This window comes from Acinonyx jubatus, chromosome B2, assembly GCF_027475565.1.
Source record: "Acinonyx jubatus isolate Ajub_Pintada_27869175 chromosome B2, VMU_Ajub_asm_v1.0, whole genome shotgun sequence".
NCBI classification, from domain to species: Eukaryota; Metazoa; Chordata; class Mammalia; order Carnivora; family Felidae; genus Acinonyx; species Acinonyx jubatus.
In genome coordinates, this window is record NC_069385.1 from 26320202 (window position 1) to 26464380 (window position 144179).

Genomic DNA, 144179 nt, shown 5'->3' on the forward strand with positions numbered 1-144179 from the left:
ACCACTCTCTTCTTAGAGCCATGGGCTTCTAGAGCCTCAGACAAACCCTAGCCTAGGGGCTTCACCTCAGCTTTACTTTTTTCATCAACCACATGCTGGGTCAACAGAGCTTCAGAAAAATGTGTGATTTGTTAATGGGATAAAAACAACAAGTATAAGGCACTGATTGCCAACCCATGGTTGTGCAATAATTTGGAATACCACTAATTATTAGCTCAAGAGATAGCCCCTGTACCGTGAAACATCTTAAGTCTCTAAAAGAAACATGTAACCAGCATTTTCCTCCCCAAGGCTGTGTGGGATACCAATACAGTGCTCAGGTTTAGCAACTCAAGAACTCCCAGATACCAGAGCTTCGGACAAAATAGTGAGCAACTGAAAATGAAACATACCAAGAGCGACTGTTTGAAAAGTTAGTCAAAAAGGAAAACCGTACCCAAACTGCAGAGACCAATGCTATCAAATCTGACAGCTGGACATATTTGAATCAAAACACAACTCAAAGTCAGATCCCAACGTGAATAAAATGATAGACTCCAAGTGCAGGCTGTTAAAATGTTCCCTTACATTCTCAAGCAATGCTCTTACAAAAGGGAACAGAGGTCAACAAATTAATGCATGAAAAATGAGGCAAACACAATTGCTGATTTCACATATTATTCTTCCCTCTTATAAAAGTGTTTGTTTGGTTTTTTTCTTCTTTCTAAAAATAGGGGGTGATTTCAAACATACTTGTCACCCTTATATAAGGGCCCAGTGAAACCTTCCAGAATTACTCCCATTTTAGCACCTGTGCAGCCAAAGTGAGGGCTACTATACATTTTAAATCTACTGCCTTGTGAAAACAAACCCAAAGTTATCTCTCACCTGGAAACAAAGTACCCACCCATTGATCTCATTTGGAAGACCAGGGAGAGGAAAGCCAGTCTTAATATTCTCGGCCATTGACTATGTGAACTTATTATATAGATGTAAATTCTCTGGGTCTCCATTTCTCTCTAAAATGAGTACAACAGTCAATGCAACTTAACAAACATACACTATTGAGAATACAATCAAAACTATAGCCTTTGCTTCAAATTCTGGCATCCCTAAATTCTAGACTTTTATGGCTGTGTGTTTTCACTTTTAGGTTTATGAGAAATGTGACTAGCTGGCTCTAAATGTGATTTTAAGATATGATCTAAATTTTCAATCAAGTGTATCAGAACCCCTTGGCTATGGTATCCATCACCAGGAAATGGTGCGATGGTGGCCGACTCCTTTTGTTGAGCACCAACAAATGTAAAGAGTGTTATTCTACTGAATTCCATAAAACAAAGTGCTTTGTTAATTTTCATTTTGCTGTCCCTGAGGCTTAGCAATGCCAGAACTATCTTCAAAGGTATTTTGTATTCATCAAATAAGATTTATCCCAACTATGGTCAGTTAACATGAAAAGAACACAAGCTCCAAACAGCTTTTTATTCTTCCAAAATGTAATGCTTTACTAGAGAAACAGCCTGAATAATTAGCAATCTGATTGCTAAAATTAAGTAAAAACAATGTAAGATTTAAAGAAATGGCAACCACTACAAACAAGATTCTTCTTCCATTAACCTTAATTCTAATCAGTCACTGTTTAGCTGTTTCTTTCTACCACAATGAGAACCGTATTTTTCTTACAATTGCTAAGGAATTTTGTTGACATAAATTACACCAGTAGAAACCACAATATCCTTGGGCCTTGGGCCCTTATGTAAAATTTATGCCTATGATGTCTGTAGTAAATAAATGGTAAGACAGGCCTTTGAATCCACCGGCAGACTGGACAAAGTTTCCTCACCCACATTTCCACATCTTATCCTGTGTTCTAATGTTTTTGAGGATTCCAACCCATTGGCTGAGAATATTTGAAATGAAAGGGACAATGAGATTTAAAAGATAAAAAGATACCTGACCACAGTGCATAAACTCAGCAAGAAGTTTAATTACGACTCAGTTTTCATTTCTTTACAATAAAGAAGCACATGATCAAGTCTTTTCATTATGAAAATTGGTATAGGCCTGGGAACCAAAGAAAAATCTGCAGAATAAGATTATCTACCTATTCAGTAGAATTCCCTCTAACCAGAACAAGAACTGTGGACTATCCATACGGAACCAACCTTGTGATTTTACTGCAGAGGTCAGCTACATGAGACACACTGCCATCACACAGCTAAGTTTGAAGTTTTCATCAGCCGCAACGGTGATTGTGGGATGGCTACCTGAGCAGTGATCAAAATCCCAGGTCTTCCCTATGATCTCTTCCGATCAAACAACCCCAAGCTCAAAAACCTTGAATCCCAAATAAAGTGACACACCGAAGAGAGATACAATGTTAGTTTCTGAAATTTTATTATTTTTAATACATACATGTCACAAACAGAAACCTTCAAACAGCACACACAATTCCATAACCAAATGTTTCAGGTTTATCAACATTCTTTAACTATTTACACTTTCTCCCCCAACAAAAGTGCAATCCAAGACATCTTGACAAGAAATGTTTACTGACAAGAATATATTTGTGAGCTGGTTTTAATGATACCCATCTGTTATTTTTTCTTTCCATTACCTGGAATAATAACAAAGTCAACAGGACACAGAGATGAGCTGGGTTAGGCAGCATCCTATTAAAGGAATGAAAACACTGAACAGGAGCACTTATTCCTCAAGTCCTCCCCAAACCTCCAACTAAAAATGCTCAAGAGCTGCAACCAGGAGACCAAAGAGGAGAGCTGAGTGGAGGTCCTGATCCGGGCACAGCACAACAGACTGTACATTAAGCGTCAGTCTTACAGGACAAAACAGAAGACTGCAGCAAGCTAGGTCTCACGGTCTGAGAAGTTACATGTCAGCCTATCCGTTAGTTTTAGTATTTCAACACCGAATAATATTCTTTCCTGATGAGGTCATCTCCCCCCAAACAGATACGAAAATACTTTTTATTCTGAAAATAAGCTTCTTTTGCAAACACTGGAAAGTAAAGACCGGGGAGAACTCTTTCTTAGAGTGGAATAATTCATCCCACTCCGCAATTCACGGCCAATGTCTATCTTTTAATCAAGCAGCTGAGAAACTCAGTATATCTATCACTTGCTTCAGATGCAACCAGAAGGGAGTGAGAACTGAGTCAGCCTGAAGAGGAAGTAATAAAACCATCAGAAAGAGTTTCTCACTAGAATGAAGCAGGTAACATTTTATTTGTTCCAGGTACAGAATGCTTAAAACTAAATGAATAAAAAAAAGAGTTAGAACAGATGAAAACTCACTTTGAAATTACTAATCACTTACAAGTGGTTCATTTTATTGAACACTACTTATCAGAAAAAAAGAACATGGATCTCTGGTGTGACTAATGTCCTTTAATATCCGAACCACAACAAAAATGGTCATTTTTGACCTATTCCAATTTCCACCAGAGCAAAGTACTTTGACAAAGTGTGGCAAAAATACCAAGGTCAGCACATTTCCAAAATAAGATTTATTCTCCACATTGTTGCATACTCAATTATATTTTATTCTCAAATAAGCCAGATTCTCTACTTTAGAGGAGAACGTGATGCCTTAAAGGCAAAAGATACTCTCAGATGATACCTGTGCCTTGACTTTTAACATAACTGCAGCATCCACAGAACCCTAACTTTGTCATCCAAATAAAGGCCAAAAGCAAATTTTATCCAATTACAGGGAAAACTCCTCATCTTACTTTTCAGAGAGTAGAGAACAAATATAAGGAAAAAATACTGAATGCATCAGACACTACACTCACGGTAGTTTTAGACTACTAGGAGCTTGTGAATGTGTCAATGTGTCAATTTTAAGATCCAGAACAACAATATAAGCAGGTTTCTCTACAAAATTTTAGGTGAATTAAAAAACAGCATTACAGACATTTATTTTACTGTATGTTTTAAGTTCAGAACTGAAATCCAAATGCTACTCTTAGGATAAGAGAAACCAATTTTTATACTTGGGTACATGAGAGAATCAATGGGGAACCAGTTAATTCACAATTACAGCTTTGTGTATTAAAGACAAATTTGCAAGGGCTTTGTCCTATAGACCTTTTAAGTCGCATCAAATACTGTCAGACCAATATCGATTTGCCACTTCTTAAAGGCATTGGGCATTTCCCCCTACTGTGAAATATTTTTCAGATCATCAAACACCAAACCAGATGCAGTAAACCAAATTACAATCATCCAAACTGAAAGATACGAATATTAGTCAATATGCTGGTTCTTTAATGTTGTTATGTCAAACAAAACATCAAATATTTCATACAATAGAATGGAGACTTGCTTGCAATAATAGCTAAATGCTTCTGAGAGGAAAAACAGCTGTCTTTCTGAGGAGAAAAAAAAAAAAAGGTATAAACCAAATGAATAACACAAAATGCTCACATAACCCCAAATTTGGCTACCCATGAAACGACTGTATTTTCAGCATTCTATTAGCCTACATGTGTAATACTTGAAATTATCAAATCATTTTTGAGGGATCATATTCCAATTACAATTCTATACCGGTATGAGGTGCCCGTCTATTTAAACCATCAAGCTCTCATTAACACACGTCCGTATTTTGGAAAGCCCAATGCTCTGACTAATCGAGTTACACAAATTACCATCTTTTTTCACTAACGGTGAAGTATCACAGAGAGCTTCAGAATGATCTCTTCTCAAACATACTGTTACACATTACAACAGGTAATGTTTTGAAAAATGAAACACATTTAAAAAGAAATATTAAAATTCTTTTCCTCATATCCTCAAAAGCAATTTTTTCCTTTCCTTCCTAGGGTCAAACCTATGATTTGGGAAACTCAGCATTAAATGGGTAAAATGTGGCCATAACAGTTTTGTGGAAGGTAAGGCATGGTAACGGTGGCTCTGAAATTCACCAGTTAGGGTCCACGGCTGTGAGATTACCCCTAAGAAGGATCTGACATCAGATGACACCTCGACAGTGCAACCTACATAAATCGACACCCACCCAAATCATGTTATTCATGGATTCTCTTTCAGGGCTCATCTGACCAACCTCAAAGACACAATTCAAATGACAGGGTTCTTTCTGCCTGATCTTGCCCCCTCTCTAGAGTCACTGTGTATCACTTCCAAATTCACTTAGCATATTCTCTGTGACAGGTCACTTACCCACAAATATTTGCAACACCATTAGTTTTCACAGGTCTTATAATTCGGATATAATTTTCAGGAGGACAACTGCTAAGTCACAACAGTGACAGAAACAGCACTTGGGTCTACTTGCAAATAATGTGGTCAGTGCGCAGTGCAGAACACTAAACCAAGACAGACTAATCCACTATCAGCTCCCCAGGCACAGACTCACGTTCACACGTCACGTGTTTTTCCCAAGGCCCCGGGAAGATCTAAGAAGTGGGTCTTGAGATGGTTAACAAGATCGGAACAGGAGTTTCCTTCCAACACCTACCATGCTTTTAGTTTATAACCACATAATCCCTTTGCTAATTTCACCCTATCCTCCCCACCACCTTCAAAGCTGCATGAGAGACGCTTAGTGATGGTGAACCGCTAGCCCAGACTCACAGGATTATCCGTTTGGGCTCCGGTCGTGACCACAGACTAACACTGAGGAGTCAAGAGAGGGCAAGGGGCCAACCCCATGTCAGTGACACATGTACACAAAGGAACTCTCCTTTAAATTAGAAAAGAAAGTAATGTCACAGAATGTCTCCCTATAAAAGATATGTAATAAAGAAGTAAGCTCAATAAAATAGCTACTACTAAAGCAAAGCTTTCATCAATAAGCTTCGAGAACTTTGAAGGAGGAAAATGGCTTCACGAAATGGTAGTCCAGGTTCCCACAGTGCGGACACTGCTGGACATTGCTGTACTCGGAGAAGTACTGCATCCCGATCCGTACGTCTATCACAGGCTTCCCGCAGTGCTTACAGTTCAGGCGGGCCTGGGGGGGAAACACAGACGCGTGAGCCACGATGCCCTTCTGTCTCACAGCACAGTCAATGTCACCCACACCGCGATGCAACACTGCTAGGCCAGAGAAACGGATCGAGAGTTTAGCAAAGCGTCCCTTTCATTGCCAAAAGCAGGTTATGCAAAGCCTAAGACGCATGCTCAACTGCTCATCGTCAGTCTGACGCACTGACTCTTAACATTTCTCCCTGGATGTGCACACCGCTAGCATTTCCACCTACTGGTACGAAGACAACTCCAAACCTGTACTGCCCCTGCCCGAACTTCTGCACTAAAGTTCCCCTAACAACAGGAAACCCCCTCCCCTGGATTGTACCGAGTGGCTGAAGCCAACTTCCCTCATTCAAAGCCTCATGAAGCTTCTGGGAACATGCTGAGTTTAGGTTAAAACTTCATATACATTTCTTTCTGCTCCTTACTGCCCTTGTTTCCTTTGATGTAAAAATAAAATGGCCCCTAAAATACTCAAGGAAAATTAACGATCCAGGAAGAAGTGCTATGTTTATCCTGAGGCTTCTGGGAAACCACCGCACAGCAGATCTTCATTCGTGCCTGGGCCTCTGACAGCACAAGACTAGAGTCTTTCAGCAAAAGGACCAAGAACTTAAGTGAATAACCAGAAATGATAAATACAACAGACTCTCAATTTAGACTCATTCTAAAAATGTAATAAAAAGTATGATCTCATTTTGCGCTCAACACACTCCTGTGAGGCGTGTGAATTTTAGATGAAGAAACTGAGGCACACAGTGAGAGAGCAACATGGCTAAGACCACAAAGTCAGGAAGCAGAAAGGCTGGGAACAGAACAAAGTAGCTTACTCCAGAGCCCACATGCTTAGTCATGACATGGACGACTTTTCTGGAGTCTAAGATCAATTCTCTTTTAGCTGATTAATCTCTCTGAACAACAAAAGTGAAATTCTGGGCAAACCTCTCTCTTTAATCATTCTCTTTAATCTGCTGTTCCTTTCAAATAACTAACCATCGCTTATTTTTGGCTCAAAGTCTTATTAGAAGACTTTCCTTGATTCCTTAATACTGTCTAACACTTGTACCTTCCCGGTGAATAAACAGTTGACCCTTGAACAACCCAGGTTGAACTACATGAGTCCTCTTATAAATAAGCAGATTTGTTTAAATAAATACAATACAGTATTATAAATGTATTTTCTCTCCCTTATTATTTTCTTTATAATATTATCTTTTCTCTACCTTATTCAATGTAAGAATACAGTATACAATACATATGATATACAAAATATGCATTAATCAACTATTTATTTATGTTATCGGTAAGGCTTCTGGTCAGTAGGAGACTATTAGTAGTTAAGCATTTGGGGAGTCAAAAGTTGTATGTGGATTTTCGACTGCACAGGGGATCAGTGCCCTTAACCCCTATGTTGTTCAAGAGTGAACTGTAATTAATTGATATTTTTTTAAAGCCAAAGAGTAATCAAACATGTTTTCCATTTTACTGGGAGGCCATAAAATAAAAGTCTGAGCTTACAGTTTTAAGGAAGAAATACATAGTGGGTACCAATACTGGGTATGGCAGGATGCCACTCTGCTTTCCTCCCTAAAGATAAGGAAATAATCCCATTGCCTTTCAAGCGTCTAGTAGAAAGAACACCAGACTGGCTGTGACACATTTGTAAAGACCTGGGCAAAAAGGTCTATTCCGTGTGTGGAAAACAAGGAGGCTAAACTAGATCTCCCAGGTCCTTCCCGGCACCAACATTCTATGAGGCACAGGCCCCAAATTCTTTTATTTCCTCATTTCTTTAAAAGAGAACCCTCTCTCGTGTGTGTAAAGAGAGAGAAGCCACCGCCTCCTGTTTCTCTCATCTCAAGAGCTGCCATCACGGCACGATGGATATTACAAAACGCTGCAGTGCAGAACTCAAAGGCTAATGAGATCTCATTTCCAACGCTAATGGAATTTTAAAATGGAAATGTGGTCAATGTATCAGAATAGCATAAAAGTGGTCAGTCCTATCCGGAATCAAATGACAGGCTACGGATGGCCATCTAGGTCTCTCACAGCCGTGCTTCTCTTCTGAGAACACTAGTAGAGACAAAATATAGCTGAAAAACCCACTCCGCCAACCTTTTAATTCAACCGACACAGGTTATCACAGGATACTCTCTTTATAAAATCACACCATAGGGGCGCCTGGGTGGCGCAGTCGGTTAAGCGTCCGACTTCGGCCAGGTCACGATCTCGCGGTCCGTGAGTTCGAGCCCCGCGTCAGGCTCTGGGCTGACGGCTCAGAGCCTGGAGCCTGTTTCCGATTCTGTGTCTCCCTCTCTCTCTGCCCCTCCCCCGTTCATGCTCTGTCTCTCTCTGTCCCAAAAATAAATAAAAACGTTAAAAAAAAATTAAAAAAAAAAATCACACCATAATGCTAAAGATACAAAACTATGTAGTAACCAATAAAGTGTGTACTAGTTATTGACATTGAAAGCCCGACTTGGCCACCAAAGAGCCAAGGAAAATTCTCTCCTACCCATGAATATCAAGGAATCCTAAAACGAGGCTTTCTTTTCCCCAAGCACTTGGAAACAAACCAAGATACTTCCAAGAAATTTCTTTTGTCTGCTGTGTTTCCATGTACTTATTAATATGTTTTCAGAGGCTGCCACCTCCCTTTTTCCTGGTGGCAGCTAAGTTTTGGAAAATGCTTCCTCTTACCGGTGCTTTATGGATTACATATCTTTCATGTTGACCTCCCAACACTGTACAAAGCAGGCAGTTCCTGGGTAACTTTACTATCCCATAGGAAGAAAGCAAAAGAAAATCCTCTCTATTAAAGAAGGGGCTTGAACCCATGAACTATGAGACCATGACCTGAGCTGAAGTCAGACAACTGAACTCACTGAGCCACCCAGGCACCCCTAAGTAATAGCTTTTTTTCTTACTAGAACCTAAGTATATGTTAATCATACAAACATAAGAAAATAGAGCAAAAGAAAAGTTAGGGAACCAATTAGCATCCCACCATCCAGAAACAACCTCTGGTTAACAGGCCAGCAGCTCCCTTTTTACAAATGGAAGCATACTTCCATACATATTATGCTATTTTATAAAGTACCTTTGTGACTTGAAATACTAAAACTCTTTCTTATGAATTAGACATTACTCTACATACCCCTTTGAGTGGCTGCCGAGTATTCCAGTAACAACTCCCTCACACTGGTGAATCAGCCATCATCCCTGGACTCTGGGGAAGTCTTAGGATTGTTCACTTATCTGCCTCCTCCTCTCCCAAGCTAACTACAGCACTGCCTCTAACTCCTCTACACCGACTACAGAAAAGAAGCCGGAGATCATCCACAGCTCGCTCTGTGGGGCCGATACCAACCTGACAGCACGGAGAGGCGGCCAGGATGTCGTAGGTGTACATGGTGCCCAGCTGGTGCCAGCTGCCGTCCCACCGCGACTTACACTTGATGCAGATGATCTTGTGAACCCCTTCCAGGCAGTCCACGCACACCGCGTACAGGTGCATGAGTCTCCCTGTGCACAGAAGACATAATGCTGAGAGTGGCCGTTAGAAGGGATAAAAAAAAGTGGGTTACCCATCAATTATAAACAAACATGTTATCATTCAAATAAAATAAGCAAAATAGGTCCTATTTATCACATATCCCCAAGATGCCCTTTTAGAATAATGATGAATACTAACTATTATCAATGGGACATATATTTGAAGTTCAGTTTTAATAAATATTGGCTCAATTCACTTTTCCAAAAAGAACTGACAGGTTTCCAATATGGACATCCAAACTCAAATGATCAAGCCACAAATGCTAAAAACTAGCCAGTGATGACAGAGGACTTTCTGCTCGGAAGTCTGTGCGTGGTGTGGGGACTGAACCACAACGCTAGTCTGCAGTCAAGGGCTTTCATCCACCGACAGGTCCCATCATAAAAAAAGGCAAAAGTCTGTCTTGATATACTGGTGGCCCAGAATTCTACCACAGCCACGATTACTACATTAACTGTCTTTGTCTCCAAAACTGCTCAGCCATCACCATATTTAATTTAGGAACCAGAATTATAGCTTACTTGTAAGTGGTTATTTAAAAGGAGTTCAATGCTTTGTTATTTACTTGGCTCTTCAAAGACACAACCCCATTCTTCCATCACCTATTAACATCTAGTGCTTGAGAAAGAAGTCACCCTTGTTTACACAGAAGGGTTAGTAAGGATTCAAATCATTGGGAAAGACTGGGAATGTCCAGGATCAGCCCAGACAATGTGTAAGAGCAACACTGTTGCTCTCACAGGGAGCTCTGCTGTGCTGAAAGCTATGGTAAGAAGAACACGTCCTCCTCCAGAATGTGCTGCTCCCTGCCATCCGCCCACCCATGGCTCTTCACCTTTCAGAGGTTAGGGCCAGCCTGCTCCTTACCTGTTGGGGGGTCGGGGGTAATACAGTACTTACAGAGACACTTTTCATTGCATTTGCTTACAAGGCTCTCTCTTCCTCCGTGAGGGTAGGAACACGTCTACACATGCACACACACGCGCGCACGCGCACACACACACACACACACACACACACACACTGTTCTCAGGACTATCTAATTTTCACCTTTCTCCACCCATTCCCTGATAGGTTCCCTTCAGACATGGTCCTGGGCTCTGCCATATACTCTTCCTTTACTTTCTCTTTTCTCCCTATTCAAGAGTTCTTCTAATCTTAAAATGTGAACCACCACTGTTATAAAAGAAGCTCCCCAAATGCTTATTTCTCAAGGTGCTTGCTACATAGACCTCTCCAGCGAAGAGTCCCAACACCCCTTCAAACCCAAAACACACCAATGTCCTCATCGTCTTTCCCCTAAGACCAGTCCCCTTCCCAACATTCTCCACTCCCGTCCATGACAGCATCATTTATCTGATCTAGAGCCAAAGTGAGCTAACAGGGATGCATTCTCATCCTCTATGGGCAAGCTGTCCCCCAAGCTCCAATTTTTCCTTTAAAATAATCTCCTGTAGATATATATATTCCTACCTTTCAGTTCCCACTGTTAGCACCCAACAGTCTCTCATCTCCTGCCATCTAGACCGGAGATAGAAGTTCTACCTCCCTTAAAAAAAAAAAAAAAAAAAAGGAAGGTCTACCTCCCTATAGATAGGTTCCACCCCTTTTGAACAATTTTTTCCCCAACCGATCATCTACTCTTAAAAAAAAAACAACTCTTGGGGCGCCTGGGTGGCTCAGTTGGTTGAGCGTCTGACTTTGGCTCAGGTCATGATCTCACGGTTCGTGAGTTCGGGCCCCGCGTCAGGCTCTGTGCTGACAACTCAGAGCCTGGAGCCTGCTTCGCATTCTGTGTCTCCCTCTCACTCTGCTCCTCCCCCGCTCGTGCTCTGTCTGTCTCTGTCTCTCTCTCTCAAAAAATAAACAAACATTAAAAAAAATGTTTTTTTTAAACTCCTCAGTTCTTAAAGAACACGGCAAAGCTCTTGTTATGGCTCAAAAGGACACCCACAATCTATTGTCCACCTGACCTACTCATTGTCCACTGCAGAACCTCTACCCTAACCAACCTGTTCTCTCCAGTTCTGTCTCCCAACTTTTTAACCACCATTCCTTTGCTCATGTTGCTCCCTGTCCTTATCAGCGAAGACCTTATGTGAGCAGACCCTCTGCTTATCAAAATCCAGCCCACCTTCTGACATCTGCCTTCACGCTGCCTCCTGTGACTACGCAGGCCAAAGTGGTCCCTTCCTTACTGTAGGCAACCACAGGATGCCTAACATACATCATATCCAGGTGTTATTAACTCCACAGGTGGTACTAGTGTCTTCAGTCTGGTAAAGTTAATTACATTTTTATAAAAACATCTTACATCCTGGGGGCACCTGGGTGGCTCAGCTGGTTGGGCGTCCAGCTTCAGCTCAGGTCATGAACTCACAGTTCGGCAGTTCGAGCCCTGCATCGGGCTCTGGTGGTGCGGCGCCTGCTTGGGATTCTCTCTCCCTCTCTTTGCCCCTTCCCCACCTGCACATACTCTCTCTCTCCTCTCTCTCTCTCTCTCTCTCTCAAAATAAATAAATAAACTTAAAAAAAAAATCACATCCTAAGATTATAAATTGGTGAAAAGCAAGAACTGATAGTACCCAGCACATGTATGAAATTCATAAAACGGACTCGCTGATGAATGGGTTAAGCGAAAAGAATCCATCACAAGTAGAAGAACACTCCTCTCATGTACACCGAACGCCTGTACTCTCATTCATCTTCAGAAAGAGTATTTCCAGCCTTAAAACGAAGTGAAAGTAGTTTCCACCTACTTCCCTCTAAAATTATCCCCGACCAGTATAAAGAATGAGAAACAAAACACAAACTCCATTTTCCAGGAAACTACGAGATACCTGCAAACCTGAACCAAAATAAGAGCTCAGAAGCTGGATGAAGGCATTTTAAATGGTTTAGCTCTGGAAGCAGCCAGCATGCACAGGGGGGACTGGGATGAGGTGCTGAGAGGAAAACAGTGTGGGATGGACAAGTAGCCATTCTGTGCAACTTTTTCCACCAAATCACCCCCCAAATCTCGGCTAGCCTTACAACTTATTTTGAAGAACACAACGTGACGGAAGTGATGAGACTCAGTTCCAAGCCTACGCCTCTGGAGAGAGACTGCAGCCCCCACACTCACCCCCACTGAATGCAGGAAAGAGCCCAGCCCAGCCCTACCGGAAGATAGAAGACTACACAGAACAAGGAGGAGGGTAGAGCCATTCAGTCCGGCTGAGGCTCCCCAGGCCAGCCAGTCTGCCAACTGTCAGACCCGTGTCAGGGGCCATCCTAACCAACCTCCCCACAGAACGGTGACAAATCAGAAATCATCACTGTTTTAAAACACTCAGTGGGGGAGTAATTTGCCTTTAACAAAGGTTAAAAGACATTCGGGATGAGGTGAAGCTCTGGAAAAGGAAGGGGGTGGGGCTCCCCCTGCAACTTCACTTCCTCTTCCTCGGATGAGAAAGTTAGGACAAGAAACTGCATCTGTGAAACAAGAACAAGATGCTATTAAAAAGAGCTCTTGGAAATTATATTCATATTTACATAACAGCAAATCTTAAACTCAGTAAAAATATTGGAATATAAAGTCCAAGAAATCTTCCAGAAGGCAAGATAAAGAGATAAACAATAGGCTCAATGTGTATATAATAGAACAAAAAAAAGGGATCAATTTTAAGAGATCCAATATCTGACTAACAGTTGCACAGGTTTTTTTTTTTTCCCCTTTAAATGAAAGAAAAAATCTTCAGAGAAATAAATTAGAAGAAAATTCCCCCAAACTAAAGACTGTAAGTTTACACAGTCAAATGTTTCACAACGAATTGGGGGGGGGGGGGGGGGGGAGACAAGTGACGGTGAAACTTCAGAACACTAGGGATAAAGAGGAAATCTTAAAACCTTCAGGGGATAGAAGGGGAGAACAAAGGGACAGGAATAAGACTACTATTTGACTTCTCAACAGTGACACTGGAAGAAAGGAGACAGTGAAGAAATGCCTTCAAAATCCTAAGGGGAGAATATTTATAACTTGGAAGACTTCTACCCAGTCAGACAGCAATCAAGTATGAAGATAGAATCAAGATCTTATCAGACTTTCAAAGTCAGAAAATACCTATTCCCATGCTTCCTTTCTCAGAAAGCTCCTGGGGATGTTTCTTAACAAACTGGGGAATAAACCAAGAAAAAAGAAAACACGGGATCTAGGAAACAGAAGATTTAAAAAAAAAAAAAAAAAGAAAAGCAAATAAAGAATTCCTGGAAGGGCAGCTATGTAGTACAGCCAGTAATGAGCGCACCAGGACAGACAGAAGCAGGGAGACGAAAGGCTCCGTGAAGGAGATTTCTGCAAAAAGAAATTTATAAAATGTATGATACGTATGTGCAAATGTTTCTGAAAGCTTTGTGAGAGCTGCTGGAAAGTGAGAACAACCAGCCATTGTTTCCAAAAAGATGAAGCCAGTGAAACTGTGAAGCAACTATTAACTTGAAGAAAAACAAAAGATGTCTTAGAATATACTGTACTCTACACAGGAAATGCACCTACACTACTTACTCAACACTAAATATTTACATAATCTTAACAGTAAAAACATTAAGATTTAACCAAGAACTGTAATAGATTATCCTGATAGAAAGCGGAAGATTTAAGAAAGCAGAGTCATCCACCTCAAAAGTAAGCCAACAGACAGTATCCAAAATTGGACATGAAGATAGCGGTTTTTAAATGATGATGGGAAAAACCTGAGAATCAGTTACAGTTGAAACGTGCTCGTCTCTGGGAACCGAAACAGCAGGCATTGATGGGAAGAAGGCAGGTGGGGCTACATCGTTTCTACTACAGGCTTTGTTAGCACACTTGTTTTGAAATTTATTTTTGTTTGTTAAGTTTGTTTATTTATTTTGAGAGAAAGAGCATGCACAGGAGGGGCAGAGGGAGTTGGGGGGAGAGGGAGAGAATCCCAAGCAGGCTCTGCACTGTCACAGGCGCCCCATTTTTTAGCACGCTTTTAAAGTTACAAATGTGTTACACATCATGTATCTCACTTTTATAGAAATTCAGTAATTTAGGGCGCCTGGGTGGCTCAATGGGGTAAGCGGCTGATCTTGATTTTGGTTCAGGTCATGATCTCACAGCTGTGAGATCAAGCCCCACGTTGGGCTCCATGCTGCCGGTGTGGAGCCTACTTGGGATTTACTCCCTCTCTCTGTCTCTCTCTCTCTCCCCCTCTCTTTGCTCCTCCCCACCTCACACATCTATGTGCATGCACTCTCTCTCAAAATAAATAAATAAAAACCTTTTTAAAAAATTCAATAATTTTACATGAATGGACAGGTTTCTCCCTGATACTGACCAACCCCCATCACTTAAGTGATGGCCGAACTATCCCTACATCCTTGAACAGTCATCCACAGCACTAAGTTCCCCCCACTCCACCACCAGGGTGATGTCTCAGCTTTCAATAACCCTCCACTTTCCTTTTGCTGCTATCAAGAAAGACTCACCTTCCATAAACTTCAAGATTGTTTCAACTAATCCAAAAACGCGTTCGTCCTCTCTGACCCCCACTTTCCCTTACTCCCTTACTGTTTACAAGGATCAAACCGAATACACAACATGCTGGGCACATTAACAAAGGTTTGAAAGGCAACTGTCTTACACCAAGTGACATAATTATGCAATTCCTACTCTCAATTCCCTCCCAGTTACGGAAAACTATACACCAGGAATCCTCCCTTCAAAATCACAGCAGAACCAAACACAAAGTTACCCCCCGGGACAACAATACTTGGTACGGTGACGTCGGAGTAAAGAAAGAAAACCAGCCCCACTGCCACCACCTCAATGGGCAAAGCTGAAATACTCAAGCATTACCTAGCACCTGACTAAGACAAAAAGCAGCAACCGTTAAAATTAAGTCAGAACAGAACAGAGCCATCCCATCGTGTTAGCTTTTCAGCTTGTAACAAACCGAAAGCAGGCAAGGTGAATGAACACCTGTACCTTGAAGATGGCACGGAACATCATATTCGATCTCATCGTGTCTCGACGGGCTCAAGAACAGAGTTCCGTCCACCAGCGGGAACTGTTCGAACACCGGGAGGGCCCGGTGGCACAGAGCACAGTTCACGACATTCCTGTGGCTGGCGCTGAGGGCCGCGAGAATGAACTTGCGCAGATCCTCGCCCTGGCCCATCTGGGCATCGTCTTCCATCCGCACGTGGAAAGTGTTCAACTTATGCCGGGGGATGTGAGTGAGCAGTTCGGACAAGTCCAGCCGCCGCAGGAACTGCACGGGCGCGTCGAAGTGGCCCCCCCTGTGCACAGATAACCCAGCCGGACTATACTCGAAGTGGGTGTTTCGGAACACGTGGCCCCCGGCCATGGCCTTCTTGTGAGGCTCCAGATGGATGGCATTCTTCAAGAATTCCCCGAGGTACCTGGAGGAGCGGGGGCCGCTGAAGTGGGCAGGGGAGAGGATGGAGTAGCCGGTGGGCGGGGACTGGCCAGGGGAGCCGCAGGGAGAGCGGGCCCCGTAGGCTGCGGCGCCAACTGCCTTCTCCTGGGAGTTCTGCCGGTCCATGGAGTGCCGCCGCGGGAGGTCATGGCTCAGGCCTTTCTGGGGCTTGCTCGGCGGCCTGCACTTTTTTGCTTCCTCCCCTGCTTCGCCGGGGGGCCTCCCTGTGTTCTTCTCCGACACGGACTTCTTCTTTTTCTCATCCTGCATCCGCTTCACCTGGTACCAGTCTGTGTCCTTCTTTAAGTGGCCCTGCCCGCAGCGGCAGGAGCAGAAGCGGAAGGCCAGGTCGTAGCCCTTCTTTGTCCACATGTTTTGGCGGCACTGCTTCTCGTTCCAGCTGCGGGCCCGGCCGATGCAGTTGAACTGGACGAGGATGCTGCTCTCCCACTCGTAGAAACACTGCAGGTGCATCCAGGTGCTGGAGGGGCAGTGCTCGTTGTTGCACACCACCTTCTGGTAGTCGTCCTTGTCCAGGTCCACCGGCCTGCCAAAGCTGCAGATCAGGGGCGTGGCACAAGGGGCTTCTGGGAAGAAACAGAGACAGAGAGAGACAGAGAGGAGGAGAGAGAGAGAGAGAGGTTCAGCACGCAGGAGGGGGAATCCCAGCTGGCACCTGGTCAGAGAGCAAAGCTACCATCCCCACCTTAGCCCATTCCTGCCAACAGTGCAATTTTCTGGTGTCAAGATTTCCTCCGCTGGAATAACACCAGACGGGATTAGACAACACGTACTACTCTCTTCTGGTGTTTTGCTGGGCCGAGGGAATTTATTTTCAGATGTTTGTTATCTGCTGAAAAACACACCAGTAAGCTTCAGAAAGTCCAAATCCTTCACAGTGCAATTAGCCGTATGTCAATACTTACAACCGTATAGTGTAGTACGAGGTTTTCCTAAGATGTGAGTGTAATGACAGGCAGTTCCAAGGTTCTTTTAAAAAAAGAATCACTCTAATGAACTAGGAAATCATATGATGAAGCCACTTAGCCAACTAGTTCAGGTGATAGCTCCTAAAGGGCCCGCAAAGCCCTTTTTCACAAACTTTAGGTTATCCTGAATATCACAGAAAAGCTAGAAAACAGAATTACCTCTCCCCAATTCTCTCCTAGAATGGTCTGATACCTAAGGGGAGAATGTCTGGTCAAACTAATTGTTGGTCTCCACAGAATTACACCGCCAGGTCATGAAGGAGAAAACCGGAACTCTCCTCAAGCTATCAGGACAGAAAGCAGGAACACCGAGATATTTCTGCCCTATTTAACCACATACCCCACGGGCATCCAAAAGGCCAATCGGGTCCCCCTAAAAGGAGGGAAAACTTGGTGACACAGAGTAGGATCTATTTCTTAACAAGTAAATAGGATTTACAGTGACGAATTCCACTGGATTCTGGTTACTTCAACACCCTTAATATTTTCAAAAGGCCCTTTTGGAAAGCAGTAATACTCCTAGTCGGGAACCGCTGGGCCTGATCAGGAAGGTTCTACATGCCAAGCTTAGTTTAGACTTTATCTTTTTGTAGCTGAGAACGGTCAGTCAGAGTTCTGTTCTAGAAAGCTTACCCTGATGGCAGTGTGGGACATGAGTGAGAGCCTGACCTACAGCAGCAGCACAGTAAGATGGCACCTGCTGCTGGGATGAGCAAACTCTGATGGACAGTGAGCACAAGAGGGGCAGGTTTGGACAAAGACAACTTGGGGCTGGCCTGATTCTGGATCTTCTGAATTGGAAGGCTGTGTGCCACCGAGGTGGAGAAAGACAAGCCCAGAGTTCAAGTGACCTGGGGCCCGAATACAGATGTGCAGCTACACACCCAGAGGTGGAGGTTAAATCCCTGGACTGAGGAGTTAGCCCAAGAGGAATGTGAGGAGAGGAAATGAATCCTGAGAGGCAACATTAAAAGGCAGGAGAAGAGTCCTCCACAGAGCCTAGTAAGGAATGAACTGAGGATTCACTGAAAGACAAGTCAGGAGAGAATTCTATCATGGCAGCTGGAAAGTTACAAGAACAGAGGACTAAGAAATCCCCCAGAGATCACTGTTTCTCAACCTCTGCACTACTGACATTTTGGACTGGGTACTTCTTTGTTGTGGGCAGTGTCCTGTGCACTGTAAGACATTTAGCAGCATTTCTGCTAGGTGCCAGGGACACCACCCTCCTCAACTGTGATGCCCCAAAATGTCTCCAGACACTGCCAGCTATCCCCTGGGTGGGCAGAGGGAAAAAAAAACTGCCCCTCGTTGGAAACTACTGGGTAACTTAAAGACTGAAAAGTCCTCACCAGAATGGTCAGTAAGCCAGTCAGTGACATCTTAGCAAGAACAGTTCCAGTGGGATGACAGGGGACAGATCAGAGGTGGATGGTGAAGAGTAGATGGTGAGGTAAAATAGTAGTAGTACAGATGACCTTCCAGAAAACTCTTCCCAGAAGTACAACTGTAGAAGAAAGGGAAAAGAATGGGAAGAGGCCAGTAAGAGTAGGGACCTACACATGTATATCTACTCAGGGAACGAATGCCAAAAATTCAGGATAGCTGTAACAGTAGGAGAGGCAATGAGCTCTGCAACTGCATCACTCAAAGCCCTTCCCGACCTCACCCCCGCCCACTGGATCACAAATACAGCACTCCACCAGCACAGGTGATGGCACCCATACAGCCTATGGCACTCGTGTGTTACAATCTTCCCCTTCAGCATGGAACTCCGGGCGTCGGTCAAAGGCCCTACCCAACTTGTCTACCTCCATTCCTTTGATCACTGCGGTTCCCCCATCTACCGCCTAGGAGCCCACAATCCTTAATCTTCATTTGTCCAAATCCTACCAGCCTAGTGTAGCAATTCACAGCATGGACTCTCAACCAGACTGCCCGAGCTAGAATCCCAGCAGTACCACTGCTGAGCTGCGTGCTCCGGGACAAGTCACTTCTGTCTTAATTTCCTATACGGAATGCAGGTAACAACTGAATGTACTTTATATGGTTGTTGTAAGGACAAAATATACCAACACATGAGTGGCACTTAGAGCAGGGCCTGGCACATAGAAAACCTTCTCCGTTTCCTCCCATCCTTCAAGGCCCACCTCTAGACACTGATTTCACCAGAACCACCCCCTCCCGACCACAGTCTGGTCTGAACCTTACTTGAGTCCCCACTGTGGTCCCACCAGGTGATAACTTCAGACAGGATGCCTCTTCCCTCTGTGCTCCTGGCACCACTGGGCCTAGGACTTGCACACATCCTGTGCTAATGAAGCTTCATTAAAATGACACTGGCAAAAGAAACCCAACCCGACAAGCAGAGAAGGAAGAGAGCAAGCCGAAATCCTACACAGAGAGAAAGGCCTAGTACTGAAGCACACTGAGATGAAGTAGAAAAATGGTCTGTAAACTGGGCAAAATTAACTGCAGTCCCCTGGGCTGTGACCTTTAGTGTCCTTTAAAATGTTAATTAGTCAATTAAACAAAGTTCAGTTGCTTTTATCTATCCTTCAGAGAAACAGCTTTGGAGAGAATGCCTCTGAAATGTAATAGCAGTAGCCAAAGTGATATTAACCCAGAACGAAAGAAATCAAAGAATGGCCTAACTATACCTTGGCATTCACAACATCCAAAGTTTTAAATCTTAAATGGCGAGACTGGCTTGATATTTCTCTTTAAAGTATTTCCACATTAAAGAAGGTAGATTAAGAGGAGAAAAGTCCTATTTACATCTTTGTCGAAAAGCCGCAAATACATCACGGAAGCAATTTTGAGCCCTGCCTACGAACCGGGTCTTTGGAGCTGGGAGAAGCAGCAACTCTCGCGGAGCGCTCTGGCAGAAAGGTGTGTGTGGATCGGAGGAGGCCGGACAGCTCCCCTCTTCCCCATCACTGCCCCACCCCGACCGCAGCCGTGCTAGCCGTGCTAGCCCACAATCTCCCCTCCGCGGCTCTGCCTCGAAGAGTCCCCCGCTCCAACCTGCCAGCTCGCTCGTTTACATCTCAGCCACGCCGATGTGGCCTTTGTGGCTGGGCCTCCAAAACAAAGACAAGGGCTTGAGACCAAACATTACACACCGCCAGCCCCACGGCAAGGCTCCAGGGGCCAGGGTGAGTACCAGGGTGAGACTCGGGTCCTGCGCGAGGACTTGGGACAGGCTTCTCACATCTCACACAGCCTTCCGATGAAGCCACGGAGGGCTGGCGTCTGCATGCAGACACGATTTCCTTCTAGGCTTGGTTCAGACTTGCCCTCTCCCTCCCACTGTCCACACTGGAAAGGCAGCTGGGAACGATGCACGAGGGGGTTGGGTGACTAGCTGTTTGACATGGGGCAGTTTCCTGCTTCCTCCTCTGTAAAGAGAACAAAGATGCTTGCCCTCATTCACGCTAAAACGTATGTGGAGGCTCTCTGCGCAGTTCTGCCACAACTCTTCCTGCTACCTCCACCGTCACTGGATACCTGTGCCTCTGGCTCCACAACTCAACGCAAACTGCCCCAATATATTGCCTACTTTTCCTACCTAATGTTTTGGACCCACAAAAGCGGTTCAGAACGTAAGGAAATGAAATGAGGCCATGTCTCTTTCAATCTCCAAAGTTTTACAGGTAACTAAAACAGACAGGGAAAGATTTCAGAACTCTAACAAATAGCACAGTGTTCAAATCGTACCCATAACAAATGACAGTGTTATAGACATGCACTGGATTGCTTCCTGAAAGTGGTCTCTAAATTTACAAAATTCCTAGCTCTTAAGAATTGGAGTTCCTGGGGCACCTGGGTGGCTCAGGTGATTGAGTATCCGACTTTCGCTCAGGTCATGATCTCACAGTTTGTGGATTTGAGCCCCACGTCGGGCTCTGTGTTGATAGCTCTGAGCCTGGAGCCTGCTTCGGATTCTGTGTCCCCCTCTCTCTCTCTGCCCCTCCCCTGCTCATGCTCTATCAATAATAAATAAACGTTAAAAATTTAAAAAAAAAAAAAAAAAAGGAGTTCCACAAAGGTGAAGGTATAAATATACTACAGACTGATCTGATACAACTGAATCTTTAATGGGAGAGAGGGAAGAAGGGACCCCACCCCCCGTTCAGTGAGGGCCCAAGCCACGTACATTCCTCAGGACATCAGTCTAAAGCTGAGATAGTCTGATGGACAAGGAATACGGGGCACTGTTCCTTCATGCAGTCAACACTGCTTTTACACAATGTATATAAACCCTCCAGTGCATTTTTACTGCTTCATCATCAGATACTCAGGACTCGGCTGCAATTTCTCCCTGCCCAAGTGAAAATAATCAGGGATCACCTCATTCTGGGCAAAAATCTCAAGTAGTTTCAAGTCTCGACAATGAACTAGCCAGGTGACATCACTTGGGTAAAGTCTGTCACTCTTCCCAGCCTTCTCATCTGGTATCCCATCTCCCACCCCCCACCCGAGGCAGGTCTCTGTGCTCCCACACCTATTAAAAGAGAAGGATCTGACGGTACTCATCTACGCTGGCTGCCCAACAAACCCAAACCCCTCGACACACCCATCCACGCTAACTGGAGCCCCATAAACCAGACAGACATTGCCACTGTCAGCTTTTTAACTGTAAAATTAAATGTTTCATCCCTCTTAAAATAGTTGCAAGCATCATAAACAGGTGGGGAGTTCAGCAGGGCAGCGGGGTGAGTGAGGAGGGTCTTCTGAAGTCACACAAGGCTCTCCAGGCAAAATCTAAGGTAGGGACTTGGTCACATGCATCCTTGTAAGCCCACTACTATGAAAATCATACTGTTCAATAAACGTCTTGGTGAAGGAAAGCACGGCCCAACCAGATTTAGTACTCTGTGGTGACAGAAGAGCTGAAGGACGGGGAAGGGGTGAGGGGTGAACCCTTGGGGCTCACTGTTCTCAACAGGCCTCCCAGACTCATCCCGGGACTCCAATTTCAGGGTACAGCCTAGCCCTCACCCTCACTTCTACAAACTTCCCATAATCTATTCTCCCCTCTTTCAGTATGCAGTTACCAAATACAAACCGCAGGGTTTCTGAACCACTATTTTACTACACGTATCTTTTCCATACAATAATTCCTCTTCAGGGGAACACATCCCCTTGTTTTTGGAGCTAATTCCCCTCAGCGTATGAAGTTTCTGAAGTGAGGATCCTCATCTCCAGCTTCCTGAGAGGCCACAGAGATTGGTCAATGAAACAGCGACTCTGGAGACAGCCAGCCTGGATTTGACTCTCAGCTCTGCAATTTAATAGTTTTAAGATCTTTGGCAAATCACGTCACCTCCCTGGGCTCCTGTCTTCTTCCCTGTAGAATGGCACAAATAACAGTACCTATCTCAAAGGGGTGCCATGAGGATTAAGTGAGTGATTAAATCAGTTCACACGGTGCCCAGTACTTATTAACCAACATTTAAATTTAAGAAATTATTATTAGAAGCCCTATCACTTTACATTATGTGACGTAAAAACCAAAGGACTTTGAAAGCACTTAGTGCAAAGCTACAACCAGAAAGAGACCATCCTCCTTTCTCCTTCACATAAATAAGGGCAAGAAATGCACTTCTTCCCCACAACAAAGCAGGGTGGCATGCATAAAATAATTCACTAAATGTTTACTGGCAAGTCTTGAAGAAACAGATGCAAAATTTCCTTCTTCTAACCCTTTAAAGATGTTCTACTCCCTGTCAGACAAGTAAGTATCTTGCTAAATGTATTTTTTCTACCTAAGCAATCTTTTCCAAGCCTAGCTAACAGGGATTCATAAAGCATGGCTACATTTGATTCATGGGATGTGTCCCTGAACAACTCCCATAACTAAGGGAAAGGTTGTGGGGAATGCATCCTCAGAACACATAAATCTGCAGTCATTGTGTTCTATTTTTCTTTACTGTTGCTTTTTAATATCAGCATTATCTCTAATATTTCTCAGCTGTATCTCATAAATTGACATGGCCTATCATACTATGTTTTATCACATTTCTGTTCAAAAGTTACCAATTTTCAGGGTGTTTTTCAGCACAATATTAGCACACCTGGATATTTTCAAAGATAGACTTAAAGTATGATAATCACTTTAAAATGTAATATAATATCATTATATATCATGATATATATAAGTATATATAAATATCATTAATATAAATATCATTAAATAATAAATATCATTAAAATCCTTCAAGAAGTTTATTTAAGTAGGCTCCATGCCCAATGTGGGGCTTAAACTCACAATCCTGAGACCAAGAGGCACATGCTCTACCAACTGAGCCAGCCAGGTACCCGAAAACAGTTCTATAAACAAAGAGTCCACATTAAAAAAAGAAACAAAAAAAGTTTACATAATATTGCCAAGGGTTAGCAGGTATTTCTGTTTGTAAGAAAAGGTGATGCCACTGGGTATCAAAGCATTTTTTTTTATTTTTTATAACAGCAACTTTTTTTAAGTTCATTTATTTTGAGAGAGAGAGCACACACGCAGGAGGGGCAAAGAGAAAGAGAGAGAATTCCAAGCTGACAGCGCAGAGCCCAATGTGTAGCTTGAACTCTAAAACTGTGAGATCATGACCTGAGCCAAAAACCAAGAGTGGGAAGTTTAACTGACCCACCCAGGCACCCCAAAGCATTTGTATAATTCAGTTGAACTGCCAGCTTGAAAATGACATAGCTTGGTACATACTTTGGGGGAGTGGACCCACTGAAATTTTGCACATCATGTGAATCTTTTATTAATATTATTTGTCATTAGTTGGAATTTGCATAATTTAATTTGCATATAATGGGATCACACTGTACTAGGAAATAAATGAGCAGGCTGCCTTTCTTTTGCTTGGATCACAGAGGGAGCTGGACCACAGAGAAGTACACAGCATTACATGTACTGCCTACACTCACCCTGGAGGAAAGACAGGTTCACGAGCTCTTGGAACCAAATCACAGTATCATAAAATGGGAACACAACTCCAGGTTAAGTATGTATGTACATGCAGGAGCGTATTTGTACGTAACTGCAGAGAAACTGCCCAAGTGTTAAACTATCCCATTTCTTTTATTATTGAGGTACAATTTACATGCAATGTTTCTATTAGTTTCAAGTGCAAAACACAGGGATTCCACAACTGTATACAACTCTCAATGCTCACCACCATGGTAAGTATAGTAACCACCTGTCACCAAAGTTATTACAATATTATTGACTATGCTATACTTTCCATTTCCATGACTTATTTATAACTGGAAGTTTGTACCTCTTAATCCCCTTCACCAATTATACCCATTCCTTCACCCACCTCCCTTCTGGCAGCCAGTCTATTCTGGGTATTTAAGAGTCTATTTGGTCTTTAGATTCATTTAGTCATTCGTTTTTTAGATTCCACATATAAGTGAAATCATATGGCATTTATCTTTCTCGGACATATTTTACTTAGCATAATACCCTATAGGTCCATCCATGTTGTTGCAAATGGGAAGATCTTACCTTTTCTTATGACTACTATTCCACTGTATGTATATGTGCATGCATATTGCATACATACATATATATATATATATATATATATATATATATATATATACGCCACATCTTCTTTCTCCATTCCTCTATGGACACTCGGTTGCTTTCACAAGTTGGCTATTGATAAATAATGCTTCAATGAACACAGGGGTGCAGGTTATCTTTTTCAACTAGTGTTTTCATTTCCTTTGGTAAATACCCAATAGTGGAATTAATGGACCATATGGTATTTCTATTCTTAATTTTCTGAGGAACCTCCATACTGTTTTGCACAGTGGTTGTACCAATTTACATTCCCACCAACAGTTTTCCACATCCTTGCCAACACGTGTATTTCTCACTTTCCTGATTCTAGCCATTCTGACAAGCATGCAGTGATATTCTCATTTTATTGCGGTTTTGGTTTGCATCTCCATGATGATTAGTGATGTTGAGCATCTTTTCATGTGTCTGTTGGCAAACTGTATGTCTTCTTTGGAAAAAATGTCTATTCAGGTCCTCTGTGCATTTTTTAATCGGATTGTTTGGTTTTTTGGTGTTAACTTGTGTAAGTTCTTTATATATTTTGGATATTAACCCTTTATTAGATATATCATTTGCATATATCTTCTCCCAGTCAGAAGACTGCTTTTAAACAATCCCATTTCTAAAGACCCCAGAAAAGACCTCCTGTCATCCTTCAGTACTTTATTCCAATTTTAAGAATTTTCCTTGCTCTTCTGAAACACCACAGAACTTGATTATCTTGGTCAATGTGCTCTCCTTTGCCAGCACAAATATTCAAAACGTGGCCATAATCAAAACTCCTAAATTTTTTTATATGTGATACCCATTTACCACCTAAGTTATAGCATGGCATCCCCCAAATGATGGCCTATCTCTTCTCTCTTGGTGGGCCCAACATGGTGCCTGGAGACCAAAGGCCACAGTGGAATTGGCCCTTTCCCCTTACCTCTAGATTCTGCTGTGGTTCAAGGCAGGCCACCCCAGAGCTTAAGATAATCAAGGCAAAACAGACTCAAGAAGAGCTTTTTACCTACCCCCCCCCCCTTAAAAATTTAGACAGGGAGCCAGTACCAGGAGGAGAGGTATTACCAAAGATGACTACCCCCCCCCCCCCACACACACACACACATAACAAAGATCTCTCTGCAGGGCAAACACTTGTTTACCAAACATCTGCTCTTCCCGTCTTCCTGTAAATTGTCTTCCTCCCCTCTGAAGTCCCTGACTCCTATATCTACTCTCTTTTAACTCATAGTGGCATTTAAACTTCAATTGCCTGTCAGCCTCTCATGTCTTCGTGTGGCTCTCATAAATATATAATTAAATTTGTTTTTCTCCTGTTAATCCGTCTTATGTCAATTTAATTATTAGGTCAGCCAAAGAATCCGGAAGGGAAGAAGGGAAAAGTTTTCCTCCCCTACAATTCCCAGTGGCCTCAGCTAAAAAGACAAATGGCTTTACCTCCTTCCTCGTCTGTCCACCAAGTCCAAAACAATATAGCTGCATGATTAACTGGCAACATGGGTCATCTGCAGACCAGGTACCCGTCAGAGAATACGACCCACAACTCACTGCTGCTCGGTATCTTCCAAAAGCTCAGCTGAGAGAAACAATTTTTAAGAAAGTTTTCTCGGATGATGTCCTCACGTTCCTCTAGATCAGAGTTCCTGTGGTGTGTTTTGGCCTGCAGTGTGACTTCTTAAACCAGTACAGGATTGTTTGTTACGGAATATGAGCCCAAATGTCTTTAGGTGCATCTCCTACTCTCCAGGTCTTCCAGGACTGCACTCCAGCCCTACTTCTTCGTGCCAGGACTCTGGAGGCATTTGGGTACGAGACTCCTATACTAGATAAAAGCTATCCCTCAGTGAAGCCAGGTATCACAGAGTTCGTTACCTAGCCCACACTGTTTCCTTCTCTGGACAGACTGCTTTTAATGATGTGAGCGAGCCTAGTAAATTTTTTGTGTGTGTGTTATTTATAAAAGGATAATTGTCATGGCCATTGCTCAGTATTTTATACTGCTTTAGAAGTGGCTAAGTGACCGTTTTTCTTCTTCTTTAATCTGACGGACGCTGTGGAGTACAGCACTGCTTCTGTTCGCTTCCTCCTTCTGTGTGCAAAAAATATGGAAGCCAAATTTGTGACTTACCCTTATAATGACTCAGGACATTGGTTATTTTTCCTAATAGTATCGTCCCTGGTACTAATATTCTCATTTATTACTTATCTTCTAGTATTACATGTATTTTTGAAAACCACCTTATTTTAGGAAGAAGAATATAAGGGATCAAAAAGAATAAACCCATTCGCCACCTGTTTCCTAACTTTCCAATCAGTTTTGCCTAACATATATTAAAATCTGTACCTGACAGGTGCCAAGGCGCCCCTTTCCCACCTTACCTGCCAAGGTCAACCAGAGAAGGGTGCAAAGGGAGAGGGGAGGCCTGAGTGACCCACTGACCCCATGGGTCCCATAAAACATAGCACATTTCAGGAGGGCCATCCTCTCTGCCATGCCCTGGACTCCACTCCTCAGAGAAGCACCCTGTGGACAAGCACAAGTGCTCTCTGTCCTTGAACCACTCACCTCATCCACTGCACACCTCTTCTCTACTTTCCCTTGGCTCAGCTCCCGGAGCTTCAGACCCTGCTATCCATACTCAAGCCTCCACCCATTCCCATTTCATCATTTCTCTTCTCTCAGACACAGCCTGGGCTGCTCCCGTCACTCTACTCTGCCAGCCAACCCAGGCCTCAGTCCACCTGGTCCACGTATGTCCCTCCCCCCACCTCCACGCACCTGCTCCCAGCCTCACTGGTGAAACTGAGACAGTGGTGAAATGGGCTCAGACAGCTCCCAACTCCACCCTGCCTAGTCTTCCGTCAAGGGGTCCCCTCCTTGGCTCTAACCACAAAAGCTAGACTTCTTGGGCACTGGCATCCTGTGGGCCCACTCTTGTCTCCACTTGGCTCTTCTCAAGAGCATTGTCTTTACATCCTCTGCACCCCTTCTCCTCCCTCACCTATCAAACCCGGGAATTCATGTCCTGCATATATGAAAAGGAGAGTCCCAAATTTACCTTGGAAACTAGATCTATGGGGAGAGGCAGAAAAAGTGCAATGAACTGAGAAATGACAAGTGATAAAGATGTGGCTACATAATCTGAACCTAGTCCTGAAACACATCACCACTAGCAACTAGAGGAGTCCAGCCAATTCCAATCTCATCCTCTTGGGATGGCTACTTAAGAAACATCAATGGGGGCACGTGGGTGGCTCAGTCAGTTGAGCATCCGATTTTGGCTCAGGTCATGATCTTACAGTTGAGCCCGCATGGGGCTCTGTGCTGACAGCTCAGAGCCTGGAGTCTGCTTCCGATTCTGTGTCTCCCTCTCTCTCTGCCTCTTCCCTGCTCATGCTCTGTCTCTCTCTGTCTCAAAAATAAAAAAGATAAACATTAAAAAAAAATTTTTTTTCTAATAAAAAAAAAAAGAAAAGAAACATCAAGGTTGGCCACCTGGATGGCTCAGTCAGTTAAGCGTCTGACTTCAGCTCAGGTCATGATCTCACAGTCTGTGAGTTCAAGCCCCGTGTTGGGCTCTGTGCTGACTGCTGAGCCTGCTTTGGATTCTGTGTCTCCCTCTTTCTCTGCCCCTCCCCTGCTCACGCTCTGTCTCTCTCTCAAAAATAAACATTAAAAAAATAAAGTAAATTAAAAAAGAAACATCAATGTTAAAAAAAAAAGTGTCAATGTAACAACTTTATGGGGAGAATAATACATTATTCAGGTTATCTGGTCTCCATTAATGGCATTAGCAATTATAATGGCAACTTGTTTTAATAAGAAAAAGTCATATTCATTGGTAAACTAACCATAGATACATGCACTCTAATATACAAAAATTAAAAGAAAAAATAAGTTTATAACAGATGTCAATTAAAATAAGGTGCGGGTTGCCTGGCTGGTTTAGTCGGTAGAGCATACGACTCTCAATCTCAGGGTCGTGAGCTCAAACCCCTCATCGGGCATGGAGCCTACAAAAGACAGACAGACAGAGACAGGAAGAAAGAAAGCGGGTGCACACATTCATATATGTACATGAGTTTTTCTACGAATAACTGGATATAACCTTATCCGTGTAACTTTATACACATGTACCTGTCTACATGGAATATGATTTCCACAGTGGGGGGGGGGGGGAACCTTGCACTTTACTTTTACTTGTTCTAGTGAAAACCCCAAATGTTCTTTCATTGGAGATTTGTGGTGTTCATATATACTTACAAAAAGAAAATTGTGAAACAAAAACTAGAAAAGACAAGGGCCTTCAACTTACTTTAAACCCAAACTAGTCCTCAAAAGAGAATTATGGTTTGGCTAACCAAGTCCTTTAACAATTCAGTTTTAACTTCATGATCATTGTAAACCCCGGTCATTTGGGGCCTTGTTTACAAATGCCAGTAAACAACTGCTTACTCTCTGGGTTCCCCTTTCACGTGTCACTCTTTGAATGTTGGCCAGGTCAGCATCAGCTGCTGCAGGAACCTGTCACCATCATTTGGAATTCTGACCACATTCTCGAAGATCCTAATCAGCCCTTGCCTCCCTGCCTGGCAACAGTGCAAATTCTGGCAGCATCTTCTTCTTGCAGTGACACAGGATTTTGAGGCTTGCCAGTCTACCGGTCTACTTCATCTTTTTTCAGACACTGGAGTAAAAGATGATGAAAAATATGCAAAATGAGATCTGGAAACAGGAAATATTGATAACACTATATGCATAGAGGTGATGATATCAGTATTTCCAGTTTCCTTTTTTGTACTCCTGGAATGAATCAATAAGTACACGACAACCCTGAATTTCTCCCACCATCACAACTGATCAAGAAAATTGTAAAAGTCTGTCATCAGCCAGTATTATGGATTCGAGGCCAGATTTTTAAATCACCATGTGCTGATAAGTAGTCTTAACTCAATTCACTAGGTCTGACACACCAAAATCCTCAGAATCATGAAACAAAGAAGTCAAGGAGCCTGGCTAGCTCAGGCAGTTGAGCATCCAACTCTTGATCTGGGAATGATCCCAGGGTCACGGGATGGAACCCTGAGTCAAGCTCTGCCCTGAGCATGGAGCCTGCTCAAAATTCTCTCTCTCTCCCTCTCCCCAGCTCATGTTCTCTCTCTCTCTCTCTCTCTCTCTCTCAAATAAAAGAATGAATGGATGAATGAATGAATGAATGAATGAAAGAGAAAGAAAAAAAGTCAAATAACATGTGACAACTTGACTATAGGTCACTAGAGATCTGGACATCTGCAAAATAAAAGTATAATAGTTATATTCTCAAAATGCTTTAAAAATCCAAACTATAAAGATAAACTTCACATAGGAAATATTTCAAAGTGATCTGGTCTCCAAATAAGTCATTTTTTTTAGCGGATTTACTATATATAATTGCCTAAAGAGCCTTCAAATTTTCCAAGATAGTAATCAACACACATTTGGACAAATGGATGGCTTTTAAAAATGTCATTTAATAAGGATCATGTTCTAGGAGATGTAATAAAAACACCAGGGTTTGTCTTAGGGTTAAACACTTACTACAGAAGAAAGAAAATACACTGGGGCACCTGGGTGGCTCAGTTGGTTAAGCGTCTGACTTTGGTTCAGGTCATGGTCTCGTGGTTTGTGAGTTCAAGCCCCGTGTCGGGCTCTGTGCTGACAGCTCAGAGCCTGGAGCCTGCTTCGGATTCTGTGTCTCCCTATCTCTCTGTCCCTCCCCTGCACTCACTCACTCTCTCTCTCTCTCTCTCTCTCTCTCTCTCTCTCTCAAGAATAAACATTAAAAAAAGAAGAAAGAAAATACATAGGGTCTCTAAAATCAGCTACTTACAACTACCTGCTAATCAATCCAAGTCAATTCAAATGTTTTTGGACACCTGTTATGTGGCCAGTGCAGAGTTGAACATAGGGGATTCAAGGGGTGAATAAGATCATAAGCCATTCTTTAATATTTCTGACTACCTTATTTTTTTAAGTTTCTTTATTTATTTTGAGAGATAGAGGGAGAGCTCATGAGAGTAGGGGAGGGGCAGAGAGAAAGGGAGAGAGAGAGTCCCAAGCAGGCTCCGTGGAGTCAGTACAGGGGCTCACAAACTGTGAGATCATGACCTGAGCCGAGACCCAGAGTCAGACGCTTAACCAACTGAGCCACCCAGGCACCCCTATCTGACACTTTTTTTGTTGAAAACTGAATACTTTAAAACTGTAAGGTGGCAATTCTGAAAATCAGATTCCCTCTCCTCACAAGACTTGCTGTCACTGCTGTTGTTGCTATTGCCGTTTGTTTGTTTAGTGCTTTTCTTGGACTAATTCGATGAAGTCTGTATTTTGTCCTGTGCAGCCACTGAGGTCTCTGCTCAGTTGCTTAGTGATAACGGAGCTAAACACTGGAGACAGACTTCCCTAAATGCCTTGAACAAGTCTCCCACCCTTCAGCAAAGGGCTCTGTGTGTGTGCTGGCACATGTCTTCCATGCTTCGGCGGTTTACAACTGTTTTAAGCCTCGACTTTCTGCTGGTGCAGAGCCTCAAGGCCCGAGGTGAGAACAGGGTTTCAAGCGTTTCCTGGGCATGTGTGCAGTCCTGCCCATGGGCATCATCTTCTAGAGCCCCAGAGATACAGCAGAGCTTTTCATAAGCCCCCTATGGACATCTCATTCCCAAGATTTGTTTTTTTTGGCCAGCTGCTTCTTTGCCCCAGTGGAGACCACCGCCACAGGCAGTTGTGATGTTAAACGATGGCTGCTGATTGTTTTCAACAGAAAAACCGAAGAGGGCTTTACCACAGAGTAACCTCTGAGCCTGGCCAAATACAGACAAGCCCTGGGAATGAGGCTTTACCAGGGAGCTTCCGGAGGAGTCACACAGTGGCAAATCTCTGGCTCTAGGGCTTTTGGGGACTCCAAACCTGTCTTTCCCATCCAATGATCCTACGCTACTTGTTTAAAGCTACCACAGAGCCAGGGAGAGGGAGTGGGAACAGAGCGAGTTAAAAGACAACACTTTCCTTCAATACACACTCCTGGGATTACTGCATGCCTATGGCTAATTTCCAGAGTTCTGAAAAGGTTGATTTTAATCATTTTTGCCTTTGTTCTCACTGCTTTTACAGAGAAGTAGGTTTCTAGACGTCCTTATTCTGCCATTCCAACAGTGCTTCTTAATATAAACTTGTTTGTATGTATATTCTATTATAGAAAACTATGACAGAATAATCAACGAGAGACTTTCAAGCGGGAAAATACTTGGTCTTAGAATCAAATTCTGGGTAAGAAATGAGTAGAAATAAAGAAAAAATGTAAAATTTTTATTATTTTTTAAATGGCTGACAAATGGTTATCAAGTTACTATGACATTGGGATTCTCTTTAAATACATTTAAGTGACGTTTACGATACACTGGAAATGGTATCCTCTGCATCTAGTGAAACCTTTAAACAACTGGTGCAACAACATTACATGTGCAAGAGGAACTCTGGGTTCTTCAATTCTTTTAGGGGTCACATAAGCAAAAATGCTTGGCTAGCACTTTGAAATCAGCCTTCTGAAAATTACACTGTGGTTACATCATGCACACACTCAGGAAACTCAGAAACTCCAACACTGAACAGCACGTCTTCAGAACATCAAGGAGCTCCACAGTTAGGCCCTAGTCTGGCCTTCCCACCTGATCACCCACCAGGCCCGAAATCAAAGCCTGGGCTTCAGCCAGGGTCTCCCCCTGTGGCCGCAGTGCAGGAAGCAGGTCAGAGGAAAACAAGTGGACAAAGACTGAGTAGAAGGCTAACTGCAGCCCACCGTTACCCAGTACCACACCTCGAATTCACGGAAGGTTTGCGTGTCATTCTTGATTAACTAGTAAGTATATTTTTAAGTGAAAACTAAGAAGCTTTATTAATTTACTTTCTTTGTCTCAAGTATTTTGAGACCTGTTCCTCTACTACATAAAAAAACACACTAAGTCCTATACATAAAGGGAAGTTACTAGAAAACTATTTTGTCAACTTGTTTTAATTAGTATAGGAGCTACAAATAAGCTCACTTAAGCACATCTGTCTTAACCTCTGATTTAGTTTATCCTCCCTTATGTTATTTTAGTAGCTGAGACTGCTCCAAAGTGAGTAGCAAATCCAGTACATGGCGATTACATTCAATTAAACATGTTTTTATGTTTAAAGTAGGGTTTAAACACATGCTTTTACTCAGACAAGCCACTCTATACAAATAAACAAGGAAATTTTACATTTAAAAAAAAAAGAGAGAGAGCTCTCCAACTATATTTAACAACTCAGGCTTTTAACATTCCCTCAATCTATTGTTTATTCTCCTAGACCTACTCTTTTCTTTCAGTTAAAACCCACAGCCTACCTCGCCTCAAGTTCAAACAAAATAGAGAGTTATAGGCTTTTATTTTACCTATTTTTCATTTCTTTTCTGGCTCTAGCATTCTGTTATCAGTAAAAAAATCTATATCAATAACTCTAAAGTAGAAAATTCATTTTTCCTTTTTTTTTTTAATTTTTTTTTAACGTTTATTTATTTTTGAGACAGAGAGAGACAGAGCATGAACAGGGGAGGGTCAGAGAGAGAAGGAGACACAGAATCCGAAACAGGCTCCAGGCTCTAAGCCAACAGCACAGAGCCCAACGCGGGGCTCGAACTCACGGACCGCGAGATCATGACCTGAGCAGAAGTCAGATGCTTAACCAACTGAGCCACCCAGGCGCTCCCATTTTTCCTTTTCTAACAGAGGCCATGTCAAGATCCAAAAGGACAAAGACCTGAACAGGCATGGTTTAGGCTGAATATCAGAATGAAGATAATGGCTGCATAGCTTTCCCAGCATGTTTCTTAAAAATACCAAAGTTCTGGGACACTTGGGTGGCTAAACTGGTTCAGCATCCAACTTTAGCTCAGGTCATGATCACCCGGTCTGTGAGCTCGAGCCCCACATCGGACTCTGTGCTGACAGCTCAGAGCCTGGAGCCTGCTTCAGATTCTGTGTCTCCCTCTCTCTCTGCCCCTCCCCTGCTTGCGCTCTCTCTCTCTCAAAAATAAACATTTTTTAATAAAAAAAACAAACAAAAATAAACAAACAATACCAAAGTTCTACAGAATAGAAATAAGGTAATCTCTTCATTCAAATTCTACAAACATTGCCTGAGCCCACATAGGATCCTTTAGTGATTTGCTGAAGGTCATTCAGCTAGTACATGGCCTTCCCTCTTCCACTCATACCCATACTGCAGACAAATCAATGAAGAGCATAAAGCCACTTTATAACAAGAGGCAGTGACCAACAAGCTTTGTGTAACCGGATCATAGTAAGTCTTTCTACAATTTGGAATAGCATCTTATACAAAATTATAGAATGACTTACTATGATCTGATTACCCAAAAGCTTATTCAAAGTGTTCAATACCCATATTAATCCTCAGTACCTTTTATACGTACCTTAAAACTACGTATAAAAAACCCCCAAGTTAAAGAAGTAAGTGCTGGGGCACCTAGGTGGCTCAGTCAGTTAAGCATCTAACTCTGATTTCACCTCAGGTCATGATCTCAGTTTGTGAGTTCAAGCCCCACATGGGGCTCTGTGCTGACAGTGTGGAGCTTGCTTGGAATTTTGTCTCCCTTTCTGCCCCTCATTAGCTTACTCTCTTTCTCTCTCAAAAATAAATAATAATAAACGTTAAAAAAAGATTAGTGTTGGGGGCACCTGGATGGCTCAGTTGGTTAAGCGACCAACTTCAGCTCAGGTCACCATCTCACAGTTCATCAGTTCGAGCCCCGCATCAGGCTCTGTGCTGACAGCTTGGAGCCTGGAGCCTGCTTTGGATTCTGTCTCCCCCTCTCTCTGCCCTTCCCCCACTCATACTCTGTCTCTCTCTTGCTCTTTCAAAAATAAACATTAAAAAAAAAAAAAAACCCTAGTGTACTTAAATCAGTAAAATCGCAGCACACCATAGCTAAACTCATCTCCCTACCCTATTTCCATACTCTACACTAAACTAAATCCTGGTGGTGCCTGGGTGGCTCAGTCAGTTAGGCACCAACTTCAGCCCAGGTCATGATCTCACGGTCCGTGGGTTCGAGCCCCACATCAGGCTCTGTGCTGACTGACAGCTCAGAGCCTGAAGCCTGCTTCAGAGTCTGTGTCTCCCTCCCTGCCTGCCCCTGCCCCTCCCACTCTGTCTCTCTCCATCTCTCAAAAATGAATAACCGTTAAAAAAAATTTTTTTAATAAAATAAAATAAATCCTTACACTTCTTGTTCTCCATGTAACTTTTCTGCCCGGTTAAGCTTCCCTAAGAAATACTTTCTGCTCCCTTGCCTTCCCTTCAAAATAAACCTGGGAAAATGCTTTAGAGGGATCCCTCCCAACCAGGCAAGTCACTCTGCCCGGATCCAAGGAGAAAAGACAAAGCTTTTGCCTGGGGCCACACTGATCTATTTCTGAAATGCTGCATCAGCAACCAACAAGCAAGTTACAGAATCTGTTGCAACAAGGAAAGACTTGTCAAAGGAGAGAGCATGTTTAAATCTTATACACACCTCAGTAAAAATAAAAGCTAGACTCAAGAATCAGTCACGCCTGCATCCTGGTTCAGCAGTTCACTATATATCCACACTCAACCAACACAACCTGCTGTAATATGACTGGTTTTCAAGACACTATTTCATAAAATTTTTTACTGCTAAGAAAACTCAAAGTTATAGACCCCCAATGATATATTAAGCCAGTGATGCCTTTGTAACTAGACATTCATTCCTTTTCCAATTACTTTGGTGGAACACATATAATTTTATAGCATGGCACTCTCAAAGACTCAAAACTATTCATTTCTAAACTAGAGGGAAAAAATAATAGACCGTTTATAAAGCTACCAAAAATATCTAGAAATTTCTTTTTACTATAGGAGAATTTAAATAGTAAATATAATTCTATTTATATTTTATAATATAATATATATTATATATCTACATATAAATATATACAAGTATATATATGATTATATACTAATTGAATTCTAAGTGTTTCCAAATCTGTCAAGAGAAAACAATTTCCAATTAATTCTTTATTTTTTTTTTTTAATTTTTTTTCAACGTTTTTTATTTATTTTTGGGACAGAGAGAGACAGAGCATGAACGGGGGAGGGGCAGAGAGAGAGGGAGACACAGAATCGGAAACAGGCTCCAGGCTCCGAGCCATCAGCCCAGAGCCTGACGCGGGGCTCGAACTCACGGACCGCGAGATCGTGACCTGGCTGAAGTCAGACGCTTAACCGACTGCGCCACCCAGGCGCCCCTCCAATTAATTCTTTAAAAATTCTTCCAAGATATCTTTTTATCACTTACCTCATGGAACATTAAAAAATAAGTTGTAAGGAAAACTGGTTTAGTCCAAAGTCAAAAATTTCAAATCTGAGCATCTAGAGGATGAAGCTTACAAAGTGTTTTTAATCAACCAAACCCCAAGAAAAACAATCATACAATATAAACATATTGATATATTTACATTCATACATTAACACTTACACATACCAAGTATCATATGCCTATAGAAGTTATTTTGATGAAATCCATAATATAGTTTGGTATATCCAAAATTCTTCACTATGGTTTAAAATGCAAAATCCAGGGGCACCTGGGTGGCTCAGTCGGTTGAGCGACCGACTTCAGCTCAGGTCATGATCTCACAGCTCGTGAGTTCGAGCCCCGCGTCAGGCTCTGTGCTGACAGCTCGGAGACTGGAGCCTGCTTCAGATTCTGTGTCTCCCTCTCTCTCTCCCCCAACCTACTCGCATTGTCTCTGTCTCTCTCAAAAATAAATAAACATTAAAAAAAAAATTTTTTTTTTAATGCAAAATCCAGAAGGGAGGTAAGGAAACAAATGAAAGTCCTATGTAAGCCTTTCAAATGTTTTTACAACAACACTTACCCACTCCCCCACTCCATAGAACCCTAGAGGCAGGTAAAGGGTAAAATGCAGAAAGGCCCACAGCGAATGAGGCCCGATTACAGATACACGCACACATGTGAATCATGCAGACAACAGCCAAAAGCAAGGCTCTGTTATGAAAAAATGGTTAAAATCACAGTGGAATCTGCTGCTATAATGAAATGTGGGGCCAGCATGATTCACAGATCACAACAGAATAATCCCCAAATCAGCTCTAGTCATTCTGCTGAAACAACCCTCCGCAAGGCTTACCCCAGTCCTCACGGCAGGGTCAGAAAGCCCTTGCAGAAACTCCTAAGAACGCCCTGCAGGAAGCAGACCTGCCCAGACAACAGTAAACAAGCTCTGAAGATTCTCTTGGAAAATCTACACAGCACAACTTCTGGACCCAAACATGGAAGAAACTAAAGGCTCCCCCAATAAGGATTTTGGAAGAATAACATTCGTAGCAAACTCCACACAGGAAAGCCAAGGGCTGCCTTGGGATTTTCACCAAATCAGAGTGTGCATTCAACTAGGCGGGAGCAGCCACATCAAGTAACTTAGAACCAAACACTCAACCAGAAAACACTAAAACCCCTAAATCATGACCCAATAATTTGTTTTTTCAAAAAGCTCTACACTTGGTCTGCAAAGAGTTGGTCACAAACAATGTATCATATCATCTTTATTTTCTACAGATAAGAACATTTGAGATGAGAAAAGTTCACTTGGTCCTGCGAAATGCCAGATCGCAAATTATGACCTGTCTCTCAAACCTCACACTCTGTAGAACAAGCATTGAGTTTGGGAACCTCTTCCAAATCACAGACATCTGAGAAGCACAAGGGCTAACTGGATCAACACGATGCATCGGGGTGCAAATAAATTTTGGTTCAACTGAGTGCTGTATCTTCATTTCATTAATATGCAAATGTAATTTCAATCCAAGTGTCACAAAGAGAAAAATGAGAACTTTCATGACTCAGCATTTCAGTTTGTTATGACAAAGAAATTAGGGGATAGGGTGCTTGGGTGGCTCAGTCAGTTAAGCTCCCAACTTCAGCTCAGGTCATGATCTCACAGTCTGTGGGTTCAAGCCCCGCGTCGGGCTCTGTGCTGACACCTCGGAGCCTAGAGCCTCTTCGGATTCTGTGTCTCCTCCTCTCTCTACCTCTCCCCCGCTCACACTGTCTGTCTCTCTCTCAAAAATAAATGAACATTAAAAAATAATTAAAAAAAACAAACAAACGAAGAAGTTATGGGCAATTTAGCGCAAGGAGAACTCAAGTTGCAGCTTTATTCTTGAGAAGAGGTAGTAAGTAAATAATGCACCTTTATCTACAAGTTTCAAAGTCCTGTGGAGCAGGGATAGAAACCGCATTTCAGAAATGCGCCAGAAGCGACAGGTGTTGAGCACCACAGCTCAGCTGTCATTTGGACAGTAGTGATCAGGGAAGTGGAGGGTCAGGGAGGGCAGCAGGAACTGCGACCGATTCTGTGAAACAGAGCCTCAAAAATTAAACACAAAAAAGGAAACAGAACCTCACTAACGTAAGAGTACTACTGTGCACGGATACCCAAATGAACTCAGTCATTACCCTTCCACCACGCCCACAATGTTTTTCCCACAAGTACAAGTACAAGTCACAGGTGGGACTTCCTCACTCAATACCTTTCTCTTGAGTTCTCTCACTATGTGGATGTTCTGTGATCGTACAAAACCGTAACATTTCTAACCAGCAAGAACACCTGAAATAAGGCAAAAAGATAATAAACCAAGGAAAATGTACCTCAAAAAAGTATCCTGAGGGGCGCTGGGGTGGCTCAGGCAGCTAAGCAACCAACTCTTCATTTCAGGTCAGGTCATGACTTCCCGGTTCCTGGGATCAAGCCCCGAGTCAGGCTGTCAACCGTGGAGCCTGCCTGGGGTTCTGTCTCTCCCTCTCTCTCTGCCCCTCCCCTGTGCACACTCTCTTACTCAAAATAAAAAACATTTAAAAAAAAAAAGTATCCTTAATATACAGAAACTTTCTGCACATCAGTAAGAACACAAATATGCCATTAGTGAAATGAATGAAAAAACAACAAATGAGCAGTATACATATAAAGGCACTCGCTCACTGATAATCCAACAAATGGGGCGTCTGGGTGGCTCAGTCAGTTAAGCATCCAACTTGCTTTCAAGCTCAGGTCATGATCTCAGGGTGCATGAGATCGAGCTCTGAGTCGGGTTCCGCAGAGCCTGCCTTGGATTCTCTCTGTCCCTCTCTCTCTGCCCCTCCCCTGCTCATAGGCACTCTGTCTCTAAACAAATAAATAAACATTAAAAAAATAACAATGAGCTGTAATTTTTCAACGATCTGGTTGGCAAAGATGAAAATGGTTACCAAAGTCCATGTTGAGGAATGTGAAGAAAGGAACACCGTATGCAGGGCCAGTGTCGGCGGAAACTGCTAAACTCTTTCTAGACAGCAGTTAGGCAATTTGTATCAAAACCTTAAAAACCACATGCCTTGTGGGGCACCTGGGTGGCTCAATCGGATGAGCATCCGAGTTCCACTCAGGTCATGATCTCACGGCTCATGAGTTTAAGCCCCGCGTCAGGCTCTGTGCTGACAGCTCGGAGCCTAGAGCCTGCTTCCGATTCCTTGTCTCCCTCTCTCTGCCCCTCCCCTGCTCACGCTCTCTCCCTCTCTCTCAAAAATAAATAAACATTAAAAAATTAAAAACAAAACATGCCTTGTGACCAGTGATCCCACATCTTAGGACTTTAGCCTAAAGATAATCACATCCTAGTTATGAGCTGTGATCCACTGAGAACAGGAAGTGTGAGTTCAAGTGTTCACAACCTCCACAATTCCAACACCAGGAAATCCTTCTGTCATAATGAGAAGGAATCAGATCCCCATGAATGGAAAATGTATGAGCTAAGTGCTTCCTTGGTCAAGTGCTTTGTTTCACAGATTTAATTTCAGTTCAAGTACCCAAATGGTAAGCATAAGGCATTTTAAAAGTAATATAAACAGCCCTATTGCTTCCTTGATGTTTTTATACTGAGTTTAAGTCCTCTACTTAAAAACTTGTTCACTATTTATGCACATGTACGTGCGCCCAATATCACATAGGATCACACTGTGGCACTGGGGTCAGGCACATCTCTCTAACCCAAACACGCCTTTTCGGCAGAAAGGGAAAGAGGCCATCTCTGGAGCTTAGTGTCCTCATCCTCAAAAGCAGACTCGTGACTGCTGGGTGTTGAGCCTGGCTCCTAGAAAGCACTCAATAAAGGGCAGTTGTGGTGTCATCGTTGTTCCTATACCTAGAAGCGGCTGCTTCTCCTTTCTGTGGATTTTATGGGTTCTGCAGCCCCAACACACCTACCACCCAAGGAATCTCACCTAACTTGCTCTGTACTGCAAGACATCACCTGCACATCTACAACTAAATGCCTTATATAGTGGAACTGTATCATTACAGAGCTAACAGTACTGCAATACGTAAGCACTGCCCGATAAAGAGATCCGAGGGGTTGGAAACCATTTGGAATAGTTCTTGGAGCTGCCCCGTACATTAGATGCATGCATTTCTGTCTCTCCCACAAAAGACACTTCCCGTTTCCCAACGCCAGCCTCCCTCCGTGGCTTCTGGCAGCAGCACTGGGCCTGTTTAGTAACAACCATCTCAAACCATCTTAGGCTCAGCCTCTCAGATTACCAACTGCACATGCTGCCAATCAAAAATAGTCAGAACTTGATTCTGTACATTCCCCAGTCTGCATTTCTACCCAGACCCTGAGCTTTGTCAGGCACGTGTAACAAATAATGTGTCACTTTAATAAGAAGTTGTAACATAATAGAGTTCCACTAAATATTATACTGAAATGATCACATTTAAGAGTGCTCATTTAGAAATCTAAAATAGAGTTTGTGATTCAGTTTCAGTATTAGCGTCAAAAGACTCGCCTGAGGTACTTTTATAACTTGAAAGGACGTGATCTGAAGTATCAAACTTATACTCATCTCTAGGGAAAAATATACATTTTAAGTTTGGCAAACAGCTCCCTTACTATGAACAATTTGATACCCTGCTAACCTTTGCCTCAACTTATCCTTTTTATCAGTTTTATAAAGGCATATGCCTTAATACCATCTATTTCTAATAAATTTCTAACAAAATAAAACATAGAAACCCTGAATTATGACACTGTCTTTCGCTATCAGACTACCTACAATTGCTATTACGGGGGGTAATGTGATCTGAACTGCAAAATATTTTGAAGAGATCCAGAATGTGCCACTGTGGCCTAAAAACTGCTTTCAGCTGCAAGCATCTGAGTTCCTGAAATCTCTTATCTGCCTAAAAGCAGAGCCTCTCAAAGAACTCAATCGACTTATGTTCCCTCCCTAGGAGCAATCAGGGAAGACTGACTCTTATCACCACACCACACCTAAGCAGACATTGTCACAAAACCATCACATCGCCCATCTATTCTCTAAGGGCCCATTTATCTTTCCAGAAAGTTATTTGTTTTTCTCTAGGTGCTCTTTTTCTCTTCCCTTCTCTCATTTGTTTTCCCATGAATGTCCTTCTCCCCTCCCCTTCACCAATGAAGATGGTATATAAGCCACAAATTCTAACCCCCAATTTTGAGTGGCATATTTTCCTGTGATTAAATCTGCCTTTTCTCTTGTTTATGTATCTTTTGTCATCTTAATTTGCAGGCCCCAATTATTACACCTAAGATGGAGGAAATGCTTTTCCTACTGACAATTTAAATCTACAAAATACAGGGGCGCCTGGGTGGCTCAATCGGTTAAGCAGCCGACTTCAGCTCAGGTCATGATCTCGCAGTCCATGAGTTCAAGTCCTGTGTCAGGCTCTGTGCTGACAGCTCAGAGCCTGGAGCCTGTTTCAGATTCTGTGTCTCCCTCTCTCTGACCCTCCCCCATTCATGCTCTGTCTCTCTCTGTCTCAAAAATAAATAAACGTTAAAAAAAAATTTTTTTTTAAAAATAAATAAATCTACAAAATACATCCTATAAGTGCATGAGAATCATGCTAACTTTCTTATTAATTGCAGTCAAAAGCAATTATATAATTAACATTTAACACTTCCTCTTTAAGTCTTCCTGTTTTCTCGCTTTCCTTTAAACTTCCTATTAATCTTTGTTTTTAACTCTTAGATTGTTTTCAAGTATTATTCTCGTAAGTATAATTTGGCAGAAATAAAGTTTCCCTTTTCTACTTCTGACAAATCAGAACATATAATTAGAGCATTAGAAACACTACTCTTAAAAAAAAAAAGAAAAAAAAACTACTCTTTGCCATTTGATAAAAACCTCTCCAGTACAATCAAACTAAAACATCCTGTTGATTAAATAAAGCAAGTTGCTATCTCACCAACCACTGAGAACTGGAAGCTTTCTGAAATATACAGAATTAAGGCACCCGCACACATACACGTACACACACGTACACACACACGTACGTACACACACACACACACACACACACGCAGGGTTACTTTGTACAAAACAATGAAAGCCAACCACAACCAGAGGTTTTTTTAAAACTGATCCAATAATGATAAAAATAAAATGACAAACCAAGAAAATTAGTCTAACCTGGCTCTGAGATACACACTTTTTACCAAGGTATGAAAAACAGACAACTCTCCCTGCAGGGAAATACCCTTTCTGCTCCGATGGCCACAACCACTCCCTTGGCAGTCAGTTGTTTCTCTTAAATTAACCTCAATTAGCTAACCTTGCATGGCTCAGAAAGCACCTGGATGCTGGTGCCCACAATGAAGACTCTCCACACAGCAGCCTTGGGTACCATAACACCATCACCCGTGTGCCCACTGCTTTACTAAAAAGCCACAATCAAGGGTCCATGGCAAGTTGGGCCAACAATCCTTGACCAGCCGTATCAAAAGAAAAATTGCTGGGGTGTCCCGGTGATTCAGTTGGTTGAGTGTCCAACTCTTGAATTCGGCTCAGGTCATGAGCTCATGGTTCGTGGGTTCAAGCCCCACATAGGGCTCTGTGCTGACCATGTGGAGCCTGCTTGGGATTCTCTCTCTCTCAAAAATAAATAAACATTTAAAAAATTTTTAAATAAGAAAAATTGCTAAAATAGCATTCTGCTGAAATTACAACTGAATAGGGATAGGTTTAGTAGTAGGCAGGGATAGATAAGGGAGCCGTGACCACATGCTTCAAGACTCCCTGTAGAGGCCCTGGGCCCTCCTGGGCCCTCCTACTCCTCAGAGTGGCCACCAGCATCCCCCCCCCCCCGCCCCGCCCCTTCCACAGATTCAAGTGGGAGGCTGTATAGCTGCAGGTGGGTTGGGGGTAAAGAAAGGACAAACACATTCCAGACCTGCCCATGCTAGGTGCCATGAATAGATTCTCACAAACTGTTATCCAGTTCCTGATAAGGTCCCAATAAAAAGTCGGAGACAAAAATCTTTGGCGGAAACCCAGTTGGGACTCCTCTCACTCCCTCTCACTCTCTGAGAACTTTGTACTTTTGCTCAATAAACTCTATCACCGTGCTCGCTCTCTGCTGTATGAGATTCATTCTTCGACTCCATAAGACAAGGAAGGACCAGCGTCTCTCCCACCCAGCTATAACACAACTTTACAAGCCTGTCAACAACCTACGATGACAAACCAAGCTACTCCCTTGTGCGGGTTCAACTGACCATGCGCCTACTTACAAACCTCAGGGATGGTCCTCCACTGGCTACAAAACATCCAGATTTAACCATCTGGCCCCATTCCCTTTCCAGCTTCCTGTCCTACTACCACACCTCAAACCAGTCACAAACTCCTGGCAGCAATCTTTCCCATCTCCCTCTGCTTGAAACAGCTTTCCTCTGCTTTCAGAACTACATGCTTCTCTTCCTCCAAGACTTGGTTCAAATGTCCCCTCCTCCGGGAAATAAATCATTTTCTCCACTGGGCATCCACAGCACATTATCATGCTCCTAGTGTTTACAGGTCTCTGTCCCAGCTTCACCATTAGCCTGTAGGGATGTAGAATCTGATGTCTTCAACTACAATTCAACATTAAACTTCCAGTCATAGAAGAGACAACAGGCACATAATAAATGTTGAGGAAATGGCCGAGTGCACAGATGAACAAAACAACCAACGAGCAAACAAATGAACACACCAACTAATGAACCTTCTAGTTGTGGCCTGGAGAGAGGAGACATTAATATTAATATGTCAGTAACATTAAGCCCTGGCTAATCCCCAAAGGACACCCTGAGCTCCTTACCTCCTTTCAGCTACTCTTAAACCCCACACATGTTCATTTCACTTCTCTGTATCTTCAAATACAATCCGCATCCTTAATCCACATTTTTACCACCTCAGAAGCTCCAGCTCTCTATTTCACAGTTGCCCTTGTGTAGTCCATGTAATAACCAACTTGCACTTGTTTCTATAAAGGCTCCCAAACAGACCATAAACCCTTTGGGCACAATTCTTTTGTCCTTGCAATCCCAGGGCCTCACAATGTCCTTGTAATCCCAGAGCCTAACACAGTGCCTGACAAATAGTACTCAATACATGAGACAAATAAATAAATGAAGAAAGGAAGATGTAACCATATTCACATCTTGCTTGTTATGTTTTTTTCCTGTTTTGCTAAATCACCTGATTTTTCCACGTAAATTATAATAATCAGAAAAAGATGAGGGAAGAAAATATCATTTATAATCAAATCAGTACTTGAATAAAAACCTGTATCATACAAGTCTTTTGCTATATTAACATTCACAGACACTTCACCACCATCTTATTGTCTCTGTGTCTGTTCTCAATGCATAATAGTTTTGTTTTGTTTTTTTTTTTCTTAGAGAGACAGCGCATAAGCAGGGGAGAGTGGCAGAGAGAAAGGGACAGAGACAGAGAGAGAATCTTAAGCAGGCTCCACGCTCAGCACAGAGCCCAACAGAGGGGCTGGATCCTGGGATCATGACCCGAGCTGAAATCAAGAGTCAGATGCTCAACCGACTGAGCCACCCAGGTGCCCCTCAATGCATAATAGTTTAAAAAGCTTTCTAACTGAATAAAGTTGAACAAATCACAAAACATATAACGCAATTACTGCCAGTACCCATATCAGCCAGGCTCTGAGCCAAGATCTTTAATGCACTGTTTTTCTGAATCTTTATAAACACTCCAAAAGGTTGTATTTGGAAAATGGGAGTCTGAAAAAGGTTAGATCGCAAAGTCACTTAGCTGGTTAACTGGACCACCTACTCTTGCACCCAGGTCTGTTCAGACCACATGCTTTTTGACTAAAATTTTAAAAATTCTAGGCCTGGGGCACCTGGGTGGCTCAGTGGGTTACACATCTGACTCTTGATTTCGGCTAAGGTCACGATCTCACGGTTTGTGAGTTTGAGCCCCACGCCGCCCCCGCAACCAGGCTCCGTGCTGGTGGTACAGAGGCTGCTTGGGATTCTCTCTCCCTCTCTCTCTCTCTGCCCCTCCCATGCTCTCTCTCAAAATAAATAAACTGTGAATGAATGAATGAATGAATGAATGAATGAATGAATGAAATTCTAGGCCTTATTTCTTAAAATTAGAATAAATGATGCAGACAGAATTTCAAAAGCCTATGCCTTCATCTTCACTATTACCAACTGCTCAAATATCATTCACCATTATTAGATATCTTGTTGAATCCTTGTTAGCCACCAAATCACTAAAGAGCATAGAAGTCCCCAACCGAAACATATGCAGCCTTGGAAAGTCCCCTTAGGTGTGACAGCATCTGCTCCAGGCTCTTGATCCTGCTGGGGCCCTCTTACTGCTGAGAGTTAGGCAGCAATCCTCCAGCATGCCATTAAAACTACAAGAACTCAGGACGGTGAGGCTGTGGGGGAAGGGCACTCTGACCAGAGCAGGGTCAAATTCCCACAACTTTTCTATAGGACAATCTGTCAGCATACATTAATGTAAATATTTTTTTAAAAAGCATATCATTTGACACAGTAAGTCCACAGGGAAGAATGTATCCTAAGTAACTGGATAACACCCACAGATGTATAAATAAAAACCTAAAGGTCAAACAATAGTAGAATGATCAAATTATCCAAGGTACGGACACATGATGGCATATTATACAGTCACTGAAACATTAAAATGGTGACGAACCTGTGTATTTACTACTCTGCTAAATTTCCATAAAATACTGCCTCTGTAAAAAGCTGGTTACAAAATAGATTATCCTCTTTTTTAAAAAATTATACATGTACTTTTGAAAATCTACAAGAGAAAATATTAAAAGCATACAAGTACAATGGTGATCTAAGTGGTAAGATTATGTGTTTGAATAGAAAGTCAAAGAACTTCGCCCATCTTTATTTTTTTTAAGTTTATTTATTTGAGGGAGAGAGAGAGAAAGAAAGATTGAGCAGGTAAGGGAGGGGCAGGAAGAAGGAGAGAGAGAGAATCCCAAGCAGGCTCCATTCTGTCCACACAAAGCCCAATGCAGGGCTCAATCCCACGAACTGAACCATGAGATCACCTGAGCCAATACCAAAAGTCAGACACTTAACCAACTGAGCCACCCAGGCACCCCATCCGCAGTGGCCATTTTATTCTCTTTCCACAGTGGCCATTTTATTACTGATAAAATAACGAAATAGCAAAATATTTTTAATTAAATCTATCCCTTAAAAATGCCAAAGAGCTCGTGAGCAAAATCAATCAGATTTTTTTTTCCCCTAGAGTTTTCCTTTTGATGCCTTCAAGTTTTTTAAATTGTTCATAGATAAGCGTGGAGTAAATTCAGAGAAGGATTAAGCTGCAAGAGACTTCCCAGTTTTATCTCCTGTTTTCAATTCTTTACAGAATACATATTCTTGGACTTGGATTACATGATACATATTCTTGGACTTGGATGACATTGAAGGTTCAGTTTTTAGAATTCAAGCTCAGGTCCTTTCAGAAGTAAATAAAGAAAAGATGGTACCCAAAACCTCCATTAACTGATCACAGTACTCACGGTGCCTGGGGTGGCTCAGTCATTAAGCGTCAGACTTCACCTAAGGTCATGATCTCACGGTTTGTGAGTTCTGTGAGTTCGAGCCCTGCATTGGGCTCTGTGCTGACAGCTCAGAGCCTGGAGCCTGCTTCAGAATCCGTGTCTTCCTCTCTCTGCCCTCCCTCCCTTGCTCACACTCTGTCTCTCTTTCTTTCTCTCTCTCAAAAATAAGTAAACATTAAAAAAAAATTTTTTTTAAGTTCTTACTATAATACACAAAGTGCACAAGACGAATCTTTGATGGATGAGGCAATATTTTCTATCAATCCCCATTACAAAGGTGGATCTCAAAAGACAAGATCCAAAAGTAGCAGATTTTTTTTCATTTTTATTCGCTTTTGAGAGACAGAGCATGTGCACAAGGGGGGAAGGGGCAAAGACAGAAGGAGACACAGAATCGGAGGCAGGCACCAGGCTCTGAGCTGTCAGCACAGAATCCGACGCAGGGCTCAAACTCATGAACTGTGAGATCACGACGTGAGCCAAAGTCAAACCTTTAACTGACTGAGCCACCCGGGGGCCCCAAGTAGCAGGTGTTTTTAAACACCTGACAAAATTAACTTCTAAATAAGAAAATGTCTTCCAAGATGATAATCGTACCCTACATACCTTAGGCCTGCAATAAATATTTCTTGATTTGAAAATAAACAGGAGGCGCTTGGGTGGCTCGGTCGGTTAAGCGTCTGACTTCGGCTCAGGTCATGATCTCACAGTTTGTGAGCTCGAGCCCCGCGTAGGGCTCTGTGCTGACAGCTCAGAGCCTGGAGCCTGTTTCAGATTCTGTGTCTCCCTCTCTCTCTGCCCCTCCCCTGTTCATGCTCTCTCTCTCTCAAAAATAAATAAACATTTAAAAAAAAAGAAAAGAAACAGCAGGCAAACACTCTTCATTTTTCTTCTGATGAATACAATTTAAATATAGTAAAAATTCAAATAAACACCTAAAAAGAGAAACTACTTATAATAAACTACAAGCCTGAAGTTATACAAAATGTGTTCACTGACCTAAGTATGCAGAAAAACACAAATCTTGTTTATAGGGAACAGGTAGAGTTCCAAAAACCCACTTGTAAAGATGTATGAAATTCAGGGCACATTTCCCGCCAAAACCCTGTTACACTGGTAGTGAATTCCCGGCCTGATCCGTAAAGGGTAGTGAGAACTATTTATCCCACGCCTGTGTTTTACGTGGATAGCACTAGTGGTGTATGGGAAGAAACAGATAATGCTAGAGGAATAAAAAGGGCTCTTCGTCACTCGTCACTCGGAGCAGAAGGCTCTCAGCTGAGTGCCTCTCCAGAGAGGCTCTCCAGCCAAGAGATAGATGCCACTCCCCAGGTCATACTGTCTCTTTCAGGAGACAGTCCAAGTCCTAAAGACCAGTCAGTGGAGGAAGCGGAGTTTAAAGGCCCTGCCCCCGTGCCTCAAGGTAAGATAACTCTGCAGGGCATCTCAGCTCCAGAGTTCCCTGTTGTAACTGCAGGGCAGTTCAACTCCTTGCTTTACTCAATCCTGCTTCCCTCGCTGCCCAGCTAGAGCATTCCCAGTAAAACTCCTACACATAAAATCTGTTTCAAAGACTGTTTCCAGAATCTAAGGCAAATAACTAACACTTAGTAAGCTCGCATTATAAGTCAAGCACTGTGCGTATACATACTTATACAGTATATAAGTTATATGTATGTAATATATGTGATCTTGCGGTATTATGTATGGGTAGGTACTACAATCCCATTTTAAATATGAGAAACTGAGTCTCGGAGACGTCAAATGACTTGCCCAAGATTATATCTATGCCTTCCAAATGCACAGCCAATCAATATGTAAACAAACTCTCGTATACTTATACTGTAAGTGTTGCTGAATGGAATGGATTAAGGCAGATTCAGCTACCCAGAGGTTCTGGTGGCAGTCAGGAATGAGTGGCGTGGTGACCCATGGTCATCCATAAAACAGGAATTAATAAAAGGACTTGGGATCCAGGCCCATTGAAAACTACATACTATGATCAAGGGTCCATATATTTTAGGCCCTCAGCAAAAAAGCAGTGGCCTAATGGAACCAGAATTCCAAAATGAAACTACAGCGTAATAATCTACCGCATGATTCCTAGACCCTAAAAATAATGATTGGCAAACCTAGACCACCTACAATCAAACGCTACAATATGTACACCGATGTTTACTATGTAGGAGGAGCATAGCACTTCATCTTTTACTCCAATTCCTGCAAGAAGCTTCCTAAGCCAGTATCTAGAAATGCACTAATTAACTTATGAGGGGTACGAAGTCTTTACAATTAATACTCATCTTACCCAAGATGCACAACTGCACCCAGTGCAACTTCTTCCCCTATAACCATTCCATAGCTTCCCGAGCTTTCCCTGACAGTCTTCTTTTATACATTAAGCAGCTATTTACACGTACTGACAAAGAGTGAACAACTAAGAACTAATATTACCATGCCCTGGTGGCCATCCTGCCCAAGAATCACAAGACACAAAACAATTCTATCAACTCCAAACAAGTACAAACGACAACTACTGTTAACTTCATTAAATTTGCGTTTGCATCTGTAGATCACAACTGACTTGAGCAATGAGAACAAACTGTTTAAAAGTTTAAGAGAATTCAGATTCAGCACATCTTCAAAATAATCACTTAATTTGTAATATTCATAACTGCAAAATCTAATGTCACAAGTTAAAAAAATCAAAATATACTTAGAAATACTATAATAGTGCAATCAATGTCATTCTAAAATTCAAAAACAATTGGGCCTTAGCAGCTGATTCTTGAGAGTTTGCATATCTGTTGCCCCTTCCTTTAAAACTCACCAATGCCACTTCTCCTACCCCAACATTAGAAAGCATAGCTTTAAATGGCAAACACACACACACACACACACACACGCATATTTGTAATTTCCTTATTTATCAATTTTGCACACAAGAGGCCTTAGCACCCATGTTCAGTTACCAACTGCAGTGACAAGTTCTTCAAATTAAAATGGATCACGGAGACTTCACACCATGGCACAACCAAATATGGAATCCTAAAATACAGCTTGCTGATCAAAGTCTGTATCTTCTCTAACCCTGACAATGGCAATGTTTGGCCCAGTTCTTACCTTTTTCTCCATTCACCTCATAAAACAAGTTCCAAATCAGAAATACACAGTTCCACATAGATAGACACAGAACTGCTAAATATACCTGAGTTTGACACTGCAGAGGAGAGTAATAATAGTGACACCATAACCAGCTTAAAGTTTACAGAGGAGGAAGTATCACCAGCCTAAGAAAAAGTATTTCCTCACACGGCTGTAAAGTGGTTTAATCTTTTGGAGAAAAAGATAAACAGCTGGGAATGCAAGCTGGTGCAGCCACTCTGGAAAACAGTATGCAGGTTCCTCAAAAAACTAAAAATGGAACTGCCCTATGACCCAGCAAATGCACTACTAGGTATTTATCCAAGGGATACAGGTGTGCTATTTCGAAGGGACACATGCACCCCCATGTTTATAGCAGCACTATCAACAATAGCCAAAGTATGGAAAGAGCCCAAATGTCCATCAATGGATGAATGGATAAAGAAGATGTGGTATATATATACAATGGAGTATTACTCGGCTATCAAAAAGAATGAAATCTTGCTATTTGCAACTATGTCAATGGAACTGGAGGGAATTATGCTAAGTGAAATTAGTCAGAGAAAGACAAATATCACATGACTTCACTCATATGAGAACTGTCAGAGACAAAACAGATGAGCATAAGGGAAGGGAAGCAAAAATAATATAAAATCAGGGAGGGGGACAAAACATAAGACACTCTGAAATATGGAGAACAAACAGAGGATTAGTGGAGGGGTTGTGGGAGGGGGGATGGGCTAAATGGGTAAGGGGCACTGAGGAATCTACTCCTGAAATCACTGTTGCACTATATGCTAACTAATTTGGATGTAAATTAAAAAACAATAAAATTAAAAAAAATAATAATAAGTAAACAGCCATCGTGAAGCTTCATACAGAGAAAAAATAAAAAGGTACACCAGAACTGGAATGCGAGCTCCATGAGGACTAGGATGTCCTCTCTTGATTACCACTGTACCCTTTCATACTTACCACAGTACTTGTAACACTGTTTAATATTTTTTGAAGGAATGAATGATAGCTATCATCACTCATTGATCACTTTTCTTAAAAAACTTTACTAAGCATGTTAAAAGCTTAACAAGCCTTTAAAACAAGAACTGCAAACCTGAGAAGAAAGTAACACTCTGAGCCTCAGAATAACTCTATGGGGGGTGGGGGGGGGGGGCAATGGAATATATACAATTTTTTTTTTCAATTTTACAGGCGAGGAAATCAAGTGTCAGAAAGACTGACCTTCCCAAGAAGACAGAGCTCTAAAAGGCTAAACCACCAGTCTGTCTTCCTTCCCCTATGCCACATCAATACCAAAATGAAGTTCAGAGCTAGGAAAACAAAAGAACATGGATGGAGAAGACAGTCTGGCCAAAAATTGTATTATCAAACATTCAAAACTAGGCTGTCTGTTCCTGGAAAAAAAGAAAACTTTCCTACATCACTATTGCGGAGATACAGCCAATGAGGCCTATGGTTCTGTTCTTAATTGGCTACACTTCAATCTCCTACGTTCAGAGCACTGTGGGGCTCTTCTGAGTGCAGGTGCCTCTTTAAAAAAAGTGACTGATCTGCATGAAGAATGGCTTCAAAAGCTGAAAAGCTACAAGTTAAAAGTCAGAAATAAAGCTCCTAATATCCCTTCGTTAAAATATACCTCTATTCCCTTCCCTGAAAAACTGCCTGACCAGAGGAATTCAAAGAACTGTCCAAGTAAGAAAAAAGTGTTTGGCCGGCACCCGATAACGAAAATCGTGTCTCTCTAGTGACAACGTCAATCTGTCACATCTTCAGTATTCCCTAAGTGCCCTTCAAAAGGTGCATTAAGGTACTGCTTAAGATTAGCAGGCTTCCTTCTAAAACTGTGAAACAGAATCATACAGACGATGATTTTTTTTTTTTTTTAACTCCGGTCTGAGAACGGAAGTCAAGTTCAGATTCTCTTCCTTCCTCAAGCGAGTAAGAGAATTAAAGAGCGCGCGCGCGCACAAGCACGCACACACACACGCCCTATAGTAAAAATGTCTCGGGGCCTCTTCACCTGTGGCAGTCGCCGCAGCAAGCCTCGATTTGCTGGGATTTGAGGCTCTTCCCCACGCGGGGAAAAGGCGGGTGGGTGAGGGGGGCACAGGGGAGAATGAACTGGTGCCTAAGTTTCCAAGCGGATCATTCTTTTCAACTTGGGCAGCTCTTTCCTTCCCCCCACCCCCCAACCCGCCGCTCCCCCAACGGGCCGCAGCACACAGTCGGCTCCGCCAGAACCGGCAGGGCCCGAGGGGAGCCCTGCCGCCGCCGCCGCCGCCGCCGAGACCCGGGGCACCCCCTCGGCGTCGGAGGCGCAGGCGGCCCCGGGTTCTCGGCCCGGGAGCGGCGCAGACCCTGGGCACGGGCCGCAGATCAGTCGTCGCCGCCGGGCGTGGGGACCGGGAAGGGACAGCCGCCGCGGGGCGGAGGGGCGGGGTGAGCACTTCCTGACTCTCGCATTGTCCACGCACCGCCCGCGCCGCCCCGGGCCCCGCCACCGCGCCTTCCCCGTCGGGGAGGAAGTTGGCGTTCGCCCCGCCAGCCCCGTCTTACCGTTCTTGGCGTCGCCCGCGGCAGCAGCCCCCGAGGCGGCCGCGGCGTTGGCGGCGCCAGTCCCCGCGCCTCCGGTGCCCGCCGCGCCCCCGGTGCCCGCCGCGCCCGCCGCCACCGCTCCACAGCCGGCCGCCGCCGCCAGGCCCCCCCCGGCCGCCGCGCCCGCCGCGCCCGCCGCTGCCAGGGCCCCGGCTCCATTTTCCTGCTCGTCCCCGCTGCTGTTGGCGCGCTTGTTTTTGCGGCCGCCTTTGCTGTTTTTGGGGTTGGGCATCTCGCGAGCGTCCAGGTGCCCGGCGTCAAGGAAGGCGGCTCCCCGCCGCACGGCCGCTCCCGGCCCGCGCGGCGCCGGCTCCGGGAGGAAGAGAATGGAGGGCGCGGGCCGGCGGCTCCTTCGGCGCCCGTCTAGCCGCGCGGCCCGCGCCGCGCCATCCCGGCCGCCGCGCCCTCCCCGGCTTCCTGGAGCCGGCGCGCGGCCACCCGAGGCTCGCAGCCGCGCGAGCGCGGCGGGCTCGGGACCCGAGCGAGACGCTCCCGAGCCGGAGGGAAAAGGCGGGTCTCCGGCTTGTTTTGATTCGGCTTCGCTGACACGCTCTGGCCCCGCCCCCGCCCGTGACGACACTGGGGATTCGGCCTGGCCGCGCCCACCAGGTGACCTCAAGGCGGACCGGCCCGCCCGCGTGACGTCACGCCCCGCGCGAGCCGGCCACGTTCGAGTGACGTCATTCTGGCGCCCTCACCGCGGGCCTGCGAAGCTATTGGCCGTGCGCGAAGCCACCTTCCTGAAGTGGCCTCCTACACCAATCCGGTGGCATCTGGCGTAGTTATTCGGTGGCCTCCCGACCTTCATGTAATTGAGGCTTAGAACAATATGGTCCTGAAAAATAGGCGGGTGACTAGAAGAAGGGAAAACAAAGGATTTTGGATTAATAATCCATCAAAAGACCTTACCCTTCAAGAACAGTTTTAAGGTCAGTAATTATAGAAATAGGATCGAGGTCCCAGACAATGGGGATGAACAGCAGGGTCCCTGAATGAGAAGCCGGCACAGTGTAGTGGTGAAAGTAATTCATACAAACAGGACCCACCATCCAGGGATAAAACTAAATGTTGCCTGTGACCACTAGGCAGGACCTGCTTGGGAGGAAACCCAATCCCTGTGGGCTGAGCTGTCCCAGAAGAGAGATAGCTGCGTTGGAAGCAGGCTAAGATTAAAACGTGACGCCTCTGAAGAGAGGCAGTGACCTGAGAGCAGGAGACCCCTGGGAAGAGTTCTACATGGTTTCTCTTTTCTGCAACTTTATTCTGCCTTTTCACAGACCAGCTCCTTCCCATATCTCAGGTTCCAGATCAAACACACTTCCTTCAGGATGTTATATTAGAGCTCCTACCTTCCGGGAGGAGCTGTGAGAAGTATCACTGATAATTTTTCTCATCCATCTCTCATTTTGTTGACGACGTATACGTTTACTTGTTTCCTAGCTATCTCCTTCTCATTCTCGGGAAAGCTCCACAGGTAGTAGGTTTTATCCGTCTTGGGCACCTCAGGGAGCAGCTAGCATATATTTGTTGAATGTATAAATTAGGTTATTTTCCCCATGATCTATGGAAGAAAACTATTTTAGTTGACAATTTACAGTTTTCCCCTCCTCTAGTGTAAACTTTAATTAACCCAGCTCTTCAGTAAAGGCTCAGTGGCTGTGTTATAAAGCATAAAGGGACAGACAGGGATGTGCAGAGAAGAGAACTCTCCCTCTCAGGCTCACCTAATGGAGAGATTCTGACTGGGAGCTCCCAGGTTCATAGGAGAGTCCATAGCAGAGCTTGGAGCTATAGGGAGGAGCACTGGATACTCAGGGGTAATTGCTGGTTGGACTTTTTAGTAGGAAAATGATGAACCTTTTAATTCCCCAATACATATGGATAGTTACATTAGATAAATAAATATTTTGTGCCTATATTTTCACATCTATTTCTCCTCCACCCTGACATTTTCTAAGCACTAGAGGAACAGAGATTGAGTCTATCTTTCTAGCTAACTCGGCAGAGTCTAGCAAAAAACCTGACCCACAGTAAGTGGTGAAGAAAATCTGTTGAGTGGAGGTTGCGTAATGCACTTTTCTCTGGCTACATTTTTCTGAACCTTGAAGTCTCAACCTAAACCATCCATTCTCTAGGAAGTCTACTCTGACAGCCCAAAGTGAGATTCGCCCCCAAGTGCTCCCTGTTACCATCCCTACCAAAACTCCATGCACACACGTATTGAAGATGCCTGTTTACTTGTCTCTTGCCTGGGCCCCCACTGGACTACCAGCTATGCGATGGCAGAAACTGTGTCTTAGTTTCTGCCTCACTGAATCCTTGTTGCCTAGCTCAGTGCATGGTATAGAGTAAGTATATGAGAAGTGCATGAATAAATGAATGGACAAATGCTTTGAAGGTATATGAAGCAGGATTTGGTCACCACTTGGCCCCCGGAAGTCAAACAATACTGAAAACTGGAGGAAATGCTGACAGTGTAATTAGAGACTTCACAGGGAGAATGGAGGAGCTGGGGATGAAGATAATGAGGTAATGTGGCCTATTCAGATTTAGCTTAATTTCATTACTGAGATCCCTCACTATAAGTGGCTGAGACATCTCACCTTGCCTTGGGCCTTTCTTTCTTTTTCTTCTTTTTTTTTTTTTTTTTTTTTGAGTGGTGAGAATGAAGAGGTTCTTTTTTAACATTTATTTATTATTGAAACACAGAGACAGACAAAGCGTGAGCATGGGAGGGGCAGAGAGAGAGGGAGACACAGAATCGGAAGCAGGCTCCAGGCTCTGAGCTGTTAGCACAGAGCCCCACGCGGGGCTCGAACTCACGGACCGCGAGATCATGACCTGAGCCGAAGCCAGACACTCAACCAACTGAGCCACCCAGGCACCCTGAGAATGAAGAAATTTTATATTAGAATACCGGAAAATGGAGATAACTATTCTCTTGAATAAGCACATTGCTGTCATTCCATATTGGATCAGAGTAAGTATGCCTGTACCCTGCAGACAGATGTTCATTCCAGCTGCCTCCCACCTCTAGATGAGACTTAAGAATTGGAAGCTTTCCCACAAAAAATGTCATAATTAACTCAAAGCACACAGCCATCCAACCAGTTGCTTTTCTTATTCATTGTGTGAGCCACCTCCTCCTCATTCAAACTAAAACAAAATCAGAAGGAGGAAGGAGAAGCTGGGCCACTTCTTCCATTCTTAACCATGCTCATCTGTTTTTAGCCTTAGTCAAATTTGATGCAGAGGCAACGGTAAAGGACTCCATTTCCTACTTCCAAACAACATGTGGGATTTCCTTGGAATCCTAGCCCTTTATCTTTCCCTTTTTACATGATTTTTGAAGAAGAGAGAAAGGGAGAAAGCCTGTCCAAAGAGCAAAAGATGGATGGTGGGTGACCCAAAGCCCTCCCCTCAGATGCTTCCAGAAGAAAATGTGAAGAGTTCTAGGAAACCATGGAAGCCTCTATGCTCTGTACATCCACACTTGGCTTCTGTTTAATTTCCATGATCAACCCATGTGTTCTGAAGTAAACTTTCAAAAAAAGTATACCTATACCCAAGGTTTCCTTCCCCCAAACTTTATCACCCACTCCAAACCACATCTTTGCAAAATTGAATAAAACACAGCAACAATCCAGGTCATCAGAGGTAAACAATCGATAGCCTTGAGAAAAGGGACAAGCTAATCTTCAGGACTGGATCAGAATAAATGGTCATTGTTTCAGCGTTCTTGTTCTGTTTGCGTTTTTGCTTGACCTGTGTGTCTGTCTTCTGAACTCTTGGGGTCAACTAAGTCCTTTGGGCTAGAATTGGGCTGATCTGCTAAAGTCATTTCAAGTAAATATACCTTGAGCAATGCCTATTATCTCTATGGACCAGGGTTTTTTGTTTTTGTTTTTGTTTTGTTTTTTTCTAGAAATAGCCTCTCCTATGCCCAGAGGTTTACTTTGAGGAATAATAGTTGTGATTATCAAGACTTTTAACAAAATGCAATACTAATGCAAATAATGACATGAATTATTAAATTCCATAGATCTGCTCTCCTATTAAACTGTTCCCAATTATCAATATTAACATTTTTCTCAACTGTGTACCCTCATAATCTGTTTCCAGGCCTTTATTTTGACTTTTACATTATTTCCATAACCTATAAAAGCAGTCATATAAAAGAATAGAATTATCTCAGTGCCCCCTGAACTTGCTACCTACCACAGCCTCGGTGCCTTCTTTGCTCATACTGTTGTTCCAACTCAGCATCAACACTGTCATGAACCCCAATAACCTAAATAGGACTCTCCTTTCAAGAGACACATCCATAATCTTTCCCAGGACAGACATCCCTGGACTCCTACCATTCAAGACTCATTTACTTCACACCTCTGTGCGCTCACGACCTGGCTTCCAAACTGTGGCTCATAGTCTCTTTGCACGCTATGAGATCAGTTCGGAGGGTTCCTACCAGCATGTTTTGAAAACTGAAACAGAAGAGAAAATATCAATGCATTGCATATAGATATTAAGTATTGTTTTGTAAAACATACATACTATCTTTGTAAAATTTTGTTTACACACACACACACACACACAGAGTCTTGTTGTATAGTCCATTTCTTACTGCGGTGGCAAGCCAAAAAATCTGGAAGCCACTGACTATACCATACCACGAAGTATTGGATTTGTATGGGCTGTTTTTCCATGGTTTTCTCACCTCAGGAAGAGCATTTTCTCCCTCCAAGTATATATTAAATTCTGCAAAGGAAGGCATCATATCTTTTATCTTTTCTACGTCTTCCAATGAAGCTACCATTACAAGTGTTTTTGACTGCATGTTCCATACATATGTAAAAACAAACCAAACTTGCGAGACCTGGGTGGTTCAGTTGGTTGAGCATCAGACTTCCGCTCAGGTCATGATCTCACGGTTCATGGGTTCATGCCCCACATCGGAATTCAGCACAAAGAGTGCTTCGGATCCTCTGTTCCCTTCTCTCTACACCTCCTTGCTTGCGCTTTTCCCAAAATAATAAATATTAAAAAAAAATCAAAAACCTGAAATTCTATCGGGGGAGGGGTGGGCAACACAACAACAAACACAGAGGAAACAAATACAAATTAATCAACCGTTAACCTGAAAATTAAAAAAAAATTTTTAAAGATGGGTAGGCTGCATTTTGTTTTGTTTTGTTTCCTCTGATTTTGGAGGGGGAATTGTGCCCTCAGATCCCCAGAAGGTAGAGGGGTAACGGAGGCTAAATTGTCAAAGAAGTCTTCACAGGGAAGCATGAAGATTAGTCTTTTAAAAGGGCTTGAAATCAGGGGCAACCTGCTGGCTCAGTTAGAAGAGTGTGCAACTCTTGATCTCAGGGGGTTGAGTTCGAGCCCCACGTTGGGTATAGGCATTACTAAAAATAAACAAACTTTAAAAATAAATAAAAAATAAAAGGAAATGAAAGCAAGAATGAGTACAGAATCTACAGAGGGAAGAGAGGAGGCCGTAGGGACTCTGGTGTTTGTTTGGCCAAGTTGGGAACCAGATCACAATGGACACACAGCTGTTTGTAGTCCAGGCCTTGATAACTGATACAGAAGTTAGAACGCACCGTCCCGCTCTCCCTTCCATGCTTTCTTTTTTCTGATAGTATTTAATTACTATGGCACATATTGTTTACTTTTATTACTGTATGGTATATTTCATTTTTATGTTTATTTACTTTGTGTGCTTTCTGTTTTTCCTCTCTGAAATGGAGGTTTCAAGAAAGTGAAGTTTTCTCTGTTGAATCCGCAGCGCCCAAATCAGCACCTAGCACAAAATAAGACTTTAACACATAGTTGTGGAATTAAAGAACATGTAAAAGAACATCTAAAAGAAATAACCCAAACCAGATCTGACCTCAAAAAAAAAAAAAAAAGAAAGAAAGAAAACAAAACAAAAGAGCCATCTAAGCCCACAGTGCTATGCTCTTGGTAGACATAACATCCTTCCCAGCTGGCTAGCATATTTAAACCAAAACTGGGGGCTCTGTTTGAGGCCAGCTTTTACAGCAGGGGGCCATGGCATAGCAATATCTTCCTCAGCAATTGCAATGACCAGGCAACTATCAATTTCTATACCTTGTATTTCTGACATCTCCTCTAGACGTAGCACTGAAAATTCAAAGACTTGTATCACCTAGATTTCATCTTCCGGATCCCCTGTGTTTCTTCCCAGTGAAATCAGTATTTTTCTAGGCTGCCATTCTAAAGCACGATTTAACCACGGTGCTTTAGTCCTTCTTTCAGCCGTCTGCAAGGTTTGCCTTAGATAATGCAACACTGGCCTTCTCTAAATGCCTCTTTTAATTCTACACTAGTTATCTATTGCTGCCTAAACAAATTACCCTACGGTCTAGCAGCTCAGAACAGCACACATGTATTATCTCACAATTTCTGTGTCAGGAATGTAGGCATGGCTTAGCTGGGTCCTCAGGCTCAGGATCTCTCTTAAGACTGCAGTCATGTTGAAACTCAACTGGGGAAGGACCCATTTCCCAACCCTGTCCTGAGGTTGTTGGCAGCATTCAGTTCCTAAGGGTAGCTGGCCAGAGGCCTCCCTCAGTTCCTTATCATATGAGTCTCTGCATAGAGCAGCTGGCTGCATCCAAGTGAGCAAGTGAGGCAGGAAGAGAAGGGCAAGCAAGACAGAAGCCAGTCTTTTTTGTAACCTAATCTCAGAAGCAAAAAGCAAGTCACCCGGTTCGGCCCAAGCTCAACAGGAGGAGATTTTACAAGGGCATAAATACCAGGGGATAAGGATCGCTGAAATCTATCTTAGAAGCTGCCTACCACAAGTAAGTTAATATATTGCTTCTAATCCAAATTCTAATTCCGAAGGGCTTCAAATTTAGCTTATAAGACAAGGGTGGATTGTGGTAATCATTTCCTAATATATACATGTATCAAAATACAGGTGTTTGTACATTGTAAATATATACAATTTTTATTTGCCAATAAGACAAGGAGAGTGAGAAAAGGTATGAACTTATTCTGGTTCTTCCTTTCTAAATTACTGTTTTGACTAATTAATCTTTGGTGATCTTGGATGATCCCATTTCATGAATCTAAAATAACTTTTGCAAAATGATCTTTGTTTAAACTGTTTCAGGGGCGCCTGGGTGACTTGGTCGGTTAAGCGTCCGACTTCGGCTCAGGTCACGATCTCAAGGCCCGTGAGTTCGAGCCCTGCGTCGGGCTCTGTGCTGACCACTCAGAGCCTGCAGCCTGTTTCAGATTCTGTGTCTCCCTCTCTCTCTGCCCCTCCCCTGTTCATGCTCTGTCTCTCTCTGTCTCAAAAATAAATAAACGTTAAAAATAAGTAAACAAACAAACAAACTGTTTCAGTCCTCTGTATTGAAAACACTGTTGATGTTTAGAAAGAACCCAACAGTATAGTGCATTCTTGGACTGAGGGCCTGCTTCAAGGATACCTATTTTTTTAAGTGTTAAGGCTACGCTATGCCTCTTTGTTGAGTTAATTTTGATTGAGCTTGAATAGAATTCTTTCAAGATTCCCCCTCCTCCTTTATCTCCACTTACAACAAGTTCTACCCAGAGTGCCCTAAAGAACACGAGTTATATAAGACATGCTTCTATTACTGCGGTTGAATAAGTCTAGGAAACACTGTATATTTTATTAGTCATGAGACACATTACTATACTAAAGACCCTAAAAAGTCCAGCGGTAAAGAAACCTACTTACTCTCAGCTTAAAATTTCCCAAGCTTATACAACCCATAAATCCTCTTACGTGTAACACCCATTAACATCTTGTGAAACTAGAGTTATGCTAAATACTTTTTTGGGAAATAACACCTTAGAGCAAAAAGTACCTACTTCTATCTTTAGCATTCAGGTGAGTTAATGCAGGGGCAAAAATTCAAGGGAAAAGATAGACATTGGATCCTTCTTGTAAGCAACCAATTCTTTAGAAAATATCTTGCAAAATACCTACAATCTCCAATACTTATAATGACATATATAAAGTCCTTAAGTACTAATGTAAAACAGTTGAACATTCACCATACTGCTTCCATTTTCAGAAACATCAATGTTTTATTGTTCCATTGAAGAACAAAAATTAATATCAACAACTAAGGACTACTTGTTTTTTTTTGACAGAAAGACATCATTACCAATACTTCAACCAGAAGCAACCTCCAACTTCTGTTCATAATCGTTTATGTAATAAATACTATAGAACCTAGAAATATATTGTTTTGTACCCTCTAAATATGATGTGGTTCTTTCCTTTACCATCACGTGAATAATCATTTTCGCCTTCGGCCTAGTAATTTTGATTGATCTTCAATAGAATTCTCTCTCAAGATTTCCCTTCCTTCTGCAGAATATTCATACTGACCCCTTGAATGCAATATGGTACTGCACCGATTAAAGATGGCCACAAGTGCTCGACTCCTCTTTCCAAGAAGAGGTGGAGTCTATTTTCCCTCCCTTTGAACCTGATCTAGGCTTGGGACTTGCTTTGATCAACTAGAAATACAGCAAGAGTCAGGGGTCACGTTGCTCTGGTTCCCATCCTGTTAGCTTTTGCTCTTACTCTCTTAAAGCCAGCCACCATGCTGTGGAGGGCCTTGAGCTAGACTGTGGAAGGATGACCGGCCGTACAGAGACGGTGACAAAGCCTCTCCCCTTGATCAAGCTTGAGTCAGGCTCCTCTGGGTCCTCTGTTTGAAGGGGCCCTAACCCTGGGCTCTGTCCTGGGTCTGTTCACTCCACTTTTAGCAAAAATCCTGCTGAGTCAGTCTGTTGAAAATATCACCCTCAATACCTTATCACCCTGGCCTGCCTTTGGCAAGAATCGTATCAAGTCAGTTTGGCCAAGATCTTCCTAACCCTGATATTTCCTGACATTTCCTCTTGGTGATTTTTCATCCACTGACCCCCAACCCTGCTCCTTGGCTATACATTCCTGCCTTTCCTTATTGTATTCAGAGTTGAACCTAATCTCTATCCTTTACTATAAATTCCATTGGACTGGTCCCCCTGGATAAAGTCTGTCTTGCCATCCTTAACAAGCATGGTAAATAAATTTCTCTAACAAAGGATCCTCGTCACCTGGAAGATGAGAAGTGTCAGGCTAAAATTGTCAGGAGGCAATAATTAAGCCAGAGCATTTATTTGGGATCAAAGAATTGCAATTCAAGGTGCACAGATTTGGGTGGCAAACCAAATAGTTTGGAGCAAAACTATTTTTGTAAGCAAAAGTCAGGAATTTTTAAAGCAAAAAGGGAATGCTTGTATACATCTTTTTTTTTTTTTTAATGCTTATTTATTTTGAGAAGGGAGGCAGGGGAGAGGAAGGGGCAGAGGGAGAGAGAATCTCAAGCAGGCTCCACGCTGTCAGTGCAGAGGCTGATGGAGGGCTCCATCTCACAAACGGGGTGATAGTGACCTGAGCCAAAACCAACTGACTGACCCCATAGGCACCGCTACAAAGAATTTTTGATTGGTGTTCACAGCAAAAAGCTCATCTTCACTGAATATAATCCGTTGCTAAGGCTCTCACTAAGCAAAGTCTGTTACTGTAGCAAGTTGCAGATGTTCTGACTGGGCCCTTGGATTATTTGCGGTTCAGCCCAGTTCAGAAGTTCATTGTTCCACCAGTGAGGACATGCATGAGGTCCACCCCCTTAATAGCCTCCTAGCTCCATTTTAAAATCCCTTGACGTAAGTGACTCCATTCAATTTGATAATTCACAGGAGTCATCTTTGCTGTTTCAGCCTCAGCCAAGCTCCTAGCTCAGTGGTTCTTAGCCTGGGCTATTTTATCCACAGGGACATTTTTGGTTGTCACTACTGGCATCTAATAGGTAGAGGCCAAGAACGCTGCTAAAATCCTACAACGCACAGGACAGTCTCCACAACAAGTAATTATCTAGCCCCGAATGTAGTGAGAAGGTTGAGATATCCTATTCTCGTTGAATGCAGCCGTATGGGTCATCATGTCTTCACCGCGTCAAGCAGATCACCCAGATGAGCCCAGTCAATGCACAGAATTGTGAGAAATACATGGCTGCCATTTTAAGGGACTATTGGGACAGTTTCAACGGTATGTTATTGTTCAACCACTGAGGGGGCCTGGAGGGAGGGACCGTGTGGTCTAAATGCTCCTACCATAGCCAATTTTAGGCTACCAAGATGAGCCACTGACCTCAATGCTGGAAAGGTGGATGCCGTCGGCTCTGTGAGCCAGTGGCAGTTGTTCACACTGTGATAGAAAACTGAGGCAACATCCTGTGTACAATGTCTCTTTTTTTTTCTGTGTACAGTATCCTTTTATGTCTGAATTCTAGGCATGGGCATTTCCTGTGTTCACTTGCCGGCACAGTCGGGTCTCTCTACTCGTATACGGTGGTCGCATTTCTGTTGGAAGCTTCCCCTTTAAACGCCAACCCACTGGTTCTGTCGTCTTTCTGGCTTGTACCATTTTTTGCACCACGAAAATTGTCGAATTGGGTTTAGCCAAGAGGCTGCCACAGAGGATCACAGGGTGGACCCCACTCCAACACAATCCCACCGCATTCTCAAATTTGTGGTTACTGAGGTGAATGGTCTGATTTAGGAATAAAACGTTGGCCTCATTTCTTTGTGAAATGAGACGTCTAAACAACAGGTGAAGGGGGCTAGGCAAAGTGGAACATGAGTAGCAAGGGGACCACGCATGTCAGGTTTGGGCCCACACTGGAGCACACTTCTGTTCAGAAAATACCTTTGGCTTCCAGATAGAGGCAATTTCTTCTAGCACATAAGCCCAAAATATTCTTTGTTATATGCTAGAGCAGCCATTTCTGAGGTTTTAGGGCGGATGTTGGATTTAGGTTCTATTAAAACTTATTATCGTTTTGTGGTTAGGAGAGATTATTCATGCAGCCCAACTTCCTGGGCTTCGGTTTGGGTTTACAAGTTGTATGATCTTGAGCAACATATTTGTGAAATAAGGGTAATAATCGTATCTATTTCAGAGTTAAGACAGTGTCTGGGTAGTGCCTAGTACCTGGTAAGCTCTCAATAAGCAGTCGGTATTATTATATGCGCAGGAGCATTTGAAGTTTGTAATCGGGGTTGCTGTTCAACTTCATAAATGCTATCTAACAGTTCCCCGTCTGCACTGTAAACAAGTTTGTTGTTGTTTTTTTCTAAAAGCAGGGCTGGTTCTAGGTCAAGGATAAACTGCTTTCAGCACACTTTTGTCTCACCCAAGAACAAACCACACCCTGCTTCCTGTTGCGTGCAAATACGGGTACCTTTAAAGGGACAGTCAAATCCACGCAGGATGCTACAGATTGCCACAGGGCGCACTCTGGCGTACGCAGCTAGAAGCCCGGATGATGCTTTGCCCGAGCATTTGAAGTTGATTTGTGTGGACAGAAGTTATTGCAAGTTACTAAATTTAAAAATGATACGATGGGGGCGCCTGGGTGGCTCAGTCGCTTAAGCCTCCAGCTTCAGCTCAAGTCATGATCTTACAGTCCCTGGGTTTGAGCCCCGCATCAGGGCTGTGCCCTCAGCTGTGCTGACAGCTCAGAGCCTAGAACCTGCTCCGGATCCTGTGTCTTCCTCTCTCTCTCTCTCTCCCTTCCCCACGCACATTGTCTCTCTCTCCCTCCCCCTCTTTCTCTCTCTCTCTCGAAAATAAATAATAAACATTAAAAACTTAAATAAAAACTGAAAAGATAAAAATGATGCAATGAAAACAGTATTTTTGAAAGAATAATCTAATAATCTTTGATTTTAAAGAAAAGCGGGAGCGCCTGGGTGGCTCAGTCGGTTGAGCCTCTCACTTGGGCTCAGGTCATGATCTTGCACTCGGTGAGTTTGAGCCCCACGGTGGGGTCTGTGCTGACAGCTCAGAGCCTGGAGCCTGTTTCAGATTCTGTGTCTCCTCTCTCTGCCCCTCTGCCTCTCACACTCTCGCTCTCCCTCTCAAAAATAAACATTAAAAAAAATTTTTAAAGAAAAGCAACCTCATCATCACCTTATCCCATGTAGATGGATACCATAAATTTCAACTCACAAATAAGTTGTGAGCATCTTCTAATTCTAAGGAAACCCCATCAGGGTAAAAGAAAACCCAATACTTATTATGTTGGTTTGTTTGCTTTAAAAAAACACACAAAATTAAGTTACTATTCCTCAAGACTTGTTAGAGAACCTGGGGGGCTCAGTTGGTTTGAGCATCTGACGCTTGATTTGGGGTCAGGTCATGATCTCACGGTTTGTGAGATCAAGACTTGTGTCTGGCTCTGTGATGATAACACAGAGCCTGTGTGGGATTCTCCTTCTCGCCATCTCTCTCTGCCTCTCCTCCTCCTTCTTCTGTCTCTCTCTCTGTCTCTCTCTCTCTCTCAAAATAAATAAATAAATAAGTAAACTAAAAAAAAAAAAAAAAAAAAAAAAAAGCCTTGGAAGTTCCAGGTAAAACTGAGCGTTTTGTCATTAAACAATGTTATCCAGTGGTCTGGAAGTCTCTTATGCCAGCTCTGGATTAGGTCAACAATCCTGAGTTCATCGGTTTCCTAAGACGTTTTTAGGTTCCAGGCTGAGATAAAAGAAGGGCCAGACAGGGGGCCTGCTCAACATTCTGTCTCTCAGCCTCTCTCTCTGCCCCTCCCCCCATTTCTCTCTCTCAAATAAATAAACTTTAAAAAAAAGAACAAGAAAAAAAAAATCAATTAAAAAAACAATGAAGGGCCAAACATTTTCTGCCAAACATTCTAGATGACTGTTTCCTCACGTAGTATCCAGAGAAGTAGATTTAACTCAACATGTATTTCTGTAGTAGCAATCTTGTGCAATGCTCTGTAATTGATGAACAGCAAACATCTTTCTTTCTCCTTAGTTTACAGGCCACAAAAATGTCATGACCACAGCATCAACAGGTTGAAAAGAAGGAACTTTTTATTCAATCTGTCTTTTCCTCCTTGATTCACATAAGGAACATCTTCCACCTTCTGGTCTGTAGGTAACAATCGGATTCACAATCCTTTCCTTTAAATTGTCATTGTTCAGGGGCGCCCTGGGTGGCTCAGTGGGTTAAGTGTCCGACTCAGGCTCAGGTCATGATCTCACCGTTCGTGAGTTCGAGCCCCACATCAGGCTCTGAGCCTGGAGCCTGCTTCAGATTCTGTGTCTCCCTCTCTCTCCTCCCCTCCCCTGCTCACATTCTGTCTCTCTCTCAAAAATAAATAAACATTAAAAAAAACTAAAATAAATAAATAGTCATTGTTCAAATTACCAGATGAGCCTTATAATGGCAACTTTGTTTGATTTATTCTCAAAAATATTTACTGAGCATATAATGAAGTTCTATGCCAGATCCAAATGCAAAGCAACGGAAAACGATCTCCATCCACTCCCAAAGAGCTCACAGCCTGGTGAGAGAAAGATGCAGATATGTCTTTATGTTCGTGATTTTCTTCCACAGGACTTACAGAGAACAAAGAAATGTGCAATACAAGAAAATAAAGCATATCAGAAGCAATGAGAAAGATAAGGCAGAAGGAAAGCAATGATGGGATCATACAATAGAGGTAGGCTAATATCCAGAATAAATACAATGAAGGCCTACATGTATTTGCCAAAGATCCACCAGGAGTTTGGCTCTAAGCTTTTTAGCAATCTCTGTGAAAAGAGAAATATGATCAGTTACACAATCTACAGCTCCCACAAGCTACCAGCAGACCAATTGCTCTGGAAAAACATAAATGGTGCTGATATAAGTCCCAAACAAGCCCTCAAAATGCAATGCTATGCAGTACACGGAAGAATATCCTCAATAATAGCCTTATACCCAATGGAGTGGAGCTATTTCTTACAGCACATCAAAGTCCAGGCTGATGGCTTAGCATCAAAGTTCAGTTTAGTAAAAGTAATTTGATAGGAGTTCACTTAAGCAGAAAATCATTATAACCTGATAGGTGCAGTAATAGAAATATGCACAAAGTGCTGTGGAGAGCAGAGGGGACACAAGTGCAATCGCATTATTCAAGTTTGGAGCAGACATCATCATCAAGGAAAGATTCTGGAAGCTTCTATTCAATTTCCAAAGGAAATCCACAGGTTTTGCTGCAAGAGCCTAACTTTCTTAGAACATCAATTTTTTTTTTTAATTTTCTTTTTAATGTTCCTTCATTTTTGAGAGAGACAGAGTGCAAGCAGGGGAGGGCAGAGACAGGGGAGACACAGAATCCGAAGCAGGCTCCAGGCTCTGGGCTGTCAGCACAGAGCCTGATGCAGGGCTCGAACTCCCAGATCATGAGATCATGACCTGAGCTGAAGTCAGACACTTACCCGACTGAGCCACCCAGGCACCCCTTAGAACATCAATTTTTATTATGGATGGAATATTGTGTTATTGTTTTATAATGTTTTTTAAAGTTTCTTTATTTTGAGAGAGAGAGAGTGTATGTGCACATGAGCAGGGGAGGGGCACAGAGAGAGGGAGAGGGAGAGGGAGAATCCCAAGCAGGCTCTATGCTGTCAGCATGAGATCGTGAAAATCAAGAATCAGACCCTCAACCGACTGAGCCACCCAGGTACCCTGGATAGAACATTGTTTTTTCTTTCTTTTTTTTTTTTTTTTAAGTTTTTTCTTTTTATGTATTTTGAGAGAGAGATAGCAAGAGGGGGAGTGGAAGAGACAGAGGGAGACAGTCTCAAGCTGATAGCAAGGAGCCCAATGTGAGGCTCGAACTCACAACTGTGAGAACATGACCCAAGGCCAAGTCAAGAGTCTGACACCTAACCGACTGAGCCATCCGGGAGCCCCAGAACACTGTTTCAAAAGGGCTTTGTTGGGACGCCTGGGTGGCTCAGTCAGTTAAGTTTCCAACTTCGGTTCATGAATTCGAGCCCCACGTTGGACTCTGCACTGACACTGTGGAGTTGCTTGGGATTCACTCTCCCTCTCTCTCTCTGTGCCCCTTCCCTACCTGCGCAGGTGCACACGTGCTCTCTGTCTCTCTCAAAATAAATAAATGAACTTAAAAAAAACAACGGGGCTCTCTCATCACAGCAAAATTCACGTTAAGAAGTCAAAACATACCTTTAATGGAAAAATTCTCATTTTCTTTGTAATTTACATATCTTGGATCACCCTTATTATTAAATACAGTGAATAATAAATTAAGAAAGTAGACCGTACCTACCTGAAGGCTGGGTGCTCAAAGAATCAGTGAAAGTTTAGAGTTACGTCAAGTTTTAAGTAGGCTCCCTCAGAAATCCAAGACCACAGAACAAAAGGAATTTTGAGGGGGATTAGTTCTGGTTCCGTGTTAAACTGCATTTCTAATAAATGACATGGTCAAGAGTTGTATTTCTCCTGAACACTAGAAAAAGAGTGAACAGAGAAGGAAATTCCCAACATAAAATAATCCACATATTTGACATCAAAGAAAAAGTCTTGGATTTCCAATCCATCCAATAAAAGGAGGTGACAAGATTTGTCTTGAAGGGAAAGAAAGGCAGGAAGAATGCAAAATGCTTCTATGGTTGATTTAAGGAAGATAGTATTTTTCCTCAGGGTTCAGCCAAGTATGAGAGAAGTAGCATTTTCTGGCTTCTATATACTATGACTTAGCTTCCTTATCAACAGGTACAGAGCAGGCTCCATGGACCATGCAGGTGAGTGGCAGACAAAGTCTCCTCCATAGCACGATGGTTGGGACTGACACCAAATAACGAAGGATAATGATAAATCTCCACAGACAAAAATGCTCAAAACGAGAAGGACTGGCACAGATGCGAAATCAGGGGCGATCCTCTTTGACCACCACTGGTCAGAGAGCACGCGGAAACATTGGTCTTGACTTCTCTATCTCTGAGCATATATGATTGGTCGCTGAGATTACAAAATGGGTATTTAAAATCTTTCCCCGGCAGTGCTTTAGATACTAGGCTTGATAACATTTTTGTGTGTGACAGAAATAAAATTTGAGTGTTTAAAACCCATCTGCCATCCTGTAAAGGGTATGGATCTTTCAGTTTGAGGATCTCGTTTGCTGAGCACAAATGAAGTCATCTTCAGAATTAGACTCCTGAAGATTGTATGAAGTGATGGGTGAGGAGGAGTTGAGGTGAGGTTCATCGCTGTGTATCAGAGTATGATAGGAAAAGACAGGGTACAAGAGGCAGAGAGGGAAAGGATAGGACCTCAGGTCCCAGGGTGGGGAAAAACACCTATTTGGGAACAATGCTGGGAGTGTCAGACCACAGCAAGCCCCCTCAGGCATAAGGTTCCTCTGAAGAATGTAACAGACCCCACCTACTCCCTCTCAGATTTCCCCTCAGGAATTTTACAAAAGACCTAAGTGTGCCCACACACCACCCCTCATATGCCGGAAACCAGCCTATCAAGAATGGACAACCCAGCACCTAGAACCATCTAGCCAATAAGGGCAGAACCTGAGAAGGAACAAGGGGGAAGGGAGAGGGGAGGGCTGATCAGAACCTTGTAAAACGAGGACCCTTGCCTAGAGTCGTGGGTATTCAACCCTCGAATGTCCCCTCTCTGTAAAGAGAGCTTTCCTATTATTCTTCCTTTCTGATCTTATACTCTAATAAACTTTGCCCTGATGCTTATTTTGTGTCTACCTCTTCATTCTTTGAGGCAGCGAGACAACGAATCCCGAGTATTGTGGTAAAAAAAATCCTGCAACAAGAGAGTGGAGAGTAAGTGCACAGGGGACTGAGAAGGGGAGAAGGCTGGGGGTGCCTGGGTGACTCAACCCGTTAAGCATCCAGACTCTTGGTTTTGCCTCGGGTCATGATCTCATGTCCGTGGGGCCGAGCCCCACATTGGTCTCTGTGCTGACGGTGAGGAGCCTGCTTTGGATTCTCTCTCTCTCCCTTTCTCTCTCTGCCCCTCCACCACATGCGCGTGTTCTCTCTCTCAAAATAAATAAACATAAAAAAATAGATTACAAATGAAATACAGTAGGAATGGAACACTACAGCTGTTTTGATGGGTTTTCCACAGTAATACACAGCTGTGAAAAGCACTTTTACCTATTTGTCCAAGGATGGCCAAATCCAACCTCCAAATTGGACATTATATGAAAGGGAAGGAGGAGGAAAGACCGGGAGGAGGAGACTCATGAACTGGGTGGGTGGGGGGAGGGTGCCATTTGAAGAAGATATCTGGGAGAAGAGACCCACCTCATAAAATAAAATGTCTTGGGCTGTAAATACCTTCCACCCGCCCCCGTCTCCACATACTCTCTTTCACACACACACACACACACACACACACACACAAAACCACATGGAACAGACCAACCTGTCAACACTGGTTGATGGGGTGGATTTTCTTTGGTGGAATCAACAGTAGTGTTCAATCCTACTTCCCAGCTGGAGAGGAGCGAGAACAGAGGCTGCCATGAGAGAACAGGCACATTCATCCGCTCTGTTTTCCTAACTCTGTGAGGAAGCAGTACAAGTAATTAAAAGGCTGAAGGTATCTTTGTCTCCACCTCATTTTGCTCACATTATCTGTTGAGTTTCAAGACCCTGTGGATTCTGTCTCCACAGTCTCTCAGAAGTAGACCCCCTCCATCCTATTCCACGACTGGCTGCTTTCCCTGCACGACCTTCCCCATTTGCTGGCAGAACCCAATCTCTCCCACCCTTCAACGTGTGTCACACTTTACTGCACCTTCCCAGCTGAGCCCATTCTAACTTATATTTGAATGTTTTACAAAGCTGCTATATCCCTGAGAGTGGCAGCAGCTGGGAAAGAGGGGGGGCAACTTTCTCCTCAACTCTGCAGATGTGACAAGGCCTTATGCACAAAGTGTTTAGGAAATCTTGGTAAAAGCAAAGAGAGAAGAAGAAACGGCAGGAAAAGGGAACCAGAAGAAACTAGGAAGGGAAGGGAAGAGACTAGGAAGGGGAGGGGAGGGGAGGGGAGGAAAGGGAAAGGAAAAGACGGAAGTAGAAGAAATCCTCTAGCATTTTTAATTGGGTATATAATAGATCTGCAGTACAAGTATAATTCTGTTGACTTATTTTTTTCTTATTTTCGCAACCAGATCCTTATTTTACTTGGAATGGGTATCTTAGCTGTACCATCTAAGAACTTCAATCATATAGCATTTATACAGATTCAAATTCCAGTGTTTAGCCCCATATTTTTCTCTTACTCAAATACCTCTCCTATTTTATTTTTCTTTAGAGGCAATGTTCTGTATCCTTAAGATAATAGAAAAGTGGACTAAATAGTTTGGAGAGTATTCAAAATAATTTTATTTTACTGTGTACTTCATTTATCCTTCCTGAGTATCTGAGGGGGTTCAGTGGAGGCTAGCATATCATGCATTTCTAAGATAATGATTTTTCTCATTTCTGTGGCTCCGAAAAATCTGCCAAGACCCTCTGCAGCTGCTCTGGTTCTAGCCTGGAGTGCGACCATGGCCGGGTGCAAGGACAATGGCAATCTATTAATATCCCCCAGGCCAGCTGTTATCCCCACATGTGCAACGCCCAGGCACTGGGGAAGAAGACTCAATTTTGTCTGCAGCCTCCCCTTTTTAGGAAGGAATAAGCTTTGCTATCGGCTTTGGAAGAGCTTATAAAGAGTTAAGGAAATAAATTGTGTTTTATGCAATACATTTCTCACGCAAAGCACCAATGACGGACCCCTTTTATCTATCCTCATGTCTTAAGTAGATACAAAGAACAGGACTTCAGGCTCCGTAGGTTGTTGGTGAACCGATCTATGTGATTTCACTGGAGTCTGCAATGAAAATCAATCTGCCGTGAAAGTGCCCTGTAATTGGGTATAACGGACATAATGAATAGGTAAGACATAAACGCATTGAAGAACACATTGGCAAAGTAAGACAGAAGAGGGACCAGGGAATACATGTGAAAGGAATTCAGGACAACAAAGCTGGGTGATATTTTAATTTTTAAAAGTACTAATATAGTTGTCTAAGGAACCTGTTAAAAAGAAAATCACAGGCCCAAAATGGCACCACTTAGGCCCAGTCTAAACCAGGGCGTAATACCTAATTGCAGTTTCAACCTGCCCCTGAAACGTAGTCTTAACTAGTCACTCAGGAATTTTCTGATCAACACCAATGAGATAATCTGTCACATGGGTCCTCTCCATCCCCCAGAGGAAGATAGGGTAAGCCAACTAATAAGACCCCCTGTCCTTTCCCTTAAGGTAGCCTTACCTGGAAGGGTCTTTGTTTCATTTTTGCTAATAATGTTTTGCTCCTCTCTCCTTCCTATAAAAAATCTTGCATTTTGTACAACTCCTTAGAGCTCCCCTCTGCTTGCTAGATAGGATGCTGCCCAAACCATCAAATGCTTAATAAAGCCAATTAAATGTTCAAATTTGCTCAGTTGAAGTTTTGTTCTTTAACGAATCCCAATATAGCTTGAGAAGGTTCAGCTTACAAATAGGCCATACTCTTCATTTTCTCACTTTGAAGTTAGTGCCTTTATCCATAAATACTTGATCGTCTAAAATCAGAAAGGTGGCAGAAACCAGTTTTCTGTGTCAGATTTACTTCCAAGTCATATAATCTTATGTTGGGAAGAGACCTTGTAATCAATCCAGCCTCCTCCTGAGCCCTGGAGCCCCAGAATGGCTTCCAAAACATCTTGAGCAGATGAGCATTTAGGCTTAGCTTGAATTCTTTCTCATGACCCTGAGCTAAGCCCTCTGGAAGGCAGCCTTCTACATTATTGGACATTTTTAGTTCCCAGACAGTTCTCAGGTGAATATTTCACCTCTATAATTTCTATTCATGGATCATGGTTTTGTAATCTGGAGGATGCTAGTTTATAATTTGTAGAGAAGCCATTAGGTAGACAGAGTGACAATCTAAGATGTCCTAGGTCCAAAGAGCAGGGAATTTAAAAAGCTGAAATAAGGGACTGTTAAAAAATAAAACTCAAATGAGTAAATGTTAAGATCTAATTGGCTTTATTAAGTAACTCATGAATTGGGAAGCACCCCATTTAACAAGGAGAGGGGAGCTCCAAGGAGTTATACAAAATGGAAAGTTTTGATAAGAAAGAGGAACCGAAGTTATTAGCAAAAGAAAAGAAAGGATTACAGGCAAGGTCACCTTCTCTTGGGGGGGGGGGGTTGGGGTCTTATCATGCAGATGACCTCATCTTCCCTTGAATAGAGAGGGCCCCGGTGACAGATTACCTCATTAGTTCTGGGGGGAGGGGTGTGCGGATTTCAGACTGATTGGATTAAAATTTCACTCCTTGAAGAGTCTGAAATTGAAATTAAGTCTTGGTTTTCTGTCCGGGGGGCAAGTGACTCCACCTTGAGCCTGTCATTTTCTTTTTAATAATACATAATTTTACATCCAACAACATTCTTTTTTGGATCAAGATAAATAGCAAAACTCATTATTCTAACTTACCTGCGAGGCATAATCAAAGAGTCAGTATACATAGCTAAGATTTAAAGGTACGTCACCACTAAGTACAGTGCAATACTTTTTCTAACTAGACTCAACTGTCATCATTCAATTTCTCCTGTGGTTCTAATTTCGGTAACCTCCCCAGCCTGCGAGCAAGCAGGTTAAAGGCTTTGGGAGTAGGAGACATAGGGAAACAATTTTTCCAAGAATTCGTTCCCTGAAAATATTGGGGGATGGCATTTCTTTCTGTTATTTTTTAGCCCAATAAACTTGATGCTGCAATTGTCACTTATAATCAGAGGCCTGGGAAGACGTCTGCATTGTTCCAGGCTGGTGTGCAACTTCCGACCTTGCAAACAACACTCTGACACTACACCACTTCCTCTTAGTTCTGAGGTTAAAAGCAAGTGCTTGCCCTAGACAGTCTAGTTAAGATCTTATCTTCTCTTGTTTTTCTTTCTCTGATAGGCTACCCTGGTACTTCTCCTAGGCAGAATAGAAAAGTGCTTTGAGATCTGCTTTCCTTGAGGCTCCAACTGAAAGACCATCAGAAACCTGCCCTGCATTAGTCTCCTGGGGCCTGGGAGCCCCCACGGCGAGTGCATTCCTAACTTTCCTTGTCACGTCTGGTGGATAACTCACCATGTTCTCCACCTGCTTTGAGTTTGTTCACTTCAAGTAATTAGTTCTTTTGTTTTCCTCTCCCTAAACAAATTTTAAAACCGATATATTTTTAAATATAGATTAGTTCTCTCATAGGCTACCACTATACTAAATGCCCTTAGAACAACGATGGAGCTTATATTTCATTCACATGCTTCAAAGAATAGAGCAGAATTGAGGCCAGCAATGAACCATAGGAAGCAGTCCAGATACATTTTTTTTTAATCCAACTGGCAAAATTAAACGAGATTATGCTGGGAATCTGAGATATTTAGAGAACTGACAGAATAGAGAAATACCTATTCAAATGCAAAATAATTAATTCTTTTTCTCTTTTAAGGTCAGTGAAGGAAGGTTCTTGCAATTTTTACAACCATTAAAAGAAATCAAACTATGTATCACTGACGCTCATAAATACTTATCCAGTGTAAGCCTCAAAACAAGTGCCGGGGGCATTATCCTTCACATTTTTACAAGTAAGAAAATGGCTTTGGGGTACCTGGGTGACTCACTCCATTAAGTGTCTGACTCTTGATCTTGGCTCTGGTCATGATCTCAAGGTTTGTGAGTTTGAGCCCCACATGGGGCTCTGCACCGGTGGCATAGAGGCTGCTTGAGATTCTGTCTCTCCTTCTCTCTGTCCCTCCTCCTTGCGCACATACTCTCTCTCTCTCTCTCTCTCTCTCTCTCTCAAAATAAAGAAATGAAAGAAAGAAAGAAAGAAAGAAAGATAGCTTAGATAGGAATAGCTGAGACACGCCCATCATCCTAAGGGCCAGACTTGAAGAGTCTCCTGACTTCAGCACCCAGGCACGTCCAGTATAGCACAGCTATTCTGGGGATCTGTGAACATACTTTGGCCTGCTATTCCACATAAAAGAGACCGTTGCATTTGCTTTCTAAACAGTTCTCTCCAAAACGTCTTCATCCTACTAAGTCTTTAAATTTTTCAAATGGTTCTCCATGCATCCTTTGCAGGAGATTTCCAAAAATAAAGTCAAAGAGAGGATCTCTAAGATATGTTTTACCTTTAAAACTATTGATTCTATGCAATTTACACTTTAAAGGGCAGAGAAAAACAGAGACTTAACTACAGACACATTAGGGTATATGAGAGTCCTGCTTTGTGTAAGGCACAGGTTTTGTTGATGAGAGAGCATAAGGCAAGCTGAGAGCAAAGCACAAGCTGACAACGCCCCCTACCTCCCAGGTGTGACAAAGGAAAGGGAGAGAAAACCAATGGTTAACAGACAGGGATCACAGTCATGCAGGACGTGAGCTTCCATCAGTTTATAAATATCTTAGTAAGTTACAAGAAAAAGGCAATCTTATCAATAACCTAACTTCCAAAAACCTATAGACTCAGTTTCCTGGAGCCCCTAATACCAATCTCTCCTCCATAGTGATGTGGGAACAAAGGCAAGAAGGAAATGGTCGGTAAAATTAAATTTTCTTATAACCTGCAGCCTATTGACATACTCTAGGAAAATACAGAGTATATATAACATTTTTCCAGGAACCTCCTACTGTCTTAATGATAATGCTTTGCTAGAGGGAAAAACAACTTTAGCTTGCCAGTAGCTAAGCCTCCAATAATCTTAGTCTTTATCATATGGAAATCCCTTTAAGAAACTCCCTCTTGGGGGCGCCTGGGTGGCTCAGTCAGTTAAGTGTCCAACTTCAGCTCAGGTCATGATCTCAAAGCTTGTGAGTTGGAGCCCCGCATTGGGCTCTATGCTGACCGCTCAGAGGCTGGAGCCTGCTTCAGAGTCTCTGTCTCTCTCTCTCTTTGCCCCTCCCCTGCTCACGCCCTGTCTCTCTCTCTCTCTCTCTCTCTCTCTCTCTCTCAAAAATAAATAAACATTAAAAAAAAATTTTACAAGGGAATACAAGCAAAAATGAACTATTGGAACCTCACCAAGATAAAAAGCTTCTACACTGCAAAGGAAACAATCAACAAAACTAGAAGGCAACCAACAGAATGGGAAAAGATATTTGCAAATGACATATCAGATAAAGGGCTGGTATCCAAAATCTATGAAGAATTCACCAAACTCCACACCCAAAAAACAAATAATCCAGTAAAGAAATGGTTTGAAGACACGAATAGATATTTTCCCAAACATATCCAGTTGACCAACAGACAGACACATGAAATGATGCTCTTCATCAGGGAAATACAAATCAAAACCACACTGAGATGCCACCTCCCACCAGTCAGAGTGGCTAAAATGAACAAGTCAGGAGACTATAGATGCCGGCGAGGATGTGGAGAAACGGGAACCCTCTTGCACTGTTGGTGGGAATGCAAACTGGTACAGCCGCTCTGGAAAACAATGTGGAATTTCCTCAAAAAATTAAAAATAGAACTACCCTGTGACCCAGCAATAGCACTGCTAGGAATTTACCCAAGGGATACGAGAGTGCTGATGCATAGGAGCACTTGTACTCCAATGTTTATTATCAGTGCTTTCAACAATAGCCAAATTATGGAAAGAGCCTAAATGTCCATCAACTGACGAATGCATAAAGAAGATGTGGTTTATACATACAATGGAATACTACTAGGCAATGAGAAAGAATGAAATCCTGCCATTTGCAGCAACATAGATGGAACTAGAGGGTATTATGCTAAGTGAAATAAGTCAGTCAGAGAAAGACAGGTACCATATGTTTTCATTCATATGTGGATCTTGAGAAACTTAACAGAAGGCCATGGGGGAAGGAAAGGGGAAAAAAAGTTACAAACAGAGAGGGAGGGAGGCAAACCATAAGAGACTCTTGAATACAGAGAACAAACTGAGGGTTGATGGACGATGGGCAGGAAGGGAAAGTAGGTGATGAGCATTGAGGAGGGCACCTGTTGGGATGAGCACTGGGTGTTATATGGAAGCCAATTTGACAATAAATGATATTAAAAATAAAATAAAATAAAATTTTCAATAAAAGAAAAAAAAGAAACTTCCTCTTGACTTTATCTCCCCCAACTCCATAGTGTATAACCAGTCACTCTTCAACCCCGGTGCAGCTCTTTCTGCCCGCAGGTCCTGTCCCCGTGCTTTGATAAAATCACCTTTTTTGCACCAAAGACGTCTTCAAGAATTTTTTCTTGGCCATCAGCTCCAAACCCCCAACACTCTAAAACCTCATCATTGTTAAAAAAACAAAAACAAAAAACAAAAGCAACAATGACAACAAAACCTACAAGCTCGGAATGACGTGACTCAGCCCCAGCCTCCAAACTTGGTCTTAACACCTAACCTAACTGCAGTTTCAACTTGCCCCAGAAATTTAGTCTTAACTGGTCACTCAGGAATTTTCTGCTTAGTGCTAATGAAGTAATCTGCCCCGTGGGCCCTCTCCATCCCCACCCCCCAAAAGCAAGATGAGGTCATCTGCATAACAAGACCCCCCACTATTGCCCCCGAGGGAAAGCAACCTCGCAAAAACAATCCTTTTCTTTTGCTAATAACTTCCTTGCCCCACCCTCCCATCTATAAATACCTCCCGTGTTGGACAACTCCTGGGAGCTCCTCTTTGCTTCCTAGGTGGGATGGTGCCCATTTCGTGAATTGCCTAATAAAGCCAATTAAGAGCTTCAAGTCTTCTCTGTTGAATTGTATTTCAATAGTCTCCTCCTTGGACAAATATTAAAACGACCCAGAAATTACTGGGAATGGGAGGAGAGAAAAGAATACAACTAATAAAATGACCTAGAAATTTAAAAAACAAAACCAAAAATCTGTGAGTGTCTCACACTCAGATCATTTAATTAGCCTGGCAAAGAGCTCCCCAATTAAAAGTTTTTCTTCAACTTCCTAAAGAGAACTTCAAAGTTCCCCAGGTAATTCTAAAGTGTAGCCGGGACTGAGGGCAACTGATTTGGGGTGCATTGGGGGTGTCTGTGGGGAATTTGGGGAATGGAAGCTGGGCAGAAGACAGCTCAATAACTTTCTCTTCTTGAGAATCCACACTTCTGCTTGTGCAAAGAGATTGTGGGAATAAACTCTACAAGAGGCATCCATTGGCATGAGATTAGGTCCGGGAGTTAGAAGAGTAAGAGTGGATTATGTCCAGAGCTGGAACAGAGCTTTTAACTGAGAACAACCAGGAAATACCGAGAAACCCATGATCAAAACTTTGTTTCCTCAAGGCGCTCAATAAATATTAATTAAATTTCATTGTAACTGAATCGAAATCATCTTAATGGAAAATCATTTAATGGCTTGAATTAAATTGTGTACTTATCACTGTATCCATTTAATCCTGGACCTTGTCTCAAGGATTTAGAAATATTAAGCCTGAGGATCACTGTTCCCTCTTTTTTGCCACTTTGCATTATCTTTCCAGAAGCATAATGAATGGAAAGGCACCCTCTTAGCAAATTCCACACCTTATTTTCACTCCTCATTTAAATGTTACCCTGACCCCATTCAATGAAAAATAACTTTGAGATCTCATAAAATTACCTGATATCCACAAATACAGTGGATAGCTCTTAAGTGTCCTAGGATGATGGTCCCATGACCATGGGGGAAAGGATATTTTAATGAAGCATTTTCACTGAACTTTGGAATCTAATAGCACATTAAGAGTTATTCTAGTTCCTTTTGAAAAATTGTAAAATGTTTTCCATTCTGATTTAAATATTTCTTTTCTTTAACACTTTTTTTTAATATTTATTTATTTTGAGGAGACAGAGTGCAAGCAGGGGAGGGGCAGAGAGAGAGGGAAACACAGAATCCGAAGCAGGCCCCAGGCGCTGAGCTCCTGGCTGTCAGCACAGAGCCTGACGCAGGGCTGGAACCCACAAAGGGTGGGATCATGACCTGGGCCGAAGTCAGACTCTTAACCGACTGAGCCACCCGGAGGCACCCCTAAATATTTCTTTTCAAGACAGAATGGAGTCAAATATGGATACTTTGTGAGATATAATTAATTGAGATATAAATAATTAATTAAGGAGACTTACTTGAAAATCAAACATGACCTTCCTGAAATATCCTTCCTTGGTGATTGTCCAATCAGCACTTAGAGATTGGTAGCTGTCAGGGTGCCTGGGTGGCTCAGTTGGTTGAGCATCCGACTTGGGCTCAGGTCATGATCTCGCAGTTCACGAGTTCGAGCCTTGCATAAAGCTCTGTGCTGACAGCTTAGAGCCTGGAGCCTGCTTCGGATTCTGTGTGTGTCTCTCTCTGCCCCTCCTCTGCTCATGCTCTGTCTCTCTCTCTCTCTCTCAAAACTAAATAAAAACATTAGAAAAAAAAAAAAGATTGGTAGCTGTAGCTCCAGCATCAGATATGTTTTTGTCACCAGCTGAATCCCAAGACCTGACCTTTACTGCTCATCTGCTTGTACCCACCAACCTTTGTCCCACATTTGTCCTTAAGCTCTTCTTTCCAGGTTATCTTTTAACTAAGGCAAAGATCCTAGAAGCAGAGCATCCCCTGATGGAAACCGAAACTACCCCTCAAGCAATAATGACTACCCAGATGAAGAGCTCTGATGACGCAGACCACCTAGACCAGTTTGAGCTTAATCCGTGACTCACCTGCACAGATGGACCATGGAGTGGCCCACAGAGTGACCAGTAGTTACCTTTACCTCATAATAGTAAATTCTCCGCCCACAGAGGAGCACAGGCCTCGTTTATATGACATAGCAATGTATGTATAGGTGTGTTTCCTTAAGGCACAGGCATGACCTTGTGCCCACCTCGACATATGATGGCTAGGCTCCCCTATCTAAATATTCATTCTAACCCTAAATGAAAGAGATCCAGGCACTCTTGCTTGGGTAGTTATGGCTTTGGAAGTTATTGCCTGTGACCTCTTTTATTTGCTGCAAATAGTTTCCTTTGTGCAACAACTCCACTGGTGGAGTTTCTATCTGTGACTCACCCGGGAGTGAACTCACGTTCGTTTGGTTGCACTTTCACCAGAAGCCTTCATCGACAAGTAGCAAGACAGGGCAGAATTAAATAGAGCGTCCTTATCATCTTTAAGTGGAATAAGATGGCATAAGATATTCTGGGCTCATTAATAGAATCTGTGGGAATAATGTAATATCTGACCTTGAAAAATATTGAAACAATCACAGGGTGTCCTTCATGCCACTATACCTGAATCATAAATTCATCCATTCACCCATTCATCTATTTGACAAATGCTGAGTCTGCCTTACATGCCAAATGCTGAGAAGGACAAGCTACTTTCGGCTCTCACACAGTTTCATGGGGGAAAGCCCAACAAACATGTAAATAAATGAAAAATTAAAAAAATACCTGTTGTGAAGTTATAAACAGAGGTCACTTGAAGGGCTAATAGGAGCACAACAGCCCTGCACACAGTAAGGAGAAGGAATTCAAGCAGAGAGAAGGCTCTGGATGAGACTGGAGAATAAGGAGGTGATGGCCAGGTTACACAGGACTTCTATTCAGCCTGGATCCTCTCTGCAGCGCAGTGCCAGTTCAGGCTCACCAAGGACACCTTGTACAGGCCCCAAACCAAGCTCCTATCTTACCATCCTCTGTGTGAAAGCTCCTTTGCAACAGATTTAGCCTTTCATTGTGTACATACATACACACACATTCCTGTGTGTATCTGTATTGCGTGTGTGTGTGTGTGTGTGTGTGTGTGTATTTGGGGGCAGGGGGTTGGTGTTGCTAGCATAATTCAGGTTTTTTAATGAAGTTCACTTTTTTCTCTTATAGCCAGGAACTTAAATTTTCAAGAAAACTACGTTGGCAATAACTCTTGAGGATTGCTTGCCTAGGAGTCCGAACTTAGTGACAGTGTGGAAGATTCCCATGTGAGACTTATGAATCCATTGGTTTGCTGACTTTTGAGGCTAAATGGGGGTCAGGCGGGGAAGAGGAGTTCCACAGTAAGAGCATCACTGACTAGTGATGGGTGTCACCAAGTTAGGGATCATCTCAGGGGAACCTATGTAAAAAGTCAGCTGTGATGGGAATGATGCTGGCAGCCCAGGTCCGAGGATCCAGAGGGGGTCCTGCGGGACCAACCAAGAGAGTCCTTGGCTTTGCACAGGATGGAACCAAACGCAAGCCAGAAAGAAGTAAGAGCAGAGCAGTTACAGACAGAGCATGTGGAAGACACGGAAAGGAAGGGAGCATGAAGTCTCATCTGTGTTCAGGGTCTGGGTTTTTTTATGGAGGACAGTGGTCTGGTGTACATGTCCCCGCAGGCATCCAGAAACCAGTTAGAACAAAGATGAGGGCCCAGGTGTCATTCCTTGGAGTTAGGGGGCCTTGACCTTGAGATGTCTAGTGCGGTGATCTGGAATGCACATGTGATGGCTTGTCTGGTCATTCTCACCTGGTCCTTCCTTAGATGTTATCTATTCTGAAGATATCATTAACTCCTTGTCCCTTACAAGGAGGACATACACTATTTGCATTATGAGGTGTGTGTGAAGTGGGGTGAGGGTGCAGGTCCTAGTAAGAATAGAAGCAGAAAAAGGAGAAAAAGCAGATTTTTATGGAGTCCAGTTTCCCGGTCTCAGCTACACCTTTTAAGCTTTGAAATTCTTAGGGTTTTTTTTTTGTTTGTTTTTTGGTTTTTTTAGTGTTTATGTATTTTTGAGAGAGGAGACAGAGCAGAAGCTGGGGAGGGGCAGAGAGAGAGAGGGAGACACAGAATCCGAAACAGGCTCCAGGCTCCGAGCTGTCAGCACAGAACCCAATGCAGGGCTCAAACTCAAGAGTCGTGAGATCATGACGTGAGCCGAGGTCAGACGCTCAACCAACTGCGCCACCCAGGCATCCCTGAAATTCTCAACCTTTTAAACCCTATCTACTTTGAATAAACATAAAAAGCTCATATACTCTGTTATGGGTTGAATTGTGCTCCCCCATATGTTGAAATCCTAATCCCCAGTATCTGCAAATGTGTCCTTATTTGGAAATGGGGTCTTTGTAAATCATCAAGATAAGGTCCCTAAGTTGGCCCCTAATCCAATATGACTGTATCCCTAGAAAAAGAGGAAGTTTGGACACAGACATGTCACACAGGGACTATGAAGATGAAGACAGAAGTCAGAATGATACATCTGCAAGACCAGAAATACTAAAGATGGCCAACAGACCACCAGAAGCTAGGTAAGAGGTTCTCCCTCAAAAGGAACCAAACCTGCTGCTACCTCAATCTTGGACTTCTAGCCCCGAGAACTGTAAGACAACAGATTTATATTGTTTAAAGCCACCCAGTTTGTGGTATGTGGTTTTGATAGCCCTAGCAAACTAATATGCACTGCTGCAAGTCTATTTGAAATTTCAAAATAAATGGAAAAGTAACTTCCTGTGATCCAATATTTTAGAATCAAAAGCTTACAAAATGGAAAATCATGACTAAGAGCCATAAAATATTAAATATGCTTTCAACAAATATGTTTTGTAGTCTACCCATTCCTGGGCAGACCCGGAGATTCTGATACTCCTCATGATAAGAGGGTATCCCCCCTTCACGTCGCACAGTTGAGAACTGCTCTATTTTCTCAGCCAGACCTCCTCCCAGCCCCAGAGGAGACCCCCTCAACCAAGGTATGATATTGGGGGAGGTAGTGGAATTCTCTATAATGCACCCTCCGAAACCTCTACCTGATGATGTCCATAAAACACCTCAATAGCAGGCTGGACAATTATGTCCACACTTAGACACGAGTATCTGGGAGACCACTAAGTTAGCATCTTGCTTGGCCTTAAAGTTTAGGTACAGTATTCGTTTCTTAGGGAGACTATAACAAAGTACCATCAACTAGGTGGCTTAAAACAACACAAATGTATTATCTCACAGTTCTGAGGCTAGAAGTCTAAAATCAAGGTGTTGGCAGCGGTGGTTCCTTCTGAAGGCTCTGAGAGAGAGAGAGAGAGACTTCTACCTTCTGATAGTTTGAAGCTTGTAGAGCGTCTCTTCACATGTCGTTTTCCCAGTATGACTGTGTCTATGTCCAAATATCTCCTGTGTAATAAGAATACCAGTCATGACAGATTAGGGCCAACCCTAACAATTTCATTTTAACTTAATCATTGGCAAAGTCTCCATTTCCTAATAAGGTCATATTTAACATATATTTTGGGCAGGGGGGAACATGATTAAGCTTCTAATAGGTAGCAAATTGACACTCCATACTGGGAGACACTACAATCAGTAAGATGCTCTGTAAGGACCTGATCCATCTGTTCCAGCTACTCAACCATTGGAAAGAGGTGGTCATGAGACTGGAGGTTGCCCGTGGGCTCCCCCTGCTGGAAGAGTCGATGATGTATTTAAACCACTCCAATCTAGCTGCGTTTATACCCGTGGCCCCGGAGGAAAATTAGCCAACAATTCTCCTTTCTCGTTCAGTCCTTGAAATCAAGGTTACATTATTCTCCTAACATGAACTAAGGGATCGTCTCTATTTATTCTCTGGAATATTATGTATAAGATAGAAATTCTGCTGCTTGAAGAGTCAGTAGAACTCGCTTATAAAACAATTTTGGCTTCATGTGCTTAGTTTTATTTATAGGTAGATTTTTTTAACTACTAATTCATTCTTTCTCTCTCTCACCCTCTCTCTCCCTCACTTCCCCTCTCTCTTTCACGTTCTTTCCTTCTCTCCCTTCCTCCGTGTGTATGTGTGTGTGTGTCTGTCTCTCTCATTTCCTGCCTTCTTTCCAGTGAATTTCCCTTTTTACATTTCCTTTTCTTCTTCAGCTATTTTGGAGGTCTTACCTTATATTCCTATTTACCTTTACTTTACTTTTTCTTAAGCTTTAACATGCTATGGTAGGTTATGGTCAAGCCTGCTGTTTATAATTGCTCTTCAAATTTGAAAACTTGACAACTAACTGCATGTTACCACAGCCTAGACGTTATTACACAACTTCTAAACACAGAACCATTCAATGACATAGCTATATAAAGGCAGCCTGAACCCACAAAAGCTAAGTATGTTGAAATTTGAGAAACTGAGGTATAAGAAGCTTCATAAACATTGTTTTACCTTCAATGGGTAGAGCACTATTGTCTAATACAAGCATGTCTATGAAGCACTGGGGACTTGAGAAGCCTTGCTCACTGAATATCTGCCTGTCTGATGTTCTCTGTTACGCTTAATAGTTTATGACAGTAAAATGTAACTGGTACACAATTTATTTGTCAAAATGCTCATTTTCATCAAGACCTAGAATCAGTCCTCTGCAGAACTGCTTTGCCTGTGGATACTTAAAAATTCTAAATTAATTGGTATTGTAGACCTCATATTTCACAGTAAAAGGACTTGGAATACTGACACTCTAAAAACGCCCTCCCATCTTACGTGTAACTGTTCCTAGTACACCTTGTTTTTAACTCCCAAAATAGACATTGCTATTTGTTTTTCAGACTTATTTATAATCTTTTTCATTTTCCATTTCAGTTTTCATCTTGCATTTCAAATTCCTGGGAGCATGAATCTTCCCATTTGTTGTACCTGCTGGCTCTCACCCATGGTAGCTTGTTTCTCTGCTTGCTTTGTAACTTTCTGTATATATCAGTGAACTTGTTTTTAACAGGTTTTATCCTGTCAGAATCCCATTCAGCCTAGATCAGAGGACAGTTCTCCAGGGAACTTTCGTGTTTTTCTCTGCTGTGACTTGAGACTATTTTTTATGTTAATTTCTGGATTGGGAGGTTCATGTCCCACACAGTGAACAAAGAAGCAGATAACGGCGGACATAAGAATTTAATACGTGATAAAGAAAGGCTTACCAATTAGATGTGAACAAAAGAATTTTTTTAATGTTTATTTATTTTTGAGAGAGAGACAGAGACAGAGTGCAAGCAGGGGAGGGGCAGAGAGAGAGGGAGACACAGAATCCGAAGCAGGTTCCAGACTCTGAGGTGTCAGCACAGAGCCGCAGGTAGGGCTCGAACTCATGGTCTGCGAGATCATGACCTGAGCCGAAGTCAGATGCTCAACCGACTGAGCCACCCAGCTGCCCAGAAAAGATTTTTTTTTTTTTAAGTAAGGCTGAAAACACAACAGTGTACACAAATTAAAACAAAACTATCTTGGGGTGGAGGGTGGGGGGTCCAGGATGAAATGCAGAGTATGACAAAACAATCTAACTATATTACAGATATATGAAACAACCTCACTGAAGGAGGTTGGGGGTAGGAGGTGGTGGGGAAGTACTGACCTCAGACTTTGGAAATGAATAGACTCTGAAAATTAAAGGCAAAAGAAAATGTACGTAGCACTATACTTCAGTTGATAAAGTTATTTCCCACAGTTTGATTTCACAATTCTGCTACTGTTACACATGTGTACTGGATTTGAACAATTAAATAAATGGATGGTGAGCGGCGGGAGCCTGATTTCTGACTGTGGGAGTGAGAGATAAGCAAGGAGAGGTGCTAGAACAATCCATGCAGTAATGGATTAATGTTGGAGACATCAACATGCATTCTTTTTATGTTTGGCTTTATATAGATACAGATGGTTAGAAGTATGTACAGATATGTGTATATACACAGGTTAGCACACACATGTATATGTGTGTTCTCACACTGTCAGCTGAGGGGGTCCCAGAAGCAACAGCATCCTAGTAACAAAAAGTATACCTACCCCCCAGACCTTCGTTTATAATATTATTCTCCAACAAAATGGAAAAGGACTCCTTGGTGAAGTGACTGATTCTAAGACTGGAGCAGGAAATATAAAAGATGGGCCAAGGGGCACCTTGGTGGCTGTTGGTGAAGTATCTGACTTCAACTCAGGTCATGATCTCACGGTTTGTGAGTTCGAGCCCCACATGGGGCTCTCTGCTGTCAGCATGGAGCCTCCTTCAGATCCTCTGCCCCCACCCCCGCCCCTCCTCTGCTCATTCGCATGTGTATCTGCACGCTCTCTTGAAAAAGAAAATTAAAATTAATAAATAAAATAAACAAAAGATGGGCCTGGAACATTCTGTAAAGCCATAAAGTAAAGAAGTGTTCGCACACAACCACACATGCACGCACATACACACACAGAGTGATGAAGGTGTGTCAAGAAACACAGGAGCCAAGAAAAAAGAGCTCCCAATGGTCAAAGATGGAATAATTTGTGCAAAACACCAAACTAGCATTAGATTATAAATCAAAATATGAATAAATATTCATGAATCCGTATTAATATATATAAATGATTCAATAAATAAATAAATGGGAGGGAGGAAGATAAATATTCCATGTAGAAGAATTCCAAGTAAGTTATGTAGCAATTCTACCCTCAAGGTAGGGGCATAAAAGTCCCCACTCCTTACCTGTGACTTTGTTTGCATAGTGACTCCCATCCAAAGAATACAGTATGGAAAGGGGAACAAAAGTAACCTTACAGTAGAAGAACCTGACAAACACTATCTCAGCCAGGTAGTCAAGGTCAGCATCAACAAGCATAAGTCATATTAATATGTGTTACTGATATATGTAATGACAGTGGCACCGTATCTTTGTAGCTTTCCTCCCCAAAACCCATAACCCAGTCTAATCATGAGAATAGCACCAGACAAATCCCAACAGAGGGACAGTCTACAAAACACCTGACCAGTTCCCAAGTCTGTCAATATTATCAAACACAAGGAAATTCTAAGAGACTGTAACAGCCAAGCAGAACATAAGGAGACATAATGACTCAATGTAATACGGTATCGTGGATGGAATCCTGGAACAGAAAAAGAACATTAAGTAAAAACTAAGGAAATCTGAAGAAAGTATGGACTTTCATTAATAACACTGTATCAGGATGGGTTCATTAGTTTTGATGAATGTACTATGTTAATATATGATGGTAATAACAGGGGAAACGATATGAGGTTTATGAGAACTCTCTATCTTTGCGACTTCTCTGTAAATGTAAAGTTGCTTTAAAATATATAGCCTATTTCATAAAGGTAATGCTGCAGTAAACTTCTTTTACCAAAAAAATGCTAGGAAATCTTAAAATCTAAAAACAAATTAATATATATTTGCCTTCCTGCAACATTATTCTAAAATAAAGGCTGTTAACATTTTTAACATCTAAAAATACGCTGGAAAATATATTAAAAAATTTTTAACTCAGGGCAACTGGGTGGAGTCGGTGACTCTTGATCTCAGCTCAGGTCATGATATCAGGGTTCATGGGTTCGAGCCCCACCGAGGTCTCTGCGCTGATGGCACGGAGCCTGCTTGGGATTCTGTCGCTCCCTCTCTAGATGCCCCTCCCCCACTCCTGCCCAGGCGCGCGCGCGCGCGCGTGTGTGTGTGTGTGTGTGTGTGTGCTCTCTCTCTCTGAAAATAAATAAATAAACTTAAAAAATTTTGACTCGTAGCAAGTCCATACCTCATTCCATTTACCAAACTAAAATTTAAACTTCAGTATGACAAAATAGAGAATTAAAAGGAAAATATGTGGTAGCACTATTTTGCAATGATAATGACAAAAAAGAAATAGACTTAATTTCTAAAATCTTCATAATTTCTCAAAAGAAAAACATCAAAATCCCAAAAGACAAATAGTTAGAAGCATTAAACAGACAATTCACAAAGAAAGAAATACAATAGCTAACATATATTTAACAAAACATTTCTCCTTCATCACTGAAAAAATCGACAATTGTTGAAGCAGAGTGCCGAGCACGAAGATTCTTTAAACAATTCTCTTCACTTTTGTATACATTTACAATTTTTTCGTAGCATAAAGTTAGATTAAAAGTTTCACCTCTCTAAAAATGATGGCTTATTTTAAGCATATATACCATATCTTTGAAATGGCAGAGTTTTATGTGTCTTTTTAAAAAAATCCACTGTAGAGATGCTATACTAAAATATTACATTGATAGCTAATGAGAATGTACATTTGCAGAACCTTCATGAAAAGCAGTCTTGTCATGTATACATATATGTATGTATGTCATTATATGCTATATGTCATATATGAAACATATGTATGTATGCATAATATATATTTTTAAGTTTTTATTTTAATTCCAGTTAGTTAACATACAATGTTTTATTAGTTTCAATTGTACAATACAGTGATTCAACAATTCCATACATCATACAGTGCTCATCACAAGTGCACTCTTTAATCCCCATCACTTATCTTACCCATCACCCCCCCACCTCCCCTTCCTCTCCGTAAGTTTGTCCTCTATAGTTAAGAGTTTGTTGAGGAGCATGGGTGGCTCAGTCAGTTGGTCGTCCGTCTTCAGCTCAGGTCATGATCTCACAGTCGTGATTTCGAGCCCCACGTCAGGCTCTGTGCTGACAGCTCAGAGCCTGGAGCCTGCTTTGGATTCTGTGTCTCCCTCTCTCTCTGCCCCTCCCCTTCTCACACTCTGTCTTGCTTTCACTCTCAAAAATAAATTAAAAAACATTAAAAATTTTTTTTTAAAAAAAGAAGTCTGTTTCTTGGTTTGTCTCTCTCTTTTTTCCCTTTGCTAGTTTGCTGTCTTTCTTAAATCCCACATTGAGAGAAATCATACGGCATTTGTCTTTCCCTGGCTCATTTCACTTAGCATTATACTCTAGCTCCATCCACGTCATTGCAAATGACAAGATTTTGTTTAATTTTATGGCTAAGTAATATTCCATTGTATATATATACCACATCTTTATCCATTCATCAATTGATGGGCACTTGGCTTCCTTCCATATCTTGGCTAGTGTAAATAATGTTGCTATAAACATAAGGGTGCATGTGTCCTTTTGAATTAATGTTTTTGTATTCTTTGGGTAAATGCCCAGTAGTGTGATTGCTGGATTTACGGTAGTTCTATTTTTAATTTTTGAGGAACTTCCACACTGTTTTCCAAAGTGGCTGCACCAGTCTGTATTCCCACCAATAGTATAAGAGGGTTCCTTTTCTCCACACCCCGCCAATACTTGTTTCTTGTGTTGTTGATTTTAGCCATTGTGACAGATGTGAGTTGATATCTCATTGTAGTTCTGATTTGCATTTCCCTGATGGCATGTAATATATATATATATATATATTATATATATAATATATTAAGTGCTTATTTATTTATTTATTTATGTTTATTTACTTTTGAGAGAGACAGAGACAGAATGTGAGTGGGTTAGGGGCAGAGAGAAAGGGAGACACAGATCTGAAGCAGGATCCAGGCTCTGAGCTGTCAGCACAGAGCCCAATGCAGATCTCAAACCCACGAGCTGTGAGATCAAGACCTGAGCTGAAGTCGGTTGCTCAACCGACTGAGCCACCCAGGCTCCCCTGTTTTATTTATTTTTGAGAGAGAGAGAGAGAGAGAGAGCATCGGAGGGGTAGGGGCAGAGAGAGACAGAGACAGAATCTGAAGCAGGCTCCAGGCTCCGAGCTGTCAGCACAGAGTCCGATGTGGGGCTCAAACTCATGAACCAGGAGATCATGACCTGAGCCAAAGTCAGATGCTTAACCAACTGAGCCACCCAGGTGCCTATATATATATATATATGTGTGTGTGTGTGTGTGTGTGTGTGTATATATGTATTATTTTGAGAGAGAGAGAGTATTCATGCGCACAAACTGGGGAGGGGGAGAGAGAGGGAGAGAGAAAGAATCCCAAACAGTCTCCATTCTGTCAGCACAGAGCCTAATGCAGGGCTCCATCCAACATACAGTAAGATCATGACCTGAGCTGAAATCAAGAGTCACACACTTAACCAACTGAGCCACCCGGGCACCCCTTAAAATTTAAGCTCTTAAGCTGATATGGAATCTGATAATACCTCGGTCTAGGCTGTGAGAGTTTTAGATTGTGCTTTCACTACTTTTAGCCTTTGGCATTTAGGAATTTCTCATTCTTCCTTGTGAATACAAGAAAGCATTAAAAATTTTATTTGTCTGAATCCATTCTACACGGTGCAAAACGAACTGATGACTCCTTCCCTCAAGAGAGAAGCCAAACAGACAACGAAGCTTGAATCTCCTCATTTGACTCTAACTTTCTCAGGGAATGGAGCTCATCTCCTAATTTAGGTCAGAGCTTCATCCCTGACACAATTAACTGTAGCTTGAGTGACAACATCATGTGCAGGAACATGGCTGCTCCCATTGTGACCTTATGAATTGAGTGAGTAAAGAAGAGACATTCCCAGAAAAACAAGGAGTAAAACAGTGGGTGTAAAGACATTTGTAAAACTTAGAGTTAGGTTGAAATGATTGCTGTGAAAATGTGATTTCAAGGGTCAGTGCAATTACTTAGAAAAACTCCTATGAAAATAAAAGCATTGGGCGCCTGGGTGGCTCAGTGGGTTAAGCGTCCGACTTCGGCCCAGGTCATGATCTCATGGTTCCTGAGTTCGAGTCCCACGTCAGGCTCTGTGCTGACAGCTCAGAGCCTGGAGCCTGCCTTGGATTCTGTGTCTCCCTCTCTCTCGCCCCCCCCTCAAAAATAAATAAACATTTACAAAAATTAAAAAAAGAAAAAGAAAATAGAAGCATGATAATGATTATCAGGAAATAAAGGTCCAGACAATTACAGTAAGAGACGGTTTTATTTGTTTGGGAGGGAGGTTATATATATTAATTACTTCCTAATAGAAAAGTATAAACTGAACATCCTGTGTTTCAAGTCTATTTTATAGTAAGAATTATTACATTTGCAACTTTTAAAAGATAACGAGGACAAAAATGTCCATATTTTATTATCCAGTTATTTTGCTAATAAGAATCTATCCTAAGAAATAATTTGAAATATAAACAGACATATGCAGAAAAAGTTATTATAGTTGTTATTTATTTATAAGCATAAAAAATTGAAATAACTTAAATGTACAGTTATGGAGAAATTATAATAAATATTGATATACTCACAGAATGTATGCTATTAAACCATTAAAAATGATGTTTATAAAGTATGGTTACTAATGAAAAAAATGCGTAGGCTTAAGAAAAACTAAATATGAAATTGCATAAGCTCAAAGAAGCAAAAAAAATGTATTTAATAATGCCCAAAAAACACCTCAAAATTCTAGTCAGAGAGTCCCTCGGGACAATAAAGAATATCATCAATTCTTGGGGTTTATTGTTTTTTTTTCTTTAGTTTTTTTTGATGCTGATTTACGCTTGAGAGAGAGAGAGACAAGAGAGACAGAGCACAAGCAGGGAGGGGCAGAGACAGAGGGAGACACAGAATCGGAAGCAGGCTCCAGGCTCTGAGCTGTCCGCACAGAGCCTGACGTGGGACTCGAACTCAGGAACCATGAGATCATGACCTGAAGTTGGACACTCAACCGACTGAGCCACCCAGACACCCCTGTTGGGGTTTTTATCTAAATGAAGACATAGGTGAGAAGTTAGCCCTTAAAAAATGACACATCCATGGACAAAATAGACAGCTGAGAATATCTTTGGTTTTATGTAGACATTAAAATTAGGTGTTTTTTTGTTTTTTGTTTTTTTGTTTTGTTTTGTTTTACCATTTACTTATTTTTGAGAGGCAGAAAGAGACAGAGCATAAACTGGGGAGGGGCAGAGAGAGAAGGAGACAGAATCCGAAGCAGGCTCCAAACTCTGAGCTGTCAGCACAGAGCCCTATGTGGCACTCTAACCCACGAACCCTGAGATCATGACCTGAGCCGAAGTCACTGACTGAGATTCTTAAGCCAGTACTGAATCCTATAATACATCCTCTATCTAGGACTGTCATAGTTTTAACTTGTACATTTCCTACTCTTGGTTTAACTTTACCAAAATTCAAGAAGTAGGAGGATGTGAAGGCTTTCCATATTTTGCTCACTTTTACCCCCGCTGGATCCTGGCTTTCTCTGACTACATGCAGCTCTATGCCATCAGAAGGGATGTTCCCACCATGACATGAGGGCCATAGTGCCATAAGAAGAAAGAGGCAGTGGTGGTATCTTCCCATTGCTTTTTCTCAATGACATTGACTTGTCAGGCCAAGGCAACTGCCAGGTGCATAAATGAGAGCTGATGACAAAGTACAGATGTCTGATTGAGACGAGTTTGGTAGCACAAGGGAGAACACTTAGACCAATATAATGCAGTGACCTTTTTTCAGTAGGGGTTCTGTGAGAAAATGAAGCCCTACATAAAATGATTGGAGTGAGTTTTTTTTTTTTTAATTTTTTAATGCTTATTTATTTTTCAGAGAGAGGGAGACACAGAATCTGAAGGAGGCTCCAGGCTCTGAGCTGTCAGCACAAAGCCCTATGTGGGGCTCAAACTCACAGACCTGAAGATCATGACCTAAGCTGAAGTTGGACACTTAACCAACTGAGCCACCCAGGTGCCCCTGGAGTGACTATTTTCTTAATTATCCCTGAGACGATCCATTATTAGCACCATTACAGACACAGAGAAGTTAATTCATTATATACATTGAATGCTTTAAAGTTTAATCCTCTCAGGGCACCTGTGGCTCCATAAGTTAAGCATCCAACTTTGGCTCAGGTCATGATCTCACTGATTATGGGTTCAAGCCCCACATGGGCTCACAGCTCGGATCCTGGAGCCTGCTTCAGATTCTGTGTCTCCCTCTCTCTCTACCCATCCCCTGCTCACACTCTGTCTCTCTCTCTTTCAAAAATAAATAAAACATTAAAAAAATTTTTTTAACTTAATCCTCTCATGTAATCTTAGTTGAGAAGGGCTAGGGACAACGGCTAAAATAGATCACACTTATGCCAAGCAAAATGGGCCGCTCTCACTGAGCAATTCAATATTTCAATCCACTCAATCTTGGGCAGCCAAAATTACAGAACAAATAACCTATTTTATTATCTGGGTTATGACTTCAGGAAATCTTGTGGCCTAAAAACTTTAATGTCCCAGGTTTGTATTAGTTTGCTAGAGTTGCCATTAAAAAGTACCACAAATTGGATGGCTTGAACAGCAGAAATTTATTGCCTCATGATTTTGGAGGCTAGAAGTCTGAAGTCAGATGTCAGCAAGGTTAAGGGAGAGAGCTGTTCCAGGCCTCTCTCCTCGACCTGTAGATGGCCATCCATCTTCCGGTTCACATGGCATTCTCCCTGTATGTTGATCTGTGTCCACATTTCACCTTATAATGATGCAAGTCATGTTGGATTAGGTCCTATCCCAATGACTTCATTTGAACTTGATTGTCTCTATAAAAACTCTATCTCAAAATAAGGTCACACTGTGAGAGGCTGGGGGTTAGGACTTCATACGAATTTGGGGAGGACACAATTCAACCCACAATAAGGTTACACAGGCAACTGTTAGACTTACCTGGTCCGTGTCCATTGCACTTCCTTCCCAAACTGAAATCTTCACAGTAATCACCATTAATTGCCCTGGGGGGGGGGGGACATATAATACAGACATCAACAATCAGAAAAGCACATGATTTGTTTAGGGATGGACACATAATTCAAATCAAGGCAATTAAAAAGTTCTCACTGGGACTTTCATTGTAACGATCAGGAAAGATTGCAGTTGCTAAGGATCATGTAAGCCTAGCTGCTGGTGGCCATCATTGGTGGCACATGGAAAGACAGTGCCTGAGAATAAAGTCAACCAACTGGATGCATGGTCTGCCCAGACCATTGCTTCAGAGCTGGAGCGTTTATTTCCCCGCTTGCTTGGAATATTGGCAAGGGATGCCTCTCAGCTGAGCTGTTCTCCATGACATACCCTCAGCCAGATAGCCACCTGGCCCAATGACTGAATAATGTGGGGGTGTGGGTTTATAAAGGCCCAGACCCATTCCCTCCAAGCAAAGTAGCCCTAAAGAATCAGCTACCTCCCTCTGCTCAATCCTACTTTCTTCATTCTCTTCACACATGCTGATACCAAGAACACTTCCCAGTGAACTTCCTGCATACAAATCTTTACCTCAAACCTACGATACCAAACAGAGAGGAAAGCAGCACTACGGGACCCTGATTACCTTGTTCGAGGCCATGGATTCAACCCTCAGACCTCTTGGTTATATGAGCTAATAAATTTCCCTTTTTATTGACGCTATTTCATTTTGGGTTCCTGTCACTTTCACCAAAAGAGACTTGATGAACTACAACACCTTGGATACAAGTTTCGGAAATAATCTAGTGTGATCGGCAGAGGAAGGCATATAAATTCATTCAGTAAGTATTATGGTGCCCGTACCCCTCTACTTTGTGCTAGGCTCTGTTCTAGGCTCTGGGGACATGAAAGTACATAATTCAATGTCTCTCTTCTCAGAAGGCTTACATTTTAAGTGAAGAGAAGAAAAAATAAGCGAGTAAGAAAATAAACATAGAGTAGAATTTTAAGTAAAAGCTACCTATCCAAAGTTGGCCATGGGGGATCGGAATGCCACAGATTGTTTCTACCAGATTGAATGGCATTATATTCGAGTAGAGGAGGCCGTTCCCAGGTTCTGACCTATGCCACAACGTCTGCCTGGAAGGCTACTATGGCCTACTTAGAATCATCCACAGGGACTGCTAGCTAGTAGGGGCCTTGCAATCAACATGCTACCCCCAGTGCTACCTTTGATCAAAGCCTAACTAGGCAACTTAGGAGACTGCTATATCTGAGAACTTTTTCCTCTATCAACCTCATCTTGGTTCTGCATTTTTCAGATCATTCAAGGTGCCTTGTGTGAATTATTTCACTTAGCACTTACAACAACCTTGTGAGCTATTACACCTTCACTGATATGTAAGAAATCCAACTCACAGAGAGAATAAGTAACTTCTCCAAGGCCAGACCTCTGCTGAGTGGTTCTGAGCCCAGGCAGTCTGATTCTGGAGACCTTAGCAGCCCCTTTGAAAGCCTGCATGACTTGGAAATACTTGGCCCAGGGGTCATACCCGTCAGGGTGCCTGTCAGACGTGTCTCGGAGCCTGAATTTCTTGGCAAGTTCAAAAATCATAAGAAAAGGGTTAACATTTACTGGGCACCTACCATATTCCAAATGCTTTACATGTATAAGGTCATTCAATCTTAAACAACAATCAACCCTACAAGGTTGCCATCACTATCCTTACTTTCAATTTGAGGAATTAATGCCGGCTAAAAGTGTGCCCACCTCTTCACCAAGTGTTAGCGATGGGTCTCAGACCCGGATCTGGCAGATTCCAACATATGTGCTCTGTTATGATTACAATGGCACCATGTTACTTTTCCAAACAGACAGTCTTCTGGATTCGTTGAGCGTTAGCTGTTTACTTTCACTCAGTTTCCTCTGAATGAAACCGATATTACTGAAATATCAGATGTTATTGAAACATTTTAATAGGGTTCTTTATTTAGGGAACTGAGAACAAAAAGAAATTAATTGATAGGAATTCGGTCTACATTATGGATTTGCTAAGTTTTTAACTTGGACATATATTTGTGTCCTGATACCAATAAAGAGTAATACACAGAAGTGATTTACATGCAGTCACCATATGCTTTCTCATTAAAGGACTGGTACACATTTCCAGCCACAGGTCTGTGGGGACACAGCCTCAATCCCAGTGTCAGTCCTTAGCCTTCCCCTCTCCTGGATCGTTGGCCTGATCTGGTCAGAGTACTCTGAATTTTGTGGTAGTCATGACTTTGCAAGAGTCTCTCCAAATCCCCTTAGGCTTGTTGCGTTTCCTCAGGAGACCGTCTTATACCTCCTATCACTGCTGGTGTTCATGTCCATTCGTGCATAATACTAAACCCTCCACAGAGGGCACTGAGTCCCAAAGGTAGGACTCCTGGATTAATCTGTGATTCTCCATCCTTTGGTTCACCTTCTCAAAACTGTGGTTTCCCTCTGCTCACCAGGCCCAAGAGACAATCTTCCAAGGGAACACATGTTGAGCCCAGAGACCACAAGATGAGTAACCTCTTTCTGGCTCTCCTCTGCTTCTGCAGCCTTCTTATATCATCAGTCTCAGTGGGCATCTGATTTCTCACTGGCTGTCACTATGACTTGCTCAACGTCTCAGCTCTCAGTGTTCCTGTCGTCTTCTAGAATCTTCGGTCTCTGCTCATACCTTCCTGGGAAGAGCTGTTTCTACCATCCCCGTTGTTTCTGGACAAGGGGGATTAAGTCCTTTAGGAATAGATGACTCCTTTCTCTATAGTTGCTTCCTGGATCCCTTTTGAAACAATCTCTCTTCTTCCACAGCTTTAGGGCAAGGGACAAAAAGATTTTTACTTAATATGCAGATCTTGCAACCAGTCCTCTAACTGCTATTCCTGCAGAAAGCTCTTTTCAATACTTAAAAAATTCTTTTTCATGCCCTGCCCCTTTGCATATGGGTCATACATTTGTCACAACATTATAAGCTACTTAGCGTATCTTCCGATATATTTAATATAATGACAGTGTGCTAAAAGAGCTGATGCTGCTCTTTAAGCATTTAAGTTAACTACAAAATATAGACTTAAACTTTGAGGCTGATAGTAACCCCCATTTTCTCGTTATTTTATCATGAGATATTTATAAGTGCTCTGATACTAACATATCGGTATATGCTCATTCTTCATGCTATTTCCTCCAAAAATGAACCCTATAAAAATTTAAACACGATTACCGTCCATTAAAAGTCCACAATGTAGTGTGGAATCATCCTGTGGGAATAAAAGGAATAGCTTAGGTTTGATGAGAATTTACCACGTGCCATGTTCTCCACTAAGCACCTTACAGACATTATCTCCTTTACTCCCTCCACAGCTCTCAGAGGCTGGCATGAAAATAATAATCTCCATTGAGCTAGCGGAAGTTCAGAGGAGTTAAACAACTTTAGCAGAGCCCCAGAACAAGGCCACAGTGGAGCTTGACTCCAAAGTCCAAACCTTAGCTTTCAAGTGACATTGCCTCCTAAAACTAAGTAAAGAAAAAATGTGTGTGTGTGCGTGTGTGTGTATTAAGAGGGAGAGAGAGACACACACACAAAGAAATAGAGTAATAAGTTCTTCTTCATCCCCATACTCTTCTACCCCAGTTATATTCCTCTCTGTAGAGCCTCTATTGTGAAGAGCAATGTCACTATTGCTAACACTTAGAACATTCTATTTATTTGATCATAGAAGGGACACGTTACTTTTCTCTTCTGTGACCACTGGAGGGAACTTGCCTTTAGTTCTCTTGCGAAATAACCTTCTCAGAGCTTCCTTTACTCATGACCTTAGCTGACCACCAATCTCCTCAGATGCAAATCTACGGACAGCGCTCAACATTTGAAAAGTGTGAGTGATCTGTCTACTGTGCTATTTTGTTCGTTGTGACATTGCAGGCTTAAAAATCGGCTGGCATTTTTGCTGCATAGAACCTATCATTTATTTAGGCTTACAGGGTTATAAGAAAATTTCTTGAGACATAGTACTAATAGTCAGGTCTGCTGTGATTCTTTAACTGTGGTCCAAGAGAAACAAAGGAGCATATGAGCCAGATAATCCCTTAAAGCCAAACTGTTCGTGGTAAAGTGCCCCAGGAAGTTGAATTAAGTTTTTCCATCTTTCAGCCTACAAAATTACCACTCGGTGTACTGCTACTTCAAAGTGACGACAGGTAACCACTTCACCCAGATTTCATTGTAAAGAGGGTTGCCGTGTTAATAATAGCATAGGTAGTGAGCCACCTCGGCGGGGGCAACAGCGATCTTGCTACGATATTTATTACTTGAAGATGGCGTTATTAAGGCTACAAAACCAGACGTGGCTCATCCATGTCATCATCCTGCCATTTCTCTGGAAAGAAGCAAATGACTCCTGTTCAGTGCCAGAGGAGATCCAGGAAGCCCTAATTTGTCCCTAGACTGATGGCAAATGATAAGGTCTCTTTCTCTCCCATTTTCCCGACCCAGTACTGGCTCTCCAGACTCGTGTGCGCACGGTCCGTCTTGCCTGCGCTTGCCGGAAGTATTGAGAGCAACTACTGCCGCAATGGTCTATTCCCATTGACCAACGGCCACCATGTGCTTCCTGTCCTTCTCTTTTCCAAATGAGAATATTAATTCAAGTTATCCCATGTCCACTTCTCCGTTATATGTTGGGCATAAGCGAAGGGAAGAACACGTGTTTGTTTTATGTTAAAGTGCTTTACGAGGAAGAATTTCGGGGATGAAACAATAAAGCGGTGGGGAGGATTGAAGTGGCATAGAAGGAAGTTGGTCGGGAGGGCAGTGTCCAGCACGGCTCACTGCTTCAAAACTGCAGGAGAGCTCTGGAGAAGGTAGTTGTCTCAAACAGAGAGGAGGGAGTTGAGGCATTTATACTCCTGTGCCTGTGAGAGGTTAAAGGCCCTCTAAGGAGTGTGCACATTCTTGTGCACGGGCTCTTGTGGCTGTCTGTGCGTGCAAGCAAAGAGAGGTCTGGGACTAAAGACCATCCTCTGATAAAGAGATCCAGGCTCTGACTGTTAAGAGTGAAAGCACCCTGGGAGTCTGCGTGCATAAGAAATATAGTACGTATAAAAACGGTAGCAGATATAAGTGAAATGCCGACATCCATCCAATGGTAAGCTTCTCTCTAAGGCCCTGCGATGGGACAAAGGCAGTCCCCTTCTTTCTTCTCATCCTCCCTGCCTTTCCTCTAGCCACTCCTGTTTCCCCCCTGGGAAGAACACTTTTCTACTCATTTATGGTCAACAAGCCAAAAGGTCTACCAGCAGCCTGGCTGGAGAGGACTGCTCGTCACGCAGAGCCCTTGGACTGTGAGCTGATCGTAGTTACTAGATGGGAGTTTGAATTGTCCCCTTTAGGGAAGGAGTAAATGCATCCATTGAGTGGAAAGAAGAGTGTGCATACGTAGAAGGCAAGGGGGAGAGAACTATGGCAGACACTAAGTGTTCACCAAATCCATTTCTCCCTTTAATGTAGAACTCCCAAGTTCCAGGGAGCATACAACTGCCAAGGTACGGCACACTGCACAGTTGGTGTCCTCATATTACGAAATTTGGGGAATGGGATGTGGATGGAAGTGATTTATGTCTCTTTAGAGTGGTGTCCCCTCAAAAAGAAGGCATGTATGCTCTTCCCCTTTCCCTCTTTCTGCTGGCTGAGAGATGAGGACCTCCGGGAGGGAGAAGACATTTACTGGGGAGAGTAGAGCCTCCCACTGGCCATGACCTGATTACTTCTGGACTGTTCCGTGATAGTCATACTGTTGTCTTATTCAAGCCACTGTGTATTGAAGTTGCTTTGTTGAAAAAGCTTAACTTGTAGTCTAATATTTGTGGTTTACAATACTAATGGAGAAGCAAATGTAACAGTTAATGAGTGACTAGCTGGCAAAATCTGATGAAACTAGAAATAAAAGTTAGAACCCCATGTAATAATTGGTATTGTTACCGCTAATTGTAGTGGCACCGATAATGGGGTACTGTTACGTCATTTTAGTTGTCACCACTACGACCCCTGGGATCTTGCATTTCTGTGTATCTGTGGTCACCTCTATGGCATCTTTCTTTTTTTTTTTTTTAATGTTTATTTATTTTTGAGAGAGAGCGAGACAGAGCATGAGTGGGAAAGGCGCAGAGAAAGAGAGGGAGACACAGAATCCGAAGCAGGTTCCAGGCTCTGAACTGTCAGCACAGAGCCCGACATGGGGCTCGAACCCACAAACCCACGAGATCATGACCTGAGCTGAAGTCGGACGCTTAACTGACTGAGCCACCCAAGTGCCCTTCTATGGCATTTTTATTTCCACCTCTTGTCTCTTTTCAGATTCTGGCGTCCTCATGATCTTTCCATTGACCCCTTCTTTGAACACATTAGTATAAATGGAGAATAGAAGACAACTGACATACATTATATATTTTCTCTATGCCTGGCACTATATATGATGTGAGGCAGATAAGAAAAGTGAAATTCAGAGATACTTATTCACTTCTCTTAAAGTCATTTATCTAGTAACTCTTGGGACCTGGTTGAAAATCAGTCCCTCTCTCTTTAAAACTTAAAGATGTACAGTCATACAAGACTCTATTAGTGTAGTTTCAGGTGTCTCCGAGTTGGATAGAAAAGTAGATTTTCTATTTGTGCTCTGTGTGGAGCCACTGAAACATGACATAGAAATACTCACGCACTTCTGAGAGCATATTAATACTTTACCTCCTTTGGGGGCTTTTAATTAATGTAATAATGATGCCAATATAATGCAAGTGACTCTGGTAGCTTTTGTCTTGCATTAATTATTAAACACTCTTGGTATTTTCCAATACATTATGTACTCTCTTTCCTTTAGCAGTGTCTAGTTCAGTGCTTTCCATCCTGAAGGCTTATCGAAGAAAGCATGGCATCCAAATGAAATCAGTATAATCATAGCCCAGTCTTAACAACAAATTAAAACATAGCAGAGTGTGCCACAAAATAAAATATCAGACTGTGGCAGTACACAACATAGGTGAGCATGATTTTGTGAAAATAATGTATGGGGACATTCTGTGTTGAGATAGATAGGTGTTTCTGTCTGTTTATCTATCTATCTATCTATCTATCCGTCTATCCATCTATCTATCTATCTATCTATCTATCCATCTATCCATCTTATCTATCTATCTATCTATCTATCTATCCATCTATCTATCTATCTATCTAGAAAGAGAGAGAGATTCCTACTACAACAAAGCAACCACAAATTGGGTGGTATTGGCACAGCCTTGTTCTCTCTGAAGACTTTAGAGGAGAATCCTCCCTTGCCTCTTCCCAGCTTCCGGTGTTTGCTGGAAATTCTTGGTTGTCGTTGACTTGTAGCTGTATAGCTCCAGTCTCTGTCCCTGTATCTTCTTCCCCGGGTGTGTGTGTCTGTCTCTGTATCTCTTCTCTGCTTATAAGGACACCAGTCACATAGATTGAGGGTCCAGTCTAATCTAGTATGACCTCATCTTGACTTATTCCATCTGTAACAGCCCTCTTTCCAAACCAGGTCACATTCTGAAATTCCAGGTGAACATGAATTTAGGGGGAACACTATTCATCCCAGTAGAATATACATTTGTGTGTGCATGTGTGTGTATGAGCGCGCACTTACTGGGCCAATTTAAAAGATGTATTTCTTGCTGTGGATCCTGATCACAAATATGAAATTTTCTGGTGCTAGTGGAACGGGGTATGGCATCTCTTATCACAATGCCGGCAAACCACCAGAATACATACTGAACACATAAGTCCTAAGAAGAGGCAAAGCAAGAGAAGAGAACGGAGGTGTGTGCAGCCTAGAAAAAGCACCCAAGAAAACACCCACTCTCACTCTTATTTGACAGTAGATGTGCAGTTGTCTGGATCAGTGAGTGGAGCTCATCACAAAATTTTGGAATCAGACAATGTTTTAAATTACTTTAATGATGGGTCTTTACTATGTGTCGGTGAACTTCATGAATCGTAATTATTTTCCAGCCGCTCTAGTGATCATAAGCTGGGTTTGAGCTAGTAACCTGGAAACGAGTTTCTTGAGCATACTGATAATACTTCAAGGACTTCAAGGAACAACTCAGCCATCGTGTGAAAAGAAGAGACTTCAACTGTAGATTATTATGAAACCCACATAGCTAAGGACAAGAAATTCACTGTAAAACGTAAGTTTCAAACATTCAATGAACAACCCACGTATTTCTTTTTTTAAAATCTATTTCACATATCAAGTTTTCGTCAGCTAAAAAAACTTGCAATACATTGCTGATAGAGTTAGAAATTAATTGGGAAAGAGCTGAAGAAAATACAGCAAAACGGTCCCATTAAGTTTTGGTGAATGGAACGTGGACACGTGTCATGATATTCTGTACATTTTCCTGTGCTGAAAGCATTTCTTTTTTATTCTTTTTAAGAAATCAGTTGTGCCGAACCGTGTTATTGTGTTTATTCAGACCCGGAAGACTCAAGGGGGTGGCTGTGGGGTTTCATTTCCGAGCCCTTGACTCCCTTTCGTGGACACTTGTACAAGCTCTTCCTGACCTGTTCCCTCGTTCTTGAGAGAACAAGAGCCTTCAATTTCACCAGAAGACTTCAGCCTTTAGCCCTTATTGTTGGATGGCTTCCAGGTTGATCCTGGATTGTCTTCTCCAGCCATTCCTCAGCCACTCTGGTTAGTCCTGGTGGCCTCAGGAGGCCTTCAGAACCATCTCTTTGGACCAGCCAGCCTCAAAAGAGCTCTTCACACGAACAGCACCTTCTAGAGAAAGCATGGCGCCTGGAGGCTAACCTGGCTTTGGGGGAGGGACAGGGCACAGGAGTGGGGCGTGCAGTTGTGTGTAGCCCATGCATGTGGGGTCTGGAGCCTGGGAGAGTCTGGAGGACCAGCTTTCCCGAATGACAGTGGTCTTCAAACTACATTTTGCTCCACACCCTAAAAACCTTATGCGTTGACATAAAGATTTTATAAAACTACGCATCTCTTCACACATTTTCAACCTGATTCTAGGTGTGCTTGCTATTAAAAGGTTTAAGGGCTGCACAGCGTATAATTTCCAGTTTGTATTAGATATTGATACATATGTTAAAACTGTTATGTGGCTCTTTTAAAAGTAGCCAATGGAATGTAAATATCCTAGCAATTTGATACCCACAAATATCTATTTTTAAAACATCTGAACAACTGGGGCGCCTGGGTGGCTCAGTCAGTTGAGCAACCGACTTCGGCTCAGGTTGCGATCTCACGGTTCATGAGTTCGAGCCCCACGTCGGGCTCTGGTGCTGACAGCTCAGAGCCTGGAGCCTGCTTTAGATTCTGTGTCCCCCTTTCTCACCACCCCACCCCTGCTTGTGCTGTTTCTCTCTGTCTTTCAAAGATGAATAAACATAAAAAAATTTTTTTTATTTAAATAAAATAAAACATCTGAACAAGAAGTTCCTGTGAGCAGTCGGAAATTTTAGTTTGTTCCTTGCTAACTCTGTTCCACCTCCTCCACATAAATTTACCCAAATGTAATATCATTCTAAGCTTGAAAGTCTTTTATAGATCACCATATTATCTTATCTGCAACACAAATGTGTATATAAATTGAATATTTTTTTTACTTTCTGAGCCCCTAGTGCTCTAAATGTTAAAATTTTCTGCAATTGTAATTACTAGTACACAGTTGATCAAAACGGCATCAATATGCTGACACTTTTGATAGATAATTATCAAACATAAAAAAAATTCTTTATTAGAAATGGATCTCAATAAGATGAATGAGGCTGCATTTTAAAAATTAGTTCACATATCCATCCATGAATATTATTATTACTGGTATGAGAAAGATTTGGTATCTTTCTTTTCCTATTTTTAATTTTTGTAACTGTAAGGTCTAAGAAATCTTGTTCAGAAATAAATATCTGGGGATAGACAAGATTTTGCTGAAACAAAGTCACTTAATTCTTTGAATTCCTTCTAAATTTTATGTCAAAAATCACCTAGTGATTTGTCATTAAATTATTTTTCATGTTCTATCAAATGACAACTTGATTAGGCTTGCCTTCAATTTTGTTGTAAGAAAAGATTTGAAAACCACCTGGCTTGCAACCAAAATTTTTATCCAGTTATTAGCTCTCTCACCAAGAAAGCTTTGCCAAGACTTATCAAATGACTATTAATTATATATGTTACTTTTGACTTCGAGGTATTGTCTAAAATAAGATATATGCAAAAGGATTGGAAACATAGAACTTCTTTATCTTAACAGGACTTCTTTGCATAGTCATAATTAATAATAATAAAATTATTTTAGCCTTATCACATGTCTTAAATATATTTTTGTCAAAACTCCAATGAGCTAAAGCAATAGATTTAACTCCCTGAATTTGTGGGAAACGTTAATTGTGCCAAATCACTATTAGTTAGTTGGCCAAATCAGTCATATTGCACGCAACCTCTTTCTTCAGAAAAATTGACTTCAGTTGTCAATTTGAGTAAATGTAGCAATACAGATTTTAAGGAGTATCCTGAAAACTCTGGAAAAATAAATTCTGAGGTCCATCTTATAAAATAGATGGCTAAAAATTAAGGAGACTAAAAGTGTGGAATGGTAATAGAATTAATTTCTCATTTTCACAATAAATTATAAAACCAAAAAGGACACATTTCTCATAACAAATCTGTAATTAAGCGATGGAATATGAAATTCTAGGTCAGTAGATGTATGCCTTTCTCTTTCGAGTGGGCGAAGGACTTCTGGGAAAGGCGATGTCAGGATGAAGAACCCTGAGAAACGTGCCAACTAGTCTTCAGGAAGATGAATTTCAAATAAGAGTATTCTTGGGAAGCGAGAGCCTGGACATTGATTCCTATAAAACTGCCCCTTGGAAAGTCTTCCACACCCAGGAGCACCCCAGTTTGAAGACAATGGCTATTAAGAACCAAATAATCCATCTGATTTGACACCTAATGGAACCAGGCATATAATCAGTAACAGTTATTATGAGGAAGAGAAAGGCCAGCTGCTATACACAGGCCAAGGATTCCCAAAATTATCATCCATCATGCTTTTTCATGATTTTGAGATGCCAGCTGAATATCACAGCTGGATGACTCACAGTCACCTCAGACACAGCACATGCCTAACTGAAACTTCCAACTTCCGCTCGGGTCATGATCTCGTGGTGGGTCGTGAGTTCGAGCCTGCATCGGGCTCTCTGTTGTCAGTGTGGATCCTGCTTCGAATCCTCTGTCTCCCTCTGTCCAGGAAAGCTCTTTTTTCAAAGGGCAGACTCAGCCTTTTATCCTTCACCCTTCTTCATCCAGCCTGGTCCACACACGTGATGTTCAGAGTAGCTCAGGGTTCTTACAGTAACAGTACGATGCCAATGTGAGGGGGGAGGCCCATGCTAAAAGCAGGCTGAGCAGAAAGCTCAAGGGAGCCTTCACCGCACCCACATCACAGCCTATGAACAACAGTAGACTGCATTGCCAACTTAGCCAAAGAGCAACCCTGCCATCTGAACCAAGCCAGAAACCTGGATCATCCTGCGACGCTCCTTCTCCCTCCCTCCCCACACCCACCTGTGGTCCAAGCCCTGACGAGTCTATCTCCCTCACATCTCTATCATTCCCATTTCCTCTGTCCCTACAACCACTGCCATAGTTTGAGCCCTTGTCTTTTGGTTTGTCCATTTCCCTGAGGCGATGTCTTCTTGTTAGAGTCTCAGCTTGCCACCCAATGGCCTCCTCTGGCTGTAGAATGAAGCACCAACTCCTTCACATGAAACATTAGGTCCCAGGACATGTTCTGACTCCCACTTGCCCTGATAGATTAACTGCTGACCTTGCCTCCTCACTCCAGATAAACCAAAGTACACTAAATTGTCCATTGATTTTAGACCTTTTCTGTCTCCCCACTTTCTTGTAAATTTTTTTTTTAATGTTTATTTATTTTTGAAGGAGAGAGAGACAGAGCGTGAGTGGGTTAGGGGCAGAGAGAGAGGGAGACACAGAATCTGAATCAGGCTCCAGGCTCCGAGCTGTCAGCACAGAGCCCGACGCAGGTCTCGAGCTCACGAACCACGAGATCATGACCTGAGGTGGAGTCTGACACTCAACCGACTGAGCCACCCAGGCACCCCTCCCCACTTTCTTTTAAAACAGACTTCATCCCTCATGTCTTTACCGCTGACATCTTTTCTTCTCTTAACATTCTATTTACATCCCTCTTGAAGGTTTTCCTGATTTCACCCCTCCCTTGCTAAAACAAATATAGAAAGGACTTAATAAAATTTGATTTAATAATCATTTTATTCTTTTCTGAGAAATGGGAATTTAAAATCCTACAGTCTAGGGGCTCCTGGGTGACTCAGTTGGTTGAGCATCCAACTCTTGATTTTGGTTCAGGTCATGACCTCAGGGTCGTGGGATTAAGCCCCCCAGTAGGCTCTGCGGTGAGCGTGTAGCCTGCTTAAGATTCTCTCTCTCACCCTCTACCCCTCTGTCTCACTTCCGTTCTCTTTCTCTCTGTCTCCAATTAAAAAAATAAAATAAAATGCTACAACCTCTACAAGAATGTAGAAAATTGCTTTTATATAAATATGTATTTTATATAAGTGTATAATAAACATATATTATAATATAATAAGTACATGAAACCCATATTTTATTATATGTATTTATATTTATAATATAATATATTTTACATTTATAATATATTATATATATATATATATTTTTTCATCTATATATATTTAACCCAGACTATGACCTAAACTAATCCTGTTACAGCTGACACAATTGTTTACGGATTTCATTGCTTTGTTGAAGTTAATATTTTCACAAAAGCTAGTTGTAAAATGTACTTAGCCCAGAACTTTCTAAAAATGCCATGCCTATCAGTGTCATTATTTTGTATGTCTCATTAGCATTATTGTTTATTTTGAATAGTGAAAGGTGCCTAGGTGGTTACCTGTCACCTTAATTTGGTTTATGTAGGGTCTAATCACAGCTCCATCAATATGTCAGCATTTCATAAACATTTGGGGATGATAATTGAATACTAACAATGAGAATTGTGCGTTTAATCATCATAATACAGGCACCATCATGCTTTATGTGCTGATTATGTCCTCAGACTTGAGAAGAAATAATGATGCCCAGATTTTATGTTTAATTATATTAAAATCGGCACTGAGTCTGAAATATCTGGCCAGTCTTTGCTTCCCTATAAAATGCAGTAATTAGTAACTATTTTTAAAGGCCCTTTGTACAATGCTAGAAATCCTGGTACAATATCCACATAAAGAAAGAAGGTTGGACTTGAGAACCCATTTCCCTCTTTCTGTGGGGCATTTATTTTTCATTATCCTATAATTAACTTAATTGAGAAAGGTAGCAGGGCACCATGCTCCAGGAATGTCGTGTAAAATACAGAGAGCAAATGCTTCCCCCTACACCCCTCAGGACACAAGGGAAAACTGTCTGATGACGTTGCTTCAGAAAGGGTTCACCCTTACTGTTTTACACAGAATGTCCCTTTCCACCTTCTTGCCCCCAAAGACAGTCACCGTTCAGTGTGTCCCCATTCTCATTCTCCCCACCAAGCACACAGTCCACTGCTTTTCATTTGGACCAAAGGCTTCCCTGGGGGTGAGAGGCACAGGATTGTCTATGAGTGGGGGCAAATGGAGACAGAAAGAGAAATGGACAGAGGTAAGGAGGAGGGGTCAGGAAGGAGATGAAAGAGAGCTTCCTCTTCTTGCCAGACCCCTCCTCCTCATTTACCTTCTTTATAAGGAGAAGTGACTCTCAAAGAGAAGGGGCTAGAAAAGGAAGGGAAGCCGCTCCTGGCTCACCTCCTCTACCCACGGCCTTCATGCCTGCATCCCAGGGCCCTTGTGAACATTGTCTCAGAGCCCCGTCCCCAGCCTGGTTCAGCCATAGTGCTGGGACTCTCATGCCACCCTAGTCCTAGGCATGTGAGCCCTCCCCAGGAGAATGGAGGCAGGGAAGACTCGCTTTCATTGAGTTGTTGGTGAGAAAACTTGCTGCCGGGATGATGGTAAGGAGAGAGACAGAGAGAGGAAGGAAACCAAGAAAGAAAAAGGAAGGAAGGAAGGAAGGAAGGAAGGAAGGAAGAAGGGAGGGCACACGGGAAGAAGAAAGGGAGAGAGAAGAGATGGAGACAAGCAGGAAAGGCAAGCAGACGGGCAAGGAAAGGGAGGAAGAATGGCGGCCTCTCTCTCCCTGTCCTCTTAGTAGCCTTAAGGATGTAAGCCTTCCTCCAGCCATTGTGGGAGGGGCCATTGCAGCACATAGGCTGTATCTTAGCAGGAGGAAGAGGGAAATAAAAGGCCTAAAGGCCAACTGACAGAGGCCTGGTCTGTGACAGAGCCCCCAGCAAGGAGTCACAGAAGATCTGACAGGGGTCACACCGCAAATCCCTGCAGGGCCACACTGGTCCAGCAATGGTGAAGCCAGCAGGGGAGAGGTTCTGGTGCCTGAGGAGCGCAAGCCCCTACCATTGCTTTGTGCCAGACAACTCCATTCTTATGCGGTTGAAAAACAGTCAAAACTAACTGAGGGTGATATTGTGAAGAGTGTTTCCTTGAAGGGGTAATATTCTCTGAGAATGGGTATGAGGGACCCTTCTTGGGGCCAACTTCTTTTATATTACATCTTGATACGATTGGCAGTTGTGTGTGTGTGTGTGTGTGTGTGTGTGTGTAAAAATTCATGGAGCTGTAGGGCGCCTGGGTGGCTCAGTCGATTAAGTGTCTGACTTCGGTTCAGGTCATGATCTCATGGTCCGTGAGTTCGAGCTCCGCGTCGGGCTCTGTGCTGACAGCTCAGAGCCTGGAGCCTGCTTCAGATTCTGTGTCTCCCTCTCTCTCTCTGACCCTGCCCCGTTCATGCTCTGTCTCTCTCTGTCTCAAAAATAAATAAACATTAAAAAAAAATTTTTTTTAAATTCATGGAGCTGTGCACATAAGACATGCAATTTATCATATATTCTAGAAACATCAATAACATACAAAATAAATCAATGTATTTTCGTTTTTAAAGTTAATCTGTATAATCAAAATGTCTAAGGTAAGAGCAATTCCAGCATTTCCCAGATGTTGTAAGAACAAGGAAGGCGGGAGTCCTTTCGTGCAAGATACTTGAGAAACCCTGTCATGTGCCAGCGGCCTCTAACACAAACAATGCTGGGGGCAGGAAAAGAGAGACCTTGTTTCTCAGAGTGAGGTCTGCGGCCAGCGGTATGGGCATCGCCAGGGCCCTTATCCGACATGCAGCGTCCTGTGTCTCAGCCCAGACCCTACTGAAACACAACCCTCATTTTAGCAAGATTTCCAGGTGATTCATAGGCCTTGGATGGAAAATAGAAACACTGATAGAGACTACAGTAAGACTGTTTCACAGGCTTCTCTTTTACCTTCCTAATTATAACCTTCTCCAGGACAATGTAGAGTAGTGATGGAGAGCTAGCTCTTAGCTGAGTACCTTTGGAAAGTTACTAGATTCCCTTAAGCCTCAGAATATGAAGTGAGAATCATAATAGTAATATTATCAATACTTATTTCCTGAGTGTTGTGAAGGTTAAATAAAATAACGTATGTAAAGCGCTCAATATATTGCTCAATACGGGCGCGCCTGGGCGGGTGGCTCAGTTGGTTAAGCGTCTTGATTTTGGCTCAGGTCACGATCTCACTGTCCATGGGTTCGAGTCCTGCGTCTAGCTCTGCACTGACAGCAAGGAGCCTTCTTGGGATTCTCTTTCTCTCTCTCTCTCTCCCCCTCCCCCGCTCATGCGTGCATGCACTCTCTCTCTCTCAAAATAAACATACACACACACGTTCCATGGTACATCCATGGTACATGAGATGAAAGACATTTATTCATTTATGAACAAATGTTTATTGCATGTCCACTACATCTCAGGTATTGCTTTGAGCCCCGAGGAGGCAACTCTGAACAAAACGGACCAAAAAAAAAAAAATCCCGCCTCGTCAAAAAAAATGTTTAACCCCTGCCTTGCTGGGATTTCTGTTCTAGCGTGAAAGGAGGTGATAGGGCAGCAGAGAAGAATGTGAACAGAAGAAGCGTGCCTCTCTTGGGAGATCTCCTAACTGAATCCTAGGTATCTGGCATCGCCGTGCACGGGGGTCTTCCTCCCAGTTGGGCTGTGGCCACTGTTAGTGGGTGGGGTGTGCCAAGGTCTTTTCACACCTGCCCTGGAGAGAGAGAATGTGGCACCTGCAAATCCCTTCCTTGAAACTCTTTTTCACGACATTCTCGTTCTCTCGATATTTGTGCCTCTAGAAACAAGTTGGGAAGAAACGTCTTCATTTGCACTTCCCATAAAGAAAAATTACGACAGGATGCCTCATGGGCCCGTGATTTCTGCTTCAGGGGAGGTGATAGCAGAGGTCATAACCCTCCCCCCTTTTGCCTGAACAGTTGCCCAGAGGGGCACAGTGACCCTGTGCCCACCCTCTCTCTAAATGAGCCACCCCTGGGGGGGGGGGGGTTCTGGCCTCTCAAAGCCCTCCCCTTTGGGCTGAGGGCTGATAGCAATGCAGATGATACTTGAACATTTAGCATTTAATGTGCTGTGAGAAGAAAAGAAGAAAAGAGTCAGTTGGGGTTTTAGCAGATCCTAAAAGAGAGCCTGGAGAGTTGCTTTGGGGAGGGTTGGTTGTTTGTCTGTTTTCTATTCTTTCCCTTTCTTCCTCTTCTACTACACGAGTCACTGCATAAAAGAGCCTCTGAAGACACCCGAACCTGTTCATAAAAATCATTCTGGGCCCCAGACCTTTATTCCCAGCATGCCTGTCCTCCCTTCTCATGTCTCACTTATTGTTGGGTTGAGGTGAGCCTTGGAGACACTCGAACACAGCAGGGAGGAGTCTGGCTTGGAATATAAATAAGCCAGAAGCATCCATGCTTTTGCCTAGTTGAAGATCTAAGGCTGTGGGCTAGAATTCAGGATTCACGTAGCTCCCGGAGTCAGCCTGTCCGAATTACAGGGATGGATATCTTCAACCTAACTGGGTCAGCTTGGAGCCACGCACATACCATGACCGCTTGTTAGAAACCCAGGGCTGCAGAGGCATTTGCTTCCTTGGCCCCAGACTTACCAGCTCTTCCCTTGCTCCCCCTCCTGTCTGCCTGAGGCTGGTCTGTCATGCTTTGCAACCAAGTCTTACTGAATCATGAAACCTAGTACTCCCAAGTATTTGATAACTTGAAGTGACGTGAAGACTCCTATCATAACGTGACAATTTCCACGGGAATTTTAGCTTGTAAGACATTTCCCTAATGTCACCAACGTACAACAAGCAGCTGCTGTTTGTTATAAGTTGTATCGAGCTATTTTTTGAACATTGTAGCTCAAACTTTTTGAACCATGGTACATTTAAGTAAGAATAATGTCCCCGAGCACCACCAAAGGGTCTCATTTCTACCAGGGGAAAAAAATAAGTGATAAAAACAGACAATTGCTCTAACAGCACATGTTGTAGGTTTTGTGGACGCATCTTCTCTAGCAATAGAGTAGATTATCCATAGGTCAAATCCTAGTTTTAGGGAAAATCATAAACCACAAATACCATTGCCTCAAAGATGTGCCACCACTTGCAAATGTTCGACTTGTCAAAAGTTCATAAAGAAGTAAGCCAAATAAATCACCGAAGTAGTAATTACTAAAAGTTTATTGTGCATTCATCAAAAAGACCGTTTGCGGGGCGCTTGGGTGACTCAGTCGGTTGAGCGTCCAACTTCCGCTCAGGTCATGAACCCACGCTTCGTGTTCGAGCCCCGAATCGGGCTCTGTGCTGACAGCTCAGAGCTTGGAGCCTGCTTCAGATTCTGTGTCTCCCTCTCTCTGCCCCTCCCCTGCTTGCACGCTGTCTCTCTGTTTCCCAAAAATAAATAAACGTTAAAAAAAATAAATAAAATACTTACAAAAGACAGTTTGCAAACAGAGAGCATTCAAACCAAAACCTGGAATGAGGCTCAGAATATACTACTATAAAATAGCTAATATAATGAGAAAGCAATGACTGTTTATTCTTCACAGTGATTAATTATAATACTAGAATCAGAATTAAAATAACATTAGGATTTCCTTAAATGATAGGGAGTTGGCTAGTGGTTACCTAGCCACTAGCGTTTTGTTTGTGATTTCCAGAGGCGTAAGCAAGAAATGACCCAGGTCAGGTTAGTCTTGCAAAATAAGCTAAATTAAGTTTGTAGGACTAAACTGGTTTTCATCCGCTCAGGGAATTTTCAAGGCCGGTCTCCATTTGTTTTTTATTTTAACATAACCAAACCAAACAGAAAACAAATCAAAGAAATGCTTTAACATAAGCAACAAGCAAATTTATCATAATGAAGCTAAATTCACAGTTTGTCATTAATTAGCCAGAATGGTAGCCACTGGAAATCATGATAAATGCAATAAAGTACTGATGATACGCCATTAAACAAAATACCCCTTCAAATAAGTGTGGGAATTCTGTCCATCACTATGTGCGTGTGCGATACGAACTCTACAGCAAGTGCAGGACTGGAAACCAACCAGACTTGTCAGCAGGCTACTGAGTCAGGTTCTTTGTCAACCTTAATATGCATTACGTTCAGCTTACCCTAAGTTCAGCAATTCTTAGTTTCTTCTTTTTTTTAATTTAATTTAATTAATTTATTCTTTATTTTACTTTTTAAATTTACATCCAAGTTAGTTAGCATGTAGTTCAACAATGGTTTCAGGGGTAGATTCCTTAATGCCCCTTACCCATTTAGCGCTCCCCCCCCACAACTCCTCCAGTAATTCTGTGCTTGTTCTCCATATTTCAGAGTCTCTTATGTTTTGTCCCCCTCCCTGTTTTTATATTATTTTTGCTTCCCTTCCCTTATGTTCATCTGTTCTCTGTCTTAAAGTCCTCATATGAGTGCAGTCATATGATTATTTGTCTTTCTCTGACTGACTAATTTCACTTAGCATAATACCCTCTAGTTCTAGCCACACAGTTGCAAATGGCAAGATTTCATTCTTTTTAATTGCCAAGTAATATTCCATTGTCTATTTTATATATATATATATATATATATATATATATATATATATACACACACACATATACACACCACATCTTCTTTATCCATTCATCCGTCAATCCATCGATGGACATTTGGGCTCTTTCCCTACTTTCGCTATTGTGGATCATGCTGCTATAAACATTGGGGTGCATGTGGCCCTTCGAAACAGCACACCTGTATCCCTTGGATAAATACCTAGTAGTGCAATTGCTAGGTCGTAGGGTAGTTCTATTCTTAATTTTTTGAGGAACCTTCATACTGTTTTCCAGAGTGGCTGCACCAGCTTGCATTCCCGCCAGCAGTGCAAACGAGATCCTCTTTCTCTGCATCCTTGTCAATATCTGTGGTTGCCTGATTTGTTAATGTTAGCCATTCTGGCAGGTGTGAGGTGGTATCTCATTGTGGTTTTGATTTGTATTTTCCTGATGATGAGTAATGTTGAGCATTTTCATGTGTCAGTTGGCCATCTGGATATCTTCTTTGGAGAAGTGTCTATTCATGTCTTTTGCCCATTTCTTCATTGGATTATTTGGTTCTGGGGTGTTGAGTTTGATAAGTTCTTTATAGATTTTTCATACTAACCCTTTATCTGATATGTCGTTTGCAAATATCTTCTCCCATTCCGTTGGTTGCCTTTTAGTTTTGTTGATTGTTTCCTTCACTGTGCAGAAGCTTTTTATTTTGATGAGGTCCCAATAGTCCATTTTTGCTTTTGTTTCCCTTGCCTCCTGAGACGTGTTGAGTAAGAGGTTGCTGCGGCCAAAGTCAAAGAGGTTTTTGCCTGCTTTCTCCTCGAGGATTTTGATAGCTTCTTGTCTTAAATTTAGGTCTTTCATCCATTTTGAGTTTATTTTTGTGTATGGTGTAAGAAAGTGGTCCAGGTTTATTCTTCTGCATGTCTCTGTCCAGTTTTCCCAATACCACTTGCTGAAGAGACTGTCTTTATTCCATTGGATGTTCTTTCCTGCTTTGTTAAAGATTAGTTGTCATATGTTTGTGGGTCCATTTCTGAGTTCTCTATTCTGTTCCACTGATCTGAGTGTCTGTTTTTGTGCCAGTACCATACTGTCTTGATGATGTGTTGTCAGCCTGAAGGCCAGGATTGTGATGCCTCTTGCTTTAGTTTTCTTTTTCAAGATTGCTTTTGCTATTCAGGGTCTTTTCTGATTCCAGCAACTCTTAGCTTTCTTAGCAGATTTCTAGGAAGCATCTCTTAGCTCTAGGTAAAATGAAAGTCACTCGCTCCTAATCATCAAAGAAATACCTGCATATTTAGACCAGTTTGAGGCTTTTCAAGATGACCCTGAGATGGACCCCATTTTGAAAATCACGGTCCTAATCTAGAATATACAAACAACTGTTCCTTTAGGCCACATGCTGCCCTGTTCCTCCTCTATTGGTATCTCTGCCCCACATCCACGGCATAAGCCCCACTTTCTTATTCTACTGTCTGCTCTGACCTTCGTCATTCCTTCTCTCTCAATCCAGAAATTGAGTTCTCTCCAAACTTCCAAACTTATTGTTATTCCAAAATAAATGTTCTCCAAACTTTTATCCAAATCTACCATTCCTTACTCTTGTTCTTTAGTCACCTTGGAAATGTTTTACTCAACAACAGCCTCTTCAGCCAGGCGTGTCTATAGTGGAAACTTCTATAGGCCACAGCCCTCTGAGAAGATGGCTGCCATTCTGTCCCCAACCCCCCCACCCCACCCCCCAACATCACAAGCTCCTGTGTATATAAGGGCTCTACTTCCCAAATGACCACAAACGTAAGACTAGATTGTTCTGGATTTATCCCATAATTTTTCAATTTTGTATCAGCCTTGCAAAGTCTCATTTTTTGCCCTCTGATTATGAAACATATTCTAAAAATCCAGCAATGAAATGAAGGGTTTGTTATTTCATAAAATGCAAGAGCCATGTGTTACCTTTCTGTAAGAAAGTACTCGTTTATCATCCAAACACTGTATAATAAAAGCTGCCAAAATGCTGATTAAAAAAAAAAAAACTATAGCACACTGCCAAATCAAAGAATATAGCTGCCAACCCATATTCTTTCCTATTATTTTAAGCTGAAAGTGACCATGATACATGAGCATTCTCCTGATGCTCAGAACAACAACCAAATTCTGAATAATTTCTGAATTCTACTAAATTCATCATCCAGACTTTCATTCACCCATTTATTCAACAACTATGTATTAAGCACCTATTATGTGCCAGCACTGTTCCAGGTACTGGAGATTCATCAGTGAACAAAAAGACAAAGTCTCCATAGGATGGACAAAGGTGTGATACATGATGGGAGGTAGAGATTTGGCCTTTAAACAAGAACCTACCAAAAGAAAAACTATTGTTTGTAAATTACTCTCTGGATTTAATCCTGTGACTTTCAGTAAGCCTTGTTTCCTCCTCTTGAAGGCTGATGCAGTGAGACCTTGACCTTGACCACTTCCTCTACTTGCGTTCAGTCAACCTTGATGTTCAGGTTTCTTTCTTTCTTTCTTTCTTTCTTTCTTTCTTTCTTTCTTTCAATTTTTTAAAATGTCTATTTATTTTTGAGAGAGAGAGAGAGAGACAGAGTGCGAGCAGGGGAGGGACAGAGAGAGAGGGAAACACAGAATCTCTGAGCTGTTGGCACAGAGCCTGACACGGGGCTCAAACCATGAACCATGATATCATGACCGGAACCGAAGTCAGGTGCCACCCAGGCGCCCTCAGTTTACTTCAGTACAGCATGAGACAAATAATGATAACAATTACAACCCCAACAGCAACTAATAGCAACAACACTTATTGAGCAATTATTGTATTTTAAACATTGAATTCTCACAATAATCCTAAGAGTTAGGTATAGTATTATTATTGTTTCTCCAATTTTACAGATGAGAAGAGACAAAGTCTTAGACTTGCCCACCACTCCAAGCCAAGGATCTAGCTCTTTGATTGGCTGAATGCCTCCTGGCTGCAATGGTAGGGTCCTGAACTCTGTGGTTGAGTCCAGCTCCAAAATACCTCACCTTTATCAGGGTGTCTTGTTGCTAATACCCTTTGCCTCTCTGCAGACAGCTGTCAGCAAGCTCTTTCTCTGCTGATTACAATATCAACAAACAATAAATATTGAATATCTGCGCAGACTGTTTATTATTCTAATCAAGTAGTGCATTCCACAAAGTTAATTTGGCACCTATTTAATGAGACAGATAATTGTTATTGAATTGCTTGACAATTAGATAAAGAGATGCCCAATACATTCTGTAATCAGTCCTTAAATAATTATCTTATGTTTTCTATTCCCATTTTTTAATTTTGTAAGATCTACCATTTCTGGAAATGATGTGCTATTTCTTCTCCTTTGCTTCTTACACTTCCTCGTCTGTTTCTTAGAATACACTCGCATGAAATAAAATGTGATAAGCCTCGATTGTATTCCCAGTCTCCTAAATCCCACACCTTCCAAGGACGAGTTCTTTCTGAGATTTCCCTGGTACCCCACACCTGCTTTCCTGATCATCCCTGCCTGAGTGTTCTGGAGGTTGAAGGATTCAGATGCAGCAATAATCAAGCAAAGCTTGCCTTAAGAGGGCTACAGATGTATTATAGGCTGGAAAATTGGCATGACAGTGACCTCCAACACAGCTGATGACAAAGTAGAGCTAAAAATGAACTCTGGGGTTCCTACACTTTAGATCTGGGAGTCTTAGAGCAAAACGATTAGAGACAACAGTTTAGGAATAAGAAAAAGGGGGAGATCGTCCAGCTAAATATGGTAAAACTCTTTCTCCTGAATCTGTTCTTTTTGTTGTTGTTTTTTTTTTTTACACATCTGAGGGCCAAGTGGAATTTTTTTTTACACACTTGAGAAACCTGCTCTTAAACTGTAGCAAATAAGTGAAAAAAGTCACAAAGTCACAAAGACAAAGAGAACGTGAGGGGATACAATAGCTGATGAGTGACAATAATCTCTAGAGATTGGAAAGCAGATGGAAGAATGATAATAGACTTGAGAAAGATGCCACCTAAGCACCTATGGAGAGGGAGGGGTACTAGCAGGAGTTGAGCCAAGCCACCCCCACAGAGCCCCAGAGAAGCCCTGAACATAGTTCTTCCAGCGAACCCTTAAAAGCGAAATGAATTATGTGACTGAAATTAGGGAGAGTGATCAATCGTCTACACACTGAGCTGGTAGACCTTCTCCATGAACCCAAAAATCCATCCCTCCTCCCCACTGTACAGGGTCCAAGGTCTCTGGAAAAATTGAGAGGAAGTATCTCTATAACAGAGAACCCCAGGTATGGCAGAGAGCAAAGCTGAAACAGAGGAGTAAATAAAGTTTGCTGGTTGAAGAGTAGGACCCTCAGCCTGTGCCCTTACTCTGCTACCAGAATGCTAGCACCTATGGGATCCATTCAGGCAGAAAACAGCTGAATCCTTCTCAGAAGAAACTAAATGGCTTCGGGTGGGGGGAACGCTACAATGTTGATGTTTGGGATTTTTACAATGAAAAGCTTGCTTACCATCTGATTGCCATATAGCAAAGCTCACTAGTACATGTTAGCAAAAACTGCTCACCATCCCAAAACCTCCTATAATTTTTTTAGTGATTGACTATTAAATATTAATAGAGAGCCAAAGATTTCTAGGTTGTCTGAAGGAATACTCCAGCAAAAGTACACAAAAAAACAGATACACACAAACAGGAAAAAAACCCAAAACTTCCAGTTAAAAGACACAATACAGAAAGTAGAAGAAAACATTGATGAAACCATAATTAATATCCTCAGAGAGATGAGACATGAAACAGGAACAGAATGCTATCCTTTAATAAAAGAATTGGACATTAAAATATCAAAATATAATTGTAACTAGTAATTTTAAACAATAAAGCAAAATAAATCTCCTAGAAAGGAGATTGGAAAGAGACAAAAAATTGGAGGAAATCATTAGAAAATCAGAGTATCAATGCAGTAGTGCCCAGCATTCACCTAAAAACAGTTCCAGAAAGAAACAAAACAAAACAGAAGAAATGAAGGGAAAGAAATGATCAAAGAAATAACACAAGAAAACTTCCTCACACTAAAAAAACCTAAGTGTCCAGATGGAAAGTGTCAGTCCGATGCCCAAAATAAAAGCTAAAACGATTATCCATACCAGCAAAACTTTAGAACACTAGAAATAGAAAGATCATAAAAGTTTCCACTTTCCGCAATAAAGAAAGTCACGTAAAAGTGTTGAGGAATTAGCATGCCACCTGACTTCACAACATCACTGGAAGCTACAGTCTACTGATGCTACTTTTACAAATTTGGAGCCCCATTGTCACTCGCTCTCTCTCTTTCTCTCTCTCTCTCCCCAAAGGCCCATGTCACCCCAGGAATTGTTGGCACCTACTTTTTGACCAGAAGGAAAGACATAGAATGAAATCAATGAAACTGCTATCACAAAAGGCAGAACGGAGAAACAGAAACAAAACAGGATCTTAGGGGTATCACTGATTTGTTTGATCAAGCATCGCTAAAGCCCTGCTTTCCCTCTGAACATTGCGTTACAAGTGTCAGGTAGTTGCTCTTTGGCCATTTGGGACCTAGCATTACTTCCTGAAAAATCACTAGCATTACTTTCACCGCATTCTACTTGCTGAAGTCGTCACAAGCCTGCCCAGATTCAAGGAGAGGAAATGTAGAACCACCACTGATTCTGAGAAAGGAAGCTAGTGAGTAGTAAACCTCGGGGTTCAAACGCAGGCTTTCCTGCTACAGGATGTGAGCTTATTGTGCCATGAAGTCATTTCTAACCTGTGGGCTGAGCACTCCTAAGACGCCACAGAGTTAGTTCAAGGAGCCCAAGAAATTATACGGGCACCAGGCATTTTCTGTAGATAAATGATATGCCTTGTATACATAATAAATGTACTATTGTCTTTAAAGAGCAAGTATTACTGTCACGATTAATAATATACAAACTCTTGGGATCCCTGGGTGGCTCAGTCGGTTAGGCTACTGACATCAGCTCAGGCCATGATCTTGAGTTCATGAGCCCGATTCCTACATCGGGCTCCCTGCGGTCAACACAGAGCTCACTTCAAGGATCTTCTGTTTCCCTCTCTCTGTCCTCCCCCTCTTGTGCTCTCTTTCTCAAAAATAAACATATATTTAAAAACAAAAACAAAACAGGGGCGCCTGGGTGGTTCAGTTGGTTAAGCGACTGATTTCGGCTTAGGTCATGATCTCGAAGTTCATGGGTTCAAGCCCTGCGGGGGGGCTCTGTGCTGACAGCTCAGAGCATGGAGCCTGCTTAGGATTCTGTATCTCCCTCTCTGCCCCTCCCACACTCATGTGCTCTCTCTCTCTCTCTCTCTCTCTCTCAAAATTAAATAAACATTAAAAAAACATACAAACTCTTAAAACTTTTGTTGAAGTCATAGTAGCTTTCTGTATTTTGTATGTTTTGTGTTATATATTTCTTAATCATGGACTCTAAAAGTACATCTAATATGTCGAGGAAATTTTTTTTAACTTTATTCATTTATTTTTGAGAGAGAGAGAGAGAGCAGGGGAGGGGCAGGGAGAGGTAGAGAGAGAACACAAAGCGGACTCTGCACTCTTAGCACAGAACCCAATGCGGGGCTCAAACTCACAACCCTTGAGATCACAACCTGAGCAGAAGTCGGTTGCTTAACTGACTGAGCCACCCAGGAGCCCCAAGGAAATATTTTTCATTTTTTATGTTTAAAGGGGGGGGGGGTGGCATATCCTCCAAATTGAAGGTTAATGTCTTTATAGTCTATCATAAATCATAGAGAACCTGAGGAAATCCTTAGAATGCGATCACATTACCTGCCAGATCCGCAGGCACATCTCAGGCAGCTCAACTCACAGACCTTGTTACAAACAGCAGCACTGAGTTCTATGCCCCGCCCACCTATCCTCCTAGTCAAACCTGATTGGCCCGGGGAAGTGAAGCTGACCAAGTAGTTTTTTAAGCTTGCCATTGACCTAGTGGGTGGCCTGGCACAAGCCGTTCTGACATCTAAGGGCAAACCGAGCAAGTCAGCGTCGTCCTATTAAGCATTTAATTTACACCTACAGACATACAGCGCATGGGACAGCTAGCAGCAAGAACTGACACTAATAAATCCAAGCCATGAGGGAGCAAAGGAAAACTTACGTAGAAGCTATGAATTACAGAAAAGACAGAGGATGAGGAAGCTAATTGGAAGCGGGAGGAGAAGCAACTGGAAAGTGGCTCCACGAACACAGCTGAGCGGTATTAACCGCGATGCTGGAATGCACCGAGGAGGGGTTCTTCCCTAGAGCTGCCCATCCGAATCAGTCTGGGACATACTGGGATATTTCCCTCCTGGAAACGCCCAAGCCCCTCCAGATCTACTGACTCACAATCTCTGGAGCACCAAGATGTTGAAAAACTACAGAAGCTCTCTGACGCCGTCTGATTAGGAGTCCCTCGTCTCCAGAATCCCCTGCCTGTGGGCACATTGCACTGTCTTCGGATTTCGGTGAGTAACTTTATCGTCCTAATTGCCTTGTATACATCCTGATAGTTAATCCCTGTTTAACGGGACAAAAAATGGGGGACAAAAAAAAGTTTGTCCCCATTCCTTCTAACCAAAAATGTCTCACTAAAACACTAAATTCTCACTAATTCTCACTGAAACGTAAAAGGAGAACTATAGAAACAAAAAAATTAAAGAAACCTTTTGCTGAGGGGTGCTTTGGTGGCTCAGTTACTCGTCTGACTTCAGCTCGGGTCATGATCTTACAGTTTGTGAGTTTGAGTCCCTCATCTGGCTCTCTGCTGTTAGCGTAGAGCCTGCTTCAGATCTTCTGTCTCCCCCTCTCTCTGCCCCTCCCCTGCTCGCCTGCTCTCTCTCTCTCAGAAAGAAAGAAAGAAAGAAAGAAAGAAAGAAAGAAAGAAAGAAAGAAAGAAACCTTTTGTTGAGTCTGTAGAGATAAACAAAAACCACAAGAAAGGGGTTGTCATATGGAATTGTCTTCTAGAAAAATATGGTCATTTTTGATTTCTCATCTTAAAAGGCTTTTGAGGAGTGAGTTTTCTTCGAAGAGTTATTTACATCTTTTGTTAAGAAAGAGGAAACTCCAAGACTATTTGACGATAAATAAGTTAAAGGTCCATGCCTCTCTCTTGACTTCTTCTAGATGTATGAAGCTATAAATTAATAAGTCCAGTACCACATGCCACACAGAAAAGCAGGCTTATTCCCTTGACATCACATATGTTTGTATTTTGTCTGTCAGTCCATAGCTCTTTCTCTCCTTGTCTGGAACCATAGGAAGTAGCCCAGACACCTGGGAAATCTGGGATGTTGTGTTCAATTACGACAAATTCCTCAAGTCAATAGTTCTATAACTTATTTTTAAGCCATGTCTCCAAGACACAGGGGGTGCTTGGATTTCTTAAGGGAATTTGAGTGAGCAAAAGTGGTCAATGTAGTCAAATTTTCAATTAAAGGTCATTCTCTATAAAGATGATAAGCTACAATTATAGATTGCCTTATATAATCACAATATACAAAATAGCACTATTGTGGAACTTACAACTTAAAGTCACTTCATAATCAGTAGCACTTACCACATTATTTTATAGAAGTTTTCTTTAACAGTTCTTTATAATTCACCATTATTAATACATACTCTTAGAACTGTTTCTTCTAAAGCGTTCAAAATCATGCCCCAACCTTTTTTCCAGCCTCAGCTCACAGTATTCCTTTCCTTCCTTACCTTAAGCCACTTGCCTTTCTCTTCATTTGAAACCATTGCATCAGAAAAGTGCTTCTCGATCGTTCTGCTGCTTTAAGACAAATTTCACTTCATCCCAGTTTCCCCTGGGAACAATTCATCATTTGTGTTATCTGTCTCCTAGATCACCTACCCAAAGCTTCCACTATATTTAATATACATTGTACAAATCGTTTGTTTCTCTTTGAAGACTGGAATCAAATTTTGTTTATTCTTATTTTGCCTTGCTTTAATATCCCCTAATGCCTAGCACAGTGACTTGGGAAAAGTAGACACTATACATTTTTTTTTTTTGGATGAGGAATTGTTTGTGTACAACTGTTCATAATTTCTAACTCCCACCCACCTGTAGCCAATGGCACTCATTACTGAGATGATTACCTGGAATGTAATTTATGGTCGAGAAAGATGATTTTCACTGTAAATCTGGCTCAAAAGAACACAAATTTATGATTTTGAATGTTTAAGACCCTGATCCAAATAAGAACTATCCAAAAATGAAGTCATTACAAAGGAATTGACTCTCTCGAATCTGAAGGAAACTATGTAAAACTGTATCACAAATGTCAGTAGTAGATAAGAATGTTAATGCTGTCAGTTTTCTCAAAATAAACAATCATGTGGATATGTCTTTTCCGGGAAACTTACCAAATTCTAAATCATTAGGGCTTGAAATTTTAAAACGTCGCTTAATAGTGACCACGAAGACACTAAACAAAGTGACAGACTGAGTAACTATTTCAACTTACTTTTGCAGATTTTTTAAGGAAGTCTGATTACATGAGGTCAACCTCCTCTCCAAAAAGCACTTCATATAGGAGTTTCCCAGACTGCTTTCCTCCAAGGGTTGCTTCAATTTCTTAGCCTATAGCTTATATGCTTTTGTGTGTTTTTTTAATGTTTATTTACTTACTTTGAGGGTGGGGATGGGGCAGAGAAAGAAGGAGAGGGAGAATCCTAGCAGGCTCAGTGCTGTTACATGGGGCTCAAACTCATGAATCGTGAGTGAGATCATGACCTGAGCCGAAATCAAGAAGTCAGATGCTTAACAGACTGGGCCACCCAGGCACTGTGGGTCTTTTGTGTTTTCTAAGTGCCCGATAATAAAAATGTCAACTTAATGATAATAATAAAGGCAGAATTATGGTTATCTGCCCACATCAAAATTGAGATGAAATCAGTCTTGAACCTTAATTCTCAAGCCTGTCTATATTCTTGAACGTTCACCTGGTTCCAGAACCAAATCCTCACCTGCTCTCTACACTTTTCCACTCTAAGCACCTCAAGTTCGCCAGGCCCAAATGAAACTCGAAAACCGCCCTCCTGCTCCATCTAATTCTATCTCTGTTAAATAAGTTATTCTCAGTCACTGACCCCACATCTGGTGTGGCTTTCAACCATGTCCTCTCCTTTATCTTTTATTTTCTGCCACACTGTTCTAAGGATTCATCCTCCAAAAGGACTCTTACATAGGAAACTTATGCTGTTCCCATATACCCAGCATCCAATTTTTGGGGGGGAGGTGGGGAACTACCCCTCTGCTCTTTGAGGTGAGGCTGTAAAGCACAATACCTACCCTATCCTCCCTTGGAAACAAGCATGTGACCTAGGCCTGTCAATTCACCGTACCTGATTCCTCTGGCATTCCTTTGTTACCGGTCAAAGGGGTAGGCTCGTGCTGCAGGTGGGGCCAGGGTTCCTCTCCTAGAGTTCATAATTAGGTAAAACAGATTCTCCTTCCACTAGGGTTGCTAATCTAGGAGTATGTGAATTGGCAACTACCAGCAGGCATCTTCCTGGCTACACGCAGGAAGGCTGTTTAAAGTAGAAAGAGAATGAGATTGAAGCAAAGAGGCATCAGTACCAATATGGAAAGCCAGAGAGTTTTGACGCTGTTTGACCCCCTGCAGCCAGTCGCTCCTTAAGTCCATCCCATCCCCGGACTTGCGCCAGATGATTCTGACTTGCCCATTTCTGGCTCGGTGCACTTGGACAAGCTCTTTAACTTCTCTGTGCATCTCTTGCGTCATCTATAAAAATGGGAGGTAACACATACCTACTCACAGAGTTGTATGAGGATCAGCATAGCAAATGCTCTGTAAATGTTAGCGAGGACTACGAAGTGCCAGTGAATACTGCTGTTGTTTAATCTAGTTTGAATCGGGGTCTTGTCGTAATTGAAAGGGTATTGATGAGTTTCAACTTTAAAAATGTGCTTGGAGTCAGTCCCTCCTCCCTCTGCTTTTCCATTATCACTGTCCCCATGGATTCCTGAGCAGTGTTTTAGCTGGCTTCTCTGGTTGCAGCTTTGCTGTCTACAACCCTCCCTAGTTACCAGCGCCACGGCTACCTTCACAAAACATCACTTTCTTTCTTTCTTTCTTTTTTTAATTTGTTTTCAGTTTATTTATTTTTGAGAGAGAGGAACAGAGCATGAGCAGGGGAGGGGCAGAGAAAGGAGACACAGAATCCAAAGCAGGCTCCGAGCTGTCAGCACAGAGCCTGAGGCGGGGCTCAAACTCAACGAACCGCAAGGTCATGACCTGAGCTGAAGTCAGATGCTTAACCGACTGAGCCATCCGGGTGCCCCAACATCACTTTCATCATGCAATTTCTCTGCTCCAGTTTGTGTTCAGACTCTTCTCCCTGGCTTCCCAGATTCGACCTTGTGTATCCAGTCTGAATCACCTCTCTCCCTAGCATTCCAGTCGACCTGACATCCGACCTGTCACAAGAGCAAGCCTTGCTTATTCGTGTCCCTGTCTTACCTCACCTGAGACATCAGGGTCGCCCCTCCCAGCTTCTTCCCTGCTGGATAATCAGCTCCAATCATGCGAATTCTCTCACTCTTCTAGGATACCTTTCGCAACCATCATGGTTTTCATGGATTTGCCCTCCTTGAGATTCTGTATCGTTTTCAATTCTGTACCATAGGCTATAATACACAATTATAGACATTTCTACATTGTGTCAGGTGAATCTAACTCATCCAATTAGGAAGTGAAGTTTTAGGTTACGTTTCTTTTGGCACAGCCCCTCAGTGGTAAGCACATAATAGACATCAAAGTCAATATTTTTTATAGGGCCCAATCATAACACAACCCTACTTTTCTTTTTTAATGTTTATTTATTTATTTTTGAGAGAGAGAGAAAGAGAGAACATAAGCAGGGGAAGGACAGAGAGAGAGGGAGACACAGACTCTGAATCAGGCTCCAGGCTCTGAGCTGCCAGCACAGAGCCCAATGAACTGTGAGATCATGACCTAAGCCGAAGTCGGACACTTAAATGACTGAGCCACCTAGGCGCCCCACACACCCCTACCTTTAAAATTTTGTGGTTTCAAGAAACTTTTTCTTCCAATTATGATAACTTCTGTTGCAGTTATCTAATCTTGATGCAAAAACTTGATTTTGAGAGGCACATAAATCTTAAATGACAAAATAAGGCAATATGACAATTTTAACATCGTTACATGTTTTTATTACATAAACAGTACAATATTCCTTGTGGGAGCTGATCTTCAGTTCTGCCTCTTGCTTTTATGGAATGTCAAGTATCTGTAGAAATTATCTAAGAATGATTTATGAAACACCTTGCACCCCCACCAGAAAAGCCTCAGAGCCCCCATTTTCCAACCAGATTCCTGAGAAAAATGATAGGTTTTGTTTATTCTACAGTGTAATACATAAATTCTTCTCAAGGTATAAAAAAGGGCAGACTTTTAAAATAAGAGTCTCCTTTTGTTTTCAAAGTTCTATAAAAAATACATCAAGTATGCTCACGTGTGTCCTTTGACCTAATATTCCAGTTTACCAGAAACAAAAAATAACAATAAACAAAGATATGCAAACCACATTAATCTTGCAGCAATACGATGTCTACATCATCATGAACACCTTGCAAGAGTAGCTCTCCTGGGTACGTAACAACCTTCCTTCGCTTGGCAGCCTTGAGAGTTCCGACCAATGCTTCAAAGAGATTGGCACATTTGTCGTCTTGGAAGAGGACCCCAAATTTCACGCTTAACTTCCCATCAGCATCTAATTTGAGAGAATACAGTGTTAGTCAATGCAAAGTCTATTTCTTGCCCCCATAAATGGCAGATTTACCTAATCTTTAAAAAAAACATCTGGGACGCCTTGGGTGGCTCAGTCGGTTGAGCGTCCGACTTCGGCTCAGGTCACGATCTCACACTCCGTGAGTTCGAGCCCCGCGTCGGGCTCTGTGCTGACAGCTCAGAGCCTGGAGCCTGCTTCAGATTCTGTGTCTCCCCATCTCTCTGCCCCTCCCCTGCTCATGCTCTGTCTCTGTCTCAAAAATAAATAAAAACATTAAAAAAAAAAACAAAAAAACATCTAACTGTATTCGCCAAGATTACAATTTAACAGTTCACGCTCAAATCAGACGTAATCTCTTGCCAGATCCAAAAAGTGGCGGAATAAGTACACTGTGTTACACACCTCCTAGCCTTCGTGTCATCTGGACAACCAAGACCCATTTACAAAAAGTCAATGTGTCACAGTGTTACTACTGTGGACCAATTCCCTCTATATTTTGATTTTTTAATTGTGGCGTTGCTGAATCAATAAAAATAACAAATACTGGAGAACCTTTAGGTCAGGAGCAGTGTTTCTCTTAAGTGTGCTCTAAACACACTCAGGAGGGAACTGGTGACCTTAAAAATGAAGAAATCCCTTGGGAAGCCTGGGTGGCTCAGTTGGTTGGGCATCCGACTTTGTCTCAGGTCATGATCCCACAGTTTGTGACTTCGAGCCCCACGTCGGGCTCTGTGCTGACAGCTCAGAGCCTGGAGCCTGCTTCGGATTCTGTGTCCCCCTCTCTCTCCGCCCCACCCCTGCTCGTCCTCTGTCTCTCTCTCTGTGTCCATCTGTCTCTCTCAAAAGTAAACATTAAAAAAAAAAAATGAAGAAATCCCAGGCACCAGAGCACCTGGGTGGCTCAGTCGGTTAAGCATCTGACCCTTAATTTCAGCTCAGGTCATGAGGTCCCATGAGGACCCATGGGGTCCCAGATGGGCATGGAGTTTGCTTAATATTCTCTCTCTCTGTCTCTGTCTCTGTCTCTCTCTCCCTCCCTCCCTCCCTCTCTCCCTCTCTTTCTCTCTCTCTTTCTCATCCACTGCCCCTCCCCAACCCATGCTTGCTCTGCTATCTCGAAATATAATATTACTAAGAGAAGGCAATCTGAAAAGGCTACATGCTGTATGATTCCAACTACAGGACATTCTGGAAAAGGCAAAACAAAGGAAAACGATAAAATTAAATAAAAAGATCAGTGGGCTTCAGGAGTTGGGCGGGGGACACAAACAGGCAGCGCACAGAGGATTTCGAGAGCAGTGAATACATTCCGTAAAATACTATACTGATGGATACATGTCATTATACATTTATCCAAACCCACACAATGTACACCACCAAGAGTGAATCATAAATTACGGACTGTGGTTGATGATGTGTTAATGTGCTAATGTAGATGATCAACTGTAACAAATGCACAATTCTGGTGGGGGATGCTGATAATGGGGGAGCTATCCATGTGTGGGGATAACAGGTATGCAGGAAATCTCTGTACCTTCCTCTCAGTTTTATTGTAGTCTAAAACTGCTTTAAAAAATTAAGACTTTTTTAAGAAAATAAGGTAAACAAAAGGTGGATCTTTGGTTAAGAATCAATCAGTGCTGGGCACTGGAGGCAAGTAGATGGAAGTGTGGAGCCACTTTCTAGCTTTTGAAGAAATGGCTTTAGTTCCCACAAGGAAATAAGAAATATACACATAGTAAGTAAAGCGACAGTGCAAAGCAGTATGTGATTGGATGTCCAGTAAGGAGCCAAGACTAACCCCTTGCAGTTTGGAGAAAGGCAACATGACTCGGGGCTAAAACGGGAGGGGAAGACTTTATGGAGGAGGCAGCACTGGCCCTGACCTTTAAAAAGAGTGCAAATGGGGTGCCTGGGTGGCTCAGTCGGTTGAGCGTCCGACTTCGCCTCAGGTCATGACCTCACTGCTTGTGGGTTCGAGCCCCGTATCGGGTTCTGTGCTGACAGCTCAGAGCCTGGAGCCTGCTTCGGATTCCGTGTCCCGCTCTCTCTCTGCCCCTCCCTCACTCATCCTCTGTCTCTCTCTCCCTCTCTCTCTCAAGAATAAATAAAACATTAAAAAAAAAAATTAAACTTTGACTTTTCAACTTCCAGCGGCAGGACCCTTTGTTCGCAATAAGAACCTTTTACTGGTCACAGAAATAACAGGAGCTGCTAGGTAACCTTGAATAGGGCCTCCAAGCTCTGAGCTGCACTTACCTCATCTATACAATGAAGGTCAAAGTACTCCTCACGGATTGTTGCAAAGATGAAAAGATAGATTAGGCATAAAGGCTTTGTTTCTTTTTCTTTTTTAAATGTTTAGTTATTTTTGAGAGAGAAAGTGTGAATGGGGGAAGGACAGAGAAAGAAAGAGGAAGACACGGAATCAGAAGAAGGCTCCAGGCTGTCAGCACAGAACTCGAACTCACGAACTGTGAGCTCGTGACCTGAGCTGAAGTCAGACGCTTAACTGACTGAGCCACCCAGGCACCCCTGGACATAAAGGCTTTTATGGAGAGCTCAACATATGGTAAATTCTCAATTCAGGTTAAATTTTTGAAAGGCACCAAAGGCAAAAACCTGGGTGTAATCTTGGAGCTCTGCCCACTCACTCTTCAATCTCACAAGTGAGATTCGTATCTTCTGTTGCTCTCGTCTCCTCTCCATTGACAATTAATTTCTTGGTTCAGCCTGGAGTTGTCTCCTGTGGATAACTAACTGCAAGACTCCTCACCAGCCTCCCTTTCTCCATGTCTGTCCCCAGTACGTCCTCCATATTGGCGCAGAATAAAAAATGTGAAAGAAACCTTTAAGAAGCCAATCCAATTGATTTTTTTTTTTAAGTAAACCCTACCCTCAATATGGGGCTCAAACTCATGACCCCAAGATCAAGAGTCACAGGCTCCACTGACTAAGCCAGCCAGGTACCCCTTGTTGATGATACTCTTCTACTTTAACCTCCCAATGGCTCCCTACCACCTTCAAATAGTGATGCCCGTGGCATGGCAGGTAAGACCCTTCACTCTCTGGCCCTTGCACACCCTCTCCCCTTGTCTTCTGCCATATCATTCTCTGCACCTTTTGATCCAGTCAAAATCAACGACTTGCTGTTACCCAGGGTGACATGAGAGATTGTGCCTTAGCAGTTTTGCCCATGTTGAGCCATCTGCCCAGCATCCCAGACCCTTTCCTCTAGCTAAATTCTTTTTCTTTCAGAATGGGCTCAAACGTCACCTTTTCTGAGAAGTCCTCTGTGATTCCCTCAGTTGAGTTAATAACTCTTCTTATAAAATTAAGTATGTATCAAAGCACTCACCATCAATTATAGTAACAGCTAATGTGTATTGAGTACTTGCTATGTTCGTAGAACTATTCAGTGCATTTTAACTCACTTAAATGTTCAGTGCATTTTAACTCAGCAATTAAAACTCACTTCATCCTCATTTTATGAAAGGTAAGGCACAATTGGTTGCAAGAAACACCATTATTTTATGTTCTAATTAAACTGCCAAGGGCGCCTGGGTGGCTCAGTAGGTTGAGCGTCCATCCGACTTTGGCTCAGGTCATGATCTCACAGTTTTTGAGTTTGATCCCCACATCGGGCTCTGTGCTGACAGTGCGGAGCCTGGAGCCTGCTTCGGATTCTGTGTCTCCTTCTCTTTCTGCCCCTCTCTGGCTCGTGCTCTTTCTCTCTTAAAAATAAACTGCCAATTTAACCATAGCACACCATGTATAATAAGATGCATCCTTATTTTTGGAGATTTTTAAGTGAGGGGAGGAGGGTGCACCTGGATGGCTCAGTCAGTTAAGTGTCCGACTCTTGACTTTGGCTCAGGTCATGATCTCATGGTTAGTGAGTTCGAGCCCCATGTCAGGCTCTGCACTGACCGTGTGGAGCCTGCTTGAGATTCTCTCTGTCTCCCTCTTTCTCTGTCCCTCCCCTGAGAGCATATGTGTGTGCTCTCTCTCTCTCTTTCTCTTTCTCAATAAATAAATAAATAAACTTAAAAAAAAAATAGTATGGGGGGAAAAGTGTCTTTGAATCATTGAAATAGAGTATTATTATCCAAATAAGGAAACCAAGGCACAAAAATGTTTAGCAATGTGCCCAAGGTCACACAGTAAGTGGTAAGGGAGCTGGGATTCATTCCTGAAGAGTCTTGACTCCAGAGCTCACGCTCTTAACCACTTCCCAATACAAGCGTCCAGTTGATCTGCCTGTCTTCCCACTACTTACAGAGGCCCACAGGGGCTGAGATGGAATTTTATTTATTTCCACATGTCCCGTACTTGAGCACAAAAGGCAGCTCTCAAGAAATATTTGCTGAATGAAAGAATTTAAATCTCCAGATAATCTTTATCCACTTATTTTTTTCTACTGGATGAAAAATAAAAACACTTTATTTTATTCTATTTTTTTATTTTTTATTTTCTTTAACATTTATTTTCGAGAGACAGAGCACAAGTGGGGGAGGGGCAGAGGGAGAGGGAGACACAGAATCTGAAGCAGGCTCCAGGCTGTGAGCTGTCAGCACAGAGCCTGGTCAGAGCGGGGCTCAAACTCATGAACCATGAGATCATGACCTGAACCGAAGTCAGATGCTTAACCGACTGAGCCACCCAGGTGTCCTTTTTCTTTTTTTAATTTTTTTTAATGTTTATTTATTTTTGAGAGACAGAGAGAGACAGAGTATGAACAGGGGAGGGGCAGAGAGAGAGAGAGAAAGACACAGAATCTGAAGATGCTCCAGACTCTGAGCTGTCAGCACAGAGCCCGACGCGGGGCTTGAACTCACAAGCTGTGAGATCATGACCTGAGCCGAATTTGGTTGCTTAACCAACTGAGCCACCCAGGCACCCTCCAGGTGTCCTTTAAAGGACTTTATTTAAAAAAAAAAAAATAGATACAACTAAATCCATCAATTTCCAACTTCACCTAGTACATCACATTTAGATTAGTCTAAAAATAATTAATCTAAATCGTAATTTACATTAGTCAAAATTATCCCAGACGCAATTTATATAGTTAACCATAACATATCCCCATAGATGACTTCCAACTCAATAAGTCATCTATTTCCAGGAACAAGTTAGTCAAGGAGGCCCGGGGAAGTGGCAAAGTTCGAAATGTTTCATCCTCACAGAAATTATGATAATTACACTTTGGTCTCCTAGTTTGGAAAGTTGCTAATTTTAAGTACAGGTTCAGTTTGCCCTAGTAGAATAATAACACTGTTCTAGGGTAAAGGTTAGAACTTTAAATGCAATTCAATCTGACCAATAAACCCTAGGCTAACGTGGAGAAAGATCTAAGAGAGAAGAAAATCCTACAAATCTTTGGAAACACATCTTTAATATTGTTAACAATCTAAACAATAGTACTACTCCCAAGAGCAACATGACCTCACAGAACTCTGGAGAAATTGGAAAGGTAGAAACGAGGAACAAAGGTAGATAGATCACTATGGAAAATAAGACTCGGGAAACTTCCATCAAGTGGATGTAGTGAACTGGGTGGGAGAAAAATGGGGTTAGGAAAGATGCTGCATTTGTTTGATCGGAGAACCAAGTAAGTTACGTTCTCCACACCTCCCTAGTGGTCTCCACAAACACCCCAAATTCAGCTCATGCGTTTCTTCCTTTACTGACCTGCCCTGTACTTCAAAGTCTTGCCTGATATTCAAGGCTTTATTAAGTGCCCCAATTACTATAGCTTCCAATAATCTACTTCTCTAGGACCACACTGAATTTGAATGTCAGCACTCCACACTGCTCCCTGAAGACTTCCATGTCCTAATCCCAAGAAACCGTATGTTTCCTTATATGGCAAATGAAAATTTGCAGATATGATAAAATGAAGGGTCTTGAAATGGGGAGATTATCCTGGACTTATCTGGGGGAGCCCAATGTAATCACAAGTGTCCTTAAGAATGGAAGGGAGAAGCAGACAAGGGGCTCAGACTGATGTAATATGAGGGCACAACCAGCTGTTGCCGGCTTTGAAGATGGAGAAAGGAGGACACGAACCAAGGAATGCAGGTTGACCCTAGAAGCTAGAAAAAGACTAGGAAACAGACGCTCCAGAACTTCCAGAAAGGAATACACTCTTGCCCACACCTTGATTTTAGCCCAAGGAGACCCTTATCAGAATCTGTTGTGGTCTGAAAGTTGGTGTCCTCTCAAAATTCATATGCAAATCCTAACTCCCAAAGGTAACAATATTGGTAGGTGGGGCCTTTGGGAGGTGCTCAAGTCATGAGGGTCATGAGTCATAAGAATCACTTCCTTTATAAAAGAGGCTGCAAAGAGATCCCAGCCCCTTTCACCATGTGAGGATACAACAAATCTACAAGTGGAGAAGGGCTCTCACCTCACTGGTCTGGCACCCTGACGGTGGACTTCCAGCATCTAGAATATGAGAGAATTACACTTCTGCTGTTTATGAGCCACCCAGTCTGTGGTAATTTGTTACAACAGCCTAAACAGACTAAGACGGACACCCAACCTCCATTACTGTTAAGATACGGAACGTGTTGTTTTACGTCGCTAAGTTTGTGGTAGTGTTACCACAGCAGTAGAGAACTACTACCGGGGACACTTGACACTAATGGCTCAATGGGATTCCAAGGATGTCTCATTTCAGGTGATCTGTGATCTGAAAGCAGACAGAGCTATAAGAAGAGTCAAGCTATGATGACAAAACAACTCTTATGAGGTACTTTTCATTTATTTATTTATTTTATTTTTATTAAAAATATTTTAATGCATATTTATTTATTTTTGAGAGTGCCAGCAGGGAGGGGCAGAGAGAGAGTGAGAGAGAATATGAAACAGGCCTATGAGGTACTTTTTAAAGCTGTTGGTCACTTACGTGATGTCATTTTAAAACTTAAGAGTTTCGTTATCCTAGTTGTTGCTGAATATGTCTATGGCTCTTACAATTTTCAGAATGTTCCCCCAAACTCTTGTATATCTTATCTGAGATGTGCAAATACCTAAAGCTACAAACATAATAGTTACTTTCATCACAACTTGGAAAAGGACACTAAAACTACCAATTTTACATGGCACTGATTTCACGGTAGCTGTTTACATGCTGCTAACGGAAAAGCTCACTTAAAAAAAATTACCTAGGGGCGCCTGGGTGGCTCAGTCGGTTGAGCATCCGACTTCAGCTCAGGTCATGATCTTGCCGTACGTGAGTTCAAGCCCCGTGTCAGGCTCTGTGCTGACAGCTTGGAGCCTGGAGCCTGTTTCAGACACTGTGTCTCCCTCTCTCTCTGCCCCTCCCCCACTCATGCTCTGTCTCTCTCTCTCTCTGTCAAAAATAAACATTAAAAAAAATTTTTTTTAATTACCTAAAGTTTAGTTATATGTACATAAAAATACTTGACTGTACAAAACTCAAGAATTGGGAGAAAATAAAGACAATTTAATATAATTTCAATCTGAGTCCGTAGTCATTTGGAAGTTTATAAGATGGTGGCAAGATAAAGGAAAAACAGATGAACTTTAATAGTGTGGCACAAAAAAATTTGACCATGATTTAATTACCAGATTTCAATGCAGCCAGATTAAAAGGCACAGCAATTTTCTTTGCATTCAAAGGGTAATGAAATAACTCAACTATTCCTTACATCAAGAATCACAATATCCCCAAGGCTCTGTGTCTTCAGAAATCACTCCATGGCTGAGGGCGGAGCTTCCATAACTATGTCCTGACGTCCTGGGTGACACTTTCATTGGGTCCTTCTTGCTCTGAGTTGAACTCAGGATACTGTGTCTGTGTTATCATACTTACTTTTTTAAATTTTTTTAAAGTTTTATTTATTTTTACTTTGAGGGAGAGAGAGAGAGAGAGAGAGCGTGCGCACAAGCAGGGGACAGGCAGAGAGAAGGAAAGACAAAATCCCAAGCAGGCTCTGCACCATCAGCGCAGAGCCCGATGCGGGGCTTGAACTCACGAACCGTGAGGTCATGATCTGAGCTGAGATCAAGAGTTGGACGCTTCACCAACTGAGCCACCCAGGCGCCCCTCATACTTACTTTTTGAACCCAGACGATGAATTTCCTCCACTAGGAGGTTGACTTCGTGATCCACATTCATTGTTGCCTGAGGAAGAAAGTAAGTCTATATTATTACCATTTCTATATCCCATTAACCGCATCTTGCCAAATCCAAGGGCCATTTCTTTTTTTTTTTTCATGTTGCATTTGTCTTTGTTAATTTGCCATGTCTCTCTTCCTAAAAATACTTGTGTGGTGTACACGACACCAGACTACCTCCATTTCCCCTCTTTATATCTTTCCCTTTGGGCTGGCCCTCTTCCTATTCTACACAGGATAATGGGGACAGTGCAGCTATTTTCCTTGCACCCACTATTAACTCTAAGCCCATCCTCATGGTGCTCTGCCCTGCACCAAAATTACAAAGGCGAGTGACACAGGACCTGCCCTCAGGGAACTCACCGTTCGGAACAGAGAAAGACGTGAGTTGGAAAATAGCAATGTGATAGCATTCCTTGAGTGGTGAGTCCAACCATCAGGGGAGGACAAAGGAGGAAGCCACAGAGGACTTTGTAGAGGTCAGTGGAGAGAGATGAACTGGGAAGACCGTCGACAAAGGGTGCTCTATGAATGGGGAAGAGTGTGTGCAAAAGCCCAGAAGCAAAGGAGGAAAAGCACAGCGCGTTTGAGGCAGGTCCTCAGCCAGAAGCTGGAGTGCCAAGATAAAGGAACACACTCCCCACCTTCCCCGAGCCTGAGGACGCGTGGGGAAAGCAGATCAATAACGGGGCAATTTTAATAGTCTTAGATTCGCGCGGTGATGCTGCTGGGTCACACGCAGGGCACCGCATCCTTCCCTGGGCAGTGCCCGCTACCGCCTGAGGGCAATGGAGACCTGTGGTGAGGACCATTCATCTCAGAGAGGAGTCCGGGACCAACAGGAGTGGAGAGACCTACCTTGGTTCACTAGGCCTTCTTCAGGGTTGTACACTAAAGACCCTTGACCCATGAAGTCAGTCTAGAGGAGACCTGCCCCTGTTTTTTAAAATGAAAGCTCCATTGATGCATGTGTGTGATGGTGTGGGCAGGAGGGATAGATGTAAGAGCGGACTGGGGAGCCATATAAGAGAACATTTTCCTAACAAGCAACACCAACAATTAGTTTGCCCTTGTTATTGGTAGCATTGAGGCAGCAGTATGGATCTGTGAGGGCTACTGAGGAAATCAGCCCTCACTGGACAGGAAAAGGAGTCAAATGCCGAAGGGAATCATGATCCTCTCCAGTTCTGACTCTCTGGCTTCCTCCCGCTTGGAACATTTATCTCTTTAACACTACCCTCCCCTCCTACTCGCCCCCATAATCAGCAGCACACTTCAGACCTAGCTCTCCTTTAATAATGAGACTCGGGGCGCCTGGGTGGCGCAGTCGGTTAAGTGTCCGACTTCAGCCAGGTCACGATCTCGCGGTCCGTGAGTTCGGGCCCCGTGTCAGGCTCTGGGCTGATGGCTCAGAGCCTGGAGCCTGTTTCCGATTCTGTGTCTCCCTCTCTCTCTGCCCCTCCCCCGTTCATGCTCTGTCTCTCTCTGTCCCAAAAATAAATAAACGTTGAAAAAAATATATTAAAAAAAAATAAAAAATAATGAGACTCAACGAGGAAATCCCACTATTAATGTGAATACCTGCCTCAAATTAAGCAGATGTATGCAGGTTCCGTTTAAAGAAAGGAAAGCAACCAGCATTTTTTTGTATAGTTAATTACACGCGAAACTCCTTATCTGTGTTAATTCATGTAATCCTAAGAAAACTTTGCAAAGTATTTATTATTTATCGCCATTTTACGGATGATGAAACTGGCTCACTTCAATGCTGTTGTCCCACAATCATATGCTGTTTCTACAACATCATTCTGGCTTTTTTTTTTTCTTTTCTTCTTCTTCCTCTTCTTCCTGGTTAGTATGCAAAGTGTGCTAAATATAATAGTGAGTCGTGTTTGAAATACTGCATGCTGAGCACTTACTAAGGCAGAACACTTACAAAGCAAGAAAGGCTCCCTGCCCAGACCCCTACCAGTAGGAAAATAACAGGATTAGGAACTATTGCTACATACATAATTTGGCATGATGTATGTATGTATGTATGTATGTACGTATTTATGTATTTATTTTCTTAGCAAGGACAAAGTGGGGGCGGGGGGCAGGATACTCATTGTTGTTACACATTGTAAAGCCCATGACATTTTGTAAGGACAGAAGCCTGGGACTGGGGGTAAGCCAAGAACAATGAGGAGAGGCCATCAGCAGAGCAAGTCTAAGGGGAAGAAAGAGATTTTCAGTGGGAGGCTCAAGCTCAAGGGAAGGCGGTGGCAGATGCTAGTCGGGCCCTCTAACTGTGTCAGAATCTAATTAGCCATTGTGCGTGGGCACCACAAAGAAAGCGGAACGTCGGAGGGTTGGCACACATGCTGAAATATACACTTAATACATTTAATGACCTTCTCACAGTTTTTGTCTTGTTTGTTTGTTAAGTTTAGAGGCAATACACGGAGATTTTCTCACGTTCGAGGCATAAAGCCTGCTGGGGTGGGGACGCCTGGGAATCAGCAGCCGGCGGTACAGCGGCACGCTGGGGGCTGGCCACTTCTTTCAGCGGTCCTTCGCAGTCCCAGACTAGCAGCTGGTGGGGGTCAAAGGAGGACTCGGGTTCCTTCCTGCCAGCCCGCTGGCGCGCACACGCTCCATATTTGGTCATCACTGCTCCAAGTTTGGGAGCTGGCCCGGAAGGGGTCCCCAGCCCCAGTCCCCTGCAGGCCATCACACGGTCACCACCCGCACCAGTGTAGGGCTGGGGAGCGGGGGAGTCGGGGCCCGGACCGCACCGCGGACTCCGGGGCAGCCCCCGCGGGAAGGGCCGAGTCCCGGAAGCCTTTGTCTCCGCGAGTCCGCGCCAGCGCCGCGCGCCCCGCGCTCCCCCGGTGGCCGGTGCGCCCCGGCGAGCCGAGAAAGCCAGCGCCCAAACCGGGGGACGGCAGTCGACCCCGCTCGGGGGTCCCCGCGCCCCCAGGGTCTCGCATCACCCCCACCCTCCACACCCACGATTTGGAGCCTACGGGACCGCACCCACCGCTGGCGCCGCAGAGTCCGCGGCCGCGGGGCCACCGCAGTCCTCGGGGGAGCCTGTCCCCTCACCCCCAGCCCTCCCCCGCCCCGCTCTGCAGATCGAGCTCCCGCGCCACCGGCAAGTGCAAAGCGGACACACTGCACCGCGGAGCAAGCCTTCACCTGGCTACGGGTTTCTCTCCCCGCCCCACCCCCCCCCCCATCCCGGGCCGGCACGATGTCACGTGAGCCGATGCGGAAGTCGGCAGAACTGGGGTCGTAGGGGCGCGCCCACCCGATACCCCCTCTGCCGGGTCTCAGCCCAATTCCAGTTACAACCTCCACGCGCCTCGGTCCCTCCCGGTCCCGGCTCCCCACCCGCAGCCCCCGATCCCCCGTCTGCCTAGCCTCCACCGGACACCCCTGTCCATCCTTTATGACTGCCCATCACCTTCCCGGGAGACCCACTCACCTCTCCGCCTCTTTATCTTTTCTCGGAAAAAGCCGGTGCAGAGTCGGTCGGGACCTGGCTAATGTGTTCAACTCACCGGGGAGGAAGAGGCTGGGGAAGGAAGTGACTGAGGCGAGGAGAAAGGCTGGTGTGGAGGAGGGGGGGGTGGGGGGGTGGGAGGTGAGTTTAAGCGCTCGGGAAAGGGGCCGCCCACACTCCCAGGGACAAGCCTATGAGAAGGAAACTCGGGAGAGGAGAGCCGGAGAAGGGGGCCGACTCCCGGCAGGTGGCGGGGCGCCCGAGGCTTCTAGGAATACGGACTCAGAACTTCCAAGAGTGCCACCGTTCCTCCGCGCCACTCGGTGCCAATAATTCCCAACCTCCACCTCGGATCCTGGGCATTGATTTCCTGCCAGGATCTCTCTCTTTTAACATAAGAAAGAACGCGCCCACAACGTGACGACTGCTGAGATCTCCTAGGAGGAACGTGACATTGGTTCTCTATGCCAGGAGTGGGGGTGTCCAGAAAACCAGGAACAGGGCAGCAGGATAGACTGATGGGGGGGGGGGGGGCGCGGAGGGGGGAGTATTCTTGAAAACTAATTTGTTCTACTGCAAAGAAATTTTGTTTGGACAATGTTAGTTCTTGATTCTGAGTGAATATAACTTTCTTCTCTTCATTCAATATCCTACATTTAACTGCACAATTCAATCTATTCATACTCCCTTTATTTTGGTCACTGTTGTTTTACTCAGTGTGTGTGTGTGTGTGTGTGTGTGTGTGTGTACGCGCATGTGAGAGCACGCAAGACAGAAAGAAAGAGGAGAGAAAAGGAGAGAGAGACATACTTGCTATACCGAGAGTCCCTTCAAAAAGGAGGACACCTAGGTGGCCCAGTCCGTTAAAGGTGGGACTCTTGATTTCTGCCCAGGTCATGATCTCACTTTGTTAGATGGAGCCCACGAAGTTCAGCTCTGAGCTCAGAGCCTGGAGCCTACTTGGGATTCTCTCTCTCGCTGGCTATCTCTCAAAATGAATAAAGTTTGAAAAGTAAACAAAAGGAAACCGAAGCCCTGCTCAGAGAAATGACCCAAACTTCCCTAAGGCAAAGGTTGCACTAATAACTACCAACCCCTCCCGAAGCTGATTGGATTAGTGGTGACCATGTGACCCAAGAGCACACAATCCATAAACTGGCCATCATCCAAGAAGGTGACCTGGAACAAACAAACAGCCCTCACCAAACAGGGACTCTGATAATTAACTAAGCAATCGGATTCTCCCTTGGAAATTGAAAGGGGAGAGCGGAGAATGAGCTATCCCATAGAAAGGCTGAAGCTGAGAGAGAACTTGAGGCTGGGGTAGAGAAAATGGGCCTCCAGAAAGCCAAGCGCTTGAGTAAGCAGAAACTCCCTGGGGTGAAGCAGAAGGTGGGGGCAGAAATGGTAGAAGCAAAGTCTAAGAGAAGTGAGACCCAGTGATGGAATAAGAGCGACAAAAACACCTGCTCCCCAGGGGGGTGTGACTATCCAGGTCCCCAAGGCTGCGCTGGATCCCTCCACTTCCCAAACTGTATTCTAGTTACCCTTTCGTAGTGGATACCAAGCACTTGGGGCGTGACTTTGAATGCGTCTCTGTTCCCTACCACCAAAAGATTCTAATTCTGCCTGGGTTTCTCATGTCAGATGAAGTATAAGGTGACTCTCAGATCCTTTGAGGCCTATCTTTTTCTCACTAAAAGAAAGCTGAGAGGGTACGCTTGGTATCTTTCAGAGTCTACGTAATGCAAAATCATAATTCAAGAAGATCTCATATCGAACACTTCTCCAAGCAGGACCTGGCTATTTGGCCTGGGGCAGTGATCACGGATCTTCATTCAGATAACAGCCGGTGAGATGAATAATCAATCTGTAGCCTGCTCCTTCTGCTATGACTAAGTAATTCGTGTTTCACAGTACTCTACCAATGGGCAAAAAAAAAAAAAAAAAAAAAAAAGAAAGACTATTGAAGCAAGTAGAGGTCCCTATTAATATAAAAATGGATTCAGTCTTTGAAAATACTTTGTTTCTACGTAGGCTGCACTAAGTATAACATATACTTCCTATTACTCTATAATTCAAGACCGTTATTTTTGATGAAAGAAATATTAAAGTGTTTGCCAATTAACATTTTTCCTACCCAATTCCTACTCTTCAGTTTCTATACAGAATTTTGCCATCTTTTCCTATTCTCTCAGGAATATCAACATGTAGCTAAACAATGTGGAATTTTAACTTAAAAAAGCAAAAACTAAGGTTTATCAAACAGTTAAGAAGTATTTATTATTATTTTTTTAACGTTTATTTGTTTTTGAGATAGAGAGAGACAGAGCATGAACAGGGGAGGGGCAGAGAGAGAGGGAGACACAGAATCCGAAACAGGCTCCAGGCTCTGAGCTGTCAGCACAGAGCCCCACGCGGGGCTCGAACTCACGGACCGCGAGATCGTGACCTGAGCTGAAGTCGGACGCTCAACCGACCGAGCCACCCAGGCGCCCCAAGAAGTATTTATTAAATATCAGGGATGTGCCAGCAACAGTTTGCCAATATTGGAGGGTACAAAGTAGCCCGCAGCATGATCTTTGTCGAAAAGAACTTTCGGTAATGTACATGTGAAATATTAAGACAATCTTTATCCATTTATTTAATTGCATAATATAGACCAGTACTGTCCAATAGAAATATAACTGTGAGCCACACATGTAATTTAAAATTTTCTATTAGCCACATTAAAAAATGTGAAATTAACTTTAATAATATGTTCTAACCCAGTATAGCCAAGATACTATCATTACCACCTGTAAAAATTATTAATGAGATATTATACATTCCTTGTTTTGTACCGTCTTTGAAGTCTAAGGTGTATTTTATACTTACAGAACATTTCAGGTGCTTGATAGCCTTATACACCTAATGGCTACTATATTAGTCAGTGTTGCTATGCACTATTCCAGAATTAAGGATGGCGTATGTGCTAGTAATTTTCTTAAGAAGTTACATGTTCCTGGGGCTCCTAGGTGGCTCAGTCGGTTAAGCGTCCGACTTCGGCTCAGGTCACCATCTCGCGGTTCGTGAGTTCAAGTCCCGCGTCTGGCTCTGTGCTGACAGTTCAGAGCCTGGAGGCTGCTTTGGGTTCTGTGTCTCCCTCTTTCTCTGCCCCTCCTCTGCTCATTCTCTCTCTCTCTCTCTCTCACTCAAAAAAAAAAAATATATATATATATATATTAAAAAAATTTTAGATAAAAATTAAAAAATGACATGTTCCTGGAATGAGAAAAATAGTAACATTATATTTAAAGGTTCATGACAAATTGAATTAGTCATTTTAAAAACATAATTGCTGCATTGTAATGAATAGAAAGCAATATTTGTAAGAAATCTTGAGGGTAACAATTCTATCCTGAGTATATACCCAAGAGAAAAGGGACAGAGATTCATCAAAAAATATGACAGAACAGGCACCTGGGTGGCTCAGGTGGTAAGCGTTCAACTTCCACTCAGATCATGATCTCACGGTTCGTGGGTTTGAACCCTGTATCGGACTCTGAACTCCCTCTCTCTCTCTGCCCCTCCCCTACTCACGCTCTGTCTCCTCTTTCAAAAATAAATAAAAATTTAAAAAACGTAAAAAAAAAAAAAAGATATGACAGAAATAGTCATGGTAGCACTATTCAGAATATTTCTAAACTCGAGTTATCTAATGTCCAATAACATTAGAAGGGTTAATAAATTGTGACCTATTCATAAACTGGAAAATGATCCGCCAAGGAAAAGCCACAACCAACAACTACATGCAACAATGCAGATGAACCTCACAAACACAGTGTTGAGTGAAATGATCTGACATAAAGTTTTAAAAGTAGGCAAAACTAATCAGAGGTGTTAAAAATTAGGATAGCGGTTATCTTTGTTGCGTGGTAGGGTGACTAAAACAGGGCACGGCGGGGGCCTTGTGGGTGGTGATCATGTTCTGCTTCTTGATCTATTCACTGGTTAAACAGATGTTTTGAGAATTCATTAAGCTGGACACTTAATTATTTTTCTTGTGGCTGTGCTGTTTTTAAATAAAACAGCAAAAAAAAAAAAAAAAATAGAGGATCTTGACCAAGCAAGGCCTATTCTAGGAATGCAAGGATTATTCAACAGTAGAAAATTTAATCAGTGTAATATATTAATAGAATAGAGGGGGAATCCATGTGTAATCATCTCAGTAGATGAAAAAAAGAAGCATTTGATAAAGTGCAGTACTCTTTTACAATAAAAACCTTCAACAAACTAGGAAAAGAAGGAAATTTTCTCAACCTAATAATAATAAGGGCAACTATAAAAACTCATAGCTGGCATTGTGCTTAATTGTGAAAAACTGAAAGCATTTCCCCTAAGATCAGGCACAAGACAAGAATGTCTGCTAAAGAATTCAGAAAAAGGAGATAATAAGCCAGTTTAGCAAGGTTGCAGGATATATCGATATATAAAAATCAGTTGTAGAGGCACCTGGCTGGATCAGTAGGTGGGACATACGACTCTTGATCTAAGCGTGGAGTTTGAGCCACACTCTGGGTGTAGAGATTACTTTAAAAAGATAAGATCTTGGGGCGCCTGGGTGGCTCAGTCGATTGAGCAACCAACTCCCTCTCTCTCTGCCCCTCCCCCCACTCATGCCCTGTCTCTCTGTCTCAGATATAAATAAACATTAAAAAAATTATTTAATAAAAAAAGATAAAATCTTTTTAAAAAATCAATTGTATTTCTATATACTGGCAATGAAACATCTGAAAATGAAACTAAGAAATAAATTGTGCTTATAATAACATGAAAAAAATAAAATACTTAGGAATAAGTTTAAAGAAGTGCAAGGCTTGTACACTTGTCAAAATACTGTTGACAGAAAAAAAAATTTTAAACCTAAGTAAACTGGAAAAATATCCTGTATTCATAGATTGAAATATCTAATATTGTGAGATGGTAATATTTCCCTAAATGATCTGCAGATTGAAGGCAATCCCTATAAAAACTTTAACTTTTTTTTGACAAGCTAATCCTAAAATTCACATGGAAATTAAAGAGATCCAGAAGAGCCAAAAGAATTTTGAAAAAGAACAAAGTTGGAGGACTCACAGTCCCTGATTTCAAAGCTTACTACAAAGCTATAGTGAGTAATGTAAAACTTACTACATAGGTACAGTAAGTGTAATATAGACGTGTAGAAAATGTAATGGAATTCACAGTGCAGTAATAAATATATTCATTTATGGTCAGTTGATTTTTATAAGGGTGCCAAGACCATTCAATGGAGAAAGAATGGAATTTTCAACAAATGGTGCTGGGACTCTGGATATCCATAAGGAAAATAATTAATTGGATCCCTATCTCATATAATATAAAAACTTAAAATGGATCAAAGGTATAAACATAGGAGTAGAAACGATAAATCTCTTAGGACACATAGGTGTAAATCTTCATGACCTTGGATTAGAGAACATTTTCTAAGCTATGACACCAAAAGCTCAAGCAACCAGAGGAAAAATAGATAACCTGCATTTCATAAAAATTAAAAATGCCTATGCACCAAGGACATCATCAAAAGTAAAAGCTGGGACAGGCCCAGTCAATTTAGGACAACAGGTCACCCTACCCATATATCACTCTTCTCTTTTGTAGATTTTTTCGTTTGGTTTTCAGTTCTTCCCACTTTCTTTTTCCTAAGTCTTTGTTGCTTCTCCAGTAAGGGAGAGGCTACATTATCCTTTATTGAGCCTGGGCCAAATGGTCTGTGTTGCCAGCTGAGAGTTAAAATTTCAAGATCATTGAATGTAATCACAAGAGGTTAAATGCTATGTGCAAAGAGCAGCCAGACAGGCAGCTGTAGTGATCACAGTGGAGTCAGGAGGCAAGGTGGGCACCGAGAAGTAGACTTTCTAGACCAAATGTCCGAGGTGTTGTCTGAGGGTCACAAAGGCCTGGAGTGGAAGAGGTTAATGCCACAAAGCATGACAGTGGTAGTTAATCTGGCTACACATTAGAATCATTTGCCAACCCTTAAGAAGCAGTGCCCCAGACCTATCTAAACCAGTTAAATCATACTCCCTGAGACACCTATATTTTGAGGTCCCGAAATAATTCTAATGTGCGGTCAACGTTGAGAACCAACTGGTCTAGTCAAGCCTATGAAGCCTGCAGAAATCTCGTGGCAGCACTTTTGCTCCAAGGAATTCCAAGGGACTTCTGCTTTTTTTTGGTTTATTAATGTTTTATATATTTTTGAGAGGAGGAGAGAGGCAGAGGGCGAAGGGACAGAGGATTCAAAGAGCACTCCTCACTGACAGCAGTGAGCCTGATGAGGGGCTCAAACTCACAAACTGTGAGATCATGACCTGAGTTGAAGTTGGCCAGCCAGTCAACTGAGCCACCCATAGTGCTTTTCAGCTGCTGCAGCTACTGTCTTTTTAGTTGATCCCACAGAATGTAATGGGTCTGTTCTAGTCTCTGCCCAGGCTCCCTCATTCATGTTGTCTCTGGTAGTGGCACTTTCCTAGTTTGAGCAGATGTCCCTTGGCAAGGTAGGGACTCAACAATATTATAAGATTTGAGAGGTGCTCAGGAAGGTCTCTTTCCCCCAAAGTATCTTTTCCACCACCATAATTTGCGCCCGGAATTCCAATCAGTATAGGTTGCTTTAATATAGAAGATGCAAATTCAAGGCCAATAATGCAGTCTTTCAGGATCTCCATTCCGGACTCTTGAAAAAGTATCTGGGGTGCCTGGGTGGCTCAGTCGGTTGGGCGTCAGGTCATGATCTTGCCATTCCCAAGCCCCAACTCTGGGTCTGTGCTAACAGCTCAGAGCCTGGAGCCTGCTTTGGATTCTCTATCTCCCTCTGTCTCTGCCCCTCCCCACTCATGCTTTTTCTCTCTGCGTCTCTCAAAAATAAATAAACATCAAAAAAATTTTTTAAGAAAAAAAGAAAAAGTATCTAATAGACCCAATTTAGATTGATTATTATTATTACTCCCAATTAAATCTAATATATCAAATATATATGGCTGCATTCCAAAAGCTGTAAATGAGATAGCTTCTCTACCAAGGAGGTGTGGGAGAGGAATCATCCCAAAAGACAACAGCAGCTCTATAGATCTGTCCTGTACAGTAACTAGCCACTAGACCCATATGGATATTTTCATTTAAATAAATGTCATTTTCATTAAATTAATTGAAGTGAAATAACATTAACAATTCAGACCTTCAGTCACAGTAGCCTCATTTCAAGTATTCAATTGCTACAAGTGGTTAAAGGCTGCTGTCTTACAGCACAGAACATTTCTACTTTTCCGGAAAGTTCTGTTGGACAGAGCTGTTAGAGATGGCAAAAAATAATAATAATAAAAATAAAAAATAAATCAACAAAATCTGGAAAATTGCTAAGAATCTTAATAAGATAACCAATATTTAGCTCTTGCAATATTTCCCCCACTCCCAACCCACCAGCCAAAAAACTTTACAAATTAGTTCTGTTCTAGGCCTCCTACTTTTCTCACATGAAACCTAAATTCTTACCCCGAAGTGGTAAATCCTCTAGAAATTTAATCCACAATTCCTCCCCTCAATTCTCAACCCTGCTGCTTGCTTGAGTTTTTTTTCTCTTTTTCTCAAGAAATTTCTTTTTTTTTTTTAATTTTTTTTGTAATCTTTATTTTTGAGAGAGAGAGAGATACAGAGGGCAAGTGGGGGAGGAGCAGAGAGAGAGGGAGACACAGAATCCCAAGCAGGCTCCAGGCTCTGAGCTGTCAGCACAGAG

General features: G+C 42.5%; 2 protein-coding genes and 1 long non-coding RNA gene across 6 annotated transcripts; all 3 read right to left on the bottom strand.

Moving 5' to 3' along the window:
* Window positions 1–2357: 2357 nt before the first annotated feature.
* On the bottom strand, window positions 2358–52933 carry HECA (hdc homolog, cell cycle regulator). 3 transcript variants are annotated; one of them, XM_053222169.1, is made up of 4 exons: window positions 52353–52933; window positions 15551–16588; window positions 9373–9548; window positions 2358–5979 (listed from the first exon to the last, which is right to left on the bottom strand). In XM_053222169.1, the coding sequence occupies exons 1-4, from the start codon at window positions 52621–52623 to the stop codon at window positions 5815–5817; spliced, it is 1650 nt and encodes a 549-aa protein (XP_053078144.1). In that variant the 5' UTR covers window positions 52624–52933; the 3' UTR covers window positions 2358–5814. The 3 variants fall into 3 exon arrangements, with proteins under 3 accessions (XP_053078144.1, XP_053078143.1, XP_053078146.1); XM_053222168.1 differs by having other exon boundaries at window positions 15551–16591; XM_053222171.1 differs by having other exon boundaries at window positions 9373–9527; window positions 15551–16591; window positions 52353–52932.
* Window positions 52934–68730: 15797 nt separating this feature from the next.
* LOC113598466 (uncharacterized) lies at window positions 68731–79043 on the bottom strand. Its single transcript, XR_003419096.2, has 4 exons — window positions 78480–79043; window positions 71091–71220; window positions 69733–69872; window positions 68731–69105 (listed from the first exon to the last, which is right to left on the bottom strand). It is a non-coding gene; the product is annotated as an uncharacterized LOC113598466 (long non-coding RNA).
* A 45105-nt stretch (window positions 79044–124148) lies between these two features.
* On the bottom strand, window positions 124149–136526 carry ABRACL (ABRA C-terminal like). Of its 2 annotated transcripts, none has more exons than XM_027056758.2 (3): window positions 136367–136526; window positions 132838–132904; window positions 124149–124731 (listed from the first exon to the last, which is right to left on the bottom strand). In XM_027056758.2, the coding sequence occupies exons 2-3, from the start codon at window positions 132896–132898 to the stop codon at window positions 124547–124549; spliced, it is 246 nt and encodes an 81-aa protein (XP_026912559.1). In that variant the 5' UTR covers window positions 132899–132904; window positions 136367–136526; the 3' UTR covers window positions 124149–124546. The 2 variants fall into 2 exon arrangements, with proteins under 2 accessions (XP_026912559.1, XP_053078147.1); XM_053222172.1 differs by having other exon boundaries at window positions 136443–136523.
* Between the last annotated feature and the right edge of the window lie 7653 nt (window positions 136527–144179).

Coding starts and splice junctions, on each gene's coding strand:
- HECA (XM_053222168.1), bottom strand. CDS start 52,623: ATGCCCAACCCCAAAAACAGCAAAGGCGGCCGCAAAAACAAGCGCGCC. Junction 9,549..15,550: donor TGTTCCGTGCCATCTTCAAG/GTACAGGTGTTC, acceptor GGCCACTCTCAG/CATTATGTCTTCTGTGCACA. Junction 5,980..9,372: donor CCGCCTCTCCGTGCTGTCAG/GTTGGTATCGGC, acceptor TTTCCCCCCCAG/GCCCGCCTGAACTGTAAGCA.
- ABRACL (XM_027056758.2), bottom strand. CDS start 132,898: ATGAATGTGGATCACGAAGTCAACCTCCTAGTGGAGGAAATTCATCGT. Junction 124,732..132,837: donor TCATCGTCTGGGTTCAAAAA/GTAAGTATGAGG, acceptor CTCTCAAATTAG/ATGCTGATGGGAAGTTAAGC.